General features: G+C 42.9%; 2 protein-coding genes and 2 long non-coding RNA genes across 7 annotated transcripts in view; 2 read left to right on the top strand and 2 right to left on the bottom strand.

The window, feature by feature from the left end:
- Window positions 1–204: 204 nt before the first annotated feature.
- PPP4R3A (protein phosphatase 4 regulatory subunit 3A) lies at window positions 205–37,665 on the top strand. 2 transcript variants are annotated; one of them, XM_082733954.1, is made up of 15 exons: window positions 205–1,570; window positions 11,621–11,676; window positions 15,032–15,130; window positions 19,002–19,619; window positions 22,977–23,054; window positions 23,138–23,254; window positions 23,858–23,974; window positions 25,777–25,908; window positions 26,010–26,112; window positions 27,337–27,495; window positions 32,467–32,636; window positions 33,485–33,627; window positions 34,528–34,718; window positions 35,122–35,348; window positions 36,408–37,665. In XM_082733954.1, the coding sequence occupies exons 1-15, from the start codon at window positions 1,429–1,431 to the stop codon at window positions 36,516–36,518; spliced, it is 2,463 nt and encodes an 820-aa protein (XP_082590080.1). In that variant the 5' UTR covers window positions 205–1,428; the 3' UTR covers window positions 36,519–37,665. The 2 variants fall into 2 exon arrangements, with proteins under 2 accessions (XP_082590080.1, XP_082590079.1); XM_082733953.1 differs by having other exon boundaries at window positions 493–1,570; window positions 23,858–24,013.
- On the bottom strand, window positions 25,231–84,098 carry LOC309866322. Its single transcript, XR_014312577.1, has 3 exons — window positions 84,005–84,098; window positions 66,615–66,811; window positions 25,231–27,562 (listed from the first exon to the last, which is right to left on the bottom strand). It is a non-coding gene; the product is annotated as an uncharacterized lncRNA (long non-coding RNA).
- Window positions 84,099–84,833: 735 nt separating this feature from the next.
- The window catches only part of CCDC88C (coiled-coil domain containing 88C), a 124,249-nt gene continuing 87,186 nt past the window's right edge, over window positions 84,834–121,896 (top strand). The window contains exons 1-3 of one of the 3 annotated variants that reach the window (XM_082733947.1): window positions 84,834–85,172; window positions 85,933–86,033; window positions 93,189–93,297. In XM_082733947.1, coding sequence (XP_082590073.1) covers window positions 85,113–85,172; window positions 85,933–86,033; window positions 93,189–93,297 — 270 coding nt within the window. In that variant the 5' untranslated portion in view covers window positions 84,834–85,112. The remainder of the gene's footprint in view (window positions 85,173–85,932; window positions 86,034–93,188; window positions 93,298–121,896) is intronic. The other 2 variants (XR_014312571.1, XM_082733946.1) reach the window with 2 other exon arrangements.
- LOC309866326 overlaps window positions 116,534–121,896 on the bottom strand; it is a 9,331-nt gene continuing 3,968 nt past the window's right edge. The window contains exons 2-3 of the long non-coding RNA XR_014312581.1: window positions 121,798–121,896; window positions 116,534–121,589 (exon numbers count right to left, since the gene is read on the bottom strand). The exon at window positions 121,798–121,896 is cut by the window's right edge and continues 125 nt beyond it. This is a non-coding gene — a long non-coding RNA (uncharacterized lncRNA). The remainder of the gene's footprint in view (window positions 121,590–121,797) is intronic.

The raw sequence follows: 121,896 nt of genomic DNA, 5'->3' as shown, positions 1-121,896 counted from the left end.
TCGTGAGCCCTTCAAGTTCCTTTTTGCAACATGGAGGACTAGGAAAAAAACAGTTCTGGTAAAGAATAAAGGACTGGTGGTAGCAGCTAGACTGTAAACTGAGCTTTTAGTCTCGTTCCTTCGGGCTTGGCACCAGCCGTCCCGTTTCTAGACTCGCCACACCGGCGCGTGCCCCATGGCGGCTCCCAGGCCTGCGGCTGCCCTCGCCGGGCAAACCTGTGGCCCTTCCCGGAAGCTTTTCCGTTTCTCCCCAAAGGAGAAACACCTGAAGTCCGCGAGGCTCTGGTGCCTCCCCGGCAGTGCGCCCCAGGTCTGGGAGAGAACACTCGTGGACAGGGAAGGGGAGCTGCCGCGGGAGAGCCCCACCCCGACGCGGCCCGGCGTCCCGAACGCAGACAGAGGATGCGGCCACCGGACTGCGAGAGAAGACGCCAGGCGCGCGGCGGGCAGGCGCGCTGAGGCCGGGGGCGGGCTCCACGCCCCTTTCGAATCACCGAGCGGGGCTGATGACGAACACAGGGCGCGACGGCGCACACGCTGCCCCGCGCTCGCACGACGGTGCGTGCAGGGAGCGCGAGGGAGCCCCGGGCCGTCACCGGCGCGACCAGCGTTCCGCCTCCTCCGCTCCCTGCGCTCCCGCCACCTCGGCAACTCGGCGCCCGCCTCCCGCCTCCGTCCGAGGCCTCCGCCGCAGCGAGGCTCCGGGCCTCGCTCCTGTCTCTTTAAATGGTGGGGCCAACGGGCCGCCCCTGCAGCTGCTGCCTGGGTGGCCCCGCGCGCCGCTATTGAGGGGCGAACCAAGATGGCGGCGGCTTTGGCTGTGTGAGGAAGACGGAAGAGGCGGCGGCAGCGGCGAAGGAAAAGGGACTTCCAGGAGGCTGGAGCGCTTGTGCGCCTGGGGGCCCTCCCAGTCTCCCGCCCATTGGCAGCAGTTGCAACAGGAGCAGGCGCCCCTCGGCTTGGGGCATTTGAAGCAGGCGAGCAGAGCGGAGCCACTGGCTGCGGTGGCAGGGCCAGGTATAAGGAAGGAAAACATGGCGGCGGCGGCCTGAGGAGGCGGCGGCGGCGCGGGAAGCGGCTTCGTGGAGATCATGGCGGAGGCGGGAGCAGGGCAGTGACAAGCGCCCCGAGTTGCTACCGCATCGGGCCGGAAGCTGTGAAGCGCTGCGCGCCCCTTTCGGGGCGGTCGGGCTCGCCCGGTTTGGACAATAGCGCCGAGGAGTCGGAGGCGAGGAAAGACCGGGGCCCAGAGCTCGGGCCCGGGAGCGGGCCATGCGGGCGGCCCCGCGGCCCCGCGACGGCCAGCGGCGGCAGTGAGGCCCAGGAGTTCTCCGCTTGCGGGCGTCCTCCCGCCTTGGCCCCCGCGTGTCCCGGCCCGCTTCCTGGGCGACTCCAGCGGGGCCTTTGCCCCGGTCCCCGGGCGGCACGATGACCGACACCCGGCGGCGGGTGAAGGTTTACACGCTCAATGAGGACCGGCAGTGGGACGACCGGGGCACCGGGCATGTGTCGTCCGGCTACGTGGAGCGGCTGAAGGGCATGTCCCTGCTTGTCAGGGCCGAGAGCGATGGTAAGTGAAGCCCCTTGGGGTGGGTCCCTTGCCTTCCTCCACGGCTCCCGGGCCACATCCCTGGTTGTTGAGGGCTAGTGGCCCGCTAAGAGAACGGCGGGGGCGACTGGACTGGGGTGGCTGCCGCCGTGGGGGAGGGCGGGCCACCAGCACCCCAGTTCTCTCGGAACTAGCTGCACGGAGAGCGCTCGAAATGTCTTTCTTCCCAGCGCCTGGTAGCAGTTGCGGGGACGAGGGGAGCCCAGCACATTTGAGCTGTGCTGCCTGGGCGTGTGGAGAGGTCGGGGGCCTGGGATCGGGAGCCCGGACCGTGCTGTTCTTTTTGCACTAGAGTGACCTTGAGAAAGGCACTGATTAATCCGATCTGCCTTAGTTCACTCATCTGTAAAGCAGGCGTGAAACTTTCTCGCAGCGAAGAAAGTTCTTAGGTGTTTCACTCTTTGGTGAACGTTTTGCTGTGCCCCCACCCCCGCGCCGCCCCTTTAGACTATTTTTCTGGTACATCTTTTTGGTCCTGTCGCAGGTTGGCAACACCGGTTCATGGATCTGGCAACTGCATTCGGCAGAGTAAATGCTTCTTTGCTTTGAGAGGATAGATTTGTGTTTCCCAGTGTTGTCTTTTTCACTAATAATGCAGAATTTTTTGTTGAGTTGGTGTAAACGACTTGCAACTGTGGAACTATTTTATGCGAGCTTTTTTGATTACTTAAATTTATAATCACAATTTGGTTCAGTTAACAGGTGGGGGGGGGGAGAAGTTGGCAGATAACTTTAAAATCTTTATCTGCCATAGTACCAGTGCTTCACGTATTTTGAAATAGCCTCAAGGTTCAAAAGACCCAGTTGTTTGAAAATATGTGTTTCAGATTTTTCCAAACTTTATTTAGGGTTTGCCACTTCCCTCTGTGACATACCTTGGATTTTGCTTAAAATGTTCACATCATGTGAAAGTATTTGAGAATTGTTTCTTCTGAATTGAAAAATCTGTCTTGTTAAATTAGTCCTTAATTTCACGCTAGCTATTTCAATTTATTACAATTGTATTTATTCTGTATCTGAATTAATTACAACTCAAGGAGTTTTTTTAAGGCTTTATTTATTTATTTGTCAGAGAGAGAGTGAGAGCACAAGCAGAGGGAGAAGCAGGTTCCCTGCTGAGCAAGGAGCCCAGTGGGGGGACTGGATCCCAGGACAAGGAGAGGGGGGGGGGACTGGATCCCAGGACACTGGGATCCTGACTTGAGCCAAAGGAGACACCCAACCAGCCCAGCCACCCAGGCAGGCATACCTCCTCTCAATAAATTTTAAGTGTATTTTTAATCCAGAACTCCGATTTCCATGAAAAACAAACAAGACTCACTTTTCTGTAATTAGAGACTCTAGGGACATCGATTTTCAATTTGAATTGAAAAGTTGTAATTTAGAGTTATATTGTCCACAGGTTATCTTTATAAGGCTACCCCCATATAACTTAATTGGAGATAAATTATTTCCTCTCAGGGGAATTTAAAGGATTTTGAATACACTGAGTATATTTTTCTGAGGCCTATTGCTTCTTGAAAATACAAGCTTGAATGTGTCAGGTGCTTTTGTATGTTTCTATCACATATCACCAGCTACTCTCACAGTATATATCCTCCTTTGCATGTTTGGAAAACTTTTTACATAATGAGTGAAAAGTATGGGCTTTGTAGGTTCAGTTAACTTTCAGATGAAAGTATGTGTAGGTTTGAAATCAGTTCTTTGAAATCTCGTAACACGAATAACTGTCAGATCACATTTAATTGGACTCGTTATACAGAGTCCATTGTTTACAGTATTTTTAAGCATGAAGTTTTGATGTCATAATCTAGGGAATCCTACTCTAATAACCTACTAATGTTGGGATCTGGGGTTCCCCCCCCATTTTTGTTTTTACCACTTTGGAAATAGCCCCTAAACTCCCACCTTCCCTTGGAAAAGTTTGGGACTCTGCAATGAAATAGGTTGAATGGTAAAAGCAAAAGGCCTTCAATTTTATCTATTAATTTTATTTATTTTTACTTATTAATAGAGAAAGATGAAATAAATGTAACTGATGTGACCTTGTTAATTTAAGATATAAGGAAAACTAAATCCAGAGAGTGGGCTTAGAAGGTTGCAGCATACTTAGATGAAGTACTGTCATAAATGATCGCTAGTTTGATAATAATTTTTTTTTTCTAACAGGAAAACTCCAGATAGGAATGATAATCAAAATTTATCGAGTGTCTACTGTGCTAGAGACTCTTTACTTGTATATGCTGATAGAGGTACTGTTATTGGCCATATTTTGCAGATGGGGAAACAAGTTCAGACAGCCTATGGGTGAGATTGTTATTAATTGGTATCATTAACTATTTACAGTGTGTTTTAAACTCCCTTACTGCTGTCCACTTGAGTTTGCTACTTTATACTTAAAGGCTCAAAGTTTATCTCAAAGAACATGAAAAGAATTTTTAGCCTAAAGATACTTAAAATTACAGTGTATCTTAAAGCCACATGGAGTTTTTGTATGGACTGCTAGTTTGGGTCGTTCCTTATTTGATGCTTCTCCCATTCTCCATTATAGAATAATTGAGAATTTTCTTTTTATTGTGGTGAGCAAAGTGGAAAGTATTTCTGATTTTCCATAAAGTGGGGCATTTGTCTTGTTAGAGGTGCTTAGACACTAAATCGAAAATCAGAAAGGCAGTTTCTGAATGGAAGTACTTGCTTGTGGCCTCCACAATAATAGGGCACATCTTTCTGAGTTAAGTGTGCCTTTATCCTCTGAACTGGTTGGTTTGGCATATCTGTAGCCCACCTTGCCTTGGAGGAAAGAGATGTTCTTGCAAGCAACTGAGCCCATAGGTTGCATCCTTATTTAGTAGGTTCCTACTGGCAAAAGTGTATTGTAGGAACATAGCCCTTTCTTTAATGAAGATAGATTACTTCATTTCTCAAGATTTTGTCATAGCCAGCTACCTGCAAAGTTCTATCTTCCCCCCAAAAAATTACTTGGTATTGTTTTTTTCTTTCAGTTTATAATGTGCCTGTTAAGTTGCACGAAGGGTAATAATGTCATCCCTTACTTGCTTTGTCACTTTATGTTCAAATCATTCTACTATTGCATTATGGTTTTTACCACTTCTACCTTCCAATTTTAGAATTGATAAAGACTTAAGAATTTCTCCACACACTGAAGGATGTCTTTTTAACATAAAATCATATCCATACTCTTTATTCTGGTTTACTTGCCAGGCATCAATAATAGTGTTCTTGTATTTGGTTTTTACCTTAAGTTTTATAAAGTTATTTTTATATTTCAGATTGTTTCATGTATTATCTGAGTTGCCTGTTTCCAAGTTAAACGGTTAAATTTTCAGTGTTATTTGAGGCATGAAGAAAATGAGGCATGGGGAAATATTTTTGTTCAAGTTAACACTGCTAGCTAATGGTAAAAACTAGAATCCTCTACCTCTGCCTCTTGTAGAACTTGGTTGTAGGTAGTGCCTCACCCCCACTATAATTAGAAAAGGAGGTCAGAACACTTTAGGTGGAAAGCCTGGTTTGTTTCGCTTTGTTTGGGCTGTTGTGGAGAAAGAAATGAGCAGAGATAAGTATCAGCAATTTTTTTTTCCTCTTACAAATTACTAAGCAGTATAGAACCTTGCATACAGTAAGCATTCCAGATTTAGCTACTGAGAAGAGCTGAGTGTCAGTACTGGGAGAAATACTTGACTTCGAAAAGTTCATTTACCCCCCCCCCCCTTTTTTTTTCCTTCATGTAGACCTGCTTTGTAGAAAATTACTAGGCCTAGGGTAAGCAAACCCTTACTTACCATCTTCTGTGTGTGGTAACTTCTGACGTTTTGAAGTCCATCAGGCACTCTGGGTATAGGTGATAGGGCCTGAGTGTAGTGAAGGCCTGACGCAGGCACGGGATCTTTTAATGTAGGGCTATCCCCCCTCCCCCCACTCTGAGCCTTCATTTCAGTTTTTAAATGCTGTGTGTAATCGTGAGCCACAAAATTAGGAGAGAGTGAATACGGACTAGTTTTAAAGCCTACCCTTGTGTACTGTCCAGATGATATTTTGGACTTCGATTAATTCATTTTTGATGATTCTTTTCTTCCCATTAATGAAGCACAGTACTTGGGTTGCTGCCCTTATTTTGAGCATTAATAAGGATGATATACCAGCGATGTCTAGATATTGTGACAGAGCTGGACCTAGTCCTTCTGAAATCCTTAAGTATTTATCCAAATCTAAACTAAGATTAGGACCTATGTTTCTTTAACTACTTGAATCTGATTGGTTAGTAGGTTGATATTGGACATAGAACCATAAAAGTTACAGAAACTCCGTTTCTCATTTCTCCAGTGAAGGGGAGTGATATCTTCTAAACAAGTGAAATTTCTTGCTAAAAAACACTGTAAGCGGCGCCTGGGTGGCTCAGTGGGTTAAGCCGCTGCCTTCGGCTCAGGTCATGATCTCAGGGTCCTGGGATCGAATCCCGCGTCGGGCTCTCTGCTCAGCAGGGAGCCTGCTTCCCTCTCTCTCTCTCTGCCTGCCTCTCTGTCTACTTGTGATTTCTCTCTGTCAAATAAATAATAAAATCTTTAAAAAAAAAAAGATTAAAAATCTTAACAGTTTTTTTGGAATGTTTCCTAAATATTATATACTAAAATGTTTTTCTTAAGCAGTGTAGTAGAACTGTTAGTTTTTCGTTCTAATGGGTTTCTGGATTATTATCATTACTAATTTCTCTACTGTTTAACAGCACAGTGATGCTTGTGAAATGCTATTTTGTCCATGCTCTAAGAGAAACAAGTATTGAGTGCTGGTTATATAGTAGGTGCTGGGATAGGGACTTTAATATGAATTTTTAGTTAATGTAGCAACCCTGTGAGGTGTTATTTTTTTCTAACCTTGTCTTCATGTATTGATAATTTGATTGGGTAGTTCTGTGGTCTTTTTTTTCCTGCACTCAGCCAGAAATCTAGGTTTTTGGTTTTTGTGTTTTTTTTTTTTAATGTACATTCTTTCCATTTTTTAAAATATTTGCACAAATTCAGCATATGAGTATGTGTGTTAAGACTACAACTCAAATAAACTGTCTGTCGGCCGGATCCAGGCTGCAGGCACTACTTGCAGTTCTCGGATTTAAACACTTTTGGAATGATAACTTCACTCAGGACTACCAGCTACTTACCACCCCACTCCCTGGAGGTGTTTGTTTTGATAGAGGTGTGTTGGGGATTCGCAACAGAATACAAGAAGAGCTTTCCTGTTTCATTTTACAGGAAGAACAAACATGTGGTGAAGCAGGGAGGGAACAATTTTAATGACCAAAAATCGTGTATACTCGTAGTTGTACTAAATGTTTTATTGTCCATCTTTCTTGCTTATCCAGGTTTGACAACTTCTACTTGCAATGGTCTTGGCGATGTTTTGAGTGCCATTTTCCCTCCTGTACCGTTGTTCCCCCACTTTCTGAGTATACAGACCTCCTTTTTGTCTATTTGGGGCATCTATGTGAGGATACACAGATCTGTCATCTAAGAGTAGCACAGTATTTCATTGTACACATTTAATTCACACAGTACACTGTTGTAGCATTATTTCTGAAACCTTCCTCAGGATACCTTTATACTCTTAGAATTGGGGATTCTGAAAAGCTTTTATTTATGTGGCTTGTATCTACTGATATTGCCACATTAGACTTTAATTCTTTAAAAAGCTATTATATCAGCATTTAGTGAGAAGAGTGTTACTGTTTTACACTTTTACAAATCTCTTTAATGTCTGGTTTAATTTTTTTAAAAAAGGATTCTTAACCCTCTGCATTCAGTTGTTTGTAATAACACAGTATAGATGCTGAGAAAAAACAAGGGTGGAAAAAGCAAATAACCTTTTAGTAGTAATAATTTGAAAATAGTTTTGATTTTCCAGACTCCCTGAGGTCCCACACGTTGAGAACAGCTTGGCATAGAGATTGTTTCTAGATTTTTTACCATTACACTACCAGTGACTTATTTGTTCATATACTTGGCACTGTGAGATGTAGGCTAATTTCCCAGAACTGTTGGACCAAAGGGGACTATTTTAAAAGCTGATAGAGAAGGATAAAATGGCCTCAAAAAGTTCATATTAACACTCAGCTGGATCTTCTTCCATTGATTGGTAAAGCACTGATAACTTGATCCAGTAGAAACTAAGAGATGGGGAAAGGGAACCTAGTAGATGGCATAGAAATAAAACTAGAAATATGTCTTTATTATTTTTCTAGCCCCCAAACTAAAAGGCAGTTTTTCATGCTCCAGCCCACCAATTTCTTAGGGAGCATGGTATTTGGGGACCAGAGCTGGACTTCTAAGGTGGTGCCTTTGGTCTGTCCTGTGTTTCAGGAGAGATACTTCCTCTTAACATCTTGAATGACCCAGTAAAGAAAAACTCACCAACACCAGAAGCTTCCAGTTATCTACTTATTTCTTGTTTTAGCTAGGGCTTTGGGAGGGCACACTTCCCAAGCTTTCAGTTACGGATTTTTCCTTTCTAATTACTCTGACCCTGTAACTTTATGGAGAGTTTTGAAGCAAATGCAAAGGGATTGGTACTTGAAAAATAATAGTTAATTCCCCTGCTGGTTTTTGTTTTGTTTTAGTAGCAGCCAAGTTAGGTATGTGTTTTTCTTTCCTTTTTTTAAGTATGCTCCGCACCCAGCATAGAGCCCAGTGTGGGGTTTGAATTCTTGACCTTGAGACCAAGACATGAGATGAGATCAAGGGTTCATGCTTAACCAACCAGCCACCCAGACAGAGCCACCCAGGCACTCTGTCCTTTTCTCTTTTAATTGGAGTATAGTTGACACACAGTGTTTGAGATATGTTTCTTGAAAGTACAATTTGAAGTGATAACTTCACCCCTGTGCCTTATGTTGTTTACCCCTACTTATTAAAAAAAATAGTTTTGAAGTGTTAATAGATCAAGAAATTACGCAAATGGTAAGTATTCAACTTGGTGAATTTTCACAAAATAACCAGCACTCTGGAAGTCTTCTTCATGTCCCTTCACAGTCACTATCTCCCCCTGCCTGCTAGCACCATAGATTAATTTTTGCTACCCTTTGAAGTTTATGTAAATAGAATTACATGGTGTATATTTTTCTTTGCGGTTTCTTGCATTCATGTTGCATTCACGTATTTGGTTCATCCATTAATATTTATAATATGGTATTCCACTGTATGAATATTTACACCTTTTTAAATTAATGTTTCTCACATGCTATATATAATTCATTCAAAGTGTATAATTCATTGTTTTTTAGTATATTCACAGGGTCATGCAGCTATCACTCCAATTTTTTAATTTTTTAAGTAATCTCTACACCCAGCATGGGGCTCAGACTTAACAACCCTGAGATCAAGAGTTGTATGTTCTATTGGCTGAGCCAGCCAGGCACCCCACCACAATCTAATTTTAGAATACTTTGTTCTCTCTGAAAGAAATCATGTACCCATAAGCAGTCACTACCCATTCACTCCTCCTTTCCTCCCCAAACAACCACTAATCAATACATCTTCTCTATTTGCACACTGTACATTTTATATAAAAACAGTCATATTATACATAGTCTTTTGTGACTGGCTTCTTTCACTTGTAATGTTTTCAAAGTTCATCCAGCATGTACTTCTTTTTGTGTAGCTGAATAGTTTTCATTAGGTTTTGGACATTTGGATTATTTGCACTTCTTTGCTATTAGAAATGCTGCTAAGAACATGTACCCATATTTTTGTGAGCGTATGTTTTCATTTCTCTTGGGTATACACCTAGGAGTGGAATTGCTGGTAACTAGCAATTGAGTAACTGCCAAACTGTTTTCCAGAGTGGATGCCTTTTTATATACCCACAAGCAAAATGTATGAGGTTTCCAATTTCTCCATGTGGTTGGCAACACTTATTATTGGCAGCACTGTCTTTGATTGTAAGCTTCTTAGCAGGTGTTAAATGGTATCTTATTTGTGGTTTTGATTCGTATTTCCTTGACAACTAATGATATTGAGCATCTTTTCATATGTTCGTCATCCATTTGTGTGTCTTCGGTGAAGAAATATCTGTTCAGATCTATTGCCCATTTTTAAATTGGGTTGTCTTTTTAAGTTGTTAGAGTTCTGTATACAAATTCCTTAACAGATATGTGATTTACAAATACTTTCTCCCATTCTGTGGGTTGTCTTTTCACACTCTCAGTGGTATTATTTGTAGCATAGATTTTGACTTTGAACATATCCATTTATCATTTATCAGTGACGTCCAGTATTTTCTTTTGGGTAGGTTTGCTTTTGTAAGGTTTCACTTTTAAAAAGACTTACTTAGTTTGGTTCTAGGACGCTAGACCTTTTGCATCTTCTGAATGTTGCAAAGTAATCCAGTTGTTTCATTCTACTGTTTTTGTAGTTTTCTAAAGATGGATTGTTTTTCAGGATGTGATATATTTCAAAGTGGTTTTTTTGAGATGTATTTTCTCCTAGAAACCACATATTGAATGTATGTCACAAAAAGTAAGTTTGATCTTAATGTAACTAACATATTCTGATTTCACTGGGAAATGATTGCAATTTCTGTTCTTGTATATAGAAAAAACTGGAAGGATATTCATGCAGAAAGTTGGAGACTTAATCCTTTGAGAGACTCTAGACATTGAGTTCATTTGCTTGTTGCTTTTTCTTGTTATGACTGCATCACTGGACAACTCTTGATAATTACCAAAAGAAAAAAATCCATTAGTAGTGCATAAAGAAAATTGAAGCACTGGAAATTTGTTTTTAATTAATAAGGCAAAGGTTGGGAGAAGAGGAGGAAGATTAAAACAAATTTCCTCTAGAATATGAGGATACTTGTCTGAGTGAGCCAGCAATAGTTTAAAAAAAAAGTTTAAAAATAGTTTTAAAAAATAGTTAAAAAATCGTTTAAAAAAAAAAAAAAGGCCTGAAAGAAATGGGGCGTTGGGGGGTATAGGTGGGAAAAATATGGAGACTGTTTGGTTACCTTAAGTAACCAAAGTAGACTAGAATAAAAGACAGATTTGGAATTATTTTACCTGTGCTTGAGGAGGATTTGAGTGAAGTGGGAGGATGTTCCCAAATTAAGTCCTTACATCTTGGTAAATGGCTGAAACTGTATTGCATTCGGTATCACTTAGCACTGTTCTGAGCACAGAGTAGAATGGTCAGTAAATCTCCAGCTGAGACGGTATCATTAAATTAGTAAATGAATTTAACAGAAGCAAACTAATTTGGGAATGTAAAGAAGCCCACTTTTCTGAGCTGCCTAGCCCGCTATTTGAATTGGAAAGTAATCGTGACATGTAGTAGGAAAGGAAATGAAAGATTTGGATGAAGGACAGCTGCAGAGAAAGTCGCTGCTTCTTAAGCATTTCAGGCCAGTTCTTGTCTTTAGATAGTACTTTGGGGATAAACTGGAACTAGAGTGAGGGGAGAGGCATAAAAGCTGGTCTTAAGATTTGCACTTTATTATAAAGCAGTAGTTATTTTCTGAATATCACAAGTCTTACTGCCAGGGAAAAGACAAAAATATGCAAAATAAAATTAGCAGACTATGGGGAAAAAATTGATTATTTGAAGATGAAGTGTGATAATTCTGGAACAGACAAAAGAGACTTTTTGAAGGTGAAGTGTAATATTTGGATGTACTGGGGTGATGGATTGTATCCAAATCACCGGTCACCTGGCTTTCTGCAGTGCCCTTTTACTTCCCTGTGCTGCCCTAAGTTGTTGGATCTCTATTACCATCCAGTCCTTTACTCTTCAGATGATCGTGTCTTTGTTAAAAGTAAACTGCATAAAGCAAGCATTTCTTGGGTTACAAGTTTTATTATATTTAAGTGTGTTTTTAAACATACTGTTTCCTTAACTGAAGTTAGTGTGTATCGAGTGGTCAAGAAAGGTGGAAGTGTGTGTGTGTATGGTGGAATGTAATGCTGCTTTGCAATGGCATAATGGAATGTTTTGTTTTTCTGTTTCCCAGGTTCTCTACTCTTAGAATCCAAAATAAATCCTAACACTGCATATCAGAAACAACAGGTAAAATTTTGAAGATGTTGTTTTACTTTGTATATTATCCTCTCAGTTGGGTGATTAAATGAAAATTTGCCACCAATTCCTTAACAGTGAAAAATTTAAAACGGGTTACAACATACTTTCCCAGCCTGATTCTAAAATGTGATTTTAGCAATCATTTTATTTTAAACTTTAAAAAAATTGCTTCAATTTAAGCTAAGTTTTTGCTCCAGATACTTTTAAAACCAAAATTTAATTCTCAAAAGTTAAAACTAGAACAAGTTTTCTTGTTTCTACTAAAAGAATAAAAAGTGACCACTGATGTAATAATCAGCTATTAACACAACAAAGTGGTAGAAACTACTTCCTTTGCTATTATAGATGCTAGTGCAGAAGGGACATTTCTGTCCCTATACAGCAACCCAGTGTAGGTAAAAATCTGATTTGTTACGTAGCCTGAATAGGACCTTATAATAATATGATGATAGGCTAATGATGCAGTTTATTAAGGCATCTTTCAGTTTTAGTACACTCTTTCTTGTACCCTACGCATGAACAAGCAATATCTGAAAGTAAATCTTTCTCTACTTAGTAGGGCAACTAGCACTATCATCAAAAGGTATTTTTTCAGAACATACACATAAACACACACAGATGTACTGAGTGCTGTATCAAGCCGGTGAAGGCAGTATCAGTCCCCCCAGTGCCCTGAAGTTACAGAAATAAATTTAGAATAAAGAATATTACTAGCACATTCATATGTATATATTACTGTTACTCTATAAATAAATTATAAAGTGCTTTGCTTTATCATTGACCATTAAAATACTACTATAAGGAAGTTAGTGTTGCGTTTATTTTGTACATTAGATGATCCCTAAAGATTGTGACTAGCTTCAGGTCACACAGATAGTAAATAGGAAAGCTGTTACTAACTCCACTAAATCTGCTTAATGGTGATTTGCTTGTCCAAAAAACATTTGGTACAATAGAAATATTTTCTTGATAGTGTAATGGTCTACTAATACTTTGCATGTAGTTTTCTTAAGAAAACTGTTTGGTTTGATTGGAATGGCTGGAGACTAGAGTATTTTGTCTTTGATATTCTATACTTAAATACATAAATTCGTGTTTTGAGGCTTCAGTCAGTTGAAGAGTAAAAGCCCATCCAAAGAAAAAGAAAAGATCAAGTCTCTTTTGAGGATGAATGAAGAAATCCATGTGTCTTAAGCTGTAGGTTGTTAGATGGTAAATAGGATGCTTTGGTGAAAATTAGAATCCTTAGGGAAAACAGAAGAGCAGTTCCTAAAATTTTCAAAATTCTAAATTTGTCAAATGAGCATTTAAGAGTTTATATCTAATTGTGCCCTGTTTTAAGCCTACAGATGATTCTGAATTTACATTGTACCAGCATTAATTGCTTATAGTTGTTTTAAATCTAACTTACACCAATGTGATACTGGTTTTCGTTTCAATGGGTCTTTATCACCAGTTTTCACAACTGTATGTATTATACCCAGTTTAAAGATGAAGAAACAGACTCAGGGAGGCTACACAGCTGACTCATTTCTTGCGTGTTGATCTTAACAATGTTTTATGTTGTTGTTGTTTTTTAAGATTTTATTTGTTAGAGTTTAATTGACTGAGCCACCTAAGCATCCCTTGATCTTACAGTGTTAATGTAAATTATTTTGAGTTTGAACAGCTGCTTAGTCACTGTAGAATGGATGCCTGCTATCCATGATCTCTAGAAGTTCATGAAGATAGTAAACATGGTCTTTGATCTCGTGTTTAAAATTCTGAATAAAAATTGTGGATTTATTCTGTTAGTAATGCTGTACAGCCCAGTCAAATGATCATTTATTTACTTTCAGCTGATACCCCTTTTAGTTCAATGAGAGACTACTCGTCCTCATTGTTGACAGTTATGTAATTAAAAAGAATTAATACGCAGTTTAGCAAACAACATCAGGGGATCCATAAGTATCTTATTGGAAACTGCCTCCATGTAGACATATTTTTTTAAAGTACCTTAAAGCTGGTCTAGTCCTGTTTCCTTCTTAATGTGTAGGAACTTTTATCATCCCTATAGATGCTCACCTAGAGTTTGCCTGGCTCCTTTCAGTTACTTATTAGATTGAATTATTTTTCCTTTACACTGTACTCATCATCCCTCTAACTCTGACTTCTCCTAGTTCTTCTCTTTGGACCTGCCTGAAAAACTGCTATATGATCATTGTTATGTTAGGCTTCTTTTATTTTTTTTTTTAATATTTTATTTATTTATTTGAGAGCATGCGTGCACAGGAGCTTCAGGGGCAGAAGGAGAGGAAAAGAAATCTCAGGCATGTTATGCACTGAGTGCAGAGCCTGACGAAGGGCTTATTATCACGCCCCTGAGCTTATGACCTAAGCCGAAACCAAGAGTCAGATACCTTACCGACTCCACCACCCAGGCGAGCCCCAGACTTCTTTTTTTAAAATGTAACTCTACCCAGTACCACTCAGTATTTCACATAGAAGATGATTCACAAACCCCTCTCAATGAGTGGGCTCTTTTTTGAAATGGTTGATGGCTCTGAAACAGTATATATGTTTATCTTACTGTCAGTAAGTTTAAGAAGATACCTTAGATCCTGTAAATATTTTTGTGGTAATGATGCATATTGTAGTATACAGACTGTACTACAGGAAATATAAAATGGTGTCAGTACTGTAAGTGTAGTGTCTTGCAGAGATTAAATGTTAATAAAAACTGTTGAACTGTTCATTACACTTACTATCATTAAATAAAAGTCTCTCTGAACAGGAGTAAATGGGCTGTGGTGGCAGGAGCATCTTGCTTCTTCAACCATAGCACTTTGGTGAAAGTTAAAAAGAAAACTGTTACTCAGGTAAATCTCATATATTACAGATTTAGCAAATAATTTCATGGGCCTCGTGTGTTTCAGGTAAACAACATTCAATGTGGATAATAGATGAGAAAAGGGGTTTTAGTTATTAATCCCACATTCCTGACATGCCCTGGTTATTGTATGCTCAGACTTCCTCTCTGGGCATTTGCCTAGAGCATAACATGTAATCTAATATGCAAGCAAAGAATTGATACTTGCTTAGTTTGTATCTTTCAGTACATTTAGATTGGTCACTTTGTAGTGCTTTTCATATTCTGGTTAACTTCTCCTTAAGGAAAACAATGTTTTCATTTTATAGGGTGAACAGAGCTAGGTGTGAAAAGGCATTGTCAATCACAGTATCAATGTTGCTTAGTACTGTTCTCAGTTTTTTGTTGCTTTTTTCATTTGCCTTGTACTTTGAAGAAGTTTGTGATAGTTAATGGATGTTAATCAGACCTTTTTTTTTTTTTCCCCCTCTCAAGGACACTTTGATTGTGTGGTCTGAAGCAGAAAATTATGACTTGGCTCTTAGCTTTCAAGAAAAAGCTGGATGTGATGAAATTTGGGAGAAAATATGTCAGGTAATTTTAAAAACTAGAAAATCAATATGCTATCTAAGTATTTTGGGTTTTTTGCTGTGCTTTTTAGCTGGTGCCCAAGAGTTTAAATAAATAGCATTTCATATTGATCTCTTAAATTCATTATTGTCTGTGAAAAGTTGATTTATAGGAAAGTACAATTTACTGACACCAGACTGTCCAGCCACGACCTTTGCTGAACTTCTGTATCTAGCGGCCTTTGAGAGCTCCGTCATAAGTGGTCAGTGGTATCTCAGATTCAGTAGTCCAGAACCAAACTTAATCTCCCCTACATCTGTTCATTCTCCCATCTTTTTCATCTCAGTCAGTGTCATCCAGTTGCTGAAACCAGAAACTTGGAGGTTTTATTTATCCTTCCTTCATCAATTAATCCATTCAGTCCTTTAGTTTTATAAATCTTAAATTTATTCACTTATCCTTGTTTTCATTGCTAACACAGTTTACTAAGCCACCATCATTTCTTGGCCTGGTTTATTTCTTTCATCTTGACTGGTCTTCCCAAATCCATACCACAGATAGAGAATCTTTTTAAAAATGCCAATTTTTAAATATCACTTTATTCAGTAACTTCTTGTGACTCGACTATCTCTTCAGCCTCATCTTGCATGTTGTCAGTTGATTCTAGAATTTCCTAGTGTCTCTAGTACCTTGGACTAGTGACATAATCTCCACAGTCTTGTTGGTTATGCATTTATTATGCACTCTGCATTTATTATATGCTAAAGCCATTGGCTCTTGTTACAGACTAATTTAAATCAATGTCTTCTAAGGACAGCTTCTCTGTCTTCACATTTATTCTAATTAGAGAATAATCTTCAGATTTTTTTTCTCTTTTAAGATTTGAGAGAGTGAGTGTACACATGAGAGAGGGGAGGGGTGGGGGAGAGAATCTCAGGCAGACTCTCCACTGAGCATGGAGCCTGACATGGGCCAAACCCACAGCTGAATCCCACATCAAATCCGAGGAGTCGGACCTCCAACGACTGAGCCACCCAGGTGCCCCCTTCAGCAGATTCTTTAATTCACTGGTTCTCAGACCAGCAGCGTGACCTGGGAACTGACAGAAATGGAAATTCTGGGACCCCCATCCTGGATCTACTGAATCAGAAATTCTGTGAGTAGGTCCCAGTAATTGTATTTGAATTATACTTGAACAAGCCCTCTAGGTCAGACTTCTTTGTAGAAGGTGAGATAGTAAATAATTTTAGGCCTTGTGGGCCACACAGCTGAATAGCTGTTCAACTCTGCTATTGTATTACGAAAGTAGCCATACATAACACATAAATAAACAGCCATGGTTCTCTTCCAGTAAAATTTTACTTATGAAAATTGGTGGTGGGCCATGTTTGGCTCTAGTTTGTCAATTCCTGCTTTAGCTGATTCTCATGCACCCTGAAGCTTGAGAGCCACGGCCTTAATAAAGCTTTGTGTCCTTGAGGCACAGTGTTCCTTACCTCGTAGAATTTATTTCTGCTAGATCATCTACTCAGCTGTATTTTTCATATAGTAACCTGCCTGTCGAACTTCCCTTTCCTTCTGCTATGAAGAATTAGGTTTGTACCTGAATGCCTCTTCATACTTGTTTTTTGCTTGCTTTCCCATACGGTTGTATTCACAGCCTGCCTCTAGATTTGTGTCCTGTGGAGTTCTCCCATAGAAAGAGAAGAGATTGAGGAGCTTGGGTATGCTAACAGCACCCATTGCTCATATAGATCTTGTTCTCCTTCACTTCTCTGAGTCGAACAATCCCACCCTGGACACAGTCTTCTGTTTAGCCAATATTTAACTCACACCTGGACTCAGTGCATTGCTGTCAGGCCTGGCTCTCCTTTAGCAAATTGTCGGATCTTTACTATACTTTTCCTTAGTCTGTAGTTCTTCATTTACACTTGGGGCACAGGTAGTAGTAGTTCTCTACTTTCTCTAGAGTAACTTAACTAGGAATCACTGTCTGTTTTGTTATTTTCTATCTAACCTTACTTGTGCACACTTTATATTCAAGATGTTGTTTTCTACCAGTCTTCCATGATCCCATCTGTACTTAGCAATTTTTAGATCCTGTCTTGTTCTAGAGAATTCATTACATTTTGCTCTTTGAGGTCTTAACGTCTTTTTATTTCTTGAACGCTACTCGTTGTTTTTTGATCTAGAAACAGCAGAAAGTGTCTCCATTTTCCAATATCTTCCTTGATAGTAGTTACTAGGTCTGGGTGTGTCTCTTTTCTTTTATAGACCTTTCATGGCCTTCACCTTCTCATTTTCTTCATATCTGTCCAGACAGACTGCTAAGACTTACTAACCTTTCTCTTTTTTTTTTAAAGATTTTTTTTTTTTTTTTTTAATTTGTCAGAGAGAGAGAGAGAGCGAGCGAGCACACAGGCAGAGTGGCAGGCAGAGTCAGAGGGAGAGGCAGGCTCCCTGTGTGGCAAGGAGCCTGATGTGGGACTCAATCCCAGGACGCTGGGATCATGACCTGAGCCGAAGGCAGCTACTTAACCAACTGAGCCACCCAGGCGTCCCTTTACTAACCTTTCTCTTAAGGAAGACTCTCTTCTAGCTTATTCTACCTTTTGTTTTCATTCTTCTGTTGCTCCATTCAGTAAGGCTGAAATGTATTTGTCAAATCATTACAATTCTACCTTAATTCTCTGAGCATATCAGATTCCAAGAAAATCCTAACCACAGGCCTTTTCGGTGACTTTCTTAGCCTTCCTATTTGCAAATAAGCTTAAAAAAAAAAAAAAAGATAGCTTTTTTTTTTTAAAGATAGCATTTTCATTACGGTAAGGGCTCTTGTCCCTTTATACTTGGCTTTTTAATCAAATGCTATCACATTTCTTTAGGTAAAGCCATAGATTGAGTTCCAGGAATCTAAAGCTGTATTGAGAATTTATATCATTAACAGATTCAGAGCCAGCCTGAGACCATGCCAGGTACAATCTGTGAATGTGCCTAGTTGCCTTTCGGTGGTACTGCCCACTGGGTTAAGGTCAAGACACTATCAACTTGCAACATATTTCAAGAACTATTCCAGGCTTCTTCCCTTCCCGTATCCATTAACAGTCTCTCTTAATCATGCTAAGCAATTTAAATTTCTTGGCCATTTCATGTACATCTAATTTTTCCATTTTCCATTTCTTTAGCATTCACCTTGGCCTGTTTTAGACAGTCTCAAATTATAGGCCAACATAGAAAAACTGATTTTATTTCAGAATAAGTCCTTGACTTTTGGGTAAAACTATTCTTCTATCTCAAAATGTATTTGTGAAGACTTCTAAGTTATGTTTTTATCATTAGAGTCCCTGTCCTGACATAAAGTTGAGGTTTATGACAAATTTCTAGAGCTTCTGGGGGGGAAGAAAGCTACAGGTTTGGGTGAACAGAAGGGAAAACTATGGTTTGGTTACTTTGGGTAGATTTTCTTGGGGAATTTACTGTATTATGCTCTGCTACATGTATGTTGCAGTTAATTTTTATATGGTTTCATTTTTGTGTGAGGACACTTATTTCCCACAGTTTTCTTACTTGTGTTTTTGGGCCACCGGCCAGCATTCACAACACATCAGTGACCCACTTTGGTCCAGAAGCAGTTTGTGCATATTCTTTGGGCCTTGCTTTCTGGAATTGATGTTAAAATTTTCCTTGTTGCTTAAAATTACATGTATATTCTGTGACCACAACATTATGATGTTTAATATTTATTTGAATTTTACTTAAAATTTTGAAGGGTTTGGTGGTGGCTATCCTGGAATATGACACTGGGATTCTTATAACATCTCTCATATTCATCTAAGAATATCATTTAGATTTGCTTGATTATATTCTGTCAGCTATCATAAATCTTATTTAATAGGTTCAAGGAAAGGACCCTTCAGTGGACATCACTCAGGACCTTGTAGATGAATCTGAAGAGGAGCGTTTTGATGATATGTCATCACCAGGTTTAGAATTGCCATCTTGTGAATTAAGTCGCCTTGAGGAAATTGCAGAACTTGTGGCATCATCTTTACCTTCCCCCCTGCGTCGTGAAAAACTTGCACTAGCACTGGAAAATGAGGGTTATATTAAAAAGCTCTTAGAGCTTTTTCATGTGTGTGAGGATTTGGAAAATATTGAAGGACTGCACCACTTGTATGAAATTATCAAAGGCATCTTCCTCTTGAATCGAACTGCTCTTTTTGAAGTTATGTTCTCTGAGGAATGTATAATGGACGTCATTGGATGCTTAGAATATGATCCTGCTTTATCACAGCCACGAAAACACAGGGAATTTCTAACAAAAACAGCCAAGTTTAAAGAAGTGATTCCCATATCAGATCCTGAGCTGAAACAAAAAATTCATCAGACATACAGAGTTCAGTATATCCAAGATATGGTTCTACCTACCCCTTCAGTCTTTGAAGAAAATATGTTATCAACACTTCACTCCTTTATCTTTTTCAATAAGGTAGAAATTGTTGGTATGTTACAGGTGAGTTAGATCAGTTTTTCCGTACTTACAAAGATACCTTATTGATTGATACCATTTAAACTGTTAATTGATTCAGCAGAAGTAATTTCATTCCTTTTAAGTTCCTAATTTGAGTTTCGATTTATGTCTAAAGTTATGTATGTATTTGGTTGATATTAGAAAAGATTCCATTATATAATACTGTGGGACCAGAAGGTTGTTTTGTTTCCATCAGGGAACATAAATGTGAGAAGTCTAGCTTGACGAAATTACAGGGGAATGAATGGTCTTAACAAAATGATTGAATGTAGAATTTTAGATACATTAATTTTTCAGTTATGCATAGAACAGATTCAAAGGGAAGATAAAATGATGAAGCCAAGAAGTATGTCATTAAACATAGAATATAAATTCTGTAGAATTGATAGCACTGCCAGATCATTATATATTAAAGGCCTAGTGTTAGGGTCAAGGGAATATATTAGATACTGGCAAATTATAGTTGAAGGTCTCCTTGCCAAAAGGCATGCTTTTGTACCAGAGGAGAGTATGGAGAAGTTGGATGTGAATATGAGTTATAGTTCCACCTGTCACAACAGCTATGTGCTACTTGGGCAACTTTCTTAACTTCTTAAAGCTTCATTTCTCTGATTTGAAGGATGGTGCTATTAGTACCAACTCTATAAAGTCATCTGAAGATTAAAGATCATGCATGAACATTATGCAGCACTCAAGTATTTATATTTTTTTAGAGCATGCAGGTGGTGAGAGGGGCAGGTGGAAAGAGCCTGACTCAGGGCTGAAGGCAGGCTTGATCTCACAACCTTGAGATCATGATCTGAGCCAGAATCAAGAGTCAGGTGCTTAACCTACTGAGCCACCCAGGCACTCCAAGCGTTATTGCTATATTAAACTCTAGATTTTCTTTCTATAGTATGCTGAGTCTCTTAGGTCTAGTGTTTTGGGTGCTTGTATCAGAATTGCCAGGGTGTATTGTTCCCTGGATTCTGCACAAAACACAAAATCTATAGCTGGCCAGTAGTCTGTTTGTAAGACACCCCCTCTTCCCCACCAAAGTCAGAGGACCTCTCAGTATATTATCCCATAATGTAGGAATTAGTTTGTTCTAACTAGAACTTTAGAGTTGGTGTAGTGTAAAGATTTGTGAATTGCACACCCCCCATGTTTTTTATTTCTTTGATGCCCACCGAAGAATAATAGATAGGTATGACTTGGGACACCTTTCCTCAGATCTATAAATAAAAGTAATTATTTATTAAAGGAGGCAAATAAATGTCAGTATGAGCTGTTTGGTAGCACATTATGAATAAAGCAGTAAGCTTAACTTGTATGGCTGTTCCTTTTTAGAAAGTTGCTGTATTTTCAGAGTCCCTGCCTTTGACATCTTAAAACATAAACAAAACATGAATTCAGATAGAAAAGCACATATTGCATGGAGCACGGGATGTGGTGCATAAACAATGAATCTTGGAACATGAAAAATAAAATTAAAATGTTTAAAAAGAAAGACCATTTTACTAACACTGCTGTCCTGAAGCTAGGAATAATTCCAGTTCATGTTGACCAATTTGATGTGCTTTTCCTATTCATTTAAGACAGGCATGTAAACTAATCATATAGGCAATACAATCTAGTAAGGACAGTAGTATCTCTATACAGTCAGTGTATTGTGATAATGGAAGAGGGAAAAGGTTTTGGTACTAATTGTTATTCTTTGATAAGAATCTTGTTTTTACTGGCTACCCTAGTGAGCCTTTGTTCCAGTCCACTTTTGATTCCCAGTGTCCTTGGATAGTTCTGAGTGTGTCTGGTCCTTCAGTGCCACATGATTCCCCTTTTGTTGTGCAGGGACTTGTCACTTGTTTGTTTTCTTGGTCTGCATACCTGTGAACTGCCAGTTTTACTCATTAAGTATGAATAATTTCAAGTCTTTGTTTCCCTACATTATGCTTTGTAATATTCTGGCTGTCCTTGCTGTACTTCTGTTTTCTTGATACAGGTACTTCTTTCCAAAGTGCTGCTAGGAAGGAGAGAGAATTTTATAAATTTTGTGACAGCGAGTGATGGAGATGTAATTTAAAGCAGGTTCTTACCCCTTGCATACACAATCATACCCTCCCTTTACTGTTAACTGCTCTGTACGTAATACTGTTAAACATCCTTTTTTTTTTTTTTAAACGTTCTTGTTCTCTCAACTTCTGTACCCCAAATGTAGCAGTTCAGAGACTCTTTTTCAGTAGTTTGATTTCCAGTTGATGGGATATATTAGATCTGGGATGCATCTTGAAATTGCTTGCCATTTGAATTATGGCCTATTTGTACATTTTAGAAAAAGTAAAAATAGAAATAACCATTTTACTATAACAGAAAATACTTCCAAAGAATCTGCAACAGTGACTACAGAGTTTATAATCTAGTGAGAGATTACATACACACATATACATCTATACATATGAGGATATATTTAGACTTAGGCATGTCTATAGGGCTGAAATAGTGCTGAATCTAGTACTAGCTAAGATAGTATGGAATTAAAGTAGAACACAGTCTTGGTTAGAATTAGTGATGGAAGAAATTTGAATAGGTTATCAGGAAGGTCTCTGCCACCTCCTGTGGTTGGTCTTTGGGTAAATTTCTTAAATCTGTCTCAGTTATACAGTGAGGTAAAGTAACATCTGAGGTTCTTTCCAAGTTTTTTATTGACTTAACCCAGATTAGTATCCTAGGAGAGTACCTCTTTAATCTTTTTCAAAATAATGCTTATTAAATTCTGTGTGTCTATCTGTATGAGATATTGTCAGATAATAGGTCTATCTTTTAAAGCTCTGCATTTAGCTTTTTAAATAATTGAATCCCTTTCTATGTCTTTAAAATGTGAAAACTCTTATCTTAATTTTTACCTTCATTTGAGAGGTTGTAGAACCTTAGTCTCTAAAGGTAAGATTTTAAAACTCTCAGTGAGGGGTTTGGAAAGTATGGCCCATACCTGTTTTTATAAATAAAGTTTTATTTGAACATGGCCACACTCATTTGCATATTATCTGTGGACGTTTGCTGCTATAATAACAGTTGTATAGTTGTGGTAGGGACCATATGGTTAAAAAGCCTTATATACTCACAATGTGGCCTTTAAATAAACTTAGGAAATAAGGCCTTGCCAGAATATAAAGAATAACCTTCCTGTATAAATCCCTAGTTTATGCTTTAATAGTTTCATTTTTCCTTTTCTGTTTTAAATACTGTTGCCAATACCATCTTTTCTTCTTCCAGTTAGTGCAATTTGTATTCTACAGTATCTGAAAATGATGTTTTAATACACTCTTATCATTAGCATAAGTTTATCCTTTGATTTAACAGGAGGATGAAAAATTTCTGACAGATTTGTTTGCACAACTAACAGATGAAGCAACAGATGAGGAAAAAAGACAGGAATTGGTAAGAAATTTGATACTTATGAAAGACACAGGACTAAAACAACAGATCTTTTATATATTTATTTGTCCTTTTCCTTATTTTAGGTTAACTTTTTAAAAGAATTTTGTGCGTTTTCCCAAACGCTACAACCTCAAAACAGAGATGCTTTTTTCAAGACTTTGTCAAATATGGGCATATTACCAGCTTTAGAAGTCATCCTTGTAAGTTTATTTCTCCTTACACTTAATTACCATTATATAATTTTTTTTTTTTTTTTTTTTTTTTTTTTTAAGATTTTTATTTGAGAGAGCATGAGCCGGGGGAGAGGCAGAGGGGGAGAGGGAAAATCCGACACCTGCTGAGCAGGGCCCTGGGATCCTGACCTGAGGCAAAGGCAGCTGCTTAACCACATGAGACCACCCAGGCTCCCCAATTACCGTTATATTTTTAATCCACAAAAATACATTTTTCTGTAACATGCAAGTGTTTGACTATAGCCAGTATTTAATATTAGCTGTGTATTACATAAAGTAAAAAAGCTGTAAAATTCTAGTATTGTCCTTACATACAACTGCAAGAATATTCAGAGGAATTTTCCGTATTTTTAATAAGTCGTTAATTTTGCAGCCTGTTGAAATGTCAAAGAAGAAAAGTAAACAGGAGTAAAAGAAAGGAACTTTATGCACAGAACAAATTTATATGCCAAATTTCCTTGACTTCTCTTATTGCAGGGTTTTCTTATAATTTGTTAGATTTTGGATTTACATAGCTAGAAGGTCGGTACTTTTATAATTATAGGAGAAATAAGTGCTTTTTATCTGCAGGGCATGGATGATACACAGGTGCGAAGTGCTGCTACTGATATATTCTCATACTTGGTTGAATATAATCCATCCATGGTACGAGAGTTTGTCATGCAGGAGGCACAACAGAATGATGATGTAAGTAAGAAGTTAACAGAGCAAAAAATAACCAACAAGGTAAATATTATTTGCACTAACAGTAAGTATTTATACATGGGGAGCTATAACTGTACTTATTATTTATTTTAAAGATTTAAATAGCTGATATTTGGGAAAGTGTAGCCAGAATGTGAAATGGCTTATTTTTCCCTAAATTGGCTCCTGTCTCAGTTTACAAATTGTCTTAAAGCAGTTGCTTGTTAATGCTCAACTTAAATGTCTTCAAATTTCTGAGATCACGTTTCTTAATTTTGTCATTAACATTGTCTTGTTTTAATCATTTAATCAATAAATTGTTCTGTATATGGAATTATAAGTAACTTCCCTAGGAAAACATTGACTTTGTTAGGGATAGATTCTCAAAATTACCAGGAATGAAGAAATGAAGCACAGTCCCTTGAAAAAGTATTTAGGGTACTTGTTTTACTGCCTAACCATAAGGAGAACAAGCTGTTGTCTTGTTCACACACACATAAATGCGCGCACACACACACACACATCTGTTAGAGAGTGAGGGAATCTATCCTGATAATATGAAGGGCGCTCCTGGAGTACATGGCACATGCAGCAGCCCCAAATGTGTATGCTCTTCTGTTTTACTTTTAGATCATTAAACCAATGATCCTAATTTTTTTTTTTCCTCCTTCCCCCAAAATCTTACAAGTAACTTTTAAGAATAAACTGATATATTTTTTTTGCCCTCAACTGCATCTTAAAAGGGGGAGCATCTTCTTGGGGGATAAAAAATCTATATGCACAATTCCTATTGTATTTTTACAAAATGAGAAAATAGATTTCTACCTTAAAAAAAATCTTAATGTGTTGTGTCAAAATGAAGTAGAATGCCTGGTGACTTTTGTGTTTAAGGTTGAGTTTTGTTTTGTGGTTTTTGTTTATTGCCAGGGTAAGTGTAGGAAAGTACCACTTTGAACTGTTGAATATTGTGTCACATTTTTCTTCAATAAAATAGTCTTATCCAGAGTGCCAAAATACCTGTATTAATTTAAAATAAAGACTATTCTTGCTGGCTCTGAAACCTACATGTACCTACAGTGATGCACTTCCTGCACACGCAATAGGCCTCTTGATTCCCAGTCTGTCTTTAAGTCCATCCTACCACTGCATACACAGACAAGAGCAGAGGTTTCCTCATTGCATCTGTTTGTAGTTACTCCTTGGGCCAGGAACACCAGTCATAGAGCCTCAGGAAAACTAGTAATCAGTTTTCAGTGACATTTGGAATCCATGTAACAGACTTGTTCTCTGTGCTATCTAAATAGCATAGTATTGTTACCCTAATTTCACACATTTGGGTACCAAGCACATTTACTTTAAATGGAAACGTTGTATCGTTTACATAAATGGAGAATAGATACAGATCTCATTTGCTGTAAATAGAAGGAATCTATAGAAATGCAGTAGAAGTAGAACAATGGTGTAAATTCTGGCTAAATGTTAAACTGAATGCCCATTAGCTTCCTTCAGAAGGGAGATTTTTCTTATCAAGAAGTGTAAAGATCTCTTAGTGCCAAAGTTTGGTTTTTGCTTTAATCAAAAGAACTTAATAAAGAAACTTTCTTTTCTGTAGTACTTAGTATAAATGTGCCTTATGCCACACTTGAGGGAAACGCTGCCATATATCCTATTAGTTTAGTTAGTCGTATCATTTGGATTGCAGTTAACAAGACATGTAGAGCTAGATACAATGCTGTAACATGCATAGTATGTGCTTTTCCATCCTCATAATAAGTGATCCTTACTGTGTGTACTTTTCTCACCAGGATATTTTGCTCATCAACCTCATTATAGAGCATATGATTTGTGATACAGACCCTGAACTTGGAGGAGCAGTCCAACTTATGGGCCTGCTTCGAACTTTAGTTGACCCAGAAAACATGTTAGCTACTGCCAATGTAAGCCACAGGCATTTTTCTCTTTTTCATACTAGTATGTTATTTATTATTAGTAGGAACCAGTGCAGTTAAAATTCATGGAAGTGTTTTTGATTCCTTAGAAAACAGAGAAGACTGAATTTCTGGGTTTCTTTTACAAGCACTGTATGCATGTCCTCACTGCTCCCTTACTGGCAAATACAACAGAGGATAAACCTAGCAAAGGTAAGATAATGCAGGTTGGTAGTAAGGTTCTTTGTTCTTGACTTCTGAAGTTCAAAGTTGATGTAGAGTAATAGTCTTTTAAAGTTCAGCCATTTGGTTAACACAGAGGAGAGGTGTAGTAATATATTTTCAAAAAAGGTGTTCAAGGTAGAATTCCTTTAAAGTGCTATAATTGGAGATAATAAAATGTTCAAGAGGAGATAATTGTTGCTGTCAGAATTTAAAAACAGTTTTCTATTAAAGCAATATATTTTCATAGGCTAAATAGAAGGAAATAATTAGGAAAAATCATTTTAAGTTATTTGCACTCCGGATGTATAGAGCAAAGCTGCTTACTATTAAACTTTTTATTTGCACTGAGGATTATTCATAAGGTTAAGGATACTTATTTCTGTGTTTTATTCCTTTAGCTTGCATAGTGTGCGTTTAATTCTGAAAGTAGTTTAGGGTCTCCAGTGGGAAATCCCTTACTGACATTTCAAGATTATTATTTTGTCGTATGAATTAACCAGTGTAGTATAACTAAACCCTACTTAGAAAGTAAATGTTAAATTTATCCTTTTTTGTGATTCTAAAATCATGTCTTGGAAACCTGATAATCATTTTTCCTGTCTACTTTATTCATATTAGGTAAAGTTTGAGGCTTCTTTCCAAACACATATATTTAGTTCTGCAAACATTTATTTAAAAACCCACTGTGTGGAAGGCATTGTACTACAATCTTTAGGGGCTAAATGGGGGAAATAAAAAGGGAGTAAAATACTTCTAGAGGCTTGCTGCCTGCTGAGGAAGAAAGGTAAGCCAATAATCATAATCCAGTGTGGGTTCATCTGTGTAATAAAGGTGTAATAAAACACACTGGAATCATAGGAGCAGAGAGAGTAATTCCACCAAAGAGCTGGTGGGATCCTTCTGGATCTCCTGTGCTATGTGTACATCTTAAAAGAGCATTCTTGCACTTGCAAATAAAGCAGATCTAATAGATTTGTGTCCCAGCTCTGCCTTATCATTCAGACTTGGGTTTTGTGAAACTAATTCATCAGAGTTAAGAAAATGTAAAGCACAGATCTTGAGGCACATGGTAGGGATTCAGTGTTTGTTCCCTTTTTCTTAACTTTAAAATTTTGGGTCAACAGAAAAGATTTTACTTGTTTGTAATTTGGATACTCATATTTAGAAAGGAAAGAATGTTAGTCATTGAATAGAATTGTGTTTCGTTTTCAGATGATTTTCAAACTGCCCAGTTGTTGGCACTTGTACTGGAATTGTTAACATTCTGTGTGGAGCACCACACGTACCACATAAAAAACTACATTATCAATAAGGATATCCTCCGGAGGGTGCTGGTTCTGATGGCCTCGAAGCACGCTTTCTTGGCATTGTGTAAGTGTTGCGTCTGGTAGAATTATGACGTGTAGATTATCATGTTGGTACCTTTGGGTCTTACTGCCTGAGAAGAAAAGATCACTGAAGTCAAGACACATAGATTTTTAACAGGAAACTACACCAATTATGTCGTTTCGCCATGAGATAATTTTCCTTTCACATCTTTCTCCGTATACAGCAAAGAGCTTAGTATGTATCCACAAAATATGTTAAAGTATTTTATTCCACTATTAAAATGGCACCTAAGATAATTTTACCCTGTTATTTTTTAGTACTGCCTTCCTCATTACAAATTAGGCATTCTTGTGAATCTTAACATTAAATCATGAAGAATGTTTTTATAATTTGGAAAATCTATAGCTAATAGCACTGAGTTGCTAAAACACATTTCGAGTTAACAGAATGCCTAGCACAAGTGTCTATAGATGGTCCATTCTTTAATTGCACAAATATTTTTTTCTCTGCCTTATTGAGCTATATTGAACATAAAACACTTTGTTACTTCAGATATTTTAGAGCAAGGGTGCCAAACTTCAGAAGTGATCAGATCCAGCCTGTGCTCTATTTTTGCACAATCTGCAAGCCGAAAAGCAGTTTTTAGGTTTCTTAAAGGGTTGTTTAAAGAGAAAAAACAAAAACAAAAAAAAACAACTACAGAGGCCATGTGTGGCCTGTGAAGCCTAAAATGTGTACTTGTAAACCAAATTTACGAGGACGGCAACTTTAACCGTGTTCTTAAGGCCCGAATTTGTTAAAGTAAAACATGTTCCAGAACTGGAAATAGATTATTTAAGAATATTCTTGATCACAGCAGCCAGCCTTCTTTGGTAAGTTGACAGATTAAGTTTGGGGTACTTTAGAAGCTCAATAAGTTATGTCTGCTGGTAACTTCTGTCTTTTGGTGTCTATAGGTAAGTTTGGTTGTTTGGTGGTTGATGGCATCACAGTCATTCACTAATTAGAAGCCTAAACATATATCCATTTTTGCTATTTTTTTTTAACTTCATTATTTTTTTACTTAATGGATTTTTTTTAAATATCCTAAAATTTTAAAAAATCCTAAAATTATAAAGACATGGTTTATAAGGATATTTCTGACGTTGACTTGCTCTATAGTATTTTATTTTTAAAATAGTATTAGAAATTGGTATCCTAAAAATATTAAACTTGGTATCAGGGTAACAGTTGCCTTAGTTTTTCTGGTTAATGTACACACTGCAGGATGGACTGAGAATACTTGTATTCATGGTATATTTTCATTTTCTACCCTTCAGATATCTAGTAAAGTTACTTTCTTTTGATTTTCCAGGAATTTTGATGTTACCTGAGTAATCTTTTTCAGCCAAAAGTTAAAGGTAGCATTTTATGGCGTTAACCTAGACTGCTAAGGACAGCAAAAATAAATGAATTATTTTGGTTCTGCAGTACTAATATCCATGAGCTTAGTTAGCATTTGTAAAAGAAGAGCTTTTAAACTTAAACTCCTTTTCCTTACATACCTACTACAGCAAAATAGAGCCCCATGACCACGTTGAGAGGGAGTTTGTAACAAACTTTTCTTTCATGTCAACATAGAAAGTTTTGTTCCAGTGTGGGAAAGGGAAGTTAGGACAGAATGGAAAAACTAAATGAATGACTTAATTAGTTTTAGTTTGATAAATGTGTTAAACACCATATTTTATCAGTTTTAAGCTCCACATTTTAGATATTTATCATCTCAAATCAAGGTGAGTTAAAGTATTAATGGCATGCCATTGTGATTGATAGTTCTGTTTATTTGGTTTTCTTAGTGGTAGAGAAAGTTTTTTGCAATCGGGGCATATTAGATTTGATGAAGATGGCAGATACCTGGAAATTACAAGAAAAACACAGACCGTTAAGACCTGGGCTCAGCTATCAAGCGGGTTTTGAGTTCATTAGGAAGAGATAGTCATGTAAAAATCAAAATGTCAAAAGTACTATATTGAGGTGTGTTTGGAAGCAGAGTGGAAATAATTTATTTTACATGTAGGAGTCAGATCAGGAAAATTTTGCAAGAGAGGTAAATTGGGTTGCGTCTTGGTCCTGGGAGAACGTGACCTTCTTGGTTGCAGGCACAGTTGAAGTACATATGTGGGAAAGTGTAGCATGACAATGGTTTGTTGTGGGTAGAACATACGAGTCCAGTGGTAGAGTGCAGGAAAAGAAAAGCCTTTCAGTTCAGTTCATCTTTCTTTTGCTTGCCATATTACAAAGAAATTTTCTCAGCAGCTTGAGAACTACAAAGAGATACATTACAAGAAAGGTTATATTATAGGAAACTAAGCATGTTAGCAGATTTTTAGTTGTTTTAGTATTGTTTGGTTTAACGATGACTCAGTTTGGAAAATGAGCACTCTTAAACGGTCCCGTGTGACTGTCTTCCCAGATTGAGAACATGAGTAGTTTCTGGAAGAAGATGCCAGTCATTAGGAGTGAGCACTCTAGAACTGGCTTGAAGACTATATAGTAGGAGTTTCTGGTCCAGGATTTCCAAAAGAGCTAAGTGGGAGATTTAGGTTATTTTCAGTCTTCTAAGATTATACATGGAAAATACTAGGTATAATGTTTGAGGGAGTGATTAAGTTTAGATGCCCTGTCGTAAGGACAGAAGATAATCAGTGGTTAAATGTAAACACTTTGGGGACTTACAGAACTTCTCATTTTTTTCTATCTGCTGCTTATTAAATGTTCTTACCCTATTTAAAGACAACGAATCAGGTGTGTAGGTGAGACCAACAATCCTTTCAAAATCTAGGTCTTCATAAGTTTAGGTATATACATATACCAGTTTTACTGTCTTGTTTCCTTGGCCTTTCAGGATTCATGTTGTCTAGCATTTGTTAAAAAATGGAAATCCATGACAGGAATGAAATTAAAATTTTATCGTAGATGCTTTTATTCAGCCATCATAAGTTACGTATGAGGCAAAAAGTGTCATCTTGGGACATGAAAGCTCATGTGCTAACGTAAAGATGAATTATTTGTTTTAAAGATGATTGAAATGAAGCACCAGAGATTCCTGGCATGTTAATGAAGGTTATAGATAAGAAGGGAAACCCAGTGTACTTCACATATGGAGGTCTGCAGTTCTGCCAATAGGACCTATCCCAAAAGTGTTCTCTAATTTCCTTTGAGCAATTTGACTTCAGAGAGCTCGCTGGTACATTTTTGAAAGCAACTCTTATTCAACAGCAAGTAGTGGTTTGCTGTTCTTGATGCAGGTTTCTTTTGGGGGAGGGGTCTGAATGGAAATAACCCAGTTCTGGATTTAAATAAATTAGAGCAAATGGAAATGAGCGAAACAGAGACCATTAGAAGCACCTCTGTCTGTACCAGCAGTTTCTGGGCAGAATTGCTCTTGAAATGGTGGCACTGCGTAGCTTGGGCTTAGTGAATTCTAGGAAGGGAGTTTCTTTTCATTTACCTAGGAACTGCGTGCAACCCACAGGGTTCAGCTAGTGTGTGTTACGGTAGGACACAAGTCTCCACGAAGCCTGCGTAGTTGGAGGACAAACTCTTAAAATAATAGCTCTTGCCTTATTTACTAAAATCTTCACATTTGGCCTGAGCTCTAAAGTATTGATTTTTATTCTAACAAATGGAACGGCCTCACTAGTTCCTTTGTCAAGTGACATTACAAAACACCAAACTTTAAAATCTTTGTTTTGGGAAGACAGACCCTTGTTAGGCTTTGACTTAAACAGGTGCCTCTTATTGTTTAAAATGTCTTATTTCACCATGCTTATGTATTTGAAAATAATTCAGTAGTTTACAAAAAATGCAGTTACTATTCTATAAATTATTTTGAAGCTCCCTGCCCAGAGTGTCACTTTAGAGAGAGACACTCTTAAATAAGTTGCATTGTTAAGGCAGTTTATAGCCAGCTGTACCTAATTGGGCATTCACTTGTGGACCTCTTTTCTGCCAACTAAAGAAACATTGAGCTGCTTTACTCCTCTGCCTTCCCACCCAGAAACCGTGTCAGCATGGTTGCCTGGCTACCTGCTCATGAAGGACTTGATTAATAACAAATTGGCAATTTAACGAGCCACTTCCATGATCTCCAAAGAAACCAAAATACAAACACAATATTTAATCTTGCCAACCGAAGACGATGTGACTGCATGAAGTGAGTATGCTTTTTTGAACTGTTTACAATAAGTGGGGCATTAACTTACTGACAAACTCCCATGTAGGTAAAGAGGGCTTTGTCTAGCTGTCTGAGTATATTTGGATCTTGACGAATGGTGACTTAAGTAACTCCCCATACCTCAAGATGTAAATATACCTTTTAATCTGTAAGTTAAAGCCTAATTAATTGTAAAAAGGAAAATTAGGAAAAAAATTAAAAAGCATACTCGCTGCAATAAGCATAGAGGACCACATTTTAAACAAAACAGCCTCTAAATTTATTCCTAAACTATGGGAAGGCAAGTTTTGGGTCATGCAGAGTTTTGTGGGTTTATGGTTATCCTGACACATCCACAAACCAACCAGTGTAAACCCAGAACTCTAATGAAAAATAGTAAGAGTGTCCAAAAATAATGAAGATCAAATTATACAGTGGATTGCCCTAATAAAAGAACAGTATTTCTGTTGTTTTTAAGGTGAATATAAAGGATATATTTAGCATTTTCATCTTAAGTAGTATGAAGTTAATTTGTTAGCCCTATTTTAGCTCTTACATTAGATGCAAAGTACATTTTGGTCATTAGTAAATTCCAGAGTTTTTCTGGCTCTCCAAGACTTGTGTTCTATAATGACATACACTACTTCTAGGGTGCATTTTTCTGATAACCATTTTGCAGTCCTTATCTTTAGGTTCATGCTTCTGGAAGCAGTAATACATCACTGCACGAAGAATTATATTAAACAGGTCTTTTTAAAGAAAGTCTAAAATATGGAAGTGTGGTATGTAATTTGAACAATAATGCCTCTGTGTTTCAGGTGCTCTTCGTTTTAAGAGAAAGATTATTGGATTAAAAGATGAGTTTTACAACCGCTACATAATGAAAAGTTTTTTGTTTGAACCAGTAGTCAAAGCATTTCTCAACAATGGATCCCGCTACAATCTGATGAACTCTGCCATTATAGAGATGTTTGAATTTATTAGAGTGGTAGGTTCTGTATTTGTTAGAATGTTGGTTTTAGTTATTTAAGATTATTGAATATGTATTATTGGTATTCTGGCTTGAGATTATATTTGAAGAAAATTTTTAAAAGAAGCTTGTAGAAAGTCAGTTCAAAGTAATAAAAACCAAAAAAATCTTCTCTCAGCAGCTGTGAGTCCTTCATAGGATGGCTTGGAAAAAAAAAAAAACACTGATCTAATGCTGTCATGATACTCTACTCATTTTTAAAAAGTAGAATGACAGTTAATAGAAAGTATTTGGTGTGATTTTATTTTGTTTTAACTGAGGTTTTCTGGGTTTGGATTTTGCCTTCTATATTTTTAAAGAACAATTTTGTAACAAACTCGATTCTTTACTAATAGTAGTTGGCTTGTGGTTCTCCCACAAGTGTGTGTCAGAATTATCAGTAGTGTGTTTTTTGTTTTTTAATTATGGTAAAATGTTTACCATGTAAAACTTGCCTTTTTAAGTGTACAGTTCCTTGGCATTAATAAACTCACACTGTTGTGCAGCTATCCCCACTGTCCCTCTCTAGCACTTTACTGTGATGTGCTGATCCCCCCACCACCACCACACTTACTGAAGAGTCATCTAGGTGGGACATGGGCATTTACTTGAGGAAGACCCATAGTTAGTTCAGAGACACACCAAAAATCAGAGACTGTGGAATATCCACTTATGCCCATTTTCATTGTTTTGTTATCTCTAAGACTGGCTAATAATTTTATGAAGTTAAACTGTTTTGGGCAGGTTTATGACTTAATATAGTTAAGTCTATCTTGCTAAAAGAAGATTTTTCCTATCGTATTTTTCATTATAATCCTTGTCTGTAGGAAGATATAAAGTCATTAACTGCTCATGTCATTGAAAATTACTGGAAAGCACTGGAAGATGTAGATTATGTACAGACATTTAAAGGACTGAAACTGAGATTTGAACAACAAAGAGAAAGGCAAGATAATCCCAAACTTGACAGGTAAATTACTACATTTTTAACCTATTCATTCAAGTTGTATGGTGGTGCCTTGGCCAGGGGATGAGTGGTGGTTGCATCTTTCTGTAATGGCTAATATGAATGTTTTTCTGAAGGGGTGTGTGGTGTTAGTAGGATCTGTAGACTCTTCCTTGGGTATATATTAAGCTAGTTAATGAGAAAGAAAACCCCATCGCTTACATGGTAGTGGGGCTTCATGTGTCCAAAGCAAAATCAAAACAGTATGTTTTAGGGGCGCCTGGGTGGCTCAGTGGGTTAAGCCGCTGCCTTCGGCTCAGGACATGATCTCAGGGTCCTGGGATCGAGTCCCACATCGGGCTCTCTGCTCGGCAGGGAGCCTGCTTCCTCCTCTCTCTCTCTCTCTCTCTCTCTGCCTGCCTCTCTGCCTACTTGTGATCTCTGTCAAATAAATACATAAAATCTTTAAAAAAAAAAAAAAGACAGTATGTTTTAAAGTCCATGAATTAGGACTTGTGAGTTTCTGATGTTAACAGGTTTAACAACTGATCCGTGATAGTACAGTTTCCATAAGTTTGCACTAGTTAACACTTGATAGGGTGGAGTGTTTAGTTCTGTGAAAAGTCTGGCTCTTCATTAGCCTCTCCGTATATGTTACCTCCTTGATCTAATGATCTAATTTGGAGCACCACTTAAAGATTATCTCACTCACTTTGGGTGAGTCCCTTAAGATTTTATTTATTAGAGCACTGGGATGGGAAGAGGCAGAAGCAGACTCTGCACTGAGCTAGGAACCCCATGTGGGACTTGATCCCAGGTTCCTGAGGTCACACCAGAGCTGAAGGCAGATGCTTATTAACTGACTGATGTCAGTTAACCACCCAGGTGCCCTGAGTCTGTGTACTTTCTTCTCTTTACTCCTAGTATGCGTTCCATTTTGAGGAATCATAGATATCGAAGAGATGCCAGAACACTAGAAGATGAAGAGGAAATGTGGTTTAACACAGATGAAGATGACATGGAAGATGGAGAAGCTGTCGTGTCTCCGTCCGACAAAACTAAAAATGATGATGATATTATGGATCCAATAAGTAAATTCATGGAAAGGAAGAAATGTATGTTGAAAAACTGGGCAAGGAGAAATAGTGGCTTTCCAACTCCAGGCTTATTCTGTATTTCTTGACAAAATGGGGAGTATCTACCTTGTCATGACCTAGATTTTAGAGACTTTTTTGCTTTCTAGAATGTGAATTAATAGCTGTGCGTGAAGGTAGGGACCAAATTTTCTTAATCTGACTTGACCCAGGAGAAATACATTATTTCAGGAAGGGGCAGGGGGGATACTGAATATTGAAGGTCTCATTCCTTCTCAGTAGTGAATTGAAGTTGTGTTTTTCCCTAGCAGAGGAGTGAGCAGTTAATTGTGGTTTAGTAGCACCTCATGGCGGGGGGGGGGGGGGGGGGGATTAAAAAAAGAGGAGGATGAGTGACAACTATTGACAATATTCTTATTTTTAGTAAAAGAAAGTGAGGAAAAAGAGGTGCTTCTGAAAACGAATCTTTCTGGTCGGCAGAGCCCAAGTTTCAAGCTTTCCCTCTCTAGTGGAACCAAGACTTCTCTCACCAGCCAGTCACCTGCAACCAATCTGCCTGGTTCCCCAGGCTCCCCGGGATCCCCAGGCTCTCCAGGCTCTCCTGGCTCTGTCCCTAAAAGTACATCTCAGACGGCAGCTATTACTACCAAGGTATGTTCTGACTTCCAGGCCTGTCTCATTTCACCTTTCTCAACAGTAATTGTGATGAAGATTTCCTTTGGTGATGGTCTTTTGGAACCGGTCTAAGCTTTCTGAACAAGAAAGAATAATTCTCCCACTACCATCTGAATGTATTAAAAACCTGAGCGATTTCTCAGAGGATTTTATGACCAACACAAAAGGCTGCATGAATTATTTTGGTTATTTGCATTTTAGAACTCGGGTTCAGATTTGTGTCAGAACATTTACAGAAATTTTAGTTATTCTTTTATCAACTTTCCCGGTTACTACCCAGCTAAAGACTTGTATGGAAGAAAGAGCAGCATCTGGACACTCAAACACTGTTCTGTCAAGCAAAATTTATAAAAAAGAATTAGCCATCTATCATTCACATTTCATAAGAAAGCATCACAATTTTAACAGCAAAAATGTGGACAAGACATAATATCAGAACAAAAGCCAGTCCTGTTCACTACCTCTGCTGTCCTGGACTAACCGTTCACAGACGAGTATTTGGGATGGGTTGATCTAAACCAGGAATAGAATGCCCCGTACACAGTTCTTTATTCTGCAGTGAGCATGGAACCCTTGAGGGCTAGGAAGTGAATCGATGTTAAACTGAAGGTGCAGCTGAGGGCAGAGCGGGGTGAACTTTCCCACAGCCACCCGTGGAGAAGAGCTGCAGTGGTTTCTGGCAAAAGCAGGGGTCTAAAAGGAGGCCAAGAGAAAAAGCAGAATCGCCTACCTAACTTCTGATAGTTGGTCTGCCCTCGTTTCTAGTAGTCCGTTTATCTGTTGTAGTTTTCAGGATTTTGTAATGCACTGTTAAATCTTAGAAACAGTAATTGTTAAATTGAGAAGGTTTTATCTCCTGGCCATTTGCTAAATTTATATAGGAAAAATGTGACTTTCAGTTGCATGTAATCTCACTATCCAGAAATAGCTACACTTTGTTTATTTGGGGTAGGAGGGCTGAGCATCTGTATCCTTTATCTGGTATTTGTGTGTTAAGATTTGTTTTTTAAAAGCTACATTTTTCTTTCTGAACAGGGAGGCCTCGTGGGTCTGGTAGATTATCCCGATGATGATGAAGATGACGACGAGGATGAAGACAAGGAAGACACGCTGCCATTGTCAAAGAAAGCAAAGTTTGAGTCCTAATAATGGCAACTGCCTCTGATCAGCACCTGTTGAGAAAACTGGTTCTCCACCCCTCCCCCCTACAAAATCCACGAAAAGCAGTGGTCTCTTGTGAATGACTGATCCAGACCAGCCTCACAAACTTGACTTCTGCTCATCAAGTGCCAATTCAATGGAGCAGTCGGAGGGGATAATACACATTTAGGGGAAAGACTTAAGCCTTTGAGCTCTCCAGCTTGGACCACACATTGCCCTTTTCTCAGGGAAGGAAATGGAAACAAAAAGCCAACAGGGCAGGGGTTTTGTAAGTGGAACTCTGGATTGACTGATCAGTTGCTACAATCAGAATATGCTTTCTTGGACCATGTTTGAGACTCAGAAGAACAGGCTTTTGTGCCATGATTCTTCGCTAGTTAAGAATGCCAGCAGTTTCTTTGTATAAAGAGACCTGCCTTTAAAATCCTACATTCTGAACATTTTAGTCAAGCTACAACAGGTTTGGAAAACCTCTTTGGGGGAGGGGCGAATATAAAGTTTCCTCTTTTTTATCTGTTCCCTTTGCCCTTCAAACTGCAGATTTTTTTTTTTTTAAGTGGGGATTTGTCCCTACTTGATTAAAGATTGAGTGGAATTCTAGATGTGGTCATTTGTGTCATAATTTTTTTTTGTTTCATTTTGTTTTTGATTTTTTTTCTTCTCCCCTGAGTGTATGCTTAGTTGTTGAGTATATATATTTGGGACCATTAAAACTTTTTTTGATGTAATATAACCTAACGTTGTGCTGGTACCTGTTTTACCATGTGTAATTTTTGTTCACATCACAGTTCTTAATTTGTTTAGAGTTTTATGAGAGATGGTATAGTTTTTATTGACAAAAACAAAGTAATCTTACAACTATGTGCATACAAAAGCAATACTATTTTGTGACTAAATATTTTATATTAAAATTTACATCAGCAACTGTCTTGAGAATTCAGGGAAATAGAGTGGAATTTAAAATTTCAACAGTTTTGTTAAACCTAGAAACGTGAAATTAGTATTCCAAAGAGATTCTGAAATTTCATATCTTGGGAAAATGACGGTACATTAAATCAAAATCGAGGCTGGATGATTTAAAAATAACATTTGACTTTTGAATAATAAAAAGAAAAGTGAAGAGTAAGAGAAATTGTATTAGTTGTATGTTTTTTTCTTTTTCTTTTTTTAACCACTCACTTTGGAATACCAGCTGCAGTTGTAAAAGTGGTGGTTCCTAAATAAATCATCAGCTAGCTGTTCCCTCCTTACAACAGTATTTTTAAATAGGTTCTTCTTATTGTCTTAGGTGTGCTAAAATTCTTTTAAGGAAATGAAAACAAATACTTTAATGTCACATTCCCTCTTTTTTTTAATAAGCTTTTAGAACTTACTGAAGAATGTGTTTGCAAATGTGAATAAAAATCCATACCCAGGAAGAGATACTATTTTAAGTATCCTCTACTTTAACTGAGTGTCTGACAAAGCACCGTGTGCTTCTGTCTTCTCTCTTTTGTTTAGTCCTCCGTAAACTCTAACGTGTGGTACCAAAAACAAGGTTATATTGAATAGCTGGGTAGAAAATCAGAAAGTGACAACTCGCTACTACAGTCACGAAACGAGTTTTATCGTTGGCTACGTATTTTTTTAACATAAATTTTAGGTGCACAATTAATTATAAGAGTTTAAGTGTATTTCACTACAGTACAGAGCTACTTGTGAGTCCCAAGTTGTGGGTATTAATAATTGAAGTTAATCAAGTTATCTTGAAAATAAAGAGAAGAAAGATCTGAAGTTCAATTATATTACGTCTTCCTTTGTGCCTTAACCCTACTGACGTTTCTGGCTAGGCTCTTGGAACACTTACTTGTCCTGGTATTCTGACGGTGCTTGAGAAGACAGGAGGAGCATCCCGTGCCTTCATAAATTATGATCCAGTATTTTAAAAAAGTATTCACTATCGGCCCTCAACATGTTAAGTGATACCCCTTCACTGATGGACCGTTGTTTGTTCTTAGCCATTAGTGTTTATTGTAACTAAAGCAGCAAATTGACACAAGTTGCTGTAAACAGAAATTAGATTTAAAACAGCTTGTCATTTCATAGAGGAAGAACTTAGCAATAAATTGCTAGAAAGACAACAACACTGGATTGACAAGTCCACCTGACTCAAAAGTCTGTAGTGCTGGACAGATGCCTGTCTTGGTAACGGATGTAAATACCACGGCGTGAACAGTTAGTTAAAAACTCTTATTTTCCATTTTAATGATATGTATTGGTTCTTTTGCTCATTTTGCAATGTTGAAAATGAAAAAAAAAAAAAAAAAGATTTCGCTTCCCATGTGAAACAACAACTAATAACAAAGACAGACTTATATTAACTACAGGAAACACCTTGATGTCCTGTCTTGTCCAGAAAAGCTACCCTGGCTTTTTTCTTTAAATAGAATTAAAACCTGACTGTTTATTTCCCTGACTATACTCAAATCCTGTCTATAATTTTCTCTGGAAATTAGTTTTTGTCAATTTGGAAATGAAGAAGAGGCATGGAATGGGGGAACAGTCTTGCTCTTAACTGATTTAAAGCAGTAGCCTTTGTAAAGTTTGCTAGATTAGAGCAGCAAGCAGTTTAAATTGGAAGATCTTTTTAAGTGGAATACTTCAGTCAACAGAGTTCTAGTATTTACCATAAGTAATTGCTTAAACTGGCACTGTCAAAATCACTTCTGGAGGAAAACTCAGGTCCTTCAAATTTTTTAATATACAAGGTTATATTAACTTTTTCTGCCCTAACATCCATTTCAAGCAAAAGGATTATAAAAATGAGTTTTTAATGGAATGGATTATTGTCTGCCATTACACTGGGACTCAGAGAAGATGAGGAAGTGGGGCAGTAGTATACTGTGACACCCAGTGGTAAACCAGTTTGATTTCTCTTTCTTTGGCTTTTATCTTGGCTCTTGAGAATGATAATTAAAAGGAAACTACGTGTAGGACTCCTCTTCAGATAAATGAATGCCTCTTGGAGTCAGATGTCTTGGTCTTAAAATAGCTCTGGTTGGAGACACCAATTTCCTTGACCTTTTTGCTGTCCTAGGTAAGTTCTTCTGTGGACTTGGAATACAGATTTCTCCAACATGATGCTCAATGGGTTTTGGTTTAACTTCCAGTCCCACCATTTTAGAGAAATGTATCTGGTGTATCCCATTCTACCTACAAACTGAATGGACCATTTTCCAACCTTACATTTCTTGACACTTGGTAAGAAGTCCTAAAGCACCTGGTGTTACAGAGGCCAAGGTATGGAGAAGTCCATACTTTATACATACTTATACAAATACTGCCTTTCCATCCCCTGATAGCTTCCCTCTTCACCCCTTAAACGCTGGGATTCTTTACCACCTCACCTTGGGTGCTCATCTTCCTAAGCTCCAGCCACGGCGCCCCGTACTTGGATGTCCCTGACCCAGTCATGTGTGCTGTGCCCTGAAAGACAGCCTTAACCTGTCATGTGCTCCTGTGAACGCGCTTTCTCCTGCCTCGCCTGCTGATAAACGTCTATTCATCTTCCAGCATTTGGAAACATGCCTGACACTGTTCCTTCCTTGAGGAAGGAAAGGACACTGTACATCCTTTTCAGCTTTGTTTCCATGGTATCCACTAGCATGATACCCAGCCCAATAGATGGCCCTGCGAAATGTTTACTGGGTACACGAGAATATACCGACTGGGAAAGTCTTTTGGCTGATGTCCTCACAGAGTCAAGAGTCTGACTCATTCTTGACCATAAGATTCCCTCTAGATGTAAAGGGAGGGCTTGAGAACCTCTGTCCTGTCCTTTGTACCTTTGGGCCTTAGGTTAGTTCACAATTTTAAGTTCACAGAATTACCCTTTATCGAGTCATTTCAGCAACTCCTAAAATTCTATTTAAGATTGCCTGGTCTCTTCCCTGGCTCCAGTACCTTTAACTCATTAACTGTGTCTCTTACTGGGTTTTTAGGCCAATCTGTAAGTTCAGACCCCTGCCTTTTATCACTGGACCTAGCCATGAGCTACGGTCCACAGAACATGCATCTCTTGGGATCGGACATTTATTAAATCTCATCCTCTTAACTAAACTTTCACATCTTGGAATAATTCCTGGAATGTGAGATCCTAGAAGGCAGACCGCGCTGTATGCGGTTCTCTTCGTGCGGCTGTTAGTATAACAGAGGACAGGAGGATGCACAGATAGTAGATAGGCTGGGCAAAGTTCCGTCTGGAATCAATGGATACTTGTCACAGGAATGGTAAAGAGCCTGGAAAATGTGGTCACTCAAAAATTACAGCACTTTATTTTAGCATTAAATATCCTTCTACAGGAATGTGTTTCTGTTGCCTTACAGAGAAAAGTGGAATAATCCTACTCCTAATGTTACTGTAATTTATAAGGAAATTGCTACTTCAGTTTTTCTCATCCTCAATTGTAAAGCATGATTGCAAGGAACAGAAGGCAGTAATGAGACCACTCATTAACCAACCTCCACAATGGTTCTCTCGGGTCTGTGCTGTGAAGTGGGAGTCCCATCAAGACCAAGAGCCCAGAAAAATTTTGCTTTTAGGATTCCAGGATGGCTTTCAACAAGTTTAGACAGAGAATGTGAGCCTTGCTATTAGTGAAAATATTTCAGCCAAAGTCACCCTGCCCCCACTGAAGCCTTTGGAGAACCTATTCTGGAAGGGTAAGAGGAGTTGGGTGGGGTGGATGAAATAAACCCAAGAGGCTGAGGGAGTGCCTGGGAAATGTCACATCCATGCATGCTGACGGATCGGTGCAGTCTAGATTTCCTGGTAGAAATTGGTGAAAAGTTGAGAACACACACCAAGTATTATAGACAACATAGAAAGATCTGGGTTTGAATTCTCACTCTGCTACTAAGACCTTAGGCAAGTTCCTTGAGCCTTGGTTTCCCCATCTCTAATGGAAGTAGCATCGCAAGTGTGAGGACCACAGAATAGATTGTGTGTGTGTGTGTGCGCGCGCGCGCGTGTAAAGAGGGAGAGAGCGACAGCAACTCTCCCAATGGTAACTACTCGATGGATGGTAGCTAATGTGTTATATTAACACCATCCACACCTGGAAGGACGTGGCTATGCTGTGAACCATTCACAACCCGAAACCGCCTGTTTTTAGACGTCACTCACATTCTGCAGCATGGGGCTCAGTATACAATGCACCAGATAAGAGCGCACACCCAGAAATGGCACAGTAAGTAGCCTGGCAAACCTCCCTCAAAAAGCAATTTAAAAACTGGGTAAAACTGTCAGAATGAACTCTGTCACCCCTCCACCCTCAGATAAGCTAATCTTAGAAAAAAATACCTAGTAAGAACAGTGAATAGTCTGTGGCATTTTGGTCTGGGGTTACTCACCTCCCTGCCCTCCCCAACTCGCTCAGCTCAACCTGCTACCCGTGCAGGTCGGTGTGAACACGCTTTCAGAACCGGAAGCGGCCACTCAGAAGGCAGGAAAACACACACACACTTGGCTGTGCACAGAAACAGTAGCTTGACCAAGGGGGAAAAAGATGACTCAAATTGTTAAACTGAGAAATGAAAGACATTTGGTTGGGGTCACTGTTACCAACTTTACAGAAATATAAAGGATTTTTTTATTTTTTTATTTTTATGTTAGAGAGTGGGTGTGGGCTTGCAAGCAGGGAGAAGCAGAAGGAGAAAGAATCTGAAGCAGGCTCTGCACTGAGTGCGAGCAGGGAGTCTGATGCAGGGCTTGATCCCGTGACCGTGAGATCATGACCTGAGCCTCAACCAAGAGCTGGACACTTAACCAACTAAGCCACCCAGGCACTCCAATTATAAAGGAACATTATGAGTAACTGTATACCAATAAATTGAGTAACTTAGATAAGATGGACAGATTCCTGAAAGACACAAACTACTGAAGTTAACTTGAGAAGAAACAGGCAGAAATCGGAGCAGACCAGTAACCAAAAACTTCCCAACAAAAGTCCAGTACCAGGTGGCCTCACCAGTGAATTCTACCAAATATTTAAAGAATAATTAATACCAATGATCAAGTTCTTCCACAGATCAGAAGAGGAAGGATCACTTCCCCCTTCATGTTATAAGACCAGCACTGCCCGGATACCAAAGTCAAGCAAGGACACCACAAGAAAAGAAAATGACAAGCTAATATCCCTGATGGGCCTACAGACACAAAAAATCATCAACAAAAAACATTATCAAACCAAATGCAACAATAATCAGAAGGATCATACACCATGATCTCTTGGGATTTATTCCAGATGTGTAGATATGTTTCAACATCCACAGGATTGAGCCCCACATCAGGCTCTCTGCAAAGCAGGGAGCCTGCTTCCCCCTCTTTCTGCCTGCCTCTCTGCCTACTTGTGATCTCTGTCTGTCAAATAAATAAAAAAATATCTTTAAAAAAATAAAAAAAGAATTAAAGAAGAAATAAGAGAAAAATTAAAGAAGTTCATCACTACTAAGTCACTACTAAGCCAACCTTACAAGTAATATTAAAGGGACTTCTTTCAATGGAAAAGAAAAGGCCATAATAGAAGAAAATTATAAAAGGAAAAAAGATCTCACAAAGGCACACACAAAGGTAAGAGATCAATCACTTAGAAAGCTGGTATAAAGTTTAAGAAGACAAAAGTAATAAAAGCAATTACATCTACAAAAATTAGGTAAGGATCCACGCAATAAAAATGGGCACTATGACATCACACACATAAAACATGGAGGGGAGAGGAAGACAAATGTAGTACTTCCAGAACGTGCTCGAATGTAAGTGACCATCAACTCAAAATAAATGGCTATATATGCAGGATGTTCTCTATGTACCTCATGGTAACCACAAACCAAGAAACTCAGATATACACAAAAAACAGATAAAGGAATCCAAGCTTAATGCTAAGGAAAGTCATTAAATCATAAATAAGCAAGAAAAGAAGGAACAGAAAAGCATGGGGAAAACAGCCTGGAAATAATAAAATGTCAACCCATAATATATACCTATTAATAATTACTTTAAAGGTGACCGAATGGATAAAACACAAAAATCAGGACCCATCTACATACTGCCTACAAGAGACTCCCTTCAGACCTAAAGACAAATACCGATTGAAAGCAAAGGGATGGAGAAAGATATTCTGCACAAATGGAAATGGGGGGGAGGGCAGGGAAGAAAGCCAGGTTAGCAATACTTAAATCAGAAAAAAAAAGACTTTAAAATAAAGACCACACCAAGAGACAATAAGGTCATTCTGTAATGATGAAGGGATCTATCCAACAATAACATAGTAATTATAAAAATGTCTGCACCCAACATAGGAGCAAACCTGAATATATATATACTTAAATATATAAATGTATATACATAAATATATAAAGCAAACATTCATACAAACATAATAAGGGAAACTGACAATAATGCAGTAATAGTAGGCGACTATCCATTTGTATCAATGGATAAAACATCCAACAGAAAAATCAATAAGGAAACAGTGGCTTTGAATGACACCTTAGGCTAAATGGACTTAACAGGTATTTACAGAACATCCCATCCAAAAAACAGCAGAATATATACTGATTCAAGCGCACATGGAAAACTCTTCAGGATGAATCATATGGCAGGCCATGTAACAAGTCTCGATAAATGTAAGAAGACTGAAATTATATCAAGCATCATTTCTGACCATGACAGCATGAAATCAGAAACTAATTCAAGGAAAAAACTGGGAAAGCAGTGAGGCTAAACAACATGCTATTAAACAACCCATGGGTCAATGAAGAAAACAAAGATGAAATAAAACAATACCTTCACACAAATGAAAATGGAAACACAGTTGTCCAAAATCTATGAGGTGCAGCAAAAACACTTTAGAAGGAAGGTTACAGTGATACAGACCCACCTTAAGGAGAAAGAAAAGTCTCAAACAATCTAACCTGATACTTAAGAACTCCAAAAAGAAGAATAAACAAAGTCCTGGGGCTCAGTCAGGCATCTTCCTGCCTTCAGCTCAGTCCATGATCCCAGGGGGTCCTGGGATCTGGCGTGTTGAGTTTCCTGCTCAGTGGGGAGTCTGCTTTTTCCTCTCCCTCTGCCCTCCATTCCCTGGCTTATGCCCTCTCTCTCTCTCTCTCTCACCCTCTCAAATGAATAAAATCTTAAAAAAAAAAAAAAGAATAAGCAAAGTCCAAACTTAATAGAAGGAAGGAAATAATACAGAGCAGAGTGAAAATAAAAGAAATAAAGACTAAGAAAAAATAGAAATTATCAAGGAAACTAAGAGCTAGTTCTTTGAAAATAAAAGCATTTAGGCAAAGTCATCAAGAAAAATAAGGACTCAAAATCAGAAATTAAACATAAGTTACAACTAATACCCCAGAAACAAAGAACAAGAGACCACTAGAAACTATTATATGCCAAAAAATGGGATTACCTTTAAGAAATGGATAAATTTATAGAAACATACAACCTTCCAGGACTGAAATGAGAAGAAATGAGCTGGGATGCCTCGATTGCTCAGTTAAACAACTGCTTTCGGCTCAGGTCATGATCCCAGGGTCCTGGGATTGACTCCCACATCAGGCTCCTTGCTCAACAGGGAGCCTTGCTTCTCCCTCTGCCTGCCATTTGCTCTGCTTGTACAATCTCTGTCTCTCTGACAAATAAAAAAAAACCCAAAATAATGAAAAATTAATATGCAGAAATCTGTTTCATTTCTACACACTAATAAACTACCCAAAGAGAAATTAAGAGAATACCATTCACAACTGCATCAAAACAAAAAACAAATCAAACAAATCTAGGAATAAATTTAGTGAAGGTGAAAGACCTGTAGTCTGAAAACTATAAGGTATTAATGAAAGAAACTGATGAGAACACAAATTAATGGAAGACATAGCATGCTCATGGATTGGGACAATTAATATTGTTAAAATGTCTACACTATCCAAAGCAATCTAAAAGATTCAATGTAATCTCCATCAAATAATCATTGCAGAAATGCAAATTGAAACCTCAATGAGATACCAACTCACACCTGTCAGAATGGCCAGTATCAAAAAAGACAAATAACAAGGGTTGGAAAAGACAGGGAGAAAAGAGAACCCATATTGTTGGTGAGAATGCAAAATGGCACCTTCATGATGAAAAACAGTATGGAGGTTCCTTAAAACATTAAACCCAGAACTAGCATATGAACTACAGTTCCACTACTGAGTATTACCCAAAAAAGACAATAGCACTAATTCAAAAAGATGCATGCACCCCTATGCTTATAGCAGCATTATTTACAATAGCCAAAATATGGAAGCAACTTAAGGGTACTTTCATCAATAGATGAATAAAAGAGATAGGGTACTGTGTGTGTGTGTGTGTGTGTACACACACAGAGACACATGTTTACAAACACACAATGATATACTGTAATGGTAATATACCTAGCCTTAAAAAGAATGAAATCTCCCATTTGCAGTAACATGGATTGACCCAGAGGGTATTATGCTAAGTGAAATAAGTCTGAGAAATACAAATTACGCAAAAAAGTACGATTTTATATATATGTGGAACAAAAGAGCTAACACCACACTCAATCTAAGATCAGGAACAAGAAAAAGATGCCAACATTTTTTTTTTAAAGATTTTATTTATTTATTTTTATTTGAGAAAAAGAAAGCAAGTGAGTGCAGGGGGAGGAGCAGAGAAAGAGAGAGGGACAAGAAGACTGCACCAAGTGTTCAATCTCAGGACCCTGAGATCATGACCTGAGCCGAAATCAAGGGTTGGATGCCTCCATGTGCTCCAAGGATGCCAGCTATTACCACTTTTATTCAATATAATACTGGAAGTGTTAGCAGTCAGACAAGAAATAAAAGAACCAAATAGGTAAGGAGGTAGTAAAACTGTCACTATTTGCAGAGGATATTGTACTATATATAGAAAACCCTAAAGACTCCACCAAAAAAAACTACTGAAACTAATAAATTCAGTAAATTTGCAGGATACAAAATGAAATCAGTTGCATTTTTACACACTAATAATGAAGTAGCAGGAAAAAAAGAAGATAATTATATTTAAAATTGTACTAAAAAGAATAAAATGCCTAGGAATAAATTTAACAAGGATATGAAAGACCTGTATTCTCAGAACTATAAAACGCTGATGAAGGAAACTGAAGAGAACAAATGGAAAGATATACAATGTTCATGGATTTGAAAAATTAATAATTTCGAAATGTCTTTTATACCCAATGGAATCCAAAGAACCAATGCATTCCCTACCAAAATACCAAGAGTATTTTTTAAAATTTACTTTAAGAGAGAGAGAGAGATGAAGAGTGAAGGGGAACACAATAAGGGGGTAGGGACAGAGGGAAAAGGAGAGGCAGACTCCCTGCTGAGCAGGGAGCCCAATGCAGGACTCGATCCCAGGACCCTGGGATCATGACCTGAGCCAAAGGCAGATGCTTAACTGACTGAGTCACCCAGGCACCCTACCAAGAGTATTTTTCACAGAATTAAAACAAATACTAAAATTTGTATGGAATCACAAAAGACGCTAGTAACCAAAGCAATCTTAAGTAAAAAGTGTGAAGCTGGAGGTATCACAAATCCAGTTTCATGATACATTTCAAAGCTACAGTAATCAAAACAGCATGATATGGGCATAAATAGACACAAAGACTGATGGAACAGGATAGTGTCCAAAAATAAACCAACACTAATCTGCTCAATTAAGATATCGCATATGAGGAGAAAAGTCAGCCCCTTCAATAAATAATGTTGGGAAAACTGGACAACTACATGCAAAATAATTAAACAGGACCACTCTCTTACACCTTATATAAAAATAAACTCAAAATGGATTAAAGACCTAAATATGAGAATTGAAACCATAAAACTTACTTTTCCTTCAAATTTTTATTTAAATTCTAGTTATTCAACACACAGTGTAGTATTGGTTTCAGAAGAATTCAGTGATTCATGATTTATATACAATACCCAGGACTCATCCTAACAAGTGCCCTCCTCATTACCCATCATCCATCTAGCCCATCCCCCACTCATCTCCCTCCATCAACCCGCGGTTTGTTCACTATCATCAAGTCTCTTATGGTTGAAGAGTTAAGATGGCGGAGGAGGGGGCACCCAGGTGGCTCAGTGGGTTGAAGCCTCTGCCTTCAGCTCAGGTTGTGATTCCCAGGGCCCTGGAATTGAGCCCCGCGTCAGGCTCTTTGCTCCACAGGGAGCCTGCTTCCCTCTCTATCTGCCTGCCTCTCTGCCTACATATGATCTCTGTCAAATAAATAAATAAAATCTTTAAAAAAAAAAAGATGGCGGAGGAGTAGAGGGACCCTAAGCTTGTCTCATCTCTTGAACACAGCTAGATAGTTATCAAATCATTCTAACCCCCAAGAAATCAATCAGAGGTGAGAGAACAAAAACTGCAAGTCTACAAGTAGACAAGCGACCACTTTTTGGAAGGTAGGAAGTACAGAAGTGGTCTTGAGAGAGAGCGAGCAAGCAGTGGATAAGGCAGTGGGGAGAAGCAGGGTGAACAAAAACAGGGTTGTGACAGAAACCAGGGACACAAGAGTGATTGACCTTCTGTGAGAGGGCTCACTAAAGAGTGTATGTTTTGGGGGGAAATTTCAGCTCCTCAGCTAGAGAGCAGGGCACTGCCATATTCATCCCACTCATTAGCATTGCAAGCCTTCAAAGAATAAAACATCACTACCTGGTGGAGGCCAGAGCTGCTTATATAGGGTCCTGCCTCCCTGTGTACTGGAGGCGCTGTTCCACTAGGGCAAATCCACCAGAGAATCCCTGCAGTACACCCCTTTCCCAGAAGATCAGCAAATAACTTGCTCACACAAAGTCTACTAATCATAGAGTGCTACAAAGCTATAGCACTAGGGGAAATAGTATCTAGCTTTTCATTGTACTTTTATTCATTTATTATTCTTTTTCATTTATTTTTTTACTTTTTTTCAATTCTTACAATATTTCATTTAAAACATTTTTATTTTTGGTGAGGATGTGGAGAAAGGGGAACCCTCTTATACTGGTGGTGGGAATGGAAGCTGGTACAACCACTCTGGAAAACAGTATGGAGGTTCCTCCAAAATTAAAAATAGAACTATGCTACAACCCAGCAATTGTACTACTAGGTATTTACCCAAAGGAAACAAACAGTAATCCAAAGGGGTACCTGCACCCCAATGTTTATAGTAGCAATATCCACAGTAGCCAAACTATGAAAGAGCCCAGATGGCCACTGACAGATGGCCATACAATGGAATGTTACTCAGTCATCAGAGAAATAAAGTTTTTCCATTTACAATGACATGGATGAAACTAGAGGATATTATGCTAAGCGAAATAAGTCAAGCAGAGAAAGATAATTATATATTTCACTCATATGTGGAACTTAAAAAAAACAAGACAGAAGATCATAGGAGAAGGGAGGGGAGAAAGAAAAGACAAAAATCAGAGAGGGAGACAAACTGAGGAAACAAACTGGGGGTTGCTGGAGGGGAGATGGGCGGGAGGATGTGTGGTAACTGGGGATGGGCATTAAGGAGGGCACCTGATGGAATGAGCACTGGGTTGTATGCAACTGACGGAACTTTACATATGAAACCAATAATACATTATTTGTTAATTGAGTTTAAAAGGAGGAAAAATTATTTTTACACATATTCTTTATATATATTTATTTCTTTATTTTCACTTCATTTTATTTTGTGTTTTTCTTTTGGAATATAGATTCTTTTAACAAGCAGACCAAAACACACCCAGGATCTAGTTTTTTGGGTTTGTTTGCTTGTTTTGTTTTCCTATTTCTTCCTTTCTTCTCTGGACAAAATGACAAGATGGAGAAATTCACCCCAAAAGAAAGAACAGGAGGTAGAACTCACAGCCAGGAATTTTTTTTTTAAAAAGATTTTATTTATTTATTTGACAGACAGAGATCACAAATAGGCAGAGAGGCAGGCAGAGAGAGAGGCAAGCAGGCTCCCCGCCGAGCAGAGAACCCGATGTGGGACTCGATCCCAGGACCCTGAGATCATGACCTGAGCCGAAGGCAGCGGCCTAATCCACTGAGCCACCCAGGTGCCCCACAGCCAGGAATTTAATCAATACAGACAGAAGACATCTGAACTAGAATTTAAAAACGATTATAAGGATACTAGCTGGGCTTGAAAAAAAAAGCTTAGGAGACACTAGAGAATGCCTTATTGCAGAGATAAAAGAACTAAAATCTAGTCAGGTCAAAATTAAAAATGCTACAACTGAGATGCAATCCCAAATGAAGCCCATAAAAACAAGGATGGATGAAGCAGAGGAGTGAGTCAGTGATATAGAAGATAAAATTATTTAAAATTATGAATCTGAAAAGAAGAGGGAAAGAAAACTAATGGACCATGAAGGTAGACTTAGGGAACTCAGTGACTTATTAAAATATTCTAACATTCATATCATAGGAGTCCCAGAAGATGTAAAGAGAAAAAAGGGGACAGAAGTCTTATTTGAACAAATTACAACTGAAAACATCCTTAATCTGCAGAAGGACACAGATATCAAAATCAAAGCAGCACAGAGAACTACCATTAAATTCAACAAAAGTTGACCATTACCAAGGCATATCATAGTCCAATTCACTAAATGCATACACAAGGAAAGAATCCTAAAAGCAGTAAGGGGGAAAAGTTCTTAACTTACAAGGTAAGACAGATCAGGTTCACATCAAAGCTGTCCACAGAAAGAAGTGGCAGGAAATATTCAATGTGTTGAATGGGAAAAAAAACCTGCAGCCAGGAATTCTTTATCCAGCAAAGCTATTATTCATAATAGAAGGGGAGGGTTTCCAAAACAAAAACTAAAGGTAGTTCATGACCACTAAGCCAGCCTGGCAAGAAATTTTAAAGGAGAATCTCTGAGTGGAGAGGGGGAAAAAAGAAAAAAAAAAAAAAGACCCAAAGCAACAAAGACTAGAGAGGACCAGAGAACAGCATCAGAAACACCAACTGTACAGGTAACACAATGGCACTAAATTCATCTCTCTCAATAATTATCTCGAGTGTAGGGGTGGCTGGGTGGCTCAGTCGTTAGGTATCTGCCTTCGGCTCAGGTCATGATCTCAGGGTTCTGGGATTGAGCCTGGTATTGGGGTGGGGGGTTCCCTGCTCAGCGGGAAGCCTGCTTCTCCCTCTCTCACTCCCCCTGCTTCTGTTCCCCCTATGTCTCTCTCTGTCAAATAAATAAATAAAATCTTTTTAAAAAGTAATTATCTTGGACTAATTATTCCAATCAAAAGACACAGGGCATCATATGTATAAAAAAATTAGATCTATATGCTGCCTATAAGAGATTTATTTTAGGGGGGCCTGGGTGGCTCAGTGAGTTGGGCCTCTGCCTTTGGCTCAGGTCATCATCTCAGGGTCCTGGGATCGAGCCCCACGTGGGGCTCTCTACTCAACAGGGAGTCTTCTTCCCCCTTCCCTCTGTATGTCTCTCTGCCTACTTGCGATCTCTCTCTCTCTCTGTCAAATAAATAAATAGAATTTTTTTTTAAAGGGAGAGATTCATTTTAGATCTAAAGACACCTGCAGATTGAAAGTCAGTGGATTGAGAACCACCTATCATGCTAAGGGACATTAATGGCTAGAGTAGCCATTCTTTCATCAAAAATCAAGATTTTAAAACAAAGACTGTAACAAGAAATGAAGAAGGGCATTATATCATAATTAAGGAGTCTATTCATCAAGAAGATCTAACAATTATACACATTCATGCCCCCAACTTGGGACCACCTAAATATATAAATCAATTAACAATAAACATAAAGAAACTCATTGATAATAATGCAATAATAGGGGATGTCAAAACACCACTCACAGAAATGGACAGATCATCTAAGCAGAAAATCAACAAGGAAACAATGACTTTGAATGACGCACTGGACTTAAACAGATATATTCAAAATAGTTCATCCTAAAGCAGTAGAATACACATTCAAGTTCACAAGGAATAGTCTCCAGAATAGAGACTCACAAATGAGGCCTCAACTAGTACAAAAAAACTGGGATCATACCATCCATATTTTCATACCACAGGGCCATGCAACTTGAAATCAACCACAAGAAAAAAATTTGGAAAGACCACACATACATGGAGGTTAAAAAATATACTCCTCAAGAATGAATGGGTTAACAAGGAAGTCAAAGAAATAAAAAATACATGGAAGCAAGTGAAAATGAAAACACAACAGTCCAAAACCAGTGGGATGCAGCAAAGGCAGTCCTGAGAGAGAGGTATATTGAAATATAATAGGCCTACCTCAAGAAGCAAGAAAAATCTCAACTATATGACCTAATTTTATATCTAAAGGAGTTAGAAAAGGAACAGCAAATAAAGCCTAAAGCCAGAAGAAGTGAAATAATAAATATTAGAGCAGAAATAATCTAAAAACAAACAAAACACAGAATGGATTAACAAAACTAAGAGCTGATTCTTCAAAAGAATGAATAAAATTGATAAACCCCTAGCCAGGTTTATCAAAAAGAAAAGAGAAAGGATGTGAATAGATTAAATCACAAATGAAAGAGAAGCAATCACAACCAACACCAGAGAAATACAAACAACTGTAAGACAATACTTTGGAAAAATTATATCCCAACAAACTGGGCAACCTGGAAGAAATGGACAAATTCCTAGAAACCTACAGACTATCAAAACTGAAACTGGAAGACAGAGAAAATTTGAACAGACCCATACCAGCAAAGAAATCAAATCAGTAGTCAGAAATATCCCAGTGAAAAAAGTTCTGGGCCAGATGACTTCCCAGGAAAATTCTACCCGACTCTTCTCGGGGCACCTGGGTGGCTCAGTGGGTTAAGCCGCTGCCTTCGGCTCAGGTCATGATCTTGGGGTCCTGGGATGGAGTCCCGCATCGGGCTCTCTGCTCAGCGGGGAGCCTGCTTCCTCCTCTCTCTCTGCCTGCCTCTCTGCCTACTTGTGATCTCTGTCTGTCAAATAAATAAATAAAATCTTAAAAAAAAAAAAAACCTACTCTTCTCAAACTGGAAAGAAAGGACGAAAGGAAGAAAGAAAGAAAAGAAAGGGAGAAAAGGAAAGAAGAGGAAGAAAGAGGAGTGGGGAGGGAGGAAGGAAGAGGAGAACTTCCAAAGCTTCCAAACTCATTCTAGAAAGCCAGCATTACCTTGATTTCAAAACCAAAGACGCCACTAAAAAGAATTACAGGCCAGTATCTCTGATGAATACGGATGTAAAAATTCTCAATAAAATACTAACAAATCGAATTCAACAGGACATTACAAGAACTATTCACCACAATCAAGTGGGATTTATTCCTAGGTTGCAGGGATGGTTCAATATTCGCAAATCAATCAACATGATAAACCACATTATAAAAGAAAGGATAAGAACCACATGATCCTGTCAGTAGATGCAGAAATAGCATTTCACAATAATACCATATCCTTTCTTGATAAAAACCCTTAGCAAAGCAGGGTTAAATGGGTCATATCTCAACATCATAAAGGCCATATATGAAAGACCCACAGCTGATATCATCTTCAATGGGGAAAAAAAGAGAGCTTTTCCCCTACAGTCAAGAACAAGACACGGGTGTCCAATTCCACCATTACTATTGAACATGGCGCTAGAAGTCTCAGCCTCAGCAATCAGACAACAAAAAGAAATAAAAGGCATCCAAAGTGGTAAGGAAGAAGTCAGACTTTCACTATTTGCGGATGACAGGATACTCTACGTAGAAAACCCAAAAGACTCCACCAAAAAATCAATAGAACTAATACATGAATGTAGCAAAGTTGCAGGGTATAAAATCAATGTGTAGAAATCTGTTGCATTTCTATACACCAATAACAAAACAGCAGAAAGAGAAATCAAGGAATCGATCCCTTTTGCAATTGCACCAAAAACAGTAAGATACCCAGGAGTAAGCCTAAAGAGGTAAAAAATCTGTACTCTGAAAACTACAGAACACTTACGAAAGAAATTGAGGACAACACAAATGGAAAAAACATTACATGCTCATGGATTGGAAGAACAAAGATTGCTTTGGGTAGTATAGACATTTTAACAGTCTACACATTTAATGCAATCCCTATCAAAATATCACATTTTTCACAGAGCTAGAACATAGAATCTTAAAATCTGTATAGAACCCTGAAAGAGTCCAAATAACCAGAGCAATTCTAAAAAGAAAAACAAAACTAGAGGTATCACAATTCAGATTTCAAGCTATTTTACAAAGCTGTGGTCATCAAAACAGTATGCTACTGGCACAAAAACAGAACAATGGAACAACAGAGAACTGAGAAATGGGCTTGTAACTATACGGTCCACTAGTCTTCGACAAAGAATATCAAATGGAAAAAAAAAAAAAAAGACAGTCTCTTCAACAAATGCTGCTGGGAAAACTGGACAGCTACACGTAGAAGAGTGAAACCGGACCACTTTCTTATACCAGACATGAACATAAATTAAAAATGGATAGAATACCTAAATGTCAGACAGGAAACCATCAAAATCCTAGAGAACACAAGCAGCAACCTCTTTGACATTGGTCATAGCAACTTCTTACTAGATAGACCTCCAGGGGCAAGAGAAAAAGAAAAAAATGAACTATTAGGATTTATCAAGATTGAAAAGCATCTGTATAGCAAAGGAAACCATCAACAAAACTAAAATGCAGCCTATAGAATGGGAGAAGGTATTTGCAAATGACGTCATCTCATATAGGGCTAGTATCCAAAATCTATAGAGAACTTTCCAAATTCCACACCCAAAAACAAAATTCAGCGAAGAAATGGGCAGGACATGAATAGACACTTTTCCAAAGAAAAGATCCAGATGGCTGATACATAAAAAGATGCTCCACGTCACTTGTCAGGGAAATACAAATCAAAACCACAATGTGATACCACCTCACACTGGTCAGAGTGGCTAACATTTTTTTAAAGATTTTATTTATGAGAGAGAAAGAGAGAGATCAATCATGAACCAGGATTAGAAGGTAGACAGAGAGGCAGACTCCCTGCTAAGCTGGGAGGCCAAAGCAGGTCTTGATCCCAGGACCCTGGGATTAGGACCTAAGCTAAAGGCAGACGTTTAACCAACTGAGGTATCCAACTGACAGATGAATGTATAAAGATGTGGTGCATATATACAATGGACTATTACTTAACCATCAAAAGGAATGAAATCTTGCCGTTTGCAATGATGTGGCTGGAACTAGAGGGTATTAGGCTAAGAGAAATAGAGAAAGGCAAATACTGTATGATCTCACTCATACGTGGATTTTAAGGAAGAAAACTGAAGAACATATGGGAAGAATGAAAAGAAAAAAAGGAGAGGGAAACACGCCATAAGAGACTCTTAACGACAGAGAACAAACAGGGTTGATGGAGGGAGATGGGCGGGGGATGGGCTAGATGGGCGTGAAGGGGGGCACTTGTTGGGATGAGCACTGGGTGTTGTATGTAAGTGATGAATCACTGAATTCTACTCCAGAAACCAATATTGCACTGTATGTTAACTAAAATTTAAAAAAAATAAGAGAGAGTCCCTTATGTTTTATTTCCTTTTCCTTCTATTTCCCCCTCCCATAAATTCATCTGTTTCGTTTCTTAAATTCCACATATGAGTGAGATCACAGAAACCATAAATCTCCTTCAAGAAAACAGAGACAATGATCTTTTTGACATCAGCCTTAACAATCTTCTAGATGGGCTGCCTCTGGCAAGAAGCACAAAAGTAAAAACAAACTATTGGGACCACACCAAATTTAAAACCTTTGAACAGTGAAAAAACCATCAACAAAACAAAAAGGTCACCTACTGAAGAGAAGAAAATACTTGCAAATGATATAACTGATAGGGGGTTAATATCTAAAATTCATAAAGAACTTATATAACTCAGCACCTAAATACAAATAATCTGATTAAAAAATGGGCAGAGAACCGAATGGACATTTCTCCAAAGACAACAGATGGCCAACAGACACATGAAAAGATGCTCAACACCACTCATCATTAGCGAAATGTAAATCAAAACTGCAATGAGATATCACTTCACACTTGTCAGAATGGCTATTTTGAAAAAGACAAGAAATAAGTGTTAGCGAGAATGTGGAGAAAGGGGAACCCACCTGCCCTGTTGGTAGGAATGTAAATTGGTGCAACCATGGCAGAAAACTATATGGAAGTTCCTCTAAAAATTAAAAATGAAAATAGAAATACTGTATGATCTGACAATTCCACTTCCGGGTATTTATCCAAAAATAAATAAAAATACAATTCAGAAAGACACACCCCCTAGGTTTATTGCATCATTATTTACAAAACAGCCAAGATATGGAAGCAACCTGAGTCCACTGATGAATGGATAAAAACAATGTGCTTTATATAAACAATGGGATCATATTCAGCCATAAAAAAAAACAATGGAGGGGTACTGGGGTTGCTCAGTTGACTGGGGATCTGCCTTCGGCTCAGGTCATGATCCCAGAGTCCTGGGACTAAGCCCCCCACACTGGGCTCCCTGCTCTGTGAGGAGACTGCTTCTCCCTCTCCCTCTGCCCCTTCCCCTTGTTCTCTCTCTCTCTCTCTCTCTCAAATAAATAAAATCTTTTAAAAAAGAAAAGAAAAAAAACCAGAGATCTTCCCATTTGTGACAGCATGGATGGACGTAGAGGGTATTTTATGTTAAGTCAGACAGAGAAAAACAAATACCATATGATATCACTTATATGAGGAACCTAAAAATCAAAACAAAAATGCAACAGAATCATAAATACAGAGAGCTGGTGGTTGCCAGAGGAGAGGGTTTTGGGGAGATGTGCAAAATAGGAGAAGGAAATTAAGAGTCCTACATAGTTACATAGAAATAAGTCACAGGGATGAAAATGAAAAGTACAGCATAAAATATAGTCACTAATATTCTAATAAATAACACTGTATGGAGACAGATGTTCACTACACTTAAAACAGTGGTGACCACAGTTTAATAATGCACAGAATTCTCCATTCACTATGTCATACACCTGAAACTAAGATAACATATTTTTTAAAAAATTTTATTTATTTATTTGACAGACAGAGATCACAGGTTGGCAGAGAGAGGGGGGGAAGCAAGCTCCCCGCTGAGCAGAGAGCCCGATGTGGGACTCGATCCCAGGACTCTTAGATCATGACCTGAGCCGAAGGCAGAGGCTTAACCCACTGAGCCACCCAGGTGCCCCGATAACATTGTATTTTAACAATACTTTAATAAATGGAAGTTTTATTAGGTAACTAATAGAAGTAGCCAAAAAGATCTAGGGTTTTTTTCTGAGGGGATAAAAAGCTCTAAAATTGTGGTGAATATTGCAAAGAACTATGAATACATCAAGTTGTACACATCAAATAGATGAACAGTATGCTACGATAATTATACCTCAATACAGGCACTTTTAGAAATAAGGGGGAAAAAAAGTTCAAAACAATGACCTAGCTTCCTCTTTAAGAAACTACAAAAAAGGGTAATTAGACCCAAATCAAGCAGAAATGAGAAAATGAAGAGAAGAAATTGAAATTAAGAATAGAAAAAAAATTTTTCTTAAACCAGTATCAAAGTTCAGATCTAGCCAATTGTCCAATGGAACAAAAAGAGAGAAGACACAAGCAGCAAACAACAAGAAAGAAAGAAGAAAGAAGCATCAATATCGATGCCACAAATGTTAAAAGAATGAGAGACTAGTATGACAGCTTTAGGCTCATTAAAATTTGACCATTTAAATAGAGAAATTCCTTTTTAAAAGAAACAAACTATGAAAGTTCAATCAAGAGGAAAGAGATAACCTGGGGGCGCCTGGTTGGCTCAGTCGTGAAGCATGAAGCATCTGACTTCAGCTCGGGTCATGATCCCAAGGTCCTGGGATCGAGTCCCACACAGGGCTCCCTGCTCAGTGGGAAGCTTGCTTCTCCGTCTCCCACTCCCCCTGCTTGTGTTCCTTCTCTCTCTGTCTCTCACTCTCTGTCAAACATATAAATAAAATCTTTACATAAAAAAATAAAGAGTAACCTGAATAGTTTGTATCTATTATAGAAATTAAATTTGTAGTTCAAAACCTTCCAGCAATAAAAACTCTAGGCCCAGATGTCTTGGGGGAAATTGTAACAAATATTTAAGAAAACACATGCCAACTCTACACAAACTCTTTTAGGATAGAAGAGGGAATATGTCCTAATTCATTTAGAAGGTTAGCAACACTCCACACCAAAATCAGAAAAAGACATTACAGAAAAAGAACACCGCTAACCAATATCCCTCAAGATTACAGACGGGAAAATTCTCAAGAAATTACTAGCCAATTGAGAATAAGAGCTCATGAAAAGAATCAAGGTCAACTTGCATTTAGCACAAGAATGCAAAGCTGTCTCAGCCTCTGAAGAATCAATGGAATCCACCATACTGATAAATGTGAGTATATAGCAATACCTCACATTTTCATGGCAAAAACAAACACCATAAATAAAGTGAAAAGAAATGATAAACTGGCAGAAAGTATGCATGATGTGTATCACAGATTAGGGGGCAAAACCTCTCATTTATGTGGAGAAAATTTAAAAAAATTTTAGACTTCAAAAATCTTGTAGGAAAAAATGGACAAAAGATATTTGAAAAGATAGTTCACAGATAGAAATATCCAAAGGCAGCCTGTAAGCATGATGTTAAGGTCACTCCCAGTTAGAGAAACATACCACACCACAGACTCAAAAGCAGGACAAGGCCCTTTGTCGTGGGGTGGTGGGAACACACAGGCACTTTCATATATTTGGGGACATTCCCTTAGGTCTTAATATATGATCACAAAATGAGGCCGAGTTAGGACACCAGTCAGAGCCTGCAACAGGTCCTGAAAACATTTTGTTCTGTTCTGGTTCGGCTATTAGGAACAGAGGTTCTGAGGTAACTTTCTCAGTAGCAAGGTAGAGTCATCTTCCTGTTGATTTTTAAAAATTGCCCTCCAACCAGCCAGCCTTTGTTGAATATCCGCTCCCTCTCAGGTGCCGGACAGTAAACAGAGGTCTCGCCTGTAGCTGTCACAAATGAAAGCATACCACAAATGTGGATCCTGTCTTGTCATGCTGTGACATCTGGGTGACCCTGTGCTTTTCAAACCTGTTTCTGCTCCATTAACCACATACTTCTCCCTTTTTTTTTTTTTAAGATTTTATTCACTTATTTGGCAGAGAGAGAGATGGTGAGAGAGGGAATCCAAGTAGGGGTAGAGAGAAAGGGAGAAGCAGGCTTCCTGCTGAGCAGGGAGCCCGATATGGGGCTCGATCCCAGGACCCCAGGATCATGACCTAAGCCGAAAGCAAACGCTTAACAACTGAGCCACCCAGATGCCCCTACCCACATACTTCTGATGCCAGAGGCCACCGAACACATCATTATTGTGACAGGTCTTCCAATCCTGCCACTTTGCAGTGACTCCAGCTTTGCCAAAATGGAGGGTCATGCTAGAGGCCAGCTGGTCAGGGAAAGGTGAATGGAAGCTGTACTTCCCAGAGCCTTGCTTCTCGAACTCCCAAGTGCCAAGAATCAACCAGAGATCTCCTTAAGATGCAGATTCTAGGTCAAGGAGATCTTGGGAGAGCTCTGAGATTCTGCATTTCTACCAAGTTCCTAGGTGATGCTAATGCTGCTGGTCCACAGCTTGGGTTTTGCCAAGCAAGGGGCCATGAGAGAGAGATTTGGGTAGGCTCCCTGGGGTTGGTGGCACACTCAGGCTCCATCTTCCGCTCCCACACCAACCTCTTCTCCACTTCTGCTCTAGTCTGAACTCTAGGTGTCCCTCATGTAAAGGGAAATTAGAAGGGGAGGTGAACCATGAGAGACTTTGGACTCTGAAAAACAACCTGAGGGTTTTGAAGGGGTGGGGGGGGGTGGGAGGTGGGGGAACCAGGTGGTGGGTATTATGGAGGGCACACATTGCATGGAGCACTGGGTGTGGTGCAAAAACAATGAATTCTGTTATGCTGAAAAGAAAAAAAAAAAAAAAAAAAGACTCTTACAGTAATACCCCGGGATCCTTGTTGGCCCTGAACTTAGGCATTTTCTAGTAAGGTCTCATGCAAGGTATTCTCACTGCCTGAAAATATGCTGCATTGTTTAATAACCCAGCCTCCTAATGAATGACAACATTTATTTTTATTGATCTATATATGGCTCTTAAAAATGCTGAACATTCAACTTGACCTGTGTTCATTTCTCACTCCGTCTTAAAAAAAGGTTCATATCTTATTCAAAGTGCTTATCATGTTTAACATGGAGCAAAGGCTCTCTTTCTCTCACTCTCAAATAAATTTAAAAAAAAAGAATATCATCTTTTGCTGTATATGTTCATATTCCATTAACTTACACAGATTTCTGCAGAGATATATTCCTAACAGGTTGTATTTAAATTAAAACCATTAAAATTCAAATGAAATGACAAAGTTAAATGAATTCAACTAAGAACCGACCATTTAAAGGACATTTGTGACAAACCCTGAATGCATAAACACTCACTCAACTTAGGAAGATCAAGTTTTCTTATCTGCACTTGGCTTTTAAAAAACATTTTTAAGCTTTTCCTCTAAGATCAGGAATAAGGGAAGGATGTTCATTTTCACCACATCCACTCAACACAGTACTTCTAGCCAGAGCAATTAAACAAGAAATAAATGTTGTCCAAATTTGGAAGAAGTAAAATTACCTGTTTGCAGATGTTAGGATCTTAAATGTAGAAAGCCATAAATATTCCACAAAAAGAAAAGTGTTAGGATAAATAAATTCAACAAAGTAACAGTATATAAAATTAACATGCAAAAATCAGATTTGCTTCCATATATTTACAATGAATAATCAGAAAAGAAAATGAGAAAAAAACTACATTTACAATAACATCAAAAAGAGTAAAATATTTAGAAATGAATTTAACGGGAGAGATGAAAGACTTGCAGGATGAAATCTACAAAAGGCTGCTGAAAGTAATTAAAGAAGACATATATAAATGGAATCACATCCCATGTTCATGGACTGGAAGACTTAACCCAAAGCAATTTACTAAATTTACCCAGTGTAATCCCTATCAAAATCCCAATGACATTTTTTGCAGAAATAGAAAGACTTATCCTAAAATCCGCATGAAATCTCAAGGGACCCTGAGTAGCCAAAACAGGTTTGAAAAAGAACGACAAAATTGGGAGGACTCACATTTCCTGATTTCAAAACCTACTATGCTACAAAACTAAGAGTTCTTTGCAAAGGTAAACAAAATTGACAAGCCTTTACCTAGACTGAGCAAAAGAGAGGACCCAATCAACAAAATTATAAATAAAAAGGAAGACATTATAACTGATACCGCAAATATATAAAAGTTCGTTAAAAGGCTACTATGCACTTTATTTTTTTTTTAAGATTTTATTTATTTATTTGACAGAGAGAAATCACAAGTAGATGGAGAGGCAGGCATAGAGAGAGAGAGGGAAGCAGGCTCCCTGCCAAGCAGAGAGCCCGATGCGGGACTCGATCCCAGGACCCTGAGATCATGACCTGAGCCGAAGGCAGCAGCTTAACCCACTGAGCCACCCAGGCGCCCTACTATGCACTTTAAACTATACACTAACAAACTGGACAACCTAGGAATCATGGAAAAATTCTTAGAAACATTCAAACCACTAAGACTGAATCAGAAAGAAATAGAAAATCTGAATAGACCAAGCACTAACAAAAAGATTGGATGAGTAATAAAAAGTCTCCTAGTGAAGAAAATCCCAGGACCAGATGGTTTCACAGGTGAATTTTACCAAACATACATTTATTTATTTATTTATCTATTTATAAGATTTTTTAAATTTTTAATTTTTTTATAAACATATATTTTTATCCCCAGGGGTACAGGTCTGTGAATCGCCAGGTTTACACACTTCACAGCACTCACTATAGCACATACCCTCCCCAATGTCCATAATCTCATCTCCCTCTCCCAAGCCCCCTCCCCCCACCAACCCTCAGTTTGTTTTGTGAGATTAAGAGTCACTTATGGTTTGTCTCCCTCCCAATCCCATCTTGTTTCATTTATTCTTTTCCTAGCCCCCAAACTCCCCATGTTGCATCTCCACTTCCTCATATCAGGAAGATCATATAATAGTTGTCTTTCTCCAATTGACTTATTTCACTAAGCATAATACCCTCCAGTTCCATCCATGTTGTCGCAAATGGCAAGATTTCATTTCTTTTGATGGCTGCATAGTATTCCATTGTGTATCTATACCACATCTTCTTTATCCATTCATCTGTTGGTGGACATCTAGGTTCTTTCCATAGTTTGGCTATTGTAGACATTGCTGCTATAAACATTCAGGTGCATGTGCCCCTTTGGATCACTACATTTGTATCTTTAGGGTAAATACCCAGTAGTGCAATTGCTGGGTCATAGGGTAGCTCTATTTTCAACTTTTTGAGGAACCTCCATGCTGTTTTCCAGAGTGGTTGCACCAGTTTGCATTCCAACCAACAGTATAGGAGGGTTCCCCTTTCTCCGCATCCTCGCCAGCATCTGTCATTTCCTGACTTGTTAATTTTAGCCATTCTGACTGGTGTGAGGTGGTATCTCATTGTGGTTTTGATTTGTATTTCCCTGATGCCGAGTGATGTGGAGCATTTTTTCATGTGTCTGTTGGCCATCTGGATGTCTTCTTTGCAGAAATGTCTGTTCATGTCCTCTGCCCATTTCTTGATTGGATTATTTGTTCTTTGGGTGTTAAGTTTGCTAAGTTCTTTATAGATTTTGGACACTAGCCCTTTATCTGATATGTCGTTTGCAAATATCTTCTTCCATTCTGTCAGTTGTCTTTTGGTTTTATTAACTATCTCCTTTGCTGTGCAAAAGCTTTTGATCTTGATGAAATCCCAATAGTTCACTTTTGCCCTTGCTTCCCTTGCCTTCGGCGATGTTCCTAGGAAGAAGTTGCTGCGGCTGAGGTCAAAGAGGTTGCTGCCTGTGTTCTCCTCAAGGATTTTGATGAATTCCTTTCTCAAATTGAGATCCTTCATCCATTTTAAGTCTATTTTCATGTGTAGTGTAAGGAAATGGTCCAATTTCATTTTTCTCCATGTGGCTTTTCAATTTTCCCACCATTTATTGAAGAGGCTGTCTTTTTTCCATTGAACATTCTTTCCTGCTTTGTTGAAGATTAGTTGACCATAGAGTTGAGGGTCCATTTCTGGGCTCTCTATTCTGTACCATTGATCTATGTGTCTGTTGTTGTGCCGGTACCATACTGTCTTAATGATGACAGCTTTGTAATAGAGCTTGAAGTACGGAATTGTGATGCCACCTACTTTGGCTTTCCTTTTCAATATTCCTTTGGCTATTTGAGGTCTTTTCTGGTTCCATATAAATTTTAGGAATACTTGTTCCATTTCTTTGGGGAAAAAAAGGGTGGGATTTTGATAAGGATTGCATTAAATGTGTAGATTGCTTTAGGTAGCATAGACATTTTCACAATATTTGTTCTTCCAATCCATGAGCATGGAACATTTTTCCATTTCTTTGTGTCTTCTTCAATTTCTTTCATGAGTACTTTATAGTTTTCTGAGTATAGATTCTTTGCCTCTTTGGTTAGGTTTATTCCTAGATATCTTAGAGTTTTGGGTGCAATTACAAATGGGATGGACTCCTTAATTTCTCTTTCTTCTGTCTTGTTGGTGTAGAGAAATGTAACTGATTTCTGTGCATTGATTTTATATCCTGACACTTTATTGAATATCTGTACAACTTCTAGCTTGGAGTGGAGTCTTTTGGGTTTTCCACAAATAGTATCATACCATCTTCAAAGAGTGATAGTTTGACTTCTTCTTTGCCGATTTGCTTTAACTTCTTTTTGTTGTCTGATTGTTGAGCCTAGGACTTCTAGTACTATATTAAATAGCAGTGGTGATAATGGACATCCCTGCCATGTTCCTGACCTCAGCAGAAAAGCTTTCAGTTTTTCTCCATTGAGAATGATATTTGCAGTGGGTTTTTCATAGATGGCTTTGATAATATTGAGGTATGTGCCCTCTGTCCCTACACTTTGAAGAGTTTGAGGAAGGGATGCTGTACTTTGTCAAATGCTTTTTCAGCATCTATTGAGAGTATCATATGGTTCTTGTTCTTTCTTTTATTAATGTACTGTATCACATTGATTGATTTGCAAATGTTGAACCAACCTTGCAGCCCTGGAATAAATCCCACTTGGTCGTGGTGAATAATCCTTTTAATGTACTGTTGGATCATATTGGCTAGTATTTTGGTGAGAATTTTCGCATCTGTGTTCATTAAAGATATTGGTCTGTAATTCTCTTTTTTGATGGCATTCTTGTCTGGTTTGGGTATTAAGGTGATGCTGGCCTCATAAAACAACTTTGGAAGTTTTCCTTCCATTTCTATTTTTTGGAACAGTTTCAGGAGAATAGGAATGAATTCTTCTTTAAATGTTTGGTAGAATTCCCCTGGGAAGCCATCTGGCCCTGTGCTTTCCTTTGTTTGGAGATTTTTTTTTTTTTAAGATTTTATTTATTTATTTGACAGAGAGAGATCACAAGTAGGCAGAGAGGCAGACAGAGAGAGAGAGGAGGAAACAGGCTCCCTGCTGAGCAGAGAGCCTGATGCGGGACTCGATCCCAGGACCCTGAGATCATGACCCGAGCCGAAGGCAGTGACTTAACCCACTGAGCCACCCAGGCGCCCTGTTTGGAGATTTTTGATGACTGTTTCAATCTCCTTACTGGTTATGGGTCCGTTCAGGTTTTCTATTTCTTCCTGGTTCAGTTGTGGTAGTTAATATATCTATAGGAATGCATCCATTCTTCCAGATTGTCAAATTTGTTGGTGTAAAGTTGCTAATAGTATGTTCTTATAATTGTTTGTATTTCTTTGGTGTTAGTTGTGATCTCTCCTCTTTCATTCATGATTTTATTTATTTGGGTCCTTTCTCTTTTCTTTTTGATAAGTCTGGCCAGGGGCTTATCAATCTTATTAATTCTTTCAAAGAACAAGCTCCTAGTTTCGTTGATTTGTTCTATTGTTTTTTGTTTGTTTGTTTGTTTGTTTCTATTTCATTGATTTCTGCTCTGATCTTTATTATTTCACTTCTCCTGCTCGGTTTAGGCTTTCTTTGTTGTTCTTTCTCCAGCTCCTTTAGGTGGAGAGTTAGGTTGTGTATTTGAGACCTTTCTTGTTTCTTGAGAAAGGCTTGTACCGCTATATATTTTCCTCTCAGAACTGCCTTTGCTGTGTCCCACAGATTTTGAACCGTTGTGTTTTCATTATCATTTGTTTCCATGAATTTTTTTTCAATTCTTCTTTAATTTCCTGGTTGACCCATTCATTCTTTAGAAGAATGCTGTTTAGTCTCCATGTATTTTACCAAACATTTAAATAAGAATTATCACCAATCCTTCTCAAACCCTCCCCAAAAACAGAAGAGGAGATCCAGTTCAAGATAGTGACAGTTATAAACAAAGAAATAGACATTTCAAATACATTATCATACAAATTAGGTGATATAAGAAAACAGATCACTATCTAGTGGAATATACTAGACAATGGGAGTGATTAAAATATCAGGGGCACCTGGATGGCCCAGTTGTTAATCATCCGACTCTTGGCTCTGGCTCAGGTAGTGATCTTAGGATGTGAGATCAAGCCCTGTGTTGGGCTCCTCACCTAGCATGGAGTCAGCTTGGGACTCTTACTCTTTGTGTATCTCCCTACTGCATGCTCACTCTCTCACTCTCCCTCTCTCTCAAATAAATAAATAAATCTAAAAAAAAAAAAACAAAAACAAAAAACACCTTAATAGGGGTGCCTGGGTGGCTCAGTTATTAAGCATCTGCCTTTGGCTCAGGTCATGATCCCAGGGTCTTGAGATCAAGCCCCGCATAGTGCTCCCTTCTTGGAGAGCTTGCTTCTCCCTCTCCCTCTGCCAGCTGCTCTTCATGCTGTGCTCTCTCAGTTAAATAAATAAAACCTTAAAAATAAAAATAATTCAGTAATCAGCCATGTAACACATTCCATTAGCAGAAAAAAAAAAGGCGATGTAAGAAAATCCTGAACTCCTCTCTTCCCATGGACACACTGAATCTACATGAAAGACATTCCTATGGGGGGGAGAAAACCCCCACAAACCTCTTAAAACTAGTGGAGGGACTTTGCATATTGAAGTGAGAAGTAAATCACATAGAAGCGGTAGGAAAGGCTGAGACACAATCTCGCTATATACCCTAGCTTGCAGTACAGTGACCCACACTTGAGAGGGAATTCATCTTTTATTTTTTTTTATTTTTTTTTTAAAGATTTTATTTATTCATTTGACAGAGAGAAACCACAAGTACACTGAGAGGCAGGCAGAGAGAGAGAGAAGGAAGCAGGCTCCCTGCTGAGCAGAGAGCCCGACGCGGGACTCGATCCCAGGAACCTGAGATCACGACCCGAGCCAAAGGCAGCAGCTTAACCCACTGAGCCACCCAGGCACCCGTTGAGAGGGAATTCAAAACCCTGAGAATTCCCCCTAAAGACTGAAGGGTTCAATACTCCACATGTGGCACCTCAGTGTTTACGACCTGAACTTGAGAGACTAGCACCCACAACATCTAGTTGTGAATACTGATGGAGCTTAAGTGCATAAGCACCGTGGAGTTGTAGCAAACTGAGAAGACACTCTTCAGTGGCTTACAAGGATGCGCACCTGCCCCAGAGCACAGCACAGAAGCAGCTGCTTTAAAAGCACCCCTACTTTATGTGAAGCAGGCTTGTTTGGTAATTTAAAAGCACTGGACTGAGGGGCAGGAGCCTGCTGGGATACCCTCCAGAAATGGGCTGATGTATGCCATATTCGTGTTCCACCTCTGCCTTGCTAGCACAGGCACGTGCCACGTTTTCCCTTTTTCTTTTGTCTCTTTCTGCCCTGCCCCCACCAACCCCGGTGCCATCTTGACACTTACCCTGCCTTGTTCCAGCTGGCAGGCACCATGTGCACACTCCTCCTCCACAGCACTCTGGAATGCCAGGCACTCCTCCTCCTTCCTACATGCATCAGGTGCTCTGGCTTTACATACCGTCATCTGTTTTTGGCAGATCCACCCAGGAAGGCCCCTTGACTGTATGCTTCTGGAGGCAGGTGTTGGGGTGTCCCATGGAACTGTTAACAATCGGAGAGACAGGTGTTGGTGGCCTACCACTCCTAGGGCATGGCACAAACAGCATACTGAAAACAGCCCTAGTAGTTCTGTGGAAGAGGCCTATCTGCTTGTCCCGCCCCTCAGGGGCAGGCTCTAAGTCTGGCACACATTTAGGAATCTACTGAGGGACTCTCAGGGAATGTAGGTTGAGGGAGGCTGTCTTTGGGCTGTCCTTCTGCCTCACTATAGCTTGCCATTATCTCCCAAAAAGGAGCTTACACATGGCCCTGGAGCCCCAATTTTCACAACTACCTCCCAGGGAACACTGCCAGATTGCTCACCTCTGGTGGCCAGTAAGGCTTGCAGTTGTGACCCCACAGGACTGTTACAGGCATATTCACATAGATTAAAAACCACTGACTTCAGTGTCTGGTTGCCAGTCAGTCTGAATCTAACAAGTCTTGGCAAACCTCAAATACTATTTTAATACTTTAATACTATTAAAAATGAAATAGGCTGCTTGGACTATCACAAAGGTTAAGAGGCAACCAAGAGCTAGGCAGCGGTGAACAATAAATTTTATTTCCTACAAGAAGCCACTCCTCAAGACTGGGAAAGATAGTAGTTGCATCTAATGTTAGAAGCCAACACAGAGAACCAAACAAAACGAGAAACAGGGTAGTAAGTTTAAAATAAACAAAATTAAAACCTCAGGAAAAAAAACCTTAATAAAATAGAAATAATGAATTTATCTGATGAAGAGTTCAAAGTAATGGTTGCAAAGATGCTCACTGAACACAGGAGAAGAATGGAAGACAATAGGAAGAACTTCAACAAAGAGACAAAAAATATAGGAAAAGTACCAAACAGAAGTGACAGACCTGAAGGCCATATTGTAGAAAGCTCCTGACTAACAGTGTTCATATTTTGATTTCTTGACTTTGCAGTGGTATGAAAATGGTATGTACTTGGTAGAAACCATAATTCTAATTCTGAATTTTGATCTTTTCCCAGGCTAGTGTATACAGTACAATACTCTTTTGTGATGCTAGGTAGTGGCAGCAAGCCAGAGTTCCCAATCAGCCACACAATCACAAAGGTAAACAATTACAACCATTACTTACAACCATTCTGTATGCATAGAACCATTATATTTTTCACTTCCAGTATGGTAATCAATAAATTATAGGAGATATTCAACAGTTTATTATAAAATATGCTGTTAACTGATAGATCATGTTGCCCAACTGCAGGCTAATGTAAGTGTTCTGAGCACATTTAAGGTAGGCTAGGCTAAGCTATGATGTTTGGTAAGTTAGGTGTATTAAATTCATTTTCAACTTATGATGTATTCACATTGCAAAGGGTTTATCCAGGTGTAACCATCTGCAGGACGGTTCAACAGCAGAATATATGAAGGTTAAGAAATTTAAAGACTGGTCAGAGGAACTCACTGAATCAGAGAAGCTAAAAGAAAAAAAATAAATAAAAATGAAGACAGCCCGAGACTTATGGGACAACATAAAGAGGACCAACGTTTGCACTATAGGTACCCCAGAAGAAGAAGGGGCAGAAAACTTATTTTAAAAAATAATTGCTGGGGGCGCCTGGGTGGCTCAGTGGGTTGGGCCGCTGCCTTCGGCTCAGGTCATGATCCCAGGGTCCTGGGATCAAGCCCCGCATCGGGCTCTCTGCTCAGCGGGGAGCCTGCTTCCTCCTCTCTCTCTGCCTGCCTCTCTGCCTGCTTGTGATCTCTCTCTGTCAAATAAATAAATAAAATCTTAAAAAAAAAAATAATTGCTTAAAATGTCCCTAACTTCAGAAAGGAAACAGACATTCAGATCCAGGAAGCCAAAAAAGTTCCAAATAAGACAAACCCAAAGAGACCCACAAGACACATTATAATTGAAACATCAAAAGTTAAAGACAAAGAATACTGAAAGCACAAAGAGGGAAAAAAAAAAAAAAACTTGTTACATAGAGAAGAACCCCAATGAGACCATATGCAGATTTTTCAGCAGATACTTTGCAGGCCAGAGGGAGTGACATGAGATATTCAAATTTCTAAAAGACACGTGGCTGGGGACCGAACTTACCCACAGCAGGCAAAGAGAGCCTCTGCAAACAAGTGAACTGAAGGGACAAGAGGCCAGGACTCAAGAGCAGAACATAGGCAGCACACATAGGAGACACTCCCTGAAGTGCCAGGTTCTGGAGACAGGGAACACTGCACTGCAGGGCACCACAGGACCTCTTCTTCATAAGACCATTACCTTTAAGAGACGCAGCTGACTCTCTTAACACAGACAGACAACAGAGAGTTAGACAAAATGAGGAGACAGAGGAATATGTCCCAAATTAAAGAAGAGGACCAAACCACAGCAAGGGACCTAAGTGAAACTGAAGTAAGTAATAATCATGAAGATACTCAATGTACTTGAAAAAAAAGTGGAGGACATGTGGGGTACCTGGGTGGCTCAGTTGGTTAAGCATGTGACTCCTGACTTTGGTTCAGGTCATGATCTCAGGGGTGTGAGACTGAGCCCCATGTCAGGTTCCTCACTCAGTGGGGAGTCTGCTTGAGATTCTCTTCCTCCCTTTCCTTTGCCCCTCCCTCTCCCAAGCTCACACTCTTAATAAATCTACCCCTAGAAAAGGGTGGAGAACATCAGTGAGACCCTTAAAAAAGAGATTAAAAAAACAAATCAGAGATGAAGAACATAAAACATGGAATTAAAAATACACTGGATGGAATATATAGCAGGCTACATGAAGCAAAGGAATAAATTAATGACCTAGAAGACAGAGTTATAAAGAGTGACCAAGATAAGCAAATGAGAGAAAAAATTATTCAAATTGAGAATAGTCCAAGGGGACTCAGTGATAATAATAAGATCGTAATCTAGCATAGTAACAGCATAATAACATTCACATTATATGGGCCACAGTAAAAGAAGAAAGGGGGCAGAAAATTTATTGAAAGAAATAATAGCTGATGGGGTATCTCAGTGGCATGGTCAGTTAAGCATGTGACTCTCAGTTTTGGCTCAGGTCATGATCTCGGGGTCATGAGACTGAGCCCCATGTCAGGTTCCACATTCAGCATGGAGTCTGTTTAAGACTCTTTCCCTCTCTCCCCACCTCTCCCACTTTCTAAAATAAATAAATAAGGAAAACTTTATTTATTTTTTTTAAAAGATTTTTTTAAAATTTTATTTATTTGACAGAGAGACATCACAAGTAGGCAGAGAGGCAGGCAGAGAGAGAGAGAGAGGAGGAAGCAGGCTCCCTGCCGAGCAGAGAGCCCGATGCGGGACTTGATCCCAGGACCTTGAGATCATGACCTGAGCCGAAGGCAGTGGCTCAACCCACTGAGCCACCCAGGCGCCCAATAAGGAAAACTTAAAAAAAAAATAGAAAAATAATAGCTGAAAACATCCTGAATCTGAGGAGGTAAAGAGATATTCGGTCTAGGAAGCACAGAGATTTACCCCCCACCCCCACCGCCAAAATCAACCTAAAGAGGTCCACACCAAGACATATTCTGATCAAAATGGCAAAAAGTGATGTTAAAGAAAAAAAAATTTAAATCAATGAAAGAAGATAGTTACATGCAAGGGAAACCCCATGCAGCTATCAGCAGATTTATAAGTGGAAACTTTGCAAGCCAGAAAAGAATGACATGATATATTCAAGGTGCTGAAAGGAAAAACACCTACAGCCAATATAATCTATCCAGCAAGGCTATCATTCAAAATAGAAGCAAATTTCTCAAACAAAAACTAAAGGAGGGGCGCCTGTGTGGCTCAGTGGGTTAAGCTTCTGCCTTCGGCTCAGGTCATGATCTCAGTGTCCTGGGATTGAGCCTTGCATCAGTGGGGATTGAGCTCTCTGCTCAGTGGGAAGCCTGGTTCCCTTTCTCTCTCTGCCTGCCTCTCTGCCTTCTTGTGATCTCTCTCTGTCAAATAAATAAATAAAATCTTAAAAAAAAAAACCAGCAGCAAACTAAAGGAGTTCATGACCATCAAACTAGCCCTGCAAGAAATGTTAAGGGGAAGGCTTTGAATGGAAAAACCACAAATGAGAGTATTAAAAGTATGAAACACAAAATCAGTAAAAATAAGTATTTCTGAAAAAAGTCAGTCAAGGATTCACAAAATAAAATGATGTAAAGTATGACACTTAACATGACGGGGTGGGAAGAGGAGTAAAGAATGGGCTTGAATTTAAGTGACCATGAACTTAATATAGATTGCTATATGCATAACATATTATATATGAAGCTAATGGTATATAAATAAATCAAAAAACACTGATAGGCAAAGAATAAAGAGAAAGGAATCCACGTATATCACTAAAGAAAGCCAGCAACCATGAAAGCAAGAAAGAGAATAAAATATCAGAGAACTACAAAAACCACCACTAAACAAGTAACAAAATAACAAATATATATATCAGTAATTCCATTGAATGTAAATGGAGTAAATGCTCCAAAAGACAAATGGTGACAGAGTGGATAACAACAATAACCCATCTGCAAGAGACTCATTTAAGACCTAAAGACACCTGCAAATTGAAAGTAAGGGGATGGAGAACATATATCATACAAATGGATGTCAAAAGAAAAGCCAGAGTAGCAATACTTACTCTGGACAAAATAGACTTTACAACAGTCTGTAAAAAGAAACAAAAAGGATACTATATAATAATAAAGGGGACAATCCAATAATATTTAACAACTGTAAATATTTATGCACCCCATATGGGAACACCCAAAAACATAGAACAGTGGATAACAAACCTAAATGAATTAATCAATAGGAATACAATAATAGTAAGGAATTTTAACATCTCCTTTATGTCAATGGGACAGATCATCCAAACAGAAAATCAATAAGGAAACAGTGGCTTTAAGTGAAACACTGGGCCAGATGGATTTAACAAACAAAATCCCAAACCAGCAGAAAGAAAGAATAAAGATTAGAGCAGAAATAAATGATATAGGGAAAACAAACAAACAAAAAGGAACAGATCAATGAAACCAGAAGCTGGCCCTCTGAAAAGACCAACATTTTTAAACCACTAGCCAGACTCATAAGAGAGCAAGCAAGAGAGAATGACCCAAGGAAACAACTCACAGATGAAACAGGAAGAAATAGCACCACCACAGAAATAAAAATTGTAAGACAACATTATTAAAAATTACATGCTAACAAATTGGACAATCTAGAAGAAATGGATAAATTCCTAGAAATACATAACCTACCAAAACCAAAGCAGGAAGAAATAGATAATTTGAGCAGACCAATTACGAGCCATGAAACTGGATCTGTAAAAAAAAAAAAAAAAACTTCCAACAAACAAAAGTCCAGGACCAGACAGTTTGGTGAATGCTACCAAACATTTAAAGAGTTAATATCTATTCCTCTCAAACTATCCCAAAAAATAGAAGGGAAAGGAAAACTTCCATAGTCATTCTGGGGCCAGTATCTCCCTATTACCAAAACCAGATAAATGTATCACAAGAAAAAAGAACTACAGGCCATTATCTCTGATGAACATACAGCAAAAATCCTCAATGAAATACTAACAAACCAAATCCAACAATACATTTAAAAAAATCATTCACCATGACCATTTGGGTTTTATCCAGGATGTAAGGGTGGTCCAATTTTTGCAAGTCAATCAGCAGGATACATTATATCAGTAAGATAAAAACCCTATGAGCATTTCAATAGATGTAGAAAAAGCATTTGACAAAGTACAACATCTATTTGTGATAAAAATTCTCAACAAAGGAAGTCTAGAGGGAACATACCTCAACAGAATAAAGGCCTTATATGAAAAACTCACAGTGTATATCATACTCAATGGGAAAAAAACTAAGCTTTTCCCCTAAGAACAGGAATAAGAAAAGGGTGTCTATTCTCACTACCTTTATTCAACACAGTATTGGAATAAGAAAAAGAGATAAAAGGCATCCAAATTGGTAAGGAAAAAGTAAAACTTTCACTACTTGCAGATGACATGCTATTACATATCAAAAACCCTAAAGACTCCACCAAAAACCTAGTAGAACTGATCAATGAATTTAGTACAGTTGCAGGATACAAAATTAACATACAGAAATCTGTTGCACTCCTGTACACTAATAATGAAACAGCAGAAAGCGAAACTAAGAAAACAATCCCATTTACAACTGCAGCAAAAACAATGAAACATCTAAGAAACAACTTAACCAAAGAGATGAAAGACCTGTACTCTAAAAACTATAAAACACTAATGAAAGAAATTAAAGACAACACAAAATAAAGACATTTCATGCTCACAGATTGGTAAAAGCAAATATTGTTGAAATGTCTATACCACTCAAAGAAACCTGCAGATTTAATGCAATCCTTATCAAAGTACAAACAGCATTTTTTTTTTTTTTTTGGCAGAAGGAGAACAAACAATCCTAAAATTTGTATGGAACCACACAACACCCCAAATAGCCAAAGCAATCTTGAACAACAAACAAACAAACTAGAGGTATTACAATTCCAGACTTCAAGTTATCTTATAAAGCCTGGGTAATCAAAATACTGTGAACTGGCATAGAAACAGCCACATAGATCAATGCAACAGAATAGAAAATCCAGAAATAAACCCACAATTATACGGTCAATTAATCTCTAACAAAGGAAGAAGAAACACAGAATGAGAAAAAGACAGTCTCTTTAAAAAATGATGTTGGGAAACCTGGACAGCTACATGCAAAATAATGAAACTGGACCACTCTCTTACACCATACGTAAAAATAAACTCAAAGTGAATTTAAGATCTAAATATGAGACCTTAAACCATAAAAATCCTAGAAGACAGCAAAGGCAGCAACCTCTCTGACATAGGCCATAACAACATTTTCCTAGATATGTCTCCAGAGGCAAGGGAAGTGAAAACAAAAATAAACTATTAGGACTACATCTAAATAAAAAGCTTCCGCAAAGCGAAGGAAACAATCAAGAAAACTAAAAAGCAACTCACTGAATGGGAGAACAGATTTGCAAAGGACATATCTGACTAAGGACCAGTATCCAAATAAAGAATTTATACAACTCAACACCCCTCCAAAACAAAATAATCCAATTTAAACATGGGCAGAAGACATGAACAGATGTTTCTCCAAAGAAGACACACAGATGTGTCAAGAGACGCATAAAAAAGTGCTTGCCATCACTCAGCATCAGGGAAAGGCAACTCTAAACTGCAATGAGATACCACCTCAGGCTGTGAGAATGGCTAAAATAAAAACCACAAGGAGAAACAAGTTCTGGCACCGGTATGGAGAGAAAGGACCCCTGGTGCACCATGGGTGGGAATGCAACCAGAGGCAACCACCAAAAATACTTAATCAAAGGGATGTACGCACCCCTATGTTTATCGCAGCATTATTTACAAGAGCTAAATTATGGAAATAGGTCAAGTGTTCATCAACTGATGAATGGAGGAAGAAGATGTGGTATGTATATGTATGACGGAATATTATTCAGTCGTAAAAAAGGAAGGCGGTCTTGCCATTTACAACAATGCTGGCGAAGCAGTGTTAAGCAAAACAAATAAAGACAAATAACTGTATGATTTCACTGATACGTGGAATTTAAGAAACAAATGAACAAAGGGGGAAAAAAAAGACAAACCAAAGAACAGACTCCTACCTAAGGAGAACGAACTGGTGGTGTGCAGCAGGGAGCTGGGTGGGAGGATGGGAGAAAAGGGTGAAGGGGGTGAGAACACTCACCGTGATGGGCTCCAAGTCATGGAAAAAATCTCTGAATCACTCTGTTGTACACCCGAAACTAATGGGACACTGTATGTTAATTAACTATCCAGGATTACAATTTTTAAAAGTTTTAAAAAAGTGCTAAAAGTCACAAACCCAAAACACACAGCTTGGAAAGATGATCACTCAGAATGGACGAGAGAACGTTTTCCAGACATGCAGGATTTCACCGCTGCTACACCAGCCCTAGAAGACACATTGAAGGGACTTCCTCAGGCTGACTGGTAACGAGAAAACGCCTGACAGAAGAAACTTCACTGCGGAGGTAAATACACAGTAAAGGCAGTAGAGGAGTTGCATAAAGCCAGTGTGAAGGTTAAAAGACAAAAGTAGCAAAAATAACTATACGGTAATTAATAAAGGGATACACGACTTTAAAAGATGTGAAATGGGACATCAAAAATATGAAACATGAGGGGGTGGCAGAAATTCAGAGCTTTAGAATGCCTTCAAACTTAAGTTGTTATCAACTTAAACTGTTATAAACTGTTTTAAGTAATCCTTATGGTAACCACAAGCAAAAACCTACAGCAGATACACAAAAGATAACGGGAAAGGGATCTAAGCACATCACTGAAGAAGTTTCTCGTAACCACAACAGAGAGAAAGGGAAAAGGAAAGTAAAAGATGAACTACAAAATACAAACAAATGGAAAGATAATCATGCATAGAATTGGGAGAATATTGTTAAAATACCCATACAATCCCCACAAACTATAGATTCAATGCCGTTCCTATTACAATTCCAATAGCGTTTTAATCCTAGGGGCCCCTGGGTGGCTCAGTTGATTAAGCGCCTGCTTTCTGCTTGGGTCATGATCCCGGAGTCCCAGGATCAAGTCTCGGATCAGGCTTCCTGCTCAGAGGGGAGTCTGCTTCTCCCTCTTCCCCTCACCTCACTTGTGTGTGAGTGCACCCTCTCAAATAAATAAATTCTTTAAAAAAATCATTGACAACTGCTAATAAATTAATGGATCCCCAAATGAAGCAAAGATCACAGATGTTGTGTGCCTCTTGGTAGAAGTACAGACCAACTCCCATGAAATACACTTGCCAAAAAAAAAAAAAAATCAAATCTAGGGGTGTGTGGGAGACTCCGTCAGTTAAGTGTCTGCCCTTGGGTCAGGTCATGATCTGGGGGTCCTGGGATGGAGCCCCACACCGTGCTCCCTGCTCAGCAGGGGAGTCACTTCTCCATCTTCCCCTCCCCCAGCTCATGTTTTGTCTCCCTTCTGTCTTTCTCTCTCTCTTTCCATCAAATAAATAAAATCTTCAACACAAAACAAAACAAAAAAAAAAAAGAACAATCCTAAAATTTGTATAGAACCACCAAGGACCAGGAATAGCCAACTAATCTTGAAAATCAACAACAGAGAGGGAAGCATCATGCTCGGATTTCAAACTACATGACAAAGCCATAGTAATCAACACAGTATGGTAGCAGCAGAAAAAAACAGACACATAGACTGAAGGAATTGAAAAGAGAGCCCCAAAATAAACCCACACATATAGTGTCAATTAATTCACAACCAAGGAGCCAGTAATACACAATGGGGAAAGGATCGCCTTCTCAGTAAGTGGTGCCGGGAAAACAAAACAGCCACATGTAAAAGTATGAAACTAATGAGTATCTTACACCACACACAAAAATTAGCTCAAAAGGAATTAAAGACTTGAACATAACACCTGAAACCATAAACCTCCTGAAAGAAAACACAGGCTGTAACATGACATTGGTCATGGTGCTACTTTTTAAATCTGACACCAAGGGGCGCCTAGGTGGCTCAGTGGGTTAAAGCCTCTGCCTTCAGCTCAGGTCATGATCCCAGGGTTCTGGGATCAAGCCCCGCATCGGGCTCTCTGCTCAGCAGGGAGCCTGCTTCCTCCTCTCTCTCTGCCTCTCTGCCTACTTGTGATCTCTGTCTGTCAAATAAATAAATAAAATCTTTTAAAAAATAAAATGAAATAAATAAATCTGACACCAAAAGCAAAGGCAACAAAAGCAAAAATAAACAAATGGAACTACATCAAACTGAAATGCTTCTGCACAGTACAGGAAATAATCCACAACATGGAAAAGGCAACCTAATAAATGGGAGAAAAATATTTGCAAATTATGTATCTGACAAAAGGTTAATATCCCAAATATAAAAGGAACTCATATAATGATACTAAACAAGGAAAAAAGAAAAGATAAATGGGAAGAATATCTGAATAGACATTTTTCCAAAGGGGGGTGCCTGGTGACTCTGTTCAGTTAAGCATCTCCCTTCGACTCAGGTCATGATCCAGGGTCCTGGGATCAAGTCGTGCATCAGGCTCCCTGCTCCGTGGGGAGCCTGCTTTCCCCCCTTCCCCTGCTACTCCCCCTGCTTGTGCTTTCTCTAATAAATAAAATCTTAAAAAAAAAAAAAAGAAAGACATTTTCCCGAAGAGACCTACATAAAGCTGAGACATGAAAGGTGCCGTCAAACCACTAGGGAAAAGCAAATAAAACCACAATGAGACATCATCTCACACATGTTAGAATGGTTATTATCAAAAAGACAAGTAATAAGTGTTGGTGAGAATGTGGAGAAAAGGGAATCTTTGTGCACTGTTGATGGAAATCTAAATTAATGCAGCCCCTACAGAAAACAGTATGGCTCTTCCTCAAAAAATTAAAAATAGGGGGGTGCTTGGGTGGCTCAGTGTGTTAAGCCTCTGCCTTCCACTCAGGTCATGATCTCAGGGTTCTGGGATGAGTCCCGCCTGCATCAGGCTCTCTGTTCGGCAGGGAGCCTGCTTCCTCCTCTCTCTCTCTCTGCCTGCCTCTCTGCCTACTTGTGATCTCTCTCTGTCAAATAAATTAAAAATCTTAAAAAAGAAATAGAGTTAACATTACAATCCAACAACTCCACTTCTGGATACTTATCTGAAGAAAACAAAAACATTAACTCAAAAAGATATATGTATTCCCATGCCATGTTCAGGGCATTATTTGCAAGAGCTAAGATATGGAAACAACTTAAGTGTCCATTGACCAATGAGTGGAGAAAGAAAATGTGGTACATACATACAATGGCATTATTTAACCATAAAATAGAATGAAATGTTGCAATTTGCAATGACATAGATGGACCTGGAGAACATTGTGCTAAGTTAAGTCAAAGAAAAACAAATACCTTTTATATAGTTTGTATATGGAATCTTAAACCCACAGAGAACAGTTTGGTTGTTGGCAGTGGCGAGGGGGCAGGGGAGAGGGGCTAGCAGAAATAGGTGACTCAAAATAAGTTGACTCACAGTTGTAAAATAAGTCAAGGGTATATAATGTACAGGTTGGTGACTATAGATAATAAGACTGTATTGTCTATTGGAAGTTGCCAACAGAGTATATCTTAAAAGTTCTTATAACAAGAAAAGTAATTTATAACCATGTACAGTGACATGTTGACTAGGATTATTGTGGTCATCACTTTGTTACACATACAAATAATAATTATGATGTATACCTGAAACTAACATAATGTTATTAATTATGTCACCAAAATGACCCAAAATAAAAGACATGGAAGAGGAGGAAACATTCCTGAACTCATTTTATGAGATCAACATTACCTTGATATCAAAGCCAAAAATTTCTTAGTAAAATACTAGCAAATTGAATTAAGCAGCACAGTAAAAAGGTCATTCACCATGATCAAATGGAATGTATCCCTGGGATGCCAGGGTGATTCAATATGCACAAATCAATGTGATGTACCTTATAGAATGAAAAGGAAAAAATCATATGATCATTTCAATAGACACAGAAAGCTTTAGCATTTGACAAAATTCAGCATCCATTCATGATAAAACCTCTTCACAAATTAGGCACAGGAAGGCATAATGAAGGCTACATATGACAAGCCCACAGCCAACAGCATACTCAAGGATGAAAGGCTGAAAGCCTTTGCTCTAAGATCAGAAAAAAAGACAAGGGTGCCCACTCTCACTACTCCTCTTCAACCTAGTACTGGAAGTCCTAGCCAGAGCAATTGGGCAAGAAAAATAAGTACAAGGGATCTGAAATGCAAAGAAAGAAGTGAAATTTTCTCTATTTGCAGATGACATCATGATTTTATATATGAAGAATCCTAACGACTCCACCAAAGAACTTAGATCTAATCAACAAATTCAGTCAAGTTGCAGGATACAACATTAACATACAAAAATCTGTAGCATTTCTATACACGAACAATGAACTATTTGAAAAAGAAAAAAAAATCCATTTATAGTAGGATCAAAAACAATAAAATATTCAGGAACAATTTAGCCAAGAAGGTGAACCATCTGTATACCGAAAACTGTAAACATGATGAAAAAAGAGTAAGATACAAATAAATGTAAAGGTATCCTGTGTTCATAGATTGGAAGAATTAATATTGTTAAAAGTGTCCTTAGTACCCAAAGACACCTATAGATTTAATGCAATCCCTATTAAGTTCCAATAGCATTTTTTAAAAAGTAAAAAAAATAAATAAATAAATAGAATTTATATGGAACCACAAAAGACCCTGAATAGCTAAAGCAATCATGAGAAAGAAGAACAAAGCAGGAGGCAACACAATCACTTCCTGATTTTAATCTGTATTATAAAGCTATAGTAATCAAAATACTATATTGGCATAAAAAACATCATATAGACCAAAGGAACAGAACTGAGACCCCAGAAATAAACCCATGCATATATGATCAGCTATTATTTGACAAGGGAGCCAAGAATACTCAACGGAGAAAAGACAGTCTCTTCAATAAATGGTGCCAAGAAAATTGGGTATTTGTAGGTAATAGATTGAAACTAGACCCCTATCTTACACTACTTACAAAAATTAACTGAAAATGGATATAAACTTAAATATAAGACTGGAAACCATGAATATCCTAAAAGAAAATATAGGGAAAAAAGATCCTTGACATAGGTCTGGGCAATGATTTTTTTAGATAGGACACCTAAAACACAAGCGACAAAATCAGAGATAAACAAGAGGGACTACATCAAACTTAAAGTTTCTGCAGAGTGAAAAAAATTATCAACAAAATGAAAAGACAACCTACAGAATGGGAAAATATATTTGCAAACCATGTATCTGCCAAGGGATTCACCCTCAAAATATAATAATGAACCCATATAATTCAAAAGCAGAAGAACAATCTAATTAAAAAATGGGCATAGGACATGAATAGACATTTTTCCAAAGAAGATGTAAGAATGGGGGTGCTTGGGTGGCTTAGTCCATTAAGAGTCTGCCTTAGGCTCAGGTCATGATCTCAGGATCATAGGATCCGAGCCCTGAGGCTGGATCCCTGCTCAGCAGGGGTCTGCTTCTCCCTCTGCCCCTCCCTTTTCCACCCCTCACCCCACCTCGTGCGTGCCCTCTTTCTATTCCAATAAATAAATCTTAAACAAAAAGAAGACATAAGAATGGCCAATCGGTATGTGAATGGCTTCTCAATATTGCTAATCATTAGGGAAATGCAAATCAAAACCGCAATGACAAGTTACCTCACAACCTGTCAGGAATGACAAAAAAGACAAGAGATGACAAATGCTGGCCGGGGTGTGGAGAAAAGGGAACGCATGTGCACTGTTGGTGGGAATGTAAATTGATACAGCCATAGCAGAAAACAGTATGGAGGTTCCCCAAGAAATTAAAAATAGAACTACCGTATGATAGATAAAATAGAAACTACCAGCAACTCCACTTCTGGGTATTTATCCAAAAAACCCAAAAACACTAACTCAAAAAGATACCTGCATGCCCATGTTCATAGCAACATAACTTACAATAGCCTAGCCATGGAAGCAACCTATGTGTCCCTCCAGTGATGGATGAATGGATAAATAATTTGTGGTACACATAACAGTGGAACACAGTTTGCCCACCAAAAAGACTGAAATGTCGTCATTCGCAGTAACATGGATGGATCCTCAGGGGATCATGCTAAGTGAACTAAGTCAGAGAAAGACAAATACCATGTAATTTTACTTTTACACGGAATCAAAAACAAAACACAAACAATAAAACTCCACGCAAACTTCTAGAAATTTGGTCCCCCGAAGCAGGGGCTGCAGGGGAGGGGAGATTGGTTGAGGTGGTCAAAATGTACAAACTTCCAGTTATAAGATAAATAAGTACTAGGTAATGTAATGTACAACATGGTGATTCTAGTTAATGCTGTATATGAAATGACAGGTGTTAACTACTTATGGTAATCATTTCACAGCATGTAAGTTAAATCATTGCAGCCTTTAACATTGCTGTAGTTCAATTTTCCTTCAAACTGTAAAAAAAAAAAATGTTCAAAGTCTACTATAAAGTGACGGTAATCAAAACACTGCGGTATTAGCATAAAGACATTCATCTAGACCAGTGGAATGGAGAGTCCAGAGATAAACCTTTCCATAGAAGGTCAAATGATTTTTGACATAATGACAAAATGGTGCCGTGACCATTCATGGGGAAAGGACGGTCTTTCCCAAAAATGATGCAGGGAAAACTGCATGGGAAAACACATGCAGAAAGGTGAAACTGAACCCTTAACTAAGGCCACATACAAACTAATTCAAAATGAATTAAGTACCGAAAACAATAAAACTTAGAAGAAAACGTAAGATAAAACTTCATGATTTTGAATTTGGTGATGAGTTCTTGAATATGATGCCATAGGCAATGAAAGAAAAAAACAGACAAGATGAACTTCATGAAAATTTTAAAAAATATGTATGTCAAGGGACATTATCTAGAGAGTAAAAAGGCATCCCACGAACGATAGAAGATATCCGCAAATCACTTATCTGATAAGGGATTCATGTTCAGAATATATAGAGGACACCTCAAATGTAACCACCACCAAAGACATTCAAAATCAGACCTTTCTCCAAACGGGAGATACGTACAAATGGCCAGTAAGTACGGAAAAGATGGTCAATGTCACGAATCTTCGTGGAAGTCCAAATCAAAACTACATTGAGATACCATTCATACCCATTGGGATGGTTACTATCAAAACACCAGGAAACTAATATTGCAGAGGGTGTGAAGAAATCAGAGCCCTTGTGCTCTGCTGGTGGGAAACAGATGGTACTGCCACTGTGGAAAATAGGAAGGAGGTTTCCCCCGAAACTAAAAATAGCATCACCATAGGATCCAGCAATCCCACTTCCGGGTATAAACTCCAAAGAACTGAAAGCGAGGTCTCAAAGAGGTAGTTGCACACTTGTGTTTACAGCAGCATTCTTCATAATAGCTAAAGCACAAAAGCAATACAAGTGTTTATTGATCAGTAAACGGGTAAACAAAATGTGATAGACATATACAATGGGAAAATATTCAACTCTAAAAAGGATGGAAATTCTGCATATATTGGCATACCATGGATGAATGTGGACATTATGTTCAGGGAAATAAGCCAGTCGCAAAAAGACAAATAGTGTCTGATTCCAATTGCAGGAGGTACTTTGAATAGTCAAATCCTAAAGACAGAAAGTAGCATGGAGGTTGCCAGGGGCTGGGGAGGGAGAACTGAGTGATGGTTTAATAGGTATAAAGTTTCATATGTGCAAAAGGAAGAGTGATGGCAGTAAACCGCGGTGGCTGCCTAACAATTCAAATGTATTTAATTTTACTAAAGTTGTACATTCAATGGTTAAGATGGTTTTAGGTTAGTTCTATTTTGACAAAAATATAAAAAATATCTTTAAATCATGAAAGTAATTTACACTTGTTATAATAAAAAATCAAATGCAGAGACACGTTAACAAATAGCTATTCCTCCCCTAGCCCCCAAGTTGTACAAATAATTTCAGTTCCTATCAGGTAACCTAGACACGCCATTAGCTTACAGTGCTGAGCCAGCATTTTCCAGAAAGGGAAGGAAAATTCCTTTTCCGAATGAAGAACATAATTAAAATAGTTCTGTACAGGAAGCAATGTATAAAGCGGAGATATTACTTTTATGCAGAAATGAGCAAGAAAAAGATTTTTAAATGGTGAGGTCTCAGAGTGAATGCCACAGGGCATTCAGGCACGGTTGGAAGGACTCTGCTTGGTGGTTAGCAGGTAGTTCGTGTGTATGTTCCCTGAAGCTCATCCCCCAACCCAAAGGTGGCTTAGGGAAAACAATTCTTATTAAAATAGTGATAGGACCCAGCAAAATATCAGAAAGATAGTCATTAATATATTTATAAATTGTTTTACATGTACCACATTGACTCCCCAAAATTATAAAGTCATATAGGGGAAAATAGCCTCATTCCAATTTTAGGGATTGAGAGACTTCTAGGAAGTACTTTGTCTAGGTGGTCCAGCCCTTCAAAGCTCTTCAACCCTGTAAGCTGGGCAACTTCTAGTTTACCTGACCCCCTGCCTCCCACGGAACAAGGATGCTGAGCAAGTTCTCTCTGGGTGATGCAAGGCTGAATCAAAGAATGACAGATACATTAATGATCATGAACCATCACAGCAGCTAAGTGACCCTCAAATCAGAAATTCCTGACCTGGCTGTGGCCCAGGGACGGCCAATATCCCCAGGGACACATTCTCTCACCACCATGTCTCAACCCAACTATCAGAAAGCGTTCATTGGTCCAATGCGCATCTCAGTGTGAAATAATATGCTTATCAAATAACTTTAGTCTCTCCAAAAGAGCTGGGGTCAATGTGAAAAACACTCTGGTATCACAGGCATTCCCTACTTTACAGGGCAAGGACCTTCTAAGCAAAGAAGGATGTGCGTACCGCTTACACCTGTTTTCCAAGTGATTTTACAATCACGGCAATCAGCGAATTATTGCATTTCTGGTGTGTAAGAAAACCACTATAGTAGAAATTTTAGTCCCTCCGCACTGTCCCCCTTCTTTCCCCAGTAACCTTGACTTCCACATTTCTCTTTAGGGTCTCCTGATCTCCCCTCTTGGCTCCTGGAGGGCCACAATGTCACTTCCTCACCAGGTGACCAGCGACGGAATTCGGCTGCAATACCACACCTCACCGGCAGATGCCGCAGCCTCAACACTTGATGGCCAACTTTCAAATTACTAACAATACAACCGGCAGCCATTTAGTGCCTACTGTATGCCTTTTTTTTTTTTTTTTTTAAAGTAGCCTCCGCGCCTAGCGTGGATTTCAACGGGTGGCTTGAACTCATGACCTTGACATCAAGACTTGAGCTGAGATCGAGAGTCAGATGCCCAACCAACTGAGCCACCCAGGCCCCTTGCCTACTGTATACCTGAAGAGCATTACACTAGGCACTGCCGGTCAACCCCGCACCGGCTGGCTCATCTGGACAACTCATGAGGTCTAGATTACTTAAATCGCATGAAGTGCTTTGAACAATGAACTGAACTGTAGTGTGAAATTATTACCAGCCTGAGATGAGGTGGCAGAGACGCATGGGAACTGAGGTCCACCGCAGCTGTCTCAGCAAGTTGGTCTGGGCACAGGGCTTGCTTTCCTTCCAGTTCCTTCCACTGTCCTTCTGTCACCCTCCACTAAGCTGCTGCTACGTCTCCAACTTGGAATCCGGGATTTGGCTCCTCTACTGCAAAGTGACGGTAGTTTGGGGGGTCGGGGTCACAGGGCTGTTCTGCCACATCACCGGCTTCCTGCAGGAACTCTAAAAGGCAGGTGGCGCGGTGGGACGCAAGAGGACGCGCTCTTACGATCTAAACTGAACGCTATGTTTCGTCCTTTGACCCCCGGGCTCGCGTCCCACCTGCCAGCGAGGACGACACCTCCACGTGAAGAGCGCGGGCTCCGCTCTTCTGCCACCGGCCGGGGAGGGTCCTCTGGCGGCACCTGGGGGGCTGGAGCTCCGCACGGCCGAGGGGCTGCACCTGCCCGGGGCCTGCAGTCTCGGGATCGAGCTCTGCCGCGTCCTAGCGTGCGGTGGGCCGGAGACCACTCCGGCTGGCGGCTGTGCGCTAGCCTCCCGCGCGCCCCCCGGGGAGGCAGAGGGGCGCCAGCGCCCGCGGGTTCCCGCCCGCACTTGGCGTCCCGGCCCGCCGCAAGCGCGCGCGCGCCGCGAGGCGCCACGTGCTGGGGCCCAGAGCGCTGAGGCTTCGCTCAGCGTGGGCGCGTGGCTGCGGCCCCACGTGCAGGTTGCCGGGGACGCCGCACGGAGACCCCTCCCCCCCATACACGTGCGGGCCGCGCCCCCTCCCCGCGCCCAGCGCAGCCGCGCCCGCGTCCCGGCTCCGGTCCCCGGCACCGCGAGGCGGCGCACCGGCTGCCTAGGGCCGCCGAGGGGCGGGGCTGCCGCCCGCATTGTTCCTCCCCGAGTGGCGGGCCCTCCCCTTCCCCCAGCCCCGGGCGGGGCGCGGGGCCGCCGAAGCCGCGGAACGTGGGCTCGCGCCCCGCCTTTGTCTCCCGGGTGCGAGCCGCCGCAGCCCCGCGCCCGCCGCTCGCTGCCAGAGCCGCTTTGTACCGCGGCGCGGGGGACCCGGGCGTGGAGCCGGCGGGCGCAGCCTCAGCATGGACGTGACGGTCTCGGAGCTCATGGAGCTCTTCTTGCAGAGCCCGCTGGTGACCTGGGTGAGTGCGCCCAGCTCCCTGCCCCATTGTTGGTGCACCGGCTTCTTCCCCCGCTGCCTGCCGTGGATCTCCCTTCCCGGGGTCCCGGGTAGCCTCCGGGACGCGGGGGACTCAGCAAGTGCTCCCGGCGGAGGTCGTGGTCTGAGCCCTGGGGTCCGGAGGCATTTCCAACTCGGGAGCCCGCGCACCGGGTGCGGGACCTCGCGGCGCTCTCGGCCCGGCCAGGGGTTGAGCTGGTACACCTGTTTCCGACCGGGCCTTGGGCTACGTCCCCGTAGCGGACAGGATCCGAGGAGTCACCTGGGCCCCGTCATGGCTTGACCACTCGAGAAAAGGACCCATTCCCCGAAAATATCCTCGTGTAGTTTCTGAACCTCTGAGACCAGCAGGTGGGTGGCGGCGGGGATTGGGTCTCCCAGTGAGAATGCGTACAGGCTGGGTTCGTTCGGAGCAGTCATTTCCAGTAGGTTTGAGACGTGAGAAATTTATTAAAAAGTCCCTTTTGGTTTTGTTGTTTTTGTTGTTGTTTTTTGCCCTGGGACACCGGAGCACAGCAGGGAGGAAGTTTTGTCTGTTTCCTGGCGCGGGGTGGGGGTAGAGGCCCTGGAGAAGGGTGGGCTTCTCGCCTGCGGAAGGGTGGGCGGGCGTGGGTGACCCACTCTTCCCGCAGAGGCTCTGCCTGCCTTTGCCCTGGAGAGCTTGGACAGGGCGCTCCGGGGTGACTTTTCCTGCCTTTCTCTCCGCGCCCCCTACCCGGCAGGTGAAAACTTTTGGCTCCTTCGGAAGCGGCAACCAGGACAACCTGACCATGTACATGGATCTAGCCGACGGCATCTTTTTGAACCAAATCATGTTGCAAATGTAAGTTACCTCCAGGGAAGAAGGAAAGAAGGGTGCTTCAGAAAGTTTAAGGTTGTAGCAACGGAGCATGGAGTTTGAACAGGAGGGTTCTTTTTCCGTGGGGCCCCTGGTGTGTCTCGGTTTTAAGGGGACTTCTTTCCGTTCCTGTGGATATGAAGAATTCTGGGTGGGCGGTTTGGCAGCTTGTTTGGTAAAGGCAATTTGGTATTGAATGACTGTCATCCACGTGGTGTAAGTAGCTCAACGGACTTCAGACTCAGTTAGTTGACTGAGGTTTGAGCAAGGACGTTAAAAAAAAAAAAACAGCACCCTTTTTGGGGGCAAGGAACTGTAACAGAGTCTGGTTACAGGAAGTGTCTAGGGCGGACCCAGAGCATCCGTGTGACTCTAACGTTTCACCGTAGGGTGGGATGCCTGTGTTTCTGAGCTCTCTTCACGTGATTGTACCTTTTCAGGTGCCCCCTAGCAAGTGCAATCGGTTAAGGCCTTTCTCATGACTTGGATTTAAAGTTACTGTGTTAAGAGAGTCCTGGGAGTCTGAAAGCTAGCGTACTGTTTGTCTTAAAGCCCTAGAGCTTAAACAGGGTCTTGATGGAAGTTAAACTTACTAGCTTGTGTGTTTGACCACATCCTTTCCTGCAGCTGAATTCTGCAGAGCCTGTCTGATTGACAGCCTGCCACAAGTAGGTGTTGGCTCCTGAGGCTGTGTTCTGTTTTTAACTCCAAGTGCAGGGAACATATTGGAAGTGACTGTTGGTATGATTCAGAGGCCCTGGAAGCAAAATAAAACGTCCTCATGTTCTCTGCAGATCAGCCACTTAGGCTCACTTACTCACCTGCAGCTAAGCAAGTTGTCCTACTCTAGCAAGAACCCATTAGCTAATGAGAATCAGCTTTGTGGCCCCTGAGGGGGAACAATTATCTTTGGCATATTCAGAAAGTGGTTTAAATAGATCTACCTAAAATAAGGTCTGCTTTGAAAAATTTCTGGGAACACTGCTTTTAATAAATCACTTGGTGTCATGTTGTGGGAGAGACACCTTAGTTTTGGGTTTTATTTTTTTTAAAGGCCCAACTCATCTTACTAATCTTGTGTTTGATTAGATCCTAAAATGACATACGTGTTACCAGCTTTGGCAGCACTTGTCTGAGAACATTGATGAAAAGGAGTTTTCCTGGGGTTGTCTAGTGGCATGTTTAATTTCTGGCAACTGCTCCCATTTTGGTGGACCCCGAAAATGACTGGATTCCATTGGTGCAGTGACCACTGTGTCCTTACCCAAACCCAAGACTGTTTAATTAAAAACAGCAGTATTCCCGGCCTTTTCATTCCGTTTTTACACCCAGGCAGAGGGGAGAACAAAAGCCCTGGGACTGTTTCTCTTTCTTCCCTGACCTTTGGAATTCCTGAAGCGTTTACTGCTTGCTTGTAAATCGGGAAAGCCTGTTGGACCATTCCTTTGAGAAGTGCGGGTTCACCCTTGGCCCGTGGCTAAATTCAGTTTAAGGGCGTCTCCACTTCCCTTTGCAGTTTTTACCTGTTCTCTCCTTTGTAATATGCGGAGATAATCATTCTAGGAGCAGAACGGAAGTTCGCAGCTCTTACGCCTCAGGCTGGGCTTCTGGTGCCTTCTGGCCAGGGTCAGGAGCAGAGGAAGGGATAGTGGGAAGCTGTGTGGGTGGCATTCCAGCTGAGGAAATCAAGGAGTGAGGGGCACCAGCAGCACACAGTTTACTGATTGTATGATCAGAATAAACCTGTTCCAGATGATAGGATAGAAATCAGAACACTGGTTGCTCCTGGGGGTGGTTGGGGATTGTCTGTAAAGGAGACACAGGTGAATTTCTGCGGGGTGTGGGAATGGTGATAATGTTCTGTGTGTTCGTGGGAGTACATCTTATTTTTCAGAACTCATCAAGCTGTAACTTAAGATTTATATATTTCACTCTATGTAAAGATGATCTCAATTAAAAAGTATGCAAAAAGAAAAGTGTATTTCAGACCTGGTGTTGACAGCTTAGGGAACTCGAGGTCTGTCTCCTACTGAACAAGTGATGCTCGGCATACCACTCGAGGATTTTGTTTTCCTCATCTGTACAATGGGAACTAAAGAGAAGGTTGTGAGGATTAAATGGGATGACATTTTAGCAATTAGCACAGTCCTTATCACTTAATAGGTACTAGTGTCAATTACAAATACTCCATCTTAATCCAGAAAGGATTGAAGGTGCCCTCTAAGAATTTTTCTAGTCTTCCTTTCTCCCACATTCTTAATCTCCTAGATTACTGCATCATTCTTAGCCTGGGCCCTCTCTTAAGGAGAACTAAAGCAAAACTGGACTCCTGGACCGGCGTCCAAGCCCTCCATCTAATGCTGTACAAAAGCCTCTGTGTTCACTTCTGCCAAATGCAGAAATGTCAGGCTAACGGGCAGGTCAGTGATAAGACTATATTCTGCCTTATCTCCTCAGCTAGTAGCTCCAACGGGTGTTATTTGCCCATTTTGATAAATTCTCCCCAAGTTGGTAGGACCAGAAGATTAAGAGAGCAGTATGCTAAGTGGGTATGGAGCTCAGATAAGAGGCGTGTTACCTAACACTTCAGAGCCATATGGAGGCCGGCGGGGGTCACGTGGCTACACCTGGGCATTGTCTCTGGCAACTGAAGAAGGCTGCGGTCGTAGTCTCTTGGCCCTGGCCTCCCAGTGACATCAGTGCCTGGAAGCAGGAAAGCCCTGTGGGCTCAGCTTTCAGGGGAGGCCCAGGTGGAGGAGAATTCCCAGTGAAAGGCATTGAATGGCATGGACCACGATTCATGGGAGAACGTGCTGAATCGTTCCTCTGTCAATGCAGTCTTTCTGGGTAATCTGCTGGTGCCCAAGGGAAAACCAGATTGCTCATTCACTTTGGACGCATTTCTCACTGTCTTGTAGAAAGATATTTAAGCCCTTGGGCTCTGAAAGCACGGGATGGACAATTTTACATTCCCCTCTCTACCACTTCTTCTGCTTCCTTGGGCAAATTACTTAAAATTTGTAAGCCTCAGCTTCCTGATCTGTAATAAGGGGATTGTATTTTATACACTTGGGAGGATTAAATAAGATTATGCATCTAGAAAATGCCCAACAAACATTCAGCTTTGTTCGGAACGAGGCCAAGGTCCCCAGGGGGGGGTGTCCCCCCCTCCACGTGCCTGAGCCATAATAATGGCTAGTATGCATCTGTACTTTTGAGAAGGGACACCTGATTTAAGGCAATGGCTGCTGAGTGCAGTTGGGAACTTGGGATTGGGCCTGAGGTCAGCTTGTGCCTTTGCTTGTAGTAAGTCCAGCATTATTTGCTTTGTTCAGATTTTCCCTCAGTGCTTACTGTAAAAATCAGGATAATATATTATTCAGGGTTTGGAAACATCCTCAAGTCAAACAGTTGCCGGAACTTCTTTTTTTATTTTAAAGACTTTTTTTTTTAAGATTTTATTTATTTGACAGATCACAAGTAGGCAGAGAGGCAGGCAGAGAGGGGGAAGTAGGCTCCCTGCTTAGCAGAGAGCCCGTTTAGGGCTCTTGATCCCAGGACCCTGGAATTGTGACCCAAGCCAAAGGCAGAGGCTTTAACCCACTGAGGCACCCAGACGCCCCCCACCTTTTTAAGTGATCTCTACACCCAACGTGGGACTCGAATTCACAACCCCAAGATCAAGAGTTGCACACTCCACCAACCAACCCAGCCAGGCGCCCTGAGTTTCCTATGTTTCTAAAAGGCATTTGTAGAATAATTTCCCCCCTAATGTGTTGCAAGAGGAGTTCTAGTCCCATTCTGCATATATAAAAGCTGAGGGCAAGTACTTGTTAGTTGAATGAGTTTGTGTTGTCGGAAAAGTGTCAGAATAAAAAAGATTTTTGTGAACTTAAGTGATTTCCTTTTTTGGCTATAGAGTATGAGACTCTTCGGGGAGGGGGGGCTTTGAGTCCTTAAAAATTATATCAAAAATTTACATTGGTTATAGGAGAGTAGAAGAGAAAGATGAGCCAAATAAAATCGTCCATGATTTTACCATGTAGAGGTAGCAATGCGTTTATTCTGGTGTCTTCAGATGTCTATAGTATGTAGATATATGATCCTTAAGGTCTAAGGACATGGGCTCATGCTGTTTTCTTTTACCATCCCTGTTTTTCTACCCATGATACATTGTGGACATAGACATCTCTATGTCAATAGATCATTTTTTAAAAAAAACATTTATTTATTTATTTAACAGAGATCACAAGTAGGCAGAGGCAGGTAGAGAGAGAGAAGGAAGCAGGCTCCCTGGTGAGCAGAGAGCCCTATGTGGGGCTCCATCCCAGGACCCTGGGATCATGACCTGAGCCAAAGGCAGAGGCTTAATCCACCGAGCCACTCAGGTGTCTTAATAGATCATTTCTTGATTCATTTTTAAATTTCGGAAGCCTTTGGAATAGAACTAAAATTTGCAGACTGGCTTTCCCGAGGGAGGGGGCAAGGTTGCCATAAATGTAAATCCTCTGTCTTTAAAATTCTAGGTCAAGTTGATTTGCATTTTTCTAGTTTTAGTTTTTAAAAGATTGATTTATTAGAGAACGCATGTGTGCCCAGGAGTGGGAGGGCAGAGGGGGAGAGAGACTCTCAAGCAGACTCCCTGCTGAATGAGGAGCCAAGTCCATGACCTGAGCCAAAATCAAGATGCAGACACTCACCTGACTGAGCCACCCAGGTACCCCTAGTTAGGAGTTTTTATAAGTAAGTGCTGAGGGCCCCACACTTGGGACTCCAGATGTTCCTGAATTCGGACAAGCTACCAGATGCTTGCACCCAGTGCCTCCCTCCTATCCTCTGACCTCTTGATATGGGGCTCTTGGGCCTTTGCATTCTAGGGATATCATGAAAAAAAGATCCTTGTTAGTAATGATGGCTTTTGGGGACATACAGTTGTGCAGTGGTTATGGGATGTCCTCTTCCTGGGATATAGGACCATGTATGGGTCCACGTTTGCCTGTGCAGAGCTGACCTTCTTGAGTGACCACCTAGGGCTGGAAGAATCCTGTAGTCATTTTGCTGATGAGTGCCCTGGGGCCCAGAGAACCTTGGTCGTGGACTGGCATCTGTGTCTCCTGTCCCCTTTTTGCAGCACAGAAAGGTGGGGGTTACTCTGTGCTGGGAGAGTGAGGATGAGCCTTTCTTAACTGTAGTTGACTTTTGCTTCCAGTTATTTCTTCATAACCTCTTGACCCTGAGAGCCTTCGCTGAAGGATGGAGCACTAATGATCGTGATAATTAGTCTAATTATTTCTACAGTGAATGTGGAGGCTCTTTTGGAGTGTAGTTTCAGTTAGCTGACCTGGGAGAACAAAAGCAGAGCTGGGCAGGGGCTCCTCTGTTATTATCTGGGGGACCCACAGGTCCCCACCCTGGGTGTGCGATGTGCCTTTGCACACGCAGGAACTGTGCACCTTGTTTTCCAACACGTGTGTGAAGCCCCCTGACTTAAAGCTGGGACTACAGAGACCGAGGAGAAAGCTCTGCGTGCTCTCTGAGTTCTGTTTTAAGAAGTACTTTAGTCACTTAATGAAATTGCTTCTCCTCTCTTGAGGTATCTAAAGAGAGAAGTGAGCCTTTAAGATAAATTGTTTATAATGTCAAGTATAGTTCTGTAGCTAAAAATGCCTTTGTGGTATAAATTCTGAATGCGGCCTCTATTCCTAAATTAATTTCCACTGAACTGTTAACCTTTGTTTTCTCAGTAATGAATGGCTCCAAGAGAAATGTAACGTGCAAATGCCTTGGCCTGACTCCATTACTGTGTGGGGACAATAAGAAACGTTGTCAAATGACAGTTGAAAAGAGATTCCCTGGTTGCCCCAAGTGCCCATGTGATTATTTTGGGGGGATACAAGCTTACTGAATAAAATCTGTGGCTATGACCGGGTGTCACAGGTAAAGGGGTTTGCGAACACACCATGCACAGTGGGGACTCCTGGTGTATATGTCAAATATTTAATGGTCGAATTCTAAACAGCTCATATTATTAAAGTAAAAAAAAAAAAAGGTTGTCCTTACAGTGAGGACTGAAATGATTTCACCTCGTGGATTTTTTTTTTTTTTACTGTTTATCAATTTTTTGTTAATTACTGGCTTTGGAATGAGCCGCATGGCATGGAGGTTGATCTCCCTAACTGCCCAACTCCCGTTTGGGCTCCTGTCCCTTTGTGGGGGTGATTACCGAGGAAGAGGGGCTGCCGTCTCCCAGGGCCGGGATGACAGATGAAACCCTGAAAACAGCCCTCATTTGAATGAGACAGTGACATGGGACGGAGGGCTTTGTTAGACGCATTGTGTGGTAAATGGGAAGGTAGAAGCTAAATTCGGTCTACAGTCTACCCAGTCTGTTCTCGTCACATAAGAAGAAACATTTTGAGAAACGTCCTGGACGTGGATGAGTGGAAATACAAATCACTTGATTGATTTCTAGTTTCATCCCAACCAGACCTGACTTTTGCCCGAGATCGGAAAATAAATGACACCGTGGGGGGTTTCCACATGAATTATTTATATCTCTGTGCTTAGCATTTCTCGTAGGGTATGTGGTACACCAGGTCACATCACAGACTCCTGCTGTTGGTTTTTCAGGGTAGATTTGTGTGCCTGAAATGTAAATCACAGGCACCACTGGCCCTAGATCAATCTGGTGACAGAGGTGGAAGACCCCGGTGAGATGGAACATGAATGATTTTGATTTACTAACTCAGAAAATGTACTCCCTGTCCCCCTTTCTTGGCATTTCCTGTATTTTGGTTTGCTCTTCTTGAAATCTATCTTGGGAGAGGTTATTGGTTTTCAGACAGTATCACTTTTGGGGTCTGCATTGACCTTTGGTGGTGGTTTATGGGTGCTGCTAGCAGTGGGAGTGGAAATAATGTTGACTCAGGGCCTGTGATGGGTTGGGTGATCAGGGTGGTGATGGGTCGCCGCCCCCGCAAGGTCCATGGCTTGGCAGTAACGGAGTAAGGATTTGACTTGAGCCATGTTGTCATAACCGCGTTAGTGAGGCTGGGGGGCCTGGAGCTGGCTCTCGGCTGGAAATGGGGTGTGTGGCAAATGCTGGGATAAGCAGTTTCCTCCGTTCTCTTCCTTCTCCAGAGACCCCAGGCCAACAAATCAGCGCATCAACAAGCACGTCAACAATGACGTGAACCTTCGCATTCAGAACTTGACCATCTTGGTGAGAAACATTAAGACGTATTACCAGGTAAGGGCTGGGAGTTCCCCTGGAGTTTGGCTGTGCCTCTGGTGGTATTGTCACTGAAAGGTTTCCCTGCAGGAAGCCAAGAGGAAATGGTGTTCATGGTTAGGCATTTGCTTGCTCACGCTTGGTGTGTTTTCACTTGCATCCTTTTTTTTTTTTTTTTTTTTTTTTTTTGCATTGTGGGAAGCGTGTCAGATGCTGGACAACAAAGTTGTCCAGTGAATATCCTTTGAGCTGTGTGCAGAGCATCGTGCTTGGTATGGCAGGACCCCAGGGACGGGCCGTGATTCACAGCTGCAGCCCCAAGCATGCTCTTGAATGGGGACCCTGAGAGGGTGTCACCCACAACGAGTGAGTCTTTGTTCAGGAGTAACTGACAAGGTTGAGGGAAAGAAGAGACTGTGGAAGGGTTATGTCTGTGCCCCCAGCATGCAGACGGGAGCACTGGGGTTCAGGGTGCCAAGTGGCAGGTGCTCCCTGTGTCTGAGCAGCAGATAGGTGATGGGTTGGGCAGGGGGCCCTGATGGGGAAGGGCTTTTCGCCTTCGGAAGGTCAGGTGAGAATTGTTGATGTTGATGGGAAATGGATTTAAACTGTGTCTCTCAGAGCCCTGGCTTTTAAACTTCTTAGCCGTGAAACTTTACTCCCCGCTGTGCATTTTTCTTGCAACCCCAGGTGAAGCCCTTGTGACTGTGATTGACTTCAGGGTCGGGGGCTCTGGTTTTCTCTGCTTGGCACCCTCCTTTCCCACTGGGGCATCTCTGTTGGTTGCCAGGACCTTAGGGAACACGGTTTGAGAACGGCTGCTCAGGAAGATATCTTTTCCAGAATTCATGCTGGGGCTTTGCTGATTCCTTGAGCAGACTCTGCCTCTGGGACCTCTTCTTAGCATCAGGTTCCTGGACTGTAACCCAGTCTCTGTGCTGGGGTTTAGGGGCATCTGCAGGGTGGTGAGGTCCCTGTCGATATGAGGGAATCCTCAGGCCACCGTGTTTCACTCTCTGTCCTCATGCAGTCCTTGCTGGTTCTGAGGTCAGCTGAGGCATCACACCACGTGCTGGGCCGTCTCCTGCAGTTGCATCCCTTCTGAGGACTCAGTACGAATTTGAAGATGGATGGGAGAGGGAGGGAGTGGGCCTTGTCCTGGGTTTTCCGAGATGATTGTATCTGTCATCCCTCCCACCGTGGTTGGGGTGCGTGAGAGAGGGTTACTGTGCTGGGACTCTTTCCCTGTATGGCCAGATCTGCAAGCCACCTGGGCTCACTTCATGGACCATTGGTGGCCCGGTGCTGTGGACTTCTTGAGCAGCCTCTGTGAGGCTTAGATCCAGCCCCATCCTTTTAGTTCCAGATAGATGGCAGCTGTGATGGGATGGGGGGCTTGGGCGAGCTGGATCTATGGGGCTGGATGGGTTTGTTTTCCTCTGAGGGGCGCCACATTCAGGCCCAGGCATGCTGTAGACAGGTGGGAAATATTCCGCGAGTGTTTTCCTGGGGATGGCCATGGGCAGAGGAAGCTGAGCAAAGACAGTGGGGCTGCCCGTGAACTCGGGTCTGGGCATGGGGGGTGCTGTCTGGTGGCAGGGCTGGTGGTTCAGCATGTCCTCAGGGCTTGATCCCAATCTGTAGGCACCATTCCTGGTGAGCAGGGGCTTTTGATGCTGTGGGCTAAGTGCCAGGGGCCGTGGAGTGCAGGTAGCTTAAGGCCCTTAACTCATGCTACAGAGAGGGAGGGAAAGGCTTCTTGCAGGAGGCAGCACTTGAGTGGAGTCTTGGCAGGTGACTTGAGTTTCCATGTTTGGAGGGTCATGGGAAAGAGAGAATGGGAAAGCGTATAGAGGTAGAGGAAGACATGGAGGCATAAGACCGGCCTGTCCTTGATCTGTCAAGGTCCAAGTTTTGCACAGTTGCTCAGATAAAGGTCTGCTTTACCCAATTTCACATGAATTTAAACTCGGGAGGATGTGAACACGAGAGAGACAGAAACTCAGAACAGCAGGTTTGCAGGACTGGCCAGAGCCGGTGGCAGTAGCTCCACAGGTGTGTCTTAGGCCGCAGGTGCGGCTGAGGGATAGTAACCTCTCCCCGAGAGCTGTCCGTGAGCAGCGTGCCGCATCAGCCCCTTGCTGCAAGCTGTCGGCCACCCGGGGGCTGTCCTCGGCTCTTGCTGGCCACAGGAGTCCGCGCTGGTGCTGAACCGTGGCTCCCAACCATCCGGATCTCGGCTGGCTGGACAGAGCATGATACCCAGTAGAGACTGTGTCAGTTTGGAGTCGGGTAGTTGCTCCGTGTAGAGTTCCAGGAGACGAGACATGGTCAGGGGGAGGAAAAGATGTCCAGTTCGTTCTCAGGGCCCAGAAAGACTCACAGGTGGAAAGGGGGACCCTGCGTCCTTGTTCTGCTCCTATGCTGTTAACTCTTCTGGGCTGGGGTGCGTTGGCAGCCCCAGCCCCCGGCAAGCATTTGCTGCGAGCCGTCTCCCCCCTCCTCAGTCAGTCCTGCTCCCTGGGGGGCTAGCCGGCCACTTCCTCTCGGGGCTGGCACAGGTTAGGTGTGTGGGCAGCTCTGTATATTTTTTCTTTCCGATTTATTGTAAAATAAAGTTAAGTCCTGGTCCTGCAAGAGGTCGCTGCTCTTTATAAACAGCTTGGAGAATAAGTAGCAAGAAGAAAAAGAACTTCCTTCCAGTTTTTGCATGAATAGTTTTTGTTTTATACGGTCGTGGACGTCCCATATATACAATTGCATATCCTGCCTTTTTCCCTGCCACCTGACGTTCAAGTGTACACATACTTGGTTGTTATTATAAGAGGTGAAAGAAAGTTTCCCAAGAGGAATATGGCCCGAGTCCCCCTGTGAAAGTGGCCCTCCAGCTTGGGAGGGCTCGGGATGGGGCAAAGCAGATTCCGCTTCTTACTGGGTAAGGGTAGTCTGGAAGGGCGAGAGATTGCCCCCCGACTGGTGAGACTACTGCTTGTCCATGGTTTTTTGTTGGTAGACTCCTTGAGGTCACAGAATCCTGCCTTGGGTCTTGTTTGCCAAGCAGCGGTTCTTCCCACTGGCTGTCCCCTTCTTTTCTGAGGCACCATAAGGCAGGGACCATTAGAAAGGATGGGGGCCTCTCTTGAGTAGCATGGGCTTATTGTGTAAGGAAGCTCAAGTTTTGCCTCTGAAAACCTGTGGAGGTGATGACCCTTGACCTTTGTCTGGGGCAGACAGTAGATGGTGCGTGGAAACCAGCATGGCCGGCCTCAGTCTGACCACTGGTGTGTCAGCCAGGGTCCCAGGCTGCCTCCTGACCTGCTGCTTGGACTTCTCCAGGGCTGGGGCCTAGAAATGGCATTTTCAGAAGTTCCCCAGCTGTTGCTCTCACCATCCTTCCAGCAAGCTGGCGAATCAGTGGGCTTCTCAAAGTGTGGTCCCCAGACCTGCAGCATCAACATCACCCGGAACCTGTTAGAAATGCAGATTGTCAGTACCCCCCATCCTCCAGACCAGCTGTGGTTGTCCAGCAATCTGTCTTCACAAGCCCTCCAGGCTATTCTGCTGTGCAATCTCATGGGAACTAAGGGTTAGAGTGTTTCTAGTGATGTCCAGAAGAGGCACCTTCAGCCAGGTCCCCCCAGGTGACTCCTCTCCATCATGTACGATGGGCGAACATCTCGTGTGTCCAGGAACAGGGAAGCGGGGAGAGAGTGCTTGGTTTTGTCATTGCCTTTTGCAGAAGAAAAGGCTGACAGCCCGAGGTGGAGGTTCCCGCTCCAGGACGAGCCTGCACAGGTGGAGGAACATCTGCTGAGAGGCCTGGAGGAAAGGCAAGCTTAGACCAGGCCTGCGTGCTGCCTCAAGCCCCCCGCAGGCCAGCTCTGTGCCCTGCCATCATATGAGGCTGGTTTTTTGTTTTTGTTTTTGCTTTTTTAATGTTAAATTTTGGATTTAACATTATTTTGATTGAATGATTATTTTATATTCAGATTCTTGAGGATTTGCATTAAATGCACGTTCATTTGACAGTCGAGCCAGTGGGAAAGTGCATCTAGTAGAAGCAGAAGTCCTGGGTGCAGCAGGGGCTGGTGTGTGTTTATTCCTTGGGGGCTATGCACTGTGTCCCACTGCCCTGCCCTGGACACCTGCCGTCCTGCTCCTCCTCCCAACAGTTGGGGCCTGCTTTCACGTGAATTACAGAGGCTTCTTTGACCTTATGCCGGTGGGAAGCAGTTTGAACAGCAACCTGGATAAATTCGGGTGTGTGTTGGTCTTTGTTGTCAGGTCTACGTAGATCTCTTTCTGGAAATCGGGACCCTCAGATGGATGTAGGGACCCACCTGCAGAACTTACCCTGAAATGAGAAATCAGCAGAGTTTCTTGGAGCTGTTCCCCTTATAGGTCATGTGCCAGAACCGTCTGCTTTTCTTCTCTGGGCCTGAGTTCTTGTCTGTCCAGAAGAAGATGGGCCCTCACGGGCCTCAGATTCCACAGTCACACAATGGCCAGAGACAACCAAGAATTACAGGTCGTTTCCAGGAAGCTTTGTTTTAGGAGGTCCTTGAATTTGGCCCTTGTGAGCTCTGGTCTCTCACCATGGTCAGGAAGCCAGGACCGACCCAGAATGATGTACTTTAAGATTTTACTTATTTAGAGGCACTTGGGCGGCTTAGTCGTTCGGCATCTGCCTTCGGCTCAGGTCACAATCCCAGGGTCCTGGGATCGAGCCCCGCTTTGGACTCTCTGCTCAGCTGGAAGCCTGCTTCTTCTTCTCACCCTGCTTGTGTTCCCTCTCTTGCTGTGTCTCTCTGTCAAATAAAAAGTCTTTTTAAAAAGTTATTTATTTGACGGGGCGCCTGGGTGGCTCAGTGGGTTAAAGCCTCTGCCTTCGGCTCAGGTCATGATCCCAGGGTCCTGGGATCGAGCCCCGCATCGGGTTCTCTGCTCAGCAGGGAGCCTGCTTCCTCCTCTCCTTCTGCCTGTTTCTCTGCCTACTTGTGATCTCTGTCTGTCAAATAAATAAATAAAATAAAAAAAAGTTATTTATTTGAGAGCAAGTCCGCACATGTACAGTGGGGAGAGGTAGAAAGAGAGGGAGAAGCAGGGTCCCTGCTGAGCAGGGAGTCCAACGTGGGGCTCGATCTCAGGACCCTGGGATCGTGACCTGAGCTGAAGGCAGAAGCTTCACTGACTGAGCCACCCAGCTGTCCTGAATATTTTTCTTTACCTCAGAAGAAATGGCACAATGAAGAGTCTGGGATTGCTTTATCTTATGTCATTTTTTTTTCTTTATTGCTTTGGAAAATTAAAGAAGTACAGGTGCTTCAAATAAACACTTGTGTATCTGTTAAATATGAACACATGAATATAGTTCATAGTTGTTTGAGGCTTTTTTCCCCCCTTAAATAAAATTCCTCTTATCAAAGTCCCCAGGACATTTCCAGTGTGTGGATTACCTTTGTCCATTTATCCTTCCCTCCAGCCCTAGGGATAATCCCCATTGTTAATTTCGTGGGTATCCGGTTCACGATTTTATACTCTAATTCTCTGTATATATGGGGGTGTGTGTGTTTTATGTGTATATATATATGTTTTGTGTGGTGCCTTTAGATAAAACTTCCATACACTTGGCCCTGCCTTTTCCCTACTCATCCTGTTTTTGAGATCTGTCCATTTTCAGTGGTGGTTGTTTTAGATAAGCATGGGCTCACTAGTTAAAATTAGAATTATCTCTAGAAATATGAGCGCTCAGTTGGAGAAATGAAAGACTTGTCACAAGTAAGAATTGAAGGAAACGTACATTTGATATTGTCGGTGGGAACATGGCAAGCTCGAGTTCTGTCCCATTCTGGGCGGGGTGGGGGGGGGGGTAGGGGGGGTAGCGTTCAGTTAAAGTGAAGCCTGCGTAGGTGGGTGTGACCTGCTGTCATGGATGGGGACGGTGTTCGGGGGAACATACAACAGTCCACATGGGCCATTTCTATAATACCAGTGGAATTTGCTTTATGACAAGTACAGTGTATCACATTTGCAGGGGAGAGGTTTTGCCAATGTTTGTTTGTTTTTGAAGATTTATTTAGAATGAAAGCACGAGCAGAGGGGGAGGGGTGTGGGGAGGGGAGAGAGAGAGAGAGAAACTCAGACTCCCAGCTCAGTGCGGGGCCACATGCTGAATTCTGGATGCAGGGCTCCATCTCATGACCCTGAGGTCATGACCTGAGCTGAGCTCAAGAGTCTGACACTTAACCCACTGAGCCATCTGGGTGCCCTTCTGCTTTCAGTGTTATAGAGCAGGACCGTGAGGCTCCACAGGAGGAGAGTGGATATTATTGATTTTGTAACTTGGACTTAGAGTCTGAGGGTGTAGAAAGTAGTCTCTTGTATTACAAAGACATGTTCTGATTGCTGATTGGGAGAAATAAGGAAAATGATGTTCACCGGTTATCTCACCTCTAAGAGATGCCATCGTTAACGTTTGGTATTGAGGCTTTCCCTCTCTGCGTCCGTGGGCACCTGGGTTTCAGAGTGTGGATTACCTTATCTAGACCAGGTGTCATCTTTCTTTTCATTTACTGTGCAAGGAGCGTTTTCCCACGTCATTAAATGTTTTTTCATAGTAGGGATTTTAGCGTCTACATAGCCCTTCCATCATTTGGCTGCCATTACAGCGGATACTGAGTTACTCGTGTCTACTCGGCCCTCCCATCATGTGGCTGCCATTGCAGCTGATACTGAGTTACTCATGTCTCAGAATTACAAACACCACCACTGTGAACATACCTGGTACTTAACCCTTTCACCAAATGTTTTCATTTCCTTGCACTATAGGCCCGGTATGGAATTCCCGGGTCATGGAGCATGAATACTTTGAGGTCTTCTGTGTTTCTTGCTGACTTGCCTGTTCATGCCCCTCGTGTAGTATTAAGACCCGCCGTGTTCCGTGCTGTTGAGTGCGTGACGACTATTTCTGGGTCTCTGCCATGCAGATGAAGGGCTGAGGTTTTTACTGTACACCCAGGCGGGTTTCCTTGCATGGGGAGTGCTGTCGGGGTCTGGTTTGGGGTCTCCAGTGGGACAGCCTCCCAGCGATGGTGGCGCGGTGATGGCACAGGGGTGAGGCTGGACGGTCTTCAACAGAGAGCGTCCTGTCCCCGGGTCAGCAGTGGGAGCTCTTTTTCTGCTGTGGACTTGACCCGGGAGCTTTCCTGCTTCCCTGGAACTGGTAGCTGTCTATGTGCAGTTCAAGAGGGGACCTTCCAGACTCTGTTGGGAAGTGAGCCCTAGAGGGGCGGTGGTCTGCATGGACCCCTCCTTTCCTCTTTCCTTCGCCTCACTTCCTGGCCCTCGTTGTCTCTAGGGTAGTGATGGAATAGGGGATGGGGAAGCTCTGGAAACCCGGAGAGACGGGTGTCCCTTGCCAGGGGCTGCCTGGTTCTTTCTTGTTCTGAAGGCCATTCTCCATGCCTGAGGTACCCACATCTAGTGGCGTGGGAGAGAGGCCAGTAAACCAGCCGCTGAAACACTTGGGTGATCACAGCCTGGGAAGGGGTGACGTTCATAGGGAGCTTTCTCTAGTGGTGGGTGACACTTGTCCCGAGTCTTGGAAGCTTGGCAGTGAACTACACTGGCAGAAAATGAGGTCCATGGGCGTGTCTTAGGAGAGGAACAGCATCTGCAAAGCTGTAGAGACATAAAATAGCTTGAGGGATGATTGAATCTCTTCAAGGTGGCTAGAGGTTGGGTGTCTTTCCAGGTGGTGATGGGTGAGGCAGGAAGACATTGAGGTGTCAGGATGGGGTGGGGGTTGGGGGAGCAGATGCCATGCTGATGAATTCAGACTTTATCCTGGGGGACTCGAGAGTCTTTGGGAGCATTTTTATTTTAAATTTTTTTTTTAAGATTTTATTTATTTATTTGACAGAGCGAGGGAGCACAGTCAGGGGGAACAGTAGAGGGAGAAGCAGGTTCCCGTTGAGCAGGGAGCCTGATGCGGGGCTAGATCTCAGGGCCCCAAGATCATGACCTGAGCCAAAGGCAGATGGCTAACCATCTGTGCCAGGCACCCCCAGGAGAATTTTTAAAAGGGAAAGTTGAAAAAAGGAAATGCTGGTCCCCATATTAAAAATGGGTTGGTGTTGGGGCACCTGGGTGGCTCAGTTGGTTGGGCATCTGCCTTCAGCTCGGGTCATGATCCCAGGCTCCGGTGATCGAGCCCCACATTGGGCTCCCTGCTTGGTGGGGAGCCTGCTTCTCCCTCTGCCTCTCCTTTTGCCCTCTCATGCTCTCTTTCCCTTACTCTCTCAAATGAATAAAATCTTAAAAAAAAAAAAAAAAAAGAGTGGATTAGTGTCAGGAGGTAGTGGGGAGTTGGTGCAGATCGTGGGGGCCTGGACCAAAGCAGGGGCAGAGGGGACGAGCTCTGAGAGATCCCGTGGGGTATTGCCCACCTGGGGCCGTGGATGGCAGCTTGCTCCGTGCCCCACCTGGAGTGAGCATCTGAGGGGAAGGTAGGTGCTTTCCCAGGCCTCGGACCTCTGAGGTCTGCAGCAGATCTCCCTGCTCCCACCAGGGCCTCGGGGTTCGGGGCCTGCCCCGTGGGGCTGAGTGGCTGTAGCTCAGGATCAGCTGGATGGGGAGCCACTGCAGGAGGGGGCAGCTCTCAGGGCTGCTGGAATTCCCCTTTTGTACACTAAACAGAGGCATTTGCTCTTGACCTGTGACCCTCCTTGTCCTGATGACCAGGGATGGAGCAACCAGGGCTGAGAATACCTGGTCACGTGCTGCACCGTCCCAGACCTTTCCAGACACAGGTTTTGTTTCTGCTAAACAGGAGACCACGCGTCGGATGGACTCAACTCGTCTTTTCTCCTTCCTGTTTCTAGAAAAAAAGCTGTCCAGACATATTGAATAGCCAGCCAGGACTTTGAGATCCAGCTTCTTGGCCCAGTCAGAAGCTTGAGGGAAGGTAATAGTGCCTCTCGTGGGCCAGGCCTTGGCCCCGCAGGGAAGAAATTGCTGTCTCCATTTTACAGATTAGTAAAGTGAGGCTCATCAAGTAAGATCTAGAAACAGTCCCAGAGAGCTGCAGGTTTTCTTGGTCATCGGCTGCTTGGTGAAATGTCTTTTTGAAAATCAGGCTTTCTGCATGTATCGTGCCGGGAGGTAGCTTGGGGCAGGCCGAGGCACTGTGCTGTGAAGGTGGGCAGGGCCCCTCTGGATCTGCACGGACACCCGTGCAAGGGGGTTTCCTGAGCCAGGAGCCTCGTGTGGCGGGCCAGGCTGAGAGTGCTGCCTCCCCGGGGGGGGGGGGGTCTCCTGCTTGGCCTCCCCCTTGTTGAGAACTAGACTTCACACCAGCCTGGAGCCGCAGAGGAAGGGACCGGATCGCTTCAGGCCCCTTCTGAAGCCAGCATTTCCGGGGTTGGGCCAGGGGTGGGATACAGGGAGCAGCTGGCCTCAGGCTGCACCCCCAGAGCAGCAGGAAGCAGAGAATCAAGGCTAATTGCGGAGGGTGGGGAGGGGTGAAAGGTGGGTCTGATGTAATTAGTGGACCTGGAACTTGGCCAGACGGTGGAGGCTGAAGGCGATGGGAGAGAGAGAGAGGGAGGTACAGAGACAGGCGGGGAGAATCTGTGTAGACACCCTTTTTCTGGTCTCTCTGGGCTCCCCCTCTTGACCTTGAGTCCAGACCTTGAATCTCTGGGGCTTTCCCTCCTGCCCCTAAGCGGCCACACTCTCCTTTCCTCCAAGGCCCCGTGGGCTGCCTCCTGGCTCGGGCCACTGGGGCACAGCACTGAGCCCACGTACCCCATACAGGGATGGCCCACTCAGACCTTTGAATCTGCAGATCTGAGCCTTGTCCTGGCTCCTCTACTAACTCTGAATGGCACTTCTTTCCAGAATCCTGTTTCTGATACATGTTTTCTCACCATGGATTTACTTCTCCATACCTTTTTGTTCAAGGTTTCTCATGGTCTGTGGCCACACCTGTAAGAATTGTCTTTTTTCCAGCCTGGCATAGAAGAGACCTGGGGGTGGAAGTTGGGGCCGGGGTGGGGGGGTCACCCACCCTCATTGGGCAGGTGGTCTGAATGTGTGCTTGCAGCAAAATATTAGCCAAGCCACGACTGCGAAGCGCTCAGATGCCGAGGGAAGGCTGCGCTGCTCTTAAGGGGGAGTGAACAGGCCTCCTTTTCAGTTAGCTCCTGTTGGTCACATTCAGAACCGGGCTGCGAGTGGTCAGGGCCATGGGAGTCCGGCACTGCCGGGTCATCAGAGAGGTGGAGGAAGTGCTGAGAGGTACCCATTCCTTTTGTGATGAGAAGGAGGGAAATGGATTTCTTATTTTGAGTAGGGAAAAAAAAAAGAGTCTCTCCCTTGCCTTGGGTTTTGGTGTTCGGTGCCAAGCTCCGCATGTTGGATGTTACAACTGCTTTGTCAAAAGGAGTCTCCGAAGAACTTGCCCGGGCAGGCTTCGCCCCTCTGTTGGGCCTCCTGCGTGGCTCACCTCCAAGGCTAATAACAGTTTTTGTTGTTCAACTGTTCTTTTTGGAAAGGCAGCGTTTTCCTGCAACGGCGCCGAAGCATTCAGGGCCTTGGTCCTTTCCCTTTATGATCGAATTTGAGTCATTTTTCTGGTGTTGAAGAGGAAGCCTGAGGAGGATGAGGAAGTGCATGTCCGAAATCGGTGGGTTCACCAAGGATGAGAGAGGCCTTGAAGAGGCCCCAGCTTGGAGTGTGTGGGTGATATTTTGAAGGGAGGGGAGGGTTTCAGAAGGGCTGCCAGTATGCCCTGCCCCTGCGAGGGTTCCATTGACTTGGGATTAGGTTTCTCCACAGGTTAAGAGGGGAGAGGAGGTGTTCTAAATGCAGGACCATGCTGTGAGGGAGGAAACTGGGCGTTGTGGCTGGGGTAGGGGGGGGATGCCTCCCATTGCTTCTGTCCACCCAGAAAAGAGGCAGAACTGAAGAACAACAAGGCCTTCTTCACTTGGGGCCTCAGAACCGCAATCCAGGGAGCACAGATCCCAGAGTAACCAGAAAAGTCTCCACCGGTGTGGGAAAAGCAAGGGTTTTTTTTGTTTGTTTGTTTGTTTGTTTTTGTTTTTTATATGAGAAAGAAGGGTGAATTACATGATGTACCTAGGGAAGAGAAGAGGGGGAAAAAACCCAACGGCTAATTGGGGGCTGACTGGCTGGGTTGCTTCTCATTGATTATTCTATTGATGCCAGCAAACAGAATTGTCCCGGGTATGTATGTATTAGCCTTCCTGTCCTCCTGCGATACGACTATACGTTGTTCTGTTGAAATGTTATGAGCAATTGCCTGTTAAACTCTTGCCACTTGTAGCCCAGGTCAAGAGTTCATCCCTTGGAAAGGAAGATGGAGCTGGAAAATGGGATGTCTTGTTCCACACTTCCACGGGCCGCCCCCTCGGGTGGGGGGATGTCCTGGTGTTGTTTCTGGAGGAGGTGGAGTCAGGTTTGCTTTCCCAGCTGGGGGGAGCAGGTTGGCCACTGCCCCCAGTGGGTGAGGGGTAAGGGGGGCAGGAAGGTGAAGCAAGAGTGGGGAGAACGAGATGGAAGATTGTGGGTGGGGGGCGGAAGTAAAGGCAACTCACTGCTTTGTCAGGTCGGGTCATTTAATTCTTGCAGGGGTCTAGAGACGCGTGTGTCATTGTTACTACCCTTGTGACTTAGGGCACGTCATGTAACTTCACCTGTAAAATTCGGGTGATACCTTATTGCGGTTGTCTCTGTGCTTCACCTGGAGTGATGCCAAGTTTCTGGAGGCCTTGAGGGCAGTCGGTCTGTATCCTGTAAGGGCCGAGCCCAGAGAGCCGGCAGGGAGAGTGGCGGGGGGCCTATCTGCAGAGGCAAGAGGTAGAGGTGGGGTTCCCTGGAGCTCACCACTCGCACTGTGACCTTGGAGAGCCTTCATCTCCCAAGAGTTTTTCTTACCTGCAACGGGATATCGATAGTGTCTGCCTTAAGGACCGTGATGGGGGTTGAATGAGGGCCTGGTGCCCATACTTCGAGGGTAAGACGCCCGCTGGTTGGGCAGAGTTGTGAGTCGATCTGCCTCACTGGATGTGCTTCACTGACATGAGTTGGGGGACTGAGGAAGGCCCTCCCCCGGGGTCCACTGTGATATGTTTGGATCAGTCTAATAACCACATCCATACGTGCTTGACTCACCCTGTGCGTTTCCCTCCTCTGTGATCTTTTTGAGCTTCCTGTGTGCCTACAGTGCCCTGAGTGTCTAGACCTGTTAGCTCATGGTTTTATCTGCTGCCAGCAGTGAACTCTCTTAAAAGCAGGCACTGCATTTTGTGTCCCAGCCCACCAGCGTGGAAACAGGTCTACCAGTAGCATGTGTTAGAGACAAGATGCAACACAATAGGACCCATGAGTCTGGAGTAAGCAATTCAGAAAATCAGTCAGTCCTGGCATTCAGGACACTTGTTATGGTACTGGGCCTGGACCCAAGATCCTGTCTCTAGGCTAGAGTGGCCCTAGAAAGCTCTCCGCCCTGTGGCTCCTTTGTAGACTGAGTAATTGGAGGACAGGGCATTGCTCTATTTGTTCTGTGTCCCTTGAGTGCCTGACACATCCCGGGGATTTAGGGGATTTAGGACCTGACCGTTGTGGAGGTCAGAGATGCAGTGGGATGGCTGGGGTGGGGTGGCTGGAGCCTTTGAATCCCAGTCTTCCAGGGGTCCCCTGCTGCTTTCACACCAACCTGTAGGCTTTTCAAGTGGTGTTGGCTTTGTTGATGGAGATGCCATATGTCAGGTATTGGGAAGGCAGAGTCCCTGGGGGGTGGAAATTACATTGGTTGTTTTCAACTTCATCTAGCCAGCTTGGCTCCCCGGAGCTTTGTAGTGTTTAGGCTTAATGACTTCAAAACTTGAAAATGAATGCCTCCTTTCCAAACCACAACCACCAAACAGGCTCCTCCTCCTGCTTACTTCCCTTTATAGTGTGGAACGGTGGCTGCTGAAGTTATCAGAAACTCTGAAGGCATTTTGGCACTTCTGGTACAAAGCTGGTTTCTAGATGCTTCCCCCGCCCTGCCCCTTTACAGTGAGAATTTGTGATGTTGGAATTTCATAGACTACAGTTTATAAAATTGGACTTTTCAGATGGAAACTATGTTACAGCTGTGGATGTCCCAAGGTTGAGATGCCAAAAGGAAGAAGAGCTGGTGGTTTCTGATGAGTCCAGGCCCTTCTTTTCTTTGGCTGCCCGGGGCAGTTAATCCTGAACAGCAGATGGGGACAGTGGTGTAGGTCACCGGGGAGGTAGAGGTGCTTAGATCTGACCTGCTTCACCTGTCGTCGCCTGTCACTACTCCGGTTTCTTCCTTTGGGAGGTAAACTCTGAGGCCACCTCTAACTTGTCTGCCCCTGGCTGGTGTCCTGAGGAGGCCTCTGGATAGTGACCTCCCCCCCCCACTGTTGTACAGATAGCAGACACTGCGGTCTTTCCTCCCCCGCAGAAGCAATCTGACCCTCGGCGCCATTTCCTCCTTCGTCCAAGGCGGACAGGTGCCCTTGACTCCCTGGGTCAGAGGGGGTGTGGCAGGCAGCACCTGGCAGTCAGCCTGGCACTCACTGCGGAGCTGGAGGCTGGCGCGGGTAGATGGGACCTGTTATCGGGCTGTCGTACTGTCTTTGCTCCTTCCATGCCCACTCCCCCTCCCCATACACCTCTACATCTTGGCTTGGCACTTTCTTCCAATGGAGCACATTCCCTTGCCTACCTCTTTAAACCTGGGTTTAATGATTTTTTTAATGATTTTTCCTGATCCCCATCATTTCAGAGCCTACCTTGCCTTCTCTGGGTCCTACACCAGTTTGCAGGTTTTTCTCAGGGCAGGAACTGGCAGCCTGTGCCCTCCCAGGGACTGGGGGGTTAATAAATGCTGGCTGATGGGCCACCCTGTCACTTGGTGTGATCCCAAGAGCTGTGTCTAAAAGAAGAGGCACGGGGCCAGGCTGAGAACTGCCCAGGGCAAGCTGTCCGTGACAGGCTGGCGTCCAGTATTTCTGCTAGAGTGCATTCCCTGCACTGAGATTCTGGGTCTTAATATTGACTCTGGGGCTCAAAAGGTGGGATACATTGGTTTCCAAAGGCAAAGTCACTTTGATAAGCCCTTTAGCAGCCTTTTTTAGACAGAAAGTAATCAAAATTGTCCCCAGCAGAACCTTCCTCTTTTCCCTGTGAAAGTTTCCTCCTCTGGTTCTGACTGAGGTTTCCCCTCCCTGCTCTTGGCAGGTCAAGGTCAGGTCGTGAGGGTTCCATGTTCATAACCACCCTCCACCTCCAAAGGGTGGGTTCTTTTGGGAGCTGGAGGGCAGCAGGCATATGGTAGAGGAGGTGACCCAGTGCCAAAGTCGCAGGTCATTTCTGTGCCCAGTGCGTTGGAACTCCTAGGTACAGTCTTTGGAAGGGGAAGCTTGAGCCACCGTGGATGGCCAGGTTGGCAGGAACATGGGCAACTGGGAATGGCTTTTATGGTGGTCCTGGTGGTGGCTGCCACCCTGAAAGTCCCCACAGGGCTGGGAGCAGCTGGCAGGAGTTGGGAAGGGAATTCATGATATGACTTTGAAATTGAAGTGTGTGTTCAGATTTGGGTGGGAGGAGTTTAGAACGTGTAAGAGATCACAACCGAAACAAAGAAGAGAAAAAAACATGGTATGTTGAGGGAAATTGACCTTTTAGTCTTTGAGTAGGCTATCTGATTTTAGAAATCATCTTTGACTTAAAAAGCGAGGAAGAGGGGCTCCTGGGGGGCTCAGTGGGTTAAAGCCTCTGCCTTCAGCTCAGGTCATGATCCCGGGGTCCCTTACTCGAGCCCCGCATCGGGCTCTCTGCTCTGCAGGGAGCCTGCTTCCCTTCCTCTCTCTCTGCCTGCTTGTGATCTCTCTCAAATAAATAAATAAAATCTTTAAAAAAAAAAAAAAAAGCGAGGGAGAACACCCATGCTCGTAGAAGATTTATTCGTAAAAGTCGGGAGGTGAAGTGACCCAAGTGTCCCATCTCTGGGTGGATGGATTACAAAATGCATACATACAATGGGATATTCACCTTATAAAGGGAATTTCTGATGCCTGCCACACACAGCATGATGAACCCAGGTGACGGGGTGCTTGTGAAGTAAGCCAGTCAAGACAGGCAGACTGCGTGATCCCACTTCTGTAAGGGACTTGGAGCAGTCAGATCTGTAGAGATGGAAAGCAGAATGGTGGTTGCCGGGGACTGGGGAACAGGGGAGAGGAAAAGGGGAGTTACACTGTCCGGTGGGATAGAGTTTGACTTCGCAGGTTGAAGAGGATTCTGGAGGTTGGTGTAGTTGTGAACGTACTTAACACTACTACACTGTACACTTGAGATCGGTTAAGCTGGTAAGTGTGAATGTGTATTTTCTGTGGTTTTTATGTTGTGTGTTCTACATAGTCTTACCAAACATAAATAAATAAATAAATAAATAAAGGACTGAACCCATACCCTTTCCTTGTGGAAGCCCCTGGTCCCTCCATTTTCTGGTTAAGATAGGTGACCTGTGACCCAGGGACAGGAAGTAGGAAGTTTCCACTCCTTTCTCTGTTTTGGGAGAGTCTGTGTTGTTTTGGATTTCTTTGTGTCTAACTCCTTTGGGCTCTGGGAATCTTCATAGGAGAATGAGACCAACTGTTGGCTTTCTGCATATGGTACCAGGAAGGTGGCTTCAGTGGCTTCAGGATACTGGGGGCGGGAGGTAGTTGTGGGCTTTAGTTCTCGGGTTTGGCCGTGTGGACTAGACACAGCCAGTTAGAGAATCAAGAGGTTGGGCCGGTCCGTGCTCCCGGGAGACGTGTGCCTCACAGCCCCAAGGATTTCCGCAGTGGGGGCGCTTTATTTAGCACTGGTACCTGGGACATGCAACCTTTGGTGTTCCTGCATTTAGCACAGAGCTCGAGGCATGCGTGTGGGTGCGGCACTGAGTTAGATGCTCCCCCCTCCATACCGTAATGAGATGGAGATGCTAAAAGCATAAACGAAGAGGAGGATAGAAGGTTTCTGTGGAACATGTGGCTCTGCGCCAGACACTGGTCTCAAAGATTTTCCACAGGAATGAAGAGAGCATCTAGTAAGAAAGTACGTGATGTTGGTCACCAAGGGCTCGAAACCCCAGCCCCAGCTTAAGAGTGGCGCGTGTCTGTCCCACTCCGGTGGCTGGTGGACCCTGTGTGGCTAGTTGAGCAGGGTCAGTCAGCATTTCTTTTATTTTCCTTCCCTTTATCCTCCATCTTTCCTTGTTTTCTTTCTTTCTTTCTTTCTTTCTTTCTTTTTCTTTCTTTCTTTCTTTCTTTCTTTCTTTCTTTCTTTCTTTTCCTTTGTTTCCCCTCTTGTTTAAAAGAATAACCTTTTCACCTGGACTCAGCATAGGGGTCTTTCCACCTCAAAGCAATTAATCTTAAATTTGGGCAGCCAGGCTATTCCTGGGGATGACGGATAGTCCTGGGAGACGAGGACTTTTTAGAAGCTCTTGCTTAAATCAAACAGGGAATAAATTGTCAGACAGAGAAGCGTCCCTTTCCCCTTGAAGTCTTTTGGGTCTGGGTCAATGACCTCCACTTTGAATTTGGGATCACTGTCTGTCTAGAAGAGTGGCCTGTGACTCCCTCCCCTGTACCGCCTTCGTCACCGGGAGGGTGAGGAGGGAGCTGGTAGGGGGGATGCCGGCCTGTAGCCCCTCCTATTCCCATTTTAGTGTCTGGACTTGGAGAGTGGTTGGAGCCCTTTTTCTCCCAGCCCCCATGACCCCTTACCTCACCCTACCTGACCTATGACCCCACTGCCCTTGGCAGTTGCTGCCGCGGCCTTACTATGAACTAATTGGACCCTCCTCCAGGTGAAAGGCAGGCATGTTCCCTGTGTTCCTCGGTCGGTCCTGGATCTGTGGTGGCCTGACATCCAGCCTGATATCCTGCCTTGGGCTGGGGAACAATTGCCGGGGGAGAGGTCCTTTTCCATCTGGAAATGAGCTTTTTCCGCAACACCCACTGCCCCCCCGCCCCCGCCACCCCGCCTCCCGCCCCGTGAAGGAGACCTTGGCCTACTCTCCAGAGCCAGGTATCTGGATGCTCTCTTTGCTGCCTTCTATTGTTACCACAGAACAGGATGGCACTCAGAATAAGTCGTCACATAAAAAGAGAGAAGGCAGATGTCTCCCTGCCATCCTGCCAGCTCAGCACATTAAAGTGGTTCGGAGTTCACTGTCCCTCCCAGCCTGTGGCTCTGCCCTGGGAAGGGAATCTCTGGCTTTCTCCGGGACAGCTGGGGGTTATTAATACCCAAGGAAGTCCTTCACATAGGCCCCAGAGGGGGAGGAGTGAACCTCTCTGCCCCCAAGCTTGCTTCTGGGGCACAGCCCACTGTGAGAACAGATCTTGGTCTTTATTTGGTTGAAACGTCATGTGTTAGAGTGTTTTCGAGCCTTTTTTAGTCATTTTCTGTGCTGCCCCAGTGGCTGACAGCTTGCTGTGTGTATTTCTTATTTACAGATGGCTTTGAGAGCTTACTGTGAGCTCCTGACTGAGGGCCTGGGTGCAGAAACACACATGGTCTGCTCTGAGTGGTGCCTGGAGCTCATGTCTCGCCAGAACGGCTGAGGTTCTCGGCCAGGATCTAGAGTCATGGTGGTGGAGTGTGACAGACACCTCAGTCTGGGGTGTCCCTGGCGTGGGTGCCCCCTGGTACCTTGAGCCCGGATCTCAGTGTTTGAGGACCCCAAGGGTTTAGGGGCAGCCTCAAAGCTCTGGAAGGCTGTGCTGAGGTTTATTTCCCTGGGAAGGGGGGTCGGGGCGGGGAGGCAGGGGGTGTGGGAGAAGGGCTTGGCTGCAGCCACATGGTGAGTGGAGCTGCAAGTCAGACCTCCTGTGACATGACCAAAATCTGTGTACGTTGACTGGGACTCACTTACGACTCCCACCCTCTCTCTTGCCTGCCAGAGCTGCAGGTGGGACATGCCTGGGTCCCGATACGTGGTGGTGGTCAGGCTCAGGAGAATGTAATGGGGCTGGGGCGGCGGGGGTGGGGGGGCGGTGGTTCCAAACAATAGGGCTTGGCCGGCAGTGTGAAAGCTGGGAGGGAAGTGCAGAGCGGCTCAGTGCAGCGTTCTTACTCTGGAATACCCGGAGCTCCTCAGAGGCAGCGTGTGGACCCTTCCGCCCCAAAGTGAGAGATTTGGCTTTTAGCTGGTCCTGCTGGGCTTGGGTATCAATACTGTTTCAAAGCTCTCTTCGAAGCTTCTAATCGGATGACTGCGATGAGCTGCTAGTCCGAGAGCCTCTGATCCTGTCTAGCCTGCTGCTCATTGAGCAGACCGGGAGGTGGGGGGAGTGGGGTAGACGCCCCGGGTCGCGGGGTGGTTTTCTTTTGTCCCTCCGGTGATTTGGAGGCAGCCAGCCGGCAGCTGAGCCCAGGACCCGAGGCCTCCGCTCCTGTCTCCCCCTTATTGTGAGCTTCTCGGAGGCAGATTGACCGGGGAACACCTGCCTTTGCTTCTCGGTGCCTTTTCCCAGCCTGACCGGACAGGGCAAGGTGGCTCCCGGCTTTCAGTTGCTTCTGGCTTTGCGACATCGGGGGAGACAGAAAGTGAGTGCGCAGAAGCGTGCGGCAGCTGTCCGCGCGGTCGCAGGGTGGTTTTGTCTGAAGTGTGTTTCCTAACGATGCCTGCCGCTCGAGTGGCATGGCCTCAGCGGGCTTCTGGGAGAGGACACAGGGGAGCCTGCTGTCCAGGCCTCCCAGGGCTGCGGACTGGCTTCTCTCCCTGGTCTGCCCCAGCACAGCGCTCAGGACAGCCCCAGAGCTATCCGAGCAGGAGCCTCGCCTCCAGGGGTTCACCTTATCAACTCGGGCCCTTTGAACTAGAGTTGATTTGTCCTTGGGGCCCTCAAGATAAGGCTGGAAAACACACGCTGTTGGCAGAGACCTTGGAGGTCGTCCTTAGGCAGATGGATTTCTCCTGTTCGGTGTCATTATCTTGTTTCAAGCTCTAACCATCCGGAGGCGTTTTTCCGGAGTGTCAGATGCTCTTTTCTCATTTCGCCGGCTGCTCCGCTGAAAGCCTTCCTCAGAAAACCTCAGTCACTGCCCTGCTGCAGGCTGGGAGCCTCTGGGCTGAGCCTGCTGTGTGCGCACAGCTTTCCGTGGCGCCCGGAGAGGCTCTGCGATGTGGGAACGGAGCGGCCCAGTGGTTCGGCACCATAACCAGGCCGAGGCAACGCCTTCACCAGGTTCGGAGCCCAAACTTTCTGTGGACAGACCTCACAAACAAGTTCAGTGATCCTCGCGGAAACACTTTGTGTTTCCAGCCCTGTGGTTCATTTTCTTTCCTAACAGGCGTCCCCGTGCTAGAGGCCTCCACCCATGTTGACGTGAACAGTGGCACCGAATGCTAATGTCACCTCGGGTTTGTGACTCCACTCCTTTGTGCCTCAGTTTCCCTCGTTTGTAAAATGGGAATCATAACAAGGTTGGACAGAGGATAAAGCAGCCAGTATATTGAGGAGGGCCTGGCCCTCAGTAGGTAACTGTCGGCAAGCACCGTCCTCACTGCGTCTGACGGGAAAGGGGGCCCAGACCAGCCCGTGGCATCGGGTTCTGGCCGCCTTCTTGGGCAGGTGCTACAGGTAGTTCTCAGGCCCCTGAGGTGGTCTGGGGGGCTAGGTGGTCCCTCTGGGTCCCTTGGGTCATCCCAGCATGGGGTATGAGGAGGAAGGGTGTCACCTAAGGAATTGGTGAGGATCTCCCCCAGTCTGAGCAGTCGTGTCCCACACCGTGATGGTGGCCTCACAGGAGGCAGGCTCCACGGGCAGAAAACAGATGGGCCTCTACAACGGAGACTGTCAGCCACCAGAGCAGGGAGGAACCAGGATGTGACCACAGTGAGGATGTGTGTGTGCACACATGTGCAAATACACATAAATCCCGTTGGTCCCGGCCTGAGTCTGCTGGCTGCATTTATGTTAATTGTAGGTTCATCATAGGAGAGAGAGAGAGAGAATGCCCAGTCGTCAGGAGATCCATAAAAAGTGTATGGTGAATGGCTCAGGAATTATCAGCCCCATTTCACAGATGAGGAGATGAGGCCTTGGGTTCATTTCCATTGCAAAGTGGCTGACTCAGGAGCACAAGCAGCTCGTGGGTGTCAGACCTGAAATTGGAAACTGGGCCTTTCTGGTCCCAATGCAGTGTTTTCCTCTGTGCTGGGGGACCTCACAAATCAATACGCACGCGGGGTTTTCTGGGTGACGAGAAATGTGGACGGAGATGTGCCACAAACAGCAAGCCTTGTACCTGGTGACAAAAATAGACTTTTAATGCCTGAAATAGGGGCTTCTGGGGTGGTTTAGTCGGTGAAGCCTTTGCCTCTTGATTCTGGCTCAGGTCATGCTCTCAGCGTCGTGAGCTTGAGCCCAGAGTGGGGCCCCACACTCAACTGTGGAGTCTGCTTCATGTTCTCTCTCTTTTCTTCACTCTGCCCCTCCCCAGTTCGTGCACACACACACACATACACACACACTTTCCCCCCACCCCTAAATAAAATTTAAAACAAAAAAACACCACCACCACCACCCCCTGCCCCCCGATATCCAGATCCGTGGGCATACCCTGCACTTCCCAGAAAGGACACCAGCTTCTGGCTTTGAAGTCATCCAGCAGCTGGTGAACCTAAAGGCTCTGTCCAAGCACAGGTTTGCTGTGATGGAAACCCCCCCATGACGGAGGGCCAACAGAGATGCAAAACACCCTGCACCTTGCGAGTTCCTGCCCGTTGGCTCCTTTCTCGTTGAGGCGGCAGGTGGCTCCCAGCTTCATGATGCGTGCCTAGAGGCTGCTGTCGGAACTCGAACCAGAGAACGTCTGGGCCGTCGGCCTGATGGGGAGGGCAGCCACGGGGGCATAGCTGGTATTAAAATTCCCCGTTTCAGCAGGACGAGAGAATGCTTCCCTACCACAGAGATGGGTAAAAATATTGTTGGGACTCCAGTTGGATGAGTTTATTGGTAGGCTCCTTGTTTTCCCAGCTTGTTAGAAGTATCCAGAATTGCAGGTAGGGAGAGGGTGGTGGGGTTATAGACGTTGGGGAGGGTATGTGCTATGGGAGTGCTGTGAAGTGTGTAAACCTGGTGATCCATAGACCTGTACCCCTGGGGCTAATAATACATTACATGTTTATAAAAAATTTTAAAAATCTATTAAAAAAAAAAAGTATCCGGAATCCTGTAGATAAATCCTGGCCAACAAACCATGTTTCACCCGTAGTTCCAATGCTTTGGAGTCTTGGATACCCTTGAACTGAAACCTCAAAGTAGTACCATCTTGGGGCCCGTGTTCCTGATGGACCTTTTCTGTCAGAAAGGGAGAATTTGTGTGTGCTGGTCTCAACCATGTGGTTGATTAGGAAGGGCTCTTGGGGACCTAAGCGATCATACTGCCATGCTTCATGGGGAGGAGTTACTTAGGTTTTTTGGTGTTTTTTAAAGATTTTATTAGCACAGCGGTGGGGGAGGGAGAGGGCAAAGCAGACTCCACACTGAGCAGGGAGCTTGACTTGGGGCTCCATCCTCGGACCCTGGGATGGTGACCTGAGACGCTTCACCGACTGAGCCACCCAGGCATCCCCGGGGAGAAGTTACTTTGAATGCAAACGATGGGAAAGTTGATCTTCAGAGAGTAGGGACCGTACTGTCCTTTGATGCTGGGTGGATGGTCACCTAAGAGCCACTCCATGCTATGGGTCTGAAGGCCTCACCAGATTCAGCCATGTGTCCTCTCTCGGGGTTCTCCGGGGGCTGAGGGCACAGTGGGCCTGGATCCACGTGGGCTGTGACCAGGGAGGAAGGGAAGTGAGGATTGCAGAGCCCATCGTGAGGAGCCCGATTTGCCGGCTGGCCAGTGGAGCCGCTGGAAGTGTAGGAGCGTGTGGCCGACGGGGCTCTGGGGGTTGCTGGAGGAACGGTAAGGGGCCCTCTCTCCCCTGTGCTGGCACGCGGCGCACAGCCTGGTAATGGGAATCACGGCCTTTCCTCCTGCGAGTATCTGGAGGATCCCGGTGGCTTGGATTTTGATGCGTTGATTGTCTCCCCTTGGGCTTACCCGGGGCACGAGAGCACCATGGTCCCCAGGTGTGGCTCTCTGAGTATCTCCCCGGGATCCCCCTTGCTCCGGGGTCTGCAGCCGTGGCTGTCCAGAAGCACCCCCCCGCCCAATGGAACTGGAGGATGCCGGCTTTCTGCAGGCTTCACGGTGTCACCTGTTACTGGAAGAGTTGATACACACGGATAAATTTGTTTCTGTCTCCCTGGGAGAAAAACGGAGCTCCTGTAGTTTGAGGTGATCACGTTTCGGGGGTCCGTCCTCTCCGCAGGTGGCCTCAGCTCCCTGTCCTAGCACGCAGCTGACAATAAAGTGGTTGATGACCCGCGGGAGCACTTGTGTCTTTTCCCAGCGCTTCCTTTCTCGGCCAGAACGGCGCTGTTCCCAGGGGTGTCCGGTTTCCCAGTGCCACTCACCCAGCCCGGTCTTCAAGGGGCAGAAACTAGTTTTGCAAAGTAAACTGATACTTCCGCGGGGATTCTTCCGAATAAGCATGGAGCAGCTTAATAAGTTACTGGCGGATCTTTGAGGAGGCCAGATGACCCTGGCTCCTGGCCTTTTCCCCCACCCCCTTTTGCTCTGGGTCCTTAACACTCCAGTGCACACGCAGAATGAGGGAGGGCCTGGCCTTTCCTGGGCCTTGTGGGGGGAAGGGCTTGATCGTCAGGGCCAGTCTTGCCTGAGGCCCTTCACTGGGTGGGGGGGACTCCTGGGCTTAAAACAGTTCCCTTGGGGGGATGAGCCTTTCCACCCCCCTGACTCTTCCGAGCTGGTGAGAAGGGGGCTCCTGCAGTCCGCTGTGGGCTTTTTAAAGTTTCTCGGCAGGGTTTGGCAGGAAGGCCCTGGAGCTCTGGAGCACATCGGGGGCTGAGAGGAGGTGCAGTGAGGTATGGGCGCCAGACCCTGGGGTCCTTCAGCAGTTCTCAGCCTGACCTTAGAGGCTGCAGCACAAGAAGCTCGGATGAGGGAGGGCAGCCACAGCTGGGAGGGTGGAGGGCAGGCATTTCAGGAACGAGGGCCTTGTTCTCTCCCTGGGGGCTTGAGGCTAAGGAATGGCCCCCCCCCAGCAGGGGTGGCAGCCTCCTCTCCCTCCTATGGCACATTTTTTTTAATTTAATTTTTAATTTTTAATTTTATTTATTTGACAGGCACAGAGAGAGGGAACACAAGCAGGAGGAGTGGGAGAGGGAGAAGCAGGCTCCCGAAGGAGCAGGAGCTCTATGCGGGGCTCCATCCCAGGACCGTGGGGTCATGACCTGAGCCGAAGCCACCCAGGCGCCCTGGCCCAGGTGTTTAAAGAGGCGCAGTCAGATCAGGCTGTGTGTCCTGAATGGGATAAGTCAGGATTTAATCCTGGTGTGGGCGAGTCTGTGCCTTGTGTCCAGGAGGGCTGTGGTCTCCCCTTGGATTTTCTGTAGACCAGACAGTCTGTGGGACCCCGAAGAGACTTCCCTTGTGCCCCGTTCCCTTCTCAGGCTGAAGTCCTGGGAGCTCCCTCAACCTTGGTGGTTGTCTCTTTCCTCCTCCTCTGCCCTCTCGCTCAACTGCTGGGTGCCTTAGGGTGTAGGGTGGTTGGGGCTGGGCCCTGAGGAAGGATGGAGAGATGGGAGATGTCACCCCTACATCAGGGGCCTGGGTGCTGTGTTGTGCCCCCTCCTTATTTACAGTGTCCTTAGAAACCATCTCGCTGGGGGGAGGTGCCAGATGGGTTTATGCCTGGGCACAGAGAGAACAGTTGTGGCAGCCCCGAGTCCTGTGTCGAGAAGGGCTGAGAGGCTGTGACCTGGATCTGTGGTAGCCATGTCTGCCACGGAGGTGGGTGGGGGAGGATTTCACAGATGAAGAAACCGAGACCTGGAGAAATTGGGACTCACTCTGTGTTTAACAGTGAGTCTGGGACCAGAACCTAAGGCTGCTCATTCTCAGCCCAGGGCTCTTTCTGCTGCCTGGACACTGAAGAAGCCATCCTAGCTAGAGAGGCCAGACATGCAAGGGTGAAGCAGGGAGGGGAAAATAGACTGGCCCGGGTCAAATGGGCTGGTCAGAGAATATACCTAAGTAGGAATCAGAAAGTTGACTGGGAGATGGGCTTGGGCTGGAGAGGGGAGTGAGCTGGGTTTTGCAGGAGAGGGCCCATTGGGACAGAAGGCAGTTGTGCTGTTCCCCCCCAACCCCCCACCACTAGGCAAGCTTGGCCACCTAGGGCAGAACGTGCAGAAGCTGCTGCCTTCAGCCTTCTCTTGACGAGTCAGGCTTGGAAGCACCGGCCTTCAGTAGCAGGAGGAATGTGTAACTTTGTGGGCGTAGGGGAATGCAGAGTCTTAAGATAAAAGCCTAAACCCAAAAGATGGTTTCCATAGTTGGCCAGCTGGCTTGTCACACCTACTCTGTCCCCTGCATCTGTGCACTGGTGTTTCTGAGACCTGAGGTTTTCTTCCCCACCCCCCACCCCGGAAGTGTCCCATCTGGTGATGTGTGACGGGTCTGGTGGGTCACAACCCCCTTCCTAGGATAGGCCAGGGATGGGAGACTCTGACTCCCCCCAGAGAAGCCCCTGCACCTTCAGTTTCTCCATATGTTACCACACCCTTGCATGTTGTCAGTCCCTGCCTGCCCCACCCCTCCATTTCACAGGCTCCTTGGCCAGTGGTTAGAGTCACAGAAGGAACAAGTCTTCATGGGCGTGCGTATAGGAAACCCGCCCTGGAGCTTCTGCAGGCTCCCTAACGTGAACTCTGTATCCACACACTCCCCACCCCTCCCCACCCCACCCCTTCTCTTCCACTTCCAGCTGGCCTCCGAAAATGTACAGAGTGCTTCATTTTAAGAAGCATGTAGGGGAAAAAAAAAAAAGTGTGTACTTGTGGTTATGTAAGAAAACGCCATTGTTCATTAGAGAAACATTCTGATGAGGCGAAATGACGTTGGAGTTCTCATTACAATATTTTTTGGAGCAAAGGGAGACATGATGGATGAACTAGGTCTTGCACATTGTTGGAGTGATACGTGCATGGGGCTTGCTGATTGCACTGTTGTCTCCTTTTATTTCCATTTGGAAAATTTCCACAACAACCTTGTAAAAGAGTATAGGATTCTTCCGGAACCTTTTCGGCTTGTGTGTAATTTTCGATGGTCTTCGATTAAGCTTCTCTACCTGCTTCGAGATGCATGTCTGACTCTCGGACTGACCCTTGGCTCTTGTGTCCTTGCTTCTCTTGCTGCTTGTTGAAACAGATGTGCTTCTTCATGTACTGTTTTCTGAAGAGTTGGTGGAACGTTCAGCCACCCCCAGGATGACCAGAATTCTATCCATAGCATTTTACAAAGGTTTTGGGGTGTTCTTGTATAAATAGTGATGTGAATGTTGTTTTTATTGGGCAAGTGTTTATTGAGCATCTACGTGTGTGAAGACCAGACAGCTGTGCGGAAGTGACGTGGGGGAAGGGCCCTGCTAGTGTCGAGATGACACGTGAGGCTGGAAGGTGAGGCCCTGGGAAGAGGGAGCATCATGGGGCCCCATGGCATAGTGTGGAGGTGCGTTGTTCAGTCCCCAGTCATCTCACCCTGGCCCGATGTGCTGTAATACTTACAGTCCGCTCAGAGCCCCTGCCTTTCCTTTCTGTTTTCAGGGTAGACCCTTTTGCCAGTCATTAAACTACCGAAGGGCAGGGAATGTTCAGTTTTTTATGTGTGGGTCTCCAGCAGACCTGCTGCAAGTGGGAACAAGGCAATGGGAGGCCCAAGCATCAGTGTGAGTACCATGGAAGGCCATCGCTGTCACCTGTCCCTGGAGCCCAGGATGAGAGCAGGTGCTGGAATGGAGTCGGAGGCAAGCCCGAGGGGCCAACGTTTGTGTGGTCCCAGCAGCCTCCTCACACTGGCTCACCTGGAGGAGGCTCGAGAGCCCGGGGCAGCGGACGGCAGAGTGAGAAAAATTCTGGCCACGGAAGACCAGTTAGACCAGACCTCACAACAGCTCATCCCTAGTCCTGGGTGACAAGGGCAGGATCCTGTACAGACTGGCCTGGGGTATCTCTGTTTCAGCCCTTGACGTTGACCTTGATCCTTTGGAGGTGTCTTTGATGTCATGCTCTGCCTGCAGCCTCATCCTTGCCCTTCCAGCCTTCTCTGTCTGGCAGGAGTTGGCCTGTCCTGTGGGAGGCCTTTGTGGCTGGGAACGCAGGGTTTTAGAGTCAGGCTGGCAAGGGGTCAAGACCCGGTTCTTGCATGCATCCAGGGGTCGTGGTGCTGGGTCAGTGTTTGCTCCCAGGCTGACTTGAGGCTATTGGGAAGGGTTAAAGCTCTTGGTTAATGCTTGGGGTGTTGCTGTTCTGCTTGATTTTCTATTTCTTAAACACTGCTAGAGAGTGCAGATTGGTGCAGTGACTTTGGAAAACAGTCTGGCATGAATGCCAAAAGTTCTGCATCCGTGTACCCTGGCGTCCCACTCATTTTACACCTAAGGGTATACCCAAAGGAGTCTCGGGCATGTGGACTCTGGGAGACTTGTACAAGAACGTTCATAGCAATTCTATTCCCAGCGGCAGAGACCTGTAAACAGCCCAGATGCCCATCAGTGCAGGAATAAGGGTGAATACGCTGAGATGTGGCTACACAGTGGAATATTAGACAGCTGTTGAAATGGATTACCTGCGGCGATGTGCAGTGATGTAGATGAATTTTAGCAATTATAAATGCCAGGTAAAAAGAGCATGTATTCCAGAAGATTACATACAGCACCATTCCTTTTCTTATAACGTGAAAAGCGATAAAAATGTGCTTTTCAGGAATATTCATGGATGAAATAATGCTGTTTAAAAAAAAGGGCAAGGGAATGTGTACTTGTGATTCAGGATGGAGGCGTCCTGGATGGGAGGAGGCAGGGTGGGATGGGGGCGCCATCTGGTTAGACAGATTATCAAGGTCTGGGCCGGTGTTTGGGGTGGTGGGTGTGCAGGTGGTTCTTACATTGTGAAAAAGTAACTAAATGAAAGTGAGCCATGTGTGACCACAGAGGAGCGTGGTGAGCCAAGGATTGTGATTAATAATTAACCCAGTTCTGTGCCTGGGGGGATCCAGCATACACCGCCCCCCCAACCCTCACCTGCCACTGCCAAGTTAGTTGGAGCAAAGGCTGTGATGACCTAGTGTTCATGTGGAGGTAGGGGGTCCCCTTTTCCAGAACCGCCCTCCCCCGCTGCTGTCTCACCTCCCCCATGCCCCCCATCCTCCCCCTGTCTGGCTCAGGCCCCCTCCTCCACAAGGCCTGCCGGCTGTTGCAACCTCTGTGGTTGTGGTTCTGTTCTTCCTTAACCACCTGTTTCCTGTGTGTCGAAGGGCCTGGCTAGAGACGGCCTCACCCACCAATCATTTCCACATGTGAGTCTTTCTAACGAGGCGGTAACTTGCACGAGGCCAGAGGTCGTGTTTTATCTCCTACCTTACAGGGCAGATTCCTCCCCAGCTCCCAACCACTCGCCCCTTCTGCCCCTTCTCCGCCTCACTAAAAGCAGCTCCAGCGTTCCCAGCGCTGCTGCTTCCCCCACAAGGTTCCAGACAGTCGCTGCCAGCCAGGCGGGCCCTGGGGCTCGTGTCCTCTCAGTGGGCAGTGTGGAGAGCCCTTTGTGGGAAGCCCGCCTGGGAGGCAGCAGCCTGCCTTTCTGAGCGGCTGCCTCTTGCTGTTGCCGGGAATGTTCTCGGTGCCCAGCTCCCTGACACCTGGAGCCCTGCTTGGAAGGTGGTTCTCGGGGTTGGTCTGGCTTCTCATGTCTTGACTCTTGGGTCGTCTCTGTTGTCAGGTCATCCGTACTCACAGATTACGGTCATTGTCCGGGCTGTTTTCATGCAACCCGCCCCCATCTCCATGATTTCTAGCTCTGCAAGGCGTGTCGTGACCGCACAGTGAGGCCTGTGGGTTAGGTCAGTGGGGCCTTCGACTGGCATGCGGACTCCTGGGAGCTGGAATTGGGTCCCACGCTCCACTTACCCGCTGGTGGCCTGAGTGTCATTTAACCCCTCTGGACCCAGCTAGTTCAGGGAGTTAGGACGGTGCCTGCGGGCACCCAAGTTAATCAGCATGGATGGTCAGCCAGTTGTGGTGTACCCAGTGTCCCGGGTGCTGTCACTTCCTCAGCAGCCCCATGAGCTCCGGAGTACCACTGTGGAGGAGTAAAGTCACAGCTCGGCCAGCCCTCAGCAGCGGTGCCGCTCCCCCAGAATGGATTCAGGCATGCCCCGACCCCCCTCCCCCACCGTGACTCAGAGGTCACAGCAACCCCCCGAGTGTCTAGAGAAGGCTTGGGTGGACGGTGTGAGATGAAATGAGCTTGCTTTTTCGGGGGTGGGGGTGCCTCGGTTTCTCCTTACCTTCCTGTCTTTAGCAGAGACTGATGTGTCAGACGTAGGGTGAGAGGCCCTCTGCAGGGGGGCAGGCGGCGATGCTGGCCTAAGGGGTGCGGCGGAGGG

This window comes from Mustela nivalis, assembly GCF_964662115.1.
Source record: "Mustela nivalis genome assembly, chromosome: 6".
NCBI classification, from domain to species: domain Eukaryota; kingdom Metazoa; phylum Chordata; class Mammalia; order Carnivora; family Mustelidae; genus Mustela; species Mustela nivalis.
Note: the sequence above shows the minus strand (reverse complement) of the source record. Positions and strands in the feature narration are given on the sequence as shown.

Excerpts from the sequence above, each read along its gene's own strand:
- PPP4R3A (XM_082733953.1), top strand. The coding sequence starts at position 1,429 with ATGACCGACACCCGGCGGCGGGTGAAGGTTTACACGCTCAATGAGGAC. Across the intron at positions 23,055-23,137 it reads AGGAAAAAAGACAGGAATTG|GTTAACTTTTTAAAAGAATT; the intron begins GTAAGAAATTTG and ends TCCTTATTTTAG. Across the intron at positions 32,637-33,484 it reads TGTTTGAATTTATTAGAGTG|GAAGATATAAAGTCATTAAC; the intron begins GTAGGTTCTGTA and ends CCTTGTCTGTAG.